The sequence below is a fragment of the Miscanthus floridulus genome, chromosome 16 (genome assembly GCF_019320115.1).
Source record: "Miscanthus floridulus cultivar M001 chromosome 16, ASM1932011v1, whole genome shotgun sequence".
Taxonomy (NCBI): domain Eukaryota; kingdom Viridiplantae; phylum Streptophyta; class Magnoliopsida; order Poales; family Poaceae; genus Miscanthus; species Miscanthus floridulus.
In genome coordinates, this window is record NC_089595.1 from 105,600,855 (window position 1) to 105,741,167 (window position 140,313).

At 45.5% G+C, this 140,313-nt stretch overlaps 8 protein-coding genes, 3 non-coding genes and 2 pseudogenes across 12 annotated transcripts; 11 read left to right on the plus strand and 2 right to left on the minus strand.

Annotated features, from left to right (window-relative positions):
* The first annotated feature begins 4,603 nt into the window (after positions 1–4,603).
* Positions 4,604–8,800, plus strand: LOC136513177 (uncharacterized; annotated as a pseudogene).
* Positions 8,801–29,760: 20,960 nt separating this feature from the next.
* LOC136513686 (ALA-interacting subunit 5-like) lies at positions 29,761–30,833 on the plus strand (annotated as a pseudogene).
* A 2,773-nt stretch (positions 30,834–33,606) lies between these two features.
* On the plus strand, positions 33,607–36,749 carry LOC136512547 (chaperone protein dnaJ C76, chloroplastic-like). Of its 2 annotated transcripts, none has more exons than XM_066506519.1 (9): positions 33,607–33,963; positions 34,293–34,421; positions 34,538–34,667; positions 34,758–34,878; positions 35,057–35,138; positions 35,426–35,476; positions 35,991–36,029; positions 36,116–36,218; positions 36,371–36,749. In XM_066506519.1, the coding sequence occupies exons 1-9, from the start codon at positions 33,715–33,717 to the stop codon at positions 36,496–36,498; spliced, it is 1,032 nt and encodes a 343-aa protein (XP_066362616.1). In that variant the 5' UTR covers positions 33,607–33,714; the 3' UTR covers positions 36,499–36,749. The 2 variants fall into 2 exon arrangements, with proteins under 2 accessions (XP_066362616.1, XP_066362617.1); XM_066506520.1 differs by having other exon boundaries at positions 36,116–36,212.
* Positions 36,750–44,026: 7,277 nt separating this feature from the next.
* LOC136511200 (vegetative cell wall protein gp1-like) lies at positions 44,027–55,952 on the plus strand. The gene is made up of 2 exons (XM_066505366.1): positions 44,027–44,669; positions 55,618–55,952. Exons 1-2 carry the CDS (start codon positions 44,027–44,029, stop codon positions 55,950–55,952), a joined length of 978 nt encoding a protein of 325 aa, XP_066361463.1.
* Positions 55,953–56,957: 1,005 nt separating this feature from the next.
* Positions 56,958–63,299, minus strand: LOC136513599 (protein STICHEL-like 4). Its single transcript, XM_066507571.1, has 6 exons — positions 61,392–63,299; positions 60,197–60,416; positions 59,373–59,918; positions 58,644–59,286; positions 58,240–58,300; positions 56,958–57,348 (listed from the first exon to the last, which is right to left on the minus strand). Exons 1-6 carry the CDS (start codon positions 63,072–63,074, stop codon positions 57,256–57,258), a joined length of 3,246 nt encoding a protein of 1,081 aa, XP_066363668.1. The 5' UTR covers positions 63,075–63,299; the 3' UTR covers positions 56,958–57,255.
* A 5,371-nt stretch (positions 63,300–68,670) lies between these two features.
* LOC136512955 (uncharacterized) lies at positions 68,671–71,344 on the minus strand. Its single transcript, XM_066506954.1, has 4 exons — positions 71,125–71,344; positions 69,719–69,841; positions 69,076–69,195; positions 68,671–68,993 (listed from the first exon to the last, which is right to left on the minus strand). Exons 1-4 carry the CDS (start codon positions 71,156–71,158, stop codon positions 68,929–68,931), a joined length of 342 nt encoding a protein of 113 aa, XP_066363051.1. The 5' UTR covers positions 71,159–71,344; the 3' UTR covers positions 68,671–68,928.
* A 26,220-nt stretch (positions 71,345–97,564) lies between these two features.
* LOC136512480 (ER lumen protein-retaining receptor A-like) lies at positions 97,565–100,936 on the plus strand. The gene is made up of 6 exons (XM_066506432.1): positions 97,565–97,808; positions 97,889–98,154; positions 99,221–99,336; positions 100,189–100,262; positions 100,343–100,406; positions 100,505–100,936. Exons 1-6 carry the CDS (start codon positions 97,718–97,720, stop codon positions 100,539–100,541), a joined length of 648 nt encoding a protein of 215 aa, XP_066362529.1. The 5' UTR covers positions 97,565–97,717; the 3' UTR covers positions 100,542–100,936.
* Positions 100,937–101,829: 893 nt separating this feature from the next.
* LOC136510155 (enoyl-CoA delta isomerase 2, peroxisomal-like) lies at positions 101,830–105,456 on the plus strand. The gene is made up of 2 exons (XM_066504712.1): positions 101,830–102,747; positions 105,234–105,456. The coding sequence occupies exon 1, from the start codon at positions 102,001–102,003 to the stop codon at positions 102,727–102,729; it is 729 nt and encodes a 242-aa protein (XP_066360809.1). The 5' UTR covers positions 101,830–102,000; the 3' UTR covers positions 102,730–102,747; positions 105,234–105,456.
* Positions 105,457–106,668: 1,212 nt separating this feature from the next.
* On the plus strand, positions 106,669–110,452 carry LOC136510154 (protein LIKE COV 1-like). Its single transcript, XM_066504711.1, has 7 exons — positions 106,669–107,007; positions 107,602–107,654; positions 108,616–108,725; positions 109,258–109,425; positions 109,497–109,594; positions 109,874–110,000; positions 110,110–110,452. The coding sequence occupies exons 1-7, from the start codon at positions 106,840–106,842 to the stop codon at positions 110,205–110,207; spliced, it is 822 nt and encodes a 273-aa protein (XP_066360808.1). The 5' UTR covers positions 106,669–106,839; the 3' UTR covers positions 110,208–110,452.
* A 4,399-nt stretch (positions 110,453–114,851) lies between these two features.
* On the plus strand, positions 114,852–114,949 carry LOC136514651 (small nucleolar RNA Z43). Its single transcript, XR_010773798.1, has one exon. It is a non-coding gene; the product is annotated as a small nucleolar RNA Z43 (small nucleolar RNA).
* A 238-nt stretch (positions 114,950–115,187) lies between these two features.
* Positions 115,188–115,270, plus strand: LOC136514660 (small nucleolar RNA U83). The gene has a single exon (XR_010773802.1). It is a non-coding gene; the product is annotated as a small nucleolar RNA U83 (small nucleolar RNA).
* A 78-nt stretch (positions 115,271–115,348) lies between these two features.
* On the plus strand, positions 115,349–115,449 carry LOC136514634 (small nucleolar RNA snR60/Z15/Z230/Z193/J17). The gene has a single exon (XR_010773782.1). It is a non-coding gene; the product is annotated as a small nucleolar RNA snR60/Z15/Z230/Z193/J17 (small nucleolar RNA).
* Positions 115,450–121,093: 5,644 nt separating this feature from the next.
* On the plus strand, positions 121,094–122,281 carry LOC136514321 (probable WRKY transcription factor 75). The gene is made up of 2 exons (XM_066508306.1): positions 121,094–121,621; positions 121,790–122,281. Exons 1-2 carry the CDS (start codon positions 121,119–121,121, stop codon positions 121,989–121,991), a joined length of 705 nt encoding a protein of 234 aa, XP_066364403.1. The 5' UTR covers positions 121,094–121,118; the 3' UTR covers positions 121,992–122,281.
* The last annotated feature ends 18,032 nt before the right edge of the window (positions 122,282–140,313 follow it).

The window sequence follows — 140,313 nt, forward strand, 5'->3', positions numbered from 1 at the left end:
AGTAAGTAAATAACAGCGTGTATATTACTCACAGCAGGGTTAGAGCAGAGAGTTTGCTCGGAAAGAAGTGCAGATGCCGCGTCGTCGAAGCCATGCATCCCGGAGTTGATGGAGGACGCTCCTCCGACGGGTGCCAGGACGCGAGCCTCCTCACAAAGATGTAGCACGCCGAGCCGATCGGCGATGAAGTTCAAGCTTCCGAAGAGGAAGGCCTGGGATGGCTCAAAGACGGGTGGAACCTACATCCCAGCGAGTAAGAGTGTAGGAAACTCCAGCGAGCCAAAGCGAATCGTATCGCCTGAGCCTGCCATGACGAGGGTGGCGGAAAAGTGGGCCATCCGATGACCAAAAAGTGTTGAACGTATAGCGTCCTCTCCACGGACAGCGCCAACTGTCAGTGCAGAAAGTGACCAACTAGTGAATATTTATAGTTTTGCTGTATGTTATGATCGGAGGTGGCCTAGCACTCAATGGCTAAGTGTTCAAGCCAGGTGCTTGAGGTCCAAACCTAGTGGTTCTGTGGTTGTGAGCTATCGATCTAAGGAACTCTGGTCAACTAGAATCGGTTCTCTTTGTTGGAGGAAGCGCACCCCTTTTATAGATGAAGGGGACGTCTTTACAAGTGAGAGGCTGAGGGTACGTTTGCTGCCGAGCCTTATTACCCATGCCTTCCGAGCCTTGTTGCCCACACCGGTGGGTACAAGATAGTGGTTGGCGCTTACAACACTATTGCTGTCACTGTAGAATGTCAGATGCACACGGGAGGTCGTGCTGCCTTTTTCAGGGATGGTGGACGTTAGTACCTACAAATACTATTTGATGCCTAGAGGCATGTGAGGAGTCTCGCTATGTTCACCTGGTACAGTAAATCCTGGCGCCCATACCTCTATTGATGCCCAGAGATACGTGGGGGGCCTTACCGAATGGGAGTTTTAGCGGCCCCTATAATACCGTAGAGGGAGATGTCGGCACCTATAATACTGTTTGTGTCATTGTGGCTGTAGAGTACTGTTCCACGTAGGGTATGGTCCCTGGTATAGTGGTTTTGACTTGTGAGCCTTGTCTTGCCTTTCTCCGCACGTCTGCTGGTTCCTACCGAGCGGGCGTCCCCGGTCGGATGGCTCTAGTCGGCTCTGAGTGCGCCGGTTGGAGAAGAGCGGTGAGCAGGTTTCCTGTGACCCCCGGTCAGAGATGTGGGGTTAGAGCCAGAAGTAGTGTTTTGGGCTAGGCCTTCTGATTGGAGAGGTTGTCCGGTGGCGGCTAGAGTTGAAGCGAACGCTCCGATCGGAGAGGTGGGCCGAAGCAGCCGATGAGAGAGCATTGTTTCTCTTCGGCCAGTCCTTCCGATCGGTGACTGGGCCGCCCTTTCGGTCTATCATTTTAGACTCTTGGGCCAAGCCTTGGCATGGAAGCCGGTCCTCGAGGGACCCTAGGTTTATGAACCCGTCAGGAAGCATAACTATTGTAAAGTAAAGATTAACTAGGAAAGGGCAAACTCCCAAGACACGACGTTGGAACTTTACTAAGCACATGCTCTTGGTCAACAAACTTTCCTTCGGTCATGACATTGGGCTCGTCACAAAGGCTTTCACGCAAGCCACTTAGGCTCACTACTTGTCAACTAACTCTCTTAGTCACCAAGGTGTCATCCACTATGGTGCTTGTCCACCAAGGAGGGGGTCGCATCATCCCCTATAGACAGTGTCTCTATCGCTCCACTTGAAGCTCAAAAGATCCTCGACGTTGTTGGAGAGTCACTAAGACTCTCAAAGGCTCTAGCACACCAATATTATAAGGAGCACAAAGTGATCTCTGTCTAGCTCTTGATCTAAAGGCCTAAACACTCACTGAATAAAGCACTAGGCGTGATTACAAACCATAGATATGATAGCTATGCTCTCATATGTGGTTGGAGTGTATTTCAAAAATAGCAAGTTCCTCTAGCCTCTCATGTCTCCAACACAATTGAAGTGTCCAGCTGGAGTAATATAAGTAGCACAAGCAAACCAACTAGACATTGCTCCAAATACACATTTTTTCAATCACAAATGATACTGCGACCAAAAAATACTATCGTTTGATTATCCTATTAGTACAACTAGCCATTAGAAACAGTTTGTGAACACCAGATGATAAGATGATGCACAAATGCTAACATTAGATCATACTATGATCATTTAATACTTTGTGCTTCACTTCTAGTTATCACCGGAAGACGAGATATAGCGACAAAAAATGCCATCACTAGATTATCCTATGAGACTTTTTCAACACCCTTGAAAGGATAGGATGTCATCTAGAATGGAGTTAATAAGTGTTTCTAGAATTTAACAACAAAATCTCTCAACGGATTAGCTAGGTGCACAACTTCTGCACTTTTGCAAAACCACACTTTTGCGAAACTTCCACATTTTTGCAGAAATTTAGCAAAAAAGGAGAACAACTTGAAATTAGCAAGTCCACAATGCACCTACACTCATAAACACACACAATCAAGTAGTTTGAGTGGGAAACACAAATCAAAGCAAGAACTCAAAAGTAAGCAATGCTAAATGAAGATTCAAAGATTTGTTTCATAAAGTTTGGCTCCTTCCAAGGGGCCGTGAGCGATCACCAAAGGTCTAGATCTAGCATTGTCTCTTTCCTTGCTTCACTATTGGACTTCTTTTGTTCTTGAGGCAAAGCTGATGCTTTCACAAACTTTCACGTAGCTCAAAATAAGGATAGGAGCTTGCCAGACAACATCTAGCTGTCTAGGAGGTTTAACCTCCAAAAGTAATATATGCTTCACGAAGCCCATAATTGTTTCTGATTTGGTTGCTCACTCTTGCTCTCAACAACTAGGCCCCACTTCATAATGTAGGATTTTGTCTTGTTTTCATGTGTTTTCCTGTTAAAATAAAATGATTCCTGTGAAATTCTTATACTATTGTTGCAAAATTCCTGCATTTTAAAGGGAACCTAAATCTTTCAACCCAACTCTTTAGATTTCTCATAAATCACACAAACCTACAAAGAGGGGTTTGGACAGTGCCACAAGGCCTCTACGATGTATGCTAGTTCATGCACAAAGCCATCAACCCTACAAATGAAGGGGAAGGAGTATAAATGCAGGCACATGAAAACTAGTCGTTGCAACAAAAAATGCAGAACCTCAACAAAAAGTGTCATAACTTTTTACTCAAAACTCCAATTTCGATGATCTTGGACTCTACGGAAAGCTTATTCGGAGGGCTCGCCATCCCAAATAAAAAACAAACTTTGATACTATCAAATGTACATGTTATGTGAAGGTTTCTCTCATGTTAGCACTTGGTGTTCGTTTAGTTTGAGCACTTGAAACTTGTCGAACTATTCATGTTGCCTCCTTCTTGATAGTATGCCATACTTATACTCAATATGAAAAAGATATGTCTATTTCAATCACTTAAGTTTTCATGTCATTTCTTATTATCTATTCACATGGGTGCAGCCATCTTTGTCTCTTTCTTTTTGACCGATTGAAAGGATCGATATATCACCTAGAGAAGGTACGTGAATAGACATTTCTGAAAAAAAATAAAACTTGTAGTGGATTACGGGACTAGAATTTCTTGTTCAGAGCTAGAATTTTGTAGACACCAGAATTAGGATAAAAATTCAAGATAGAATCAAGTACCGACAAATTTAATAAAAAAATAGAGATCAAAGTAGAGGGCTGGAGTTAGTTTGTCTCCGTTAGATCCCTCTTTCCCCTTTCTCTTAAAATTTAGTAGTAGGAGATTCAGAAAACTGGATTACACTGGATAGGAGATATGTGCTCCATCCGATTGAGAAATCTCATCCCTTTATTTACGTGAACCCCACATGTCAATGCCAAATCAATCTGCAATCTGTCTTCCTCCTTCCTCTCCTTTCTCGTTTCTCTCCTATCCATAGCGGCACGCAACAACGACGGGCTGACCTAGGCATGGGGGCACGACGGTGTGCGGAGCTTGCGCAAGAGCGCGCGGTGCGGCGCCAGCATGCTCGGCGTGAGCCACGGCGAAGTGACAGGCGAGGTGGTCGCGCAAACGCGCGTGGCATGGCGACAGTCATCTTGTCTCGCTAGGGCATAACAAGCTGGCGTCGGGCCATGGCGCGGCGGCGGCCCTCCCATGTTTGCGCGTGGTTGCAGCCCACCTGGCGCGGCGGCGTCACCTCCCGATTCGGCGCACGACGTGCCCGGCGCGGCTATGTGCCGATGTCGCTCAAGAGCGTGGGTCCTACAGGTCAGTGAGAGAATTGAGAATTGAGAAAAATGTCTAGCTGTTCCCTTTCTTTAAGGGACTGAGAGAACAGTTTCGTCGATTAAGAAAAAAAATAGAGACTTGAAAAGGAAATCTATTGGAGCTTGATTTTTGTCTTCGATTTTTTTTTATTGGTTGTAGGGAAATGAGATAACTTGTTCCAATCAAGTGTAGATGCTCTAACCATCTTCCATTGCGCGCGTGACATGTCCTTACGTGCTCCCGCCACAGAAGCGAACATGTAGGCCCCACAGCGTGCCGACCTCGAATAATATCCAGCCGTCCATCCATCCACGTCGTCTCGTCGGGGACAGGCAAGACGTTATCGCCGTCGCAGCGCCTCCCGATCACCCACCACCAGTCCACCACCACCACTGAACCCGCTTCTTCCTCTCCACACCTCTCGGCTTCGCGAAACCTCGCCCCCATTCCCCTCGAAGCCTACGGGCTCGGGGGGCTTCGATCGAATCGGATCGGAAGCATGGAGATCTCGCTCGAGGCGTCGTGGGTGGGCGTGCAGCGGCACGGGCAGGACCTGGCGGACCGCCTCGCGCAGGGCTTCTCGGGGCTCCTCCTCCACGCGCAGCCGCCGCAGCTGCCCCCGTGGTCGCCGCCAGCGCTGTTGCCGCCCAAGATCGTCATCCCCTTCGACATCGACCTCCCCGTTGTCCCCTTCGTCGGCGGGGTGCGCCGCGCGGTCCGGGGCCGTGGACCTCCCCGCCGTGGCCGTGTCCTCGCTCGTCGAGATCGGCGGCAGGCTCGGGCAGGCGGGGTCCGAGCTCGGTGCGGCGGTTCAGCACCTCGCGCGCCAGGTGCCTGTGCCTGTGCCGTTCCGGAAATGGGAAGTCGCACAGCCGCCGACCGCGGTGACGGCGGACGAGGGGGAGGTTGCGCTCGCTGTGAGGGCGGTTGGGTCCACGAACGTCGCTTTGGAAAGGGCTGTAGACATAGGGTCCCTCGAGGTGGCAGCAGCTGCTGCTGCTGCGGCCACTGGAAGTGCCACTGCAGCTAGTGTGGGTGCGGTTGGGGCCATGGGCGACGATGGACTGGATGAGGAGGAAGACGGATTTGATTGCGAAATTGGGACATTGGAGAACTTTGAGAAGGCTAAGGTTTGTATGATCAATCGGATTGACGATGAACTTGCACATAATTGACACATTTTCTGTCACGGGATAACCTAGACTGTTCTGTTCTGAAACATTTTGGTGAGCTAAACTGTGCTTAAGAATATATGATGTTTTGGCTATATGGTTGATTTAGGTGAACTGTTTATAATTTGTCTACATTGAGTTCTTTTTTATGCTTTGGTGCTTTAAATAGCTCTCACTCATCTAATGTGTCTGTTATGGGCCCTTTATGTTAACAACTGGTTGTGATCATTGGTTGTAATTAGCACTACCTGCAGTTCAATTATGCTGTTGGCTGTTGCTGTATCAAAAACTTCTTTCTTACCTTCTGTTAGTCGTATGCGTATTAAATGGATTTTTTAATCCTGAACTACGAGTCATAACTCTTGTATTGATGTTGGCACAGGGCACTGTAAATATCTCAGCAACTTACAACACCAGGCACCATGACTTCGAGAGTTCAGTAGTTGCACGAGGAGACCTTTGGAGGTTAGAGTCATCACGTGGCAATTTAACTTCTGGAAATGATAGCTCGCCACTTTTCCTTGTTCAACTGGGGCCTTTACTGTTTGTTCGAGACTCCACGCTTCTTTTGCCCGTTCATCTGTCAAAGCAACACCTTCTTTGGTATGGTTATGATCGCAAGGTACTTCTCCCCCCTTTCTTTAGGCTTGATGTCATTTCGTCTTATGTATGTGGCCATTCAAATTGTATACTTACATCACTTATCTTGTGATTTGTGAAGACTAGCAAACTATTTGATTATTTTCTATACACCATGGTAGCTTTAAAAGTTTAGCATGCAGTTTATGGTCATAGAAAATTTACTGCAGATGGAACTCGTTCTTGGTTCGAAGGATAGTTCATACATGCAAGTGATAGCATATTATTAGGTGTTAGAGAATACTCTCTGGCGAATCATTTGCTATCACAGTTATTTATGTTTTTGCACTCCAATACTCAAGTAGCTCTATGGAAGACTTGCATTTCCCAGCTAAATATCTTATCTTGTTTCTGAACATTACAGATTGATATTCAAACTTTTGTTGCTTTTTTTTCCCACTCAAATACTCAAGTAGCTCTATGGAAGCTTTATATTTCCTTAGCTAACTATCTATCTTCTTTCTGAACATTACTGATTGATAATCAACCTTTTGTTGTTTATTTATGTACTCATATCTATATAAATTATTTACATTGCCGAATTTTGGCCCTATCACCAAAGTCAATAAGTCATGCATGTAATATTCTTTTGCTGTTTTCAGAAGTATATTATTTTTTGCATACCAATTTCTGCTAAATCACTGAGGACGTCTAGCACCTAATATAGTTGCGTTTGTCGCCCTCTCTATAGAATTTCACATATTCAAGCATTTCCAGTTTCTGTATCAATTACGCCTATCCAAGCACTTCAAGTTTCTGTACTGGCTGTTCTTTATTGCATGTCCATATTGAAATTCATGCAAGTGTTGCAGAACGGAATGCATTCCCTATGTCCAGCTATCTGGTCAAAGCATAGAAAATGGATGCTGATGTCAATGATGTGCCTCAACCCTGTAGCTTGTGTAAGTGTATATGCCTTTTACCTGTCTCTCAACACACCATTTATCCTATTGGTTGTACACATTTTTTTTCTTTACCAAATTTCTGGTTCTACGAAGATTCAGTCATTTATATCTAGCAAATTAACAACGGGATTGGCTCATATTTGCAAATTGTCACTCCATATGATAAGAACATTGGCTGGATAACTGGGCAGCTGGTGCCTAGTTGGCTGGTTAACAAGCTTTCCTGTTTAATTTTGCCATCATGCTATCAAAGGATATATGATTCCTATCACATAGTTTTTATAGGATTGTCCCCATTAATCGCTTGCAGCAAAATGGGACTCTGACTAGAGTTTTTATAGAATTACTGTGCAATAAAATAGGACTTGCTCATAATTTCTGTGGCATGCCCCTATGTAGAAGTACGGATTGCATCATCTTACCACTGCAGTATGACATATTTCTGCTGTTTAATGCTCTTTGCTTGGATTTTTGTTTCAGTCCTTCATGGATGTGCAATTTCCAAATGGACAATTGACATATGTTGCTGGTGAGGGGATAACAGCAAGTGGTTTAATCCCTTTATTTGGCGGATTCCTCCAAGCACATGGAAAGTGTCCTGGTGATACAAGAGTGAGCTTCTCTTTCAAGGTTAGTATATGCGTAAGCATGCTACCTGTAGCATCACTTAATCCTCTTGAGATCTGTTCCTAATTACTTCACCTGCCTCTTCTTATTTCTACTCCATTTCTTTTGAAGAACAAACAAGGTACTAGGTTCACTCCAACGTTTCAGTGGCCTGATAATTCCGTTTCATTTGGAGTTGCACAAGCTGTAGCATGGAAGAGGTCTGGCCTTATGGTGAGGCCCAGCATTCAAATCAGGTAGATTGAATATAAGCACTTGCTCAGAGTTATAATTAGCAGTTTGCTTTTCAAGATAAATGAGGTTATTCTGAATAGCTTAGTAAAAATGTGGCCTGCTGTTAGTCACAATACAGTGACATCTTTTGTTGGATGCATCGTCTTGTAAATATTTTTGTTGGTCAGGAAAGCTTTGGCAGATATAACTACATTCTACCATAGAATACAACCTGAGAGCGTGTTCATTGATCTTGCTTATGTCATTTTACTTTTTGGCCTTCTTTAAATGAGTACAAACATGGGTGGATATTTAAGTGTCTTTTGGGTTTTCACTACTGTGGTTCTCATGCCATTGTATCAATCCCTTCTTTCCAAGTTTATTTTAGTTGCACACTTCTGAACTTATTAACCGAAGTACATGCACCAGTGTTTGCCCCACTTTCGGAGGAAGTGATCCTGGAATACGCACCGAGTTTGTCCACTCTTTGAAAGACGAACTCAGCGTAATGTGTGGTTTCTCTTGCTCAAGACATCCCTCAGCATTCACAGCTCTCTCTGTAAGCACTCCACCTCTTCTCATGTATAATAAGTTGCCTGTAATTGAATTGCACTGTGCACACCTTACCGCGAACTGAGGCCTCGAATGGTGCTTTGGCAGCTTGGGCGATCCAAATGGAATGGCCAGGTCGGCAGTTCGGGACTAGTAATCACCTTGGAGACACCCCTTGACAACACCGCAAGGCCTTCTTTATCTGTTCAATTGAACGGGGGTTTTGAGTTCTGACGTCTCCTCCGTGAGCTCTGGATACAACTGTATATACTGTATCTCATTTCGAGAAGATGATACCACTGTATATATTGCACGATCCCCGTAGACATATAGCTGCGTTTCAGTAGATAATATCTTCCCAACGAGTGAAGTGTATAGTCCTAAAAAACAGAAAATGGCCTAATGTTTTGGTCCACTATATATGAATAAATTTGAAGGCTCATATGTCGTGCGTTACAACTATTTGTCTTAGTAACAACTATACTAAATATTTGTCTTAATAACAACTATGCTCCTATGTCAATTTTTGATACGTGTCATTTTTTTTACCATTTATGCGATATACAGAAGGTCATCACATCAATCCTATCGAATGTGAGACAGTGAGAGTGAGGGTCTGCCTGCCCCAATTCCATTGGGGTGACTCCTTTTTACACGCTCGATGGTGGCAGAACAAGGCTCACGAGCTAAATGAGTTTTTTTAATCAATATTTTAAAAATCAACCTGGTTTGAAAAGGCTTTTTATACATCTATAATCTTTTTGGTCGCACCAATAAGACTAGTGCGATAAAAACTACTCTGTCGCGCTACATGTACCGGTGAGACAAAGATGGCCACCGTGGCGCCTACTAGCGACTAAGGTCAGCGTGGCAGGTTAGTGGGGCATGTCTTGCTGCGCTGGTCCCGTTCGCTGGTCTGAAACTTGATTGAAACTGGCTGAAAAACACAATTTACTGTTCCGACTAGAAAAAAAAACAAAACAAACCAAATATGGGATAAGCCGAACAGGGCCAGCTATCCCGCTCGGCGCAATAGGGCATCATGCCATCCCGCCTGGCACGACACTGCCATGATCGAAGGAAGCTCAAAGGCGTGGGCCCTAGTAGGTCATTTTGCGCGCCATGTGTCTGTAGATAGTGAGCACCCTTTTTGCCAATAATTACCAGAGGCATATTAGAAATGAATTGAACGTTCATATTCAAAATATAATACGCTTGTGAAGAACCACAAATGATGTCATTATTCGTCGTTGGGACACGTGGGAAAGCGGAGGCAGGCCCTTTTCATTACGCGTTAAAGATCTACTTATACAAGTGCATATTCATACTTGTGCAGCACATGCCAGGGCAACACCGGCATCATTTGAAAGTCATGCAAGCCGACTTTCCTATTAGACAAGTGTTGTGTTTACTAAAATTACCTTACAAATGAAATATCAAAACCAGGAGAGATTGAAGGCAAGGTTGTACAACATATTACCATGTAGTTTTCAAGGGTGCTCTCTCTGGATGGGCATCGACCCTTGCGATCTGATTGTAGGGGTCCTTGTCATCTGACTCAACATTCGACGGGCCAGCTGGAGTAAGGTGGCTTAAGCCAAATCCTTGCGGACCTGTGGAGAGACTACACTGCACTTGAGATGCTATATCCATGCTTTCGCATTGGCTGCACTTAGGGAGATTGATGTCCATAATCTCTCCAGTAGGGGGTTGAGAACCCGAAGATTAATGTTGTGCTGTCGGTCCGTGCATTGGTCACAACCTAGAGTTTTCTCTGGTCATACTTTAGATCCATTTTTTTAATCATATAGTCGTGCTACTAATCCGTTGTCGTCACCATAACCATGGGAGTGCATCACCTTGTGCCTCCTTCCTCCATGACAACACCAGTCACGTCAACAAGACTGTATTATGTGACAACATGATTGCTTGTCTATTCAGTTAGGGCAGGCGCAATGTATATGTCTCAGATGGCATTAGGGGCGGGACCCATCCCTAGCGGAATTAGATATGGTCACAACAATGTTTACTACGCATGTAGGAGATAAGAGTGGGATTGGCTCACTAGAAAAAAAATTGATCGCCTAACCACCCATAAAGTCTGTTGCGCGAGAAAGCGATCCCCAATCCTCTTGGAGTGGAGAGAGTTTGGTTATAGCGCCAACAAAATCCTTCATGCGCAAAATACGCTCTCGCAAAATTCTACGCTAGATCCATCAATGTGAAGCTTCGCAAAATTCTACGCTAGATCCATCAAAGTCGGTTGGAGCTAGGAGAAGCTACTATTTTAGCTCCATCTCTCATCCACCCTTTGGAAGAGCATGTTTTAAGAAGCTCATCAAGTAGAGTTATTACATTTTACGCCGTTTAGCATAAAATAGCTCCAAAAGCTCATTGAGCTGGTGGAAAAGGCATACCAAACGAGATCTAAGATGTATTAAGCCGAGCCATCGCACCACTGTATACAGCGGATATGAAGTGAAAAGGGCTTATGAACATCTGCTCTTAGTGATGCGCATGGCGATGTCATATCTTGGGCCTGTCCTCGTTGTCTCTGCCTGTACAGTGGGAGTGCCGTCTCACAGTATAGCACGTGTGTCTATTCACCCAGGAACAAGACACCATTAGCACACCGTGCCACCACCGTCGCTGAGCCCGATTTTTTTTAGCTCTTTTTTTTTTAATTTTTCACAAATATATCCCTAAAGGTAAGATTTCAAAAATCTAGACTCTTATCTCGTCACCATCGTTGCTAGCGCCGAGCTCTTGGGCTAGACGCAGACGTAACGGTGACATGGCAGACAGCTCGGCACCGTAGATCTTGGCGCCGAGCCTAGCGCCATACTTACTGACACCGAGCCTGTCTTACGTATGACATTATGGGCGATGCAAGTGCAGTAGTAGGTACGGCAACAGTCCAAGTCTAACCAACTGCAGAGGGAACGGAGAGACGCCAAGCCTGTCTTACGTATGACATCATGGACGATGCAAGTGCAGTAGTAGGTACGGTAACAGTCTAAGTTGAACCAACTGCAGAGAGAACGGAGAGACTTTTGGTCTCCGACAATGGCTCGTATAGTATATCTAATCTAAAACGAAGAAGATATTATTGATAGATGCTGCAGCTGTAATATAATACAGCCAACGACACAGCCAGTCTCGGTATATAGCCTAAGGGCATGTACAACCTACAGACGGGGTCCGTCTCTAAGCGTCTCGAATCTATTATACATACAGATATAAAGATAGGCCATACAACCCATAGACGAGAGTCCGTCTCTAATCTGTTTAATGCTTTGCATATAGCTAGGATCAACTATAAATAATTTTTTGTACACCATTGTGTGACTATTTGATAGAAAATGTATCAAGAATAAATAAGAGCAACATGATTACAATATTTTTTATAAACCATCAATATAATAATTATGTTATATATAGTTGTGACGCCTTTTGTCTAATTTTCTTTACCCAGGAAGAAATTTAACTGGGAAGCATTCATGTAACTAGTAGATAACATTCAGATAACTAGGAGATAACAGGAAGATATATATCTGAAAATAGGAAGACACCTTCCAATTCCAAACCAAAGAACAGGGCTGCTTTCGAGAGTCTAAAATTCAGAACTGAAAACAGGATAACTGAAAAAAAAGGAAAACATTGCTGACGGTTCAGAAGACTTGATCTGAGTCCTTGAGAGTCTATTCACTAGCAGCATTCGTGCTCAGGGGCAGATAGCCCCCCTACCCAAACCGAATCAGTGCAAATTACTGTAGAGCCCCTATGAATTTTTAGGCAAAGTTCTATAGTATAGGGGGGCTGAGACTTAAGATCGAGCAACAGTGTTGTTCAGTCCCCCCTAAAATATTTCTTGGATCCACCGCTTTTCGTGCTTCATGTCTACATTGCAACATTCAGTCATCAAAACAATTCTCTCACAATAAATCTGAATGGTACAGAAAGCCAAGGCAAATAGCACATCAACAGATACCCTATGCAGCCACTTCAAATCTGCTTGTAGTCTGAACGTCCAGCTTCTTATACAACTCTCTACTTTGTATTTTGAGCAGGTAGCTCTTCCGATTTCAGAACGGATAGCACCCTGATGAACAAGGTATCCAAGTAGCACTGCACATAATCTCGCTGAACAACCAAATAGTAATAATTAACAATAATGCAGATATGATGCAATTTGCATCTTCGCCGTACTGCACCTAAGCATTCTAATACAATAATTAAACAACAAGGTGCATAAGCCATACGCCCCATACCTGCTCCTCCACAGTGAAGTCGATCACGCACAGGTCATGTTGCTCCCACCGCACCCAATGCAGCCGCTCCCGCCGCCGGCGTGCCCGGGCTCTTCCGCTCTAAGACCGACGCCGCCCCAATGCCATACTTGGGCTCTTTCGCCCCAAAAGCTGGTGAAGAGAAGGGTAGATTTGGCGCGTAGAATCTTTCTTGCGCGCGCCCTCAACTTCCTCTGCGGACGCGCCCGCACTGGATCCGTGGGCTCGTCGACTCAAGGAGCCCCTCCCGTACAACGCGTCTCCAGCGGTTGAGAGCGTCTTGGAGCACGCGCCCTCGCCGTCGACTCGTGAGGCGACGAGGAGAGCGTCGACTCGTGAGACCAGGGTTGTTTTCGTAAAATTCACGCGCTGGAGACGGCACCAGAAGACGTGTTGTACGTGCCCTAAAGACCTCAACCGTTGAAGACTAGCAGTAGCAGTAGGCCAGTAGCAAATACTACTCCAGTAATTAATAGTAATGAGTACTCCGTACTTGCGGGCAGACATGAGGTGTCCGGACCGAAAGCCACAGCAGGGAGGACCGAGGACCGATTGCAATTGCAAGCTACTCCCCCATCACAATCACATTTGGCCTGGCATCGCTGGATTGGACGCCACGAACCGCGCGCCTGCCTCGGCGCCAAATGAATTAAGGTGGTGTTTGATCGATGACTAAAATTTAGAAAGCGTGTTAAAAAGATATTATATAGGGTGTTGGGATACTAATAAAAAATTAAATTACATAATTCATCAGTACTATATAAGATGAATTTTTAAGCCTAATTAAGTCGTCATTAGCATATATTTACTGTAGCACCACATTATTAAATCATGAACTAATTAGGCTTAAAAGATTCGTCTTGCAAATTAGTCGTAAACTATGCAATTAGTTTCGTAATTAGTCTATATTTAATATTCTATGTATGTGTTCAAATATTTGATGGGACATCGACTAAAATTGTAGAGGGGTAAGCAAGCACCCCTAACAACGCAGGACAATCGACAGCGTGACATGCCCCCGATAATAAAGAAAAAATAGTAGTAGTATAAGCTACTGTAGGCGCCAATCGTCCGGCCTAACCACGCGGCGTCCGCGTCTCTCGGTCCACACCTGCCGATGCCCGATGCCCGATGCCCGACGCCGATCTATGTCCATGTCCGTCCTCACTGGCCTCCCAGCACGTCGCGCTCCGCGGCCGGTGGCCAGGGGACGACGACGCTTTTACACGCGCGACGCCGGCTGCACTCCCAAGTCAAGCTCTCGTCCCGTGCCACCGCCGCCACCGCAAGACCATGTAAGTACGGTGTCGAGATCTACGGTGTTAAACTTGGCGTTAAGATCTATAACGCCGAGCTCGACGTTAAAATCTAAGGCGTCGAGCCGAGCTTGACGTTAAGATCTAAGGCGTCGAGCTGCCTGTCATGTTACCGCCATGTTTGCATCTAGCCCAAGAGCTCGGCGCCAGTAATGATAATGCCGAGACATATAAGCTCGGCGCCAGAAACGCTGGTGCCGAGCTAAGGGTTCAGATTTTAAAATCTTACCTCCAAGGATATATTTGTGAATTTTTTTTAAAAAAAGGCTAAAAAAATAAAAAAAATTCGCTCGCTGAGCGGCCGAGACATCAAAGAGAAGCGATGGCAAGTGCCGAGCACAACGCTACCGAACACCTGACCGGCGCAACTGGCACGACAGGGGAGCTTTGACGACGACTTTGTAGCAACGTTATCTAGTGCATCGCGTTACACTTTTTACAGTTACAGACACTGTTTTCAGCTTGGCCATGCACAAGCACGTACACCTTATTCGACTCTTTCAACATTTTGGATGCATGTGTCATTGTCGTGCTTTGTTTTATCTCAAGAACTGGAAAAAAAAGAAAACGTAAAGGTAGCAGTAGCGAGAGCAAAGAAATCGATCGCGCCGGAGTCCCAGCACGGCTGCTGCACACTGGTTAACGAGCACCAGGCAGTGAACTGAGGCTAGTGCCCGGCGCCAGGACTGGGCACCGACCGCATCAACCGCGCCGCCCTGCCGGTGGCCGCGAACCCCCTCGGCACCGCCGCGGGCTCCTCGCCGCCGCCGCCGACACTCGGTGGCGGTGGCACTCTGAGCACCAGGCCACCCTCGAAGTATATCACCTTGCCGCCTTCCTCTTCGGCCTCCGCCAGCAGCTTGCGGCCCTCGCATGGCGAGCAGCGAGACAGCAGCAGGAGCAGGCACAGGGCAAGGCACGCCCACGCGGCCCGCAGCGACGACGACTCGGGCGCCTTGCCGCCGATACTGCCGCCGCGTGAACCCATTGGATTGGAGTTGTATTGGACGACCTTGAGGTGGTGGCCGGTCGGCGTTGCTTGCTCTGCTCTCGTTGGAACTTGGAAGAGTGGCGCTCGGCCCGGCCTGCACTGCTTATAGTCGGCGGCACGGCACCTGCTTCGTTGCTCAGACAGGCTTTGATGATTGGCTGCTTTGCTGGTGGCGATGGAGCCGAGCGCCGCGCTCAATTTATAGGCCCGCGGCGCGGGGAGATTCCTCGTCTCCGGTGGAGAACTCTTCGCGACTAACTGCCGGCCACCAAACTAGTATCTTTCTCTACAGACGGCAGTTGGGTTCTCAACTTTTCCGCTCATGTCTTTCCGTAGTACCATACCAAAGCAGGAGAATTCTGTATGTAGCCATGCTATACGTTATAAAATTCCGCTCTACTGTTAAAGCTGCCGAAGTGGAATTCCCGGTGTTCTTTTTTAACGGACGGCCGATTCAGAGGTGATGACTGTTCTTTTCGCTGAAAAGTTAGGCTCAAAAATATTGTTCACTAATTTATTGTAATAAGCTAGGCTGATAAGTTCAAGCGAACCATCTCTATGTACTACCGCTTCCAATCTGAACATGTCAACCGTCTGACTAACGAGTTCTTTTGTTATTAGAGATAACAACATGGGCAGTTAGTTGGAACGTGTAACTGATTACTTTTTAGGTGAAGTGTTCTAACCAAACTACATTTGGCAAACATGCAGCATCTTCAGTACAAAGCTTGCGCGAATCCTCAGTTAAGTATGAGACGACTTCTCAAAAAAAAATATTGATGGACTTTAGAGTGTCTGTATAGTATACTAGTAGTGTACTAGTGCTGATTGCTGAAAATGAATATATAAACAGTTAAACACTCGTGTGGGGTGCGTACGTGTGCGTCAGCGACGGAGTTCTTGACCTATAAGGAGAGGAGGATCACGAGTAAGTAACCTAGCCAGCAACTAGCAGCCAGCAGCTGCGAATCGGGATGTCGGCATGTGCTAGCCACCGGTTGCCATGGGAAAAAACCGAAGGAATCGCGGGCGAAACAGACGGCGGCCAGCGAAAGGGAGGCCAAATCTGACTCGAGAATGCATTGCAGGGCCGGGAGGGAGAGAGCGGCCAGGATTAAACATGCATCCGGCCATTGCTGTGTTCGTTCTTCTTCTTCTCTGGCCTTGTTTAGATTACAAATTTTTGTAATCTGGACACTGTAGCACGTTTCGTTTGCATTTGACAAACTTTATCCGATCATGGACTAACTAGGCTCAAAAGATTCGTCTCGTGATTTACAACCAAACTGTGCAATTAGTTATTTTTTTACCTACATTTAATGCTCTATACATGCGTTCAAAAATTGATGTGATGAAGAGAGAATGAAAAAACTTGGAATTTAGAGCTGATCTAAACAAGGCCTCTGTTTCCATCTCTATCGCGTCCTCGTGCAAGCCAATGCAATCAGTCGTCCTCGTGGAAATGGCATATTCGTTCTTCGCCTCATGCATCGTCTGACTTAGTTTAAACCTTGTTTTTAATTCCCTTTTTCTATAGGGTATAAGACGTGGTTTTTTTAGGTTATCATGGCCGACCGCGATAGATTTGCAAAAGGGAAGGAAGCATGGGAAAACAATGGTTCACAAAGTTCAGCAAATGGCCATTTTATTTGCATCGTTGATTAGGTCTTTAGTTTATCACAGGATAACTCGATCAGCTTCGCAGAGAATATGCCAAGAGACCAAGACTACTCATTGCGTGGCCCAAGATCCTTTCTGCTTTTCACTTTTTAAAACAAAAAAACTTCACGAAACTGCTATCGCTCAAGAAGTCGAGATCCTCTCTAATATTCATGAGAGAGAGAGAGAGAGAGAGAGAGAGAGAGAGAGAGAGAGAGAGAGAGGAACTTGGAGAACGACTGCCATTGCATCAACACTCGGACGGCTAGGGTTAAATGAAGCGATGGCGCAGCATGATCCAAGCAACGGGCAATGATCCAACCTCCACTAGAAACACCGGCGCGGCATTGCCGCGCCCAGCTTGGAGGAGGCCAGCTGCCCAGCCCATTGGAATTTTTTATATATGTCGTTGATGCTTTATTTTGTAAAGAGTACTCTAATTTTCTGGCTATCTTTAAACGCACCAATTTGTTGCATCGGCTGATACAATTGGATTATAGTAAAGAGTAGAGATGGTTAACAGGGATATTTCTTCTTCCTTTATTCGGAGTGAATTAGTTCGCATATGTTTCATCAGAGTATTTTGGAAGTATGGATTTCACTGAGATTCTTATGTTTTTTCTGAACTGAGTGAACTTTGCTTTGAATGGGACCCAAGTGAAAGCACTCACAAACAGAGTTTGCCATCTCATTCACTGCTCGCTGAACAAACTGAGATAGTATGGTCTTGTCGTCAATGAAAGAGATCTGAACGTGGAATGAATAGTTACTGCAAAGGACTGAAGTGAAATCCAAAGATAATCTCTAATAAACAGCGATGAGTCATAAAAAGGTTGCCTCTATTTACGTAGCTAGCAGTGAAGATGTCCTTTCTTCTTTTTCATATCTCTAAGAAAGTTGTTGACATTTTTGGAGAATGTCTTGAGTACTAATATGTATTTTCCGGAAACAGTTTATGCAAGAAAAGGCAGGACACATATACCAATATACCTTCTCCAGTTGAATATTACTGCCTTTATTGACTCCTGTAGAATTCAATTGGAAAGATAAACACCTGTTCGTTTGTTGGTTTCAGCCAGGCTTATTTAACAAGCCAACAGTGTTTTTCTCTCGCAAAAAACCAGCACCAACACCAACCAGCGTGAAAGTTTATAGTGCAATCAATGAATTTCTTCTAAATATAATTGAAAGACAGTAGTCATTCATGCGAACATTTCTATTACTGTTGTGTAAAATATAATTGGAAGGAAATAGTAAACTAAATAAATCTTGCGTAAATCAATAATATCCTTGGAACTATTACTGTTGCCTGCTTAGATTTTTTAACCAGTTTAATCTTGTATCGCACAAAGAAAAACGTGTATGCATTCTCAACAACATTCTAAGTACTAATAACCCCATAAAATATATATTTCAGTTTTTGAGCAAGCATCGATGAATGAAGTTTATTAAAGAAAGTTGAATGTCACAGTTGATAAAACATTCTGCGCTGCAGAACTTATCCAAGTCACAGCGCTCTGAAGCCATTTCATCGAACAATCTAGTGGCGTAGCGAAGCAGCTGCAGCAGGAAAGGGGACAAGGCGACAATGGAATTGGTGGAGGAATTTGCCGACGATGGCAATCGAGCAAGGAGGCGAGGTGAATCTAGGCGGCCATTGGCCCGCGCCTTACCTCCTCCGTGGTTGCCCCGGTCGAAGAAGACCTCGACGCCCTGGCCGTGGATGCGGACGAGCACCTTGTGCGGGTCGACCTCGCCGCTGAGCGAGGTGATGCGGAAGACGTCGTGGGTCATGGCGCCCTTGCGGCATGTTCGGTTGGCTGGTTCCTATCGTTGCTGGTTCGTGAAGAAATACTGTTGACTGGTTTGTGTGAGAGAAAAATACTGTTCTGGTTGGAAATTTACGATCGTTTACGACAAGCCACAGCCAAACGAACATGCTGTTGATCGACGAGCGCGCTAGGGTCCATCTCGCTGCCCCAGAGATCGCCGGCGAGGCGGTGCAGGATGCGGTGCACGTAATTCGGGATCCAGTCGATGCTGTGCTCCGCTCCCGCGCGGGCACGGGAGTGGGAGCCGCGGCCTCCGCGCGCAGTGGCTGGTCGACAACGTCCATCAGCGGCGCGCGGAGGAGGAAGGAGGAGGCGGCGACCTGATGAGTCGCACGCCGGGTGGCCCGAGGCGAAGGCGACGAGTTTTTGGGTTGCGAGACTTCGTGAGATTTCGGGTCCGTTTCGAAGCGGGTAGGACTTGAACCGATTGCATCGAACGGCCCTTGTCGCGAGCTGCTTCGATCCAACCGTTACCAGACTAACGAGCGACGTGGCCTTATTGGGCGCCCGCAGTTTGGTAGCAGGATTCCTTTTAAGAGATCCTCAGCCTATTCGGTTGGCTGATTCGTATCGTTGCTGGTTCGTTTATGTGAGAGAGAAGTACTGCTGGCTGGTTTATTAGAACAATGTCCATGTGAGGGAGCTGGCCAGCAAGCCAGCCAGCGCTAGCCGAACACGGCGCCTCTGTACAGCTACAACCAGTAAGGGGGTGTTTGGTTTCCCCTCCTCAATTTTAGTCGTTGTCCCATCGGATGTTTGGATACATGCATGGAGTATTAAATATAGACTAATTACAAAACTAATTACATAGTTTGTGACTAATTTGCGAGATGAATCTTTTAAGCCTAATTAGTCTATGATTTGATAATGTTTTACTTCAGTAAACATATGCTAATGCCGGATTAATTAAGCTTAAAAAATTCGTCTCGTGAAGTACTGATAGATTATATAATTTATTTTTTTATTAATATCCGAATACTTCATATAATATTTTCTCGACGTACCTGCTGAATTTTAGTAACCGGATCCAAACACCCTGTTCAGAGCAATCGATTCACGATCACGACGCCAACAGCTCTGAACCGTCGGCGCTGAACCTCGGAGGACATGTCCCTGTCTCTCCAGTTGCAGCCTCGCAGGCCTGCAGGCTGCAGCTCCACAGCGCTCCATTCGCTTCACACTTGCCATGCAGACGCACGGGGTGGAAGTGGAACGCAGCACATTGCGCACGCTCTGGTACGTTCGCGGCTCAGTTTAATTTGGCTGGGTGTTCGCGCACGAACAAGTCTTCATACGAATACGGTGAGAAGTAGGAGTCGTTTCGCCTGGAGCGCCATATATATGTACACAACAGACAACACGCGCCATCAAGGTCTCTTTAGATTAGAAACAACATACCCTCCTCTCAAAAGAAAAGAAAGAAAGAAAGAAACAAAGATAGATAGATAGATAGAAACAACGTACCCTGGCAGCGGCTATGGACTGTCCTAGTGACCTAACCGCTCCAGGGCATTGTAAGAGACAACGAAGAATGAAAACCACGATAAGGTTTAAGGATAGAGAAAATTCCCTAGACTAGAAAATTTTATCCTTCTTTATTGACATTGGAACTTAAAATGTTTCCTATCTGTCAGTCAGTTCATCTTTTGTCCATAATCCACACTTCCATCAGGGCGTGTTGTGTTCAAGTTGATGCATGTTGCTACATACATATTTTTTTTTGTCTCATTTATTTATTTGTAGGTGTTTTTTCCCTGATATTTTAGCTGCTTATCTTCTGAGCATTCACACGGGAGGGGCAACATGGTCTTTTTGCGATGGACTTAATGTCGTTACGACAAAAAAGTGACAGTAGTGTTTAGAGAACAAAAGACTGAAATAAGTTATGATAGATAAGGAAGATTTTATTAAGTTTTGGTATCAAATAAGGAGATGTTTTGTAGTGTCAAATAGAGAATTTTTTCTGGATAAAAGATATGATAAAAGCTAATAGTAGGTCGATTGGCCATCACCCTTAGGGCCCGTTCGTTACACCAGGAATGACCACCTGGAAAAAATCTTAGCCGGAATGCTAGTTAAAATTGTATATACTTCATGAGTGGGATTAATTCCTGGGTTGTTTCTACTGTAACCGAACGGGCCCTTAGTTTATATATAGGCTGGCTAGTCTTTCCAATACATCTACTAAAAAATCGTGTTGATTAGACCTGAGCATATTGCCGGCTAAGCCCAACCGAAAAAGTTTGGCTATTTTGGGTCGAAATAATCCTGCTCATGACCATTCCACTGGATGAGTTGAGTCTGGGTGGGCTGCCTATGCATTTTCAGTGAGAGTAATTAAAATAAATATTTCGAGTCGGGTTCAGGCTGAGAAAGTATTTTCTAGACAGTTGAACCTATATCTAGGTCTTGTTCACTAAGGCTCGCAGGTCGGAGCAAGTTTGACGGGCTCAGGCCAGGATCGACTAGATTTTCTTAGATCTATACCATGTTTGGCATGGCTTCTCCATTGACTTCAGGAGTCATTTGGGCCCTTTTCTGCCAAATGAGGAAAACAAAATGACTTCACCTAGAAAGCCCCTTAAATCGTATTCTCACAGAGGTTTAAGGTGGGATGAAACAAAAAAATAGTGGTTTAACCCAGCTTCACCTCGCCTTGGTGGGTCCTACATTGGGTCTCGTGGTGAGAGCATATTTTAAGAAACTCTACATGTAGAACCATTTTGCTAAACGATTTAACAAAACGACTCCAGCTCCACCGATAGAGCTGTTCATGGAGCTGAAGAAAAAAAACGGTTTCAGTAAAGCCATGCCAAACGGGACGTACTCTTGGTGGAGACTCGATAAAAAATCCTTGCATGCTGACATCATATCAACCACATCAACATGTTTAGCCCGTTTGCTGTTTGGTTTCTGGGCTAATAAGCCCGGCTGGTGCTGGTTTGTTGTGAGAGAAAAATATTGTTAGCTGGTTGAGTCTGTCGTCCCTAACCCCATTACCGGACTCCTTCTGGAATCTACTTGAATTAACTAGAGAATCTCTAATAGTTTGGTAAAACCACTTCTAGAATCTACTTGAAATAGGCCTAAGGTATGTCTGTAAAACCACTTCTAGGCCTTGTTTAGATTGCAAATTTTTGAAATCTGGACACTGTAGCACGTTTCGTTTGTATTTGACAAACTTTGTCCGATTATGGACTAACGAGGCTCAAAAGATTCGTCTCGTGATTTACAACCAAACTGTGCAATTAGTTATTTTTTTACCTACATTTAATGCTCCATGCATACGTCCAAAAATTGATGTGATGGAGAGAGAGTGAAAAAACTTGGAATTTGGAGGTCATCTAAACAAGGCCCTAGAATGAGTTAATTGGATTCATGCCATTATAATTTTCGAAGTTCGGAGAAACGCCATTACTATTCGTCTATTTTGAAGCATGCCATTATAATTTTTCGTTTCCCACAAAAATGTCACTGAATATGTATAGACACAGCCTGGGCCTAGCTGCAGGCGTATACGAAGACGTACACTTCATCACCCCTGTCACTGACACGCGGGCCCCACATGTCATCATCTTCTTCTTCCTCTCTCTCCATCTCGACGCGGTTACGGTCAGCCCGCGAGAAGCAGCAGTAGCACGCCGAGCAGCAGCAGCAGCACGCCGGCAGCAGCACGCGCAACCATGGCGGGCCGGAGCTCCTCCGTCTCGAGCTCCCGCGCTGCCATGGCGGACGGAGCTCCCACGCGGCCATGGCGCACGCCATGGCAGGCAGAGCTGGCGGGCCAGAGCTCCTCCGCCTAGAGCAGCAGTAGCAGCAGCCCCAAGGGCGAAGCTCCAACCACCAGAGCGTCGGCTCTGCGGACGGGGACGATGGCGCGCCCACCTCCAGCTCCGGCCACCGCGAGAAGAAGCTCCGCCTCGTCAAGTCGTCATGGGGCTCCACGAGCTGCTGCTGCTAGCCCATTCCTGGTGGCGCCAGCAGAGCTCGAGGCGTGGGAGCTTCGGCCCGCCATAGTTGCGCGCGAGCTCCACCCACTATGGCCGCGCAGCAGCTCCGCCCGCCATGGCCGCGCTGGCTCGAGGCGGAGAAGCTCCGGCCCGCCATGGCCACGCGGGCGAGCAGCAGCCTCCTCCTCCAATTTCCTCGATCCGGCTGGCCGACAGAGATCGACGTCGATCGCTCGCGACCGGAACCGGACCGCCATCGCTCTGCCTGCGCCGTGGTAATTCTTGCGTTGTCGTACGTGTTCTTGGGCCTCGATCGTGGAAATGCATGTAGCGTCTGTGGTCAGGATTCAGAGGAGGCGATGTGTCCGTCCTCGAATTCGATCGTGCATGCTTTGACCGCCACCGATGTGGTTGTTGCTTGAGCAGATGAGTTTGCCAGCATCGGAGAGCGACTCCTTGCCTCGCGGCGGTCCAAGAAACCCAAGTGTATGCGGTGCTGTCCTTCCTCCTATGCATAATTGCATCTGTTCTCTCAGTTTGATCTGTCGCTGTCATACGCTTTGAATTGTTGTGGGGGATCAAATTTCAAATTGTCCTTTTGTTTTCATGTGCGCCATGGTGTAGCTAGGTTCCCATTTAAAGACTTACTGGTCACTAGCAATTACTGTCAAATTTTAATAACATTTCGAATGGCATATGACCAATAATATATGTCTTGGGGGATTGATGCATGCATGTTTCTGCAATTGAATAGTCTCTTCGTCTTCGATGTGAGCAGATTCTAAGTTTACCCAGCAGGAGCTTCCAGCATGCAAGTAGGGATGAAAACGGATCGGATACGGACGGATATCACCGATATTATATTTGTTTTCAGGTTAGGGATGAAAACGGTTTCGAATACGGATCGAAGAAAATTGGATTTGGACCCTTACTGTAAACGACCGGGCGCTGGTGGTTCAGCGTCCGGTCAGTTTTGCCGGAGCGTCCGGTCAGTTAATAGCCGTTGTGATCTGGCGGCTCAAGTTTAACTTAGAATGACACGTGGCTTACATCTGTGGACCGAACGCTGTGTCTAGGGTCTGGTCAGTATGACTGGAGCGTCCGATCAGAGCGCGATTTGCCCCGTGAAGGGGTATAACGGCTCTATTTGATGGGGGCTCTATTTATAGCCCCATGGCCGGCTCAAGGGACAACTCTTGCACATTTTCATTGACATAGCAACCTTGTGAGTTTAGCCAAAGTCCTCTCACTCATCTCCATCATTGATTCATAATCTTTGTGAGATTAGGAGAGAATCCAAGTGCATTGCTTGAGTGATTGCATCTAGAGGCACTTGGTATTCGTGTTGCGCTGCGGATTTCGCTTGTTACTCTTGGTGGTTGCCACCACCTAGATGGCTTGGTGCAGCGGTGGAGGATTGGCACGAGTTGATGATTGTTCGTGGCCGTCTCCGGTGATTGTGAGGGGAGTTGTACCTTCTCCGGCGGAGCGCCGAAAGGTAACTCTAGTAAATTGCTCGTGTCATTGAGTTACCTCACTTGTGGGTCGGTTCTTGCGGTGTCCAATCATGTGGACGATGTTTGTGAAATACCTCTTAGCTGCCGAACCACCAAGTGTTGGTCGACACAACGGGGATGTAGCGTGTTGGCAAGCACGTGAACCTCGAGAGAAAATCGTTTGTCTCTTGTTCTTGGCATTCTCCCGGTGATTGGCTATATATTCATCTTGTGATTGGTTCATCCCCTATACGTCGGTATAATCCTACTCACTTATTTACATTCTTGCAAACTAGTTGATACAAGCTCTTTAGTGTAATTAGAATTGAGAGCTTGCTTTATTAGTTACATTCATCTAGTTGAGCTCTTTAGAGTAGCAAGATTGAGAGCTCTTAGTGAGTAATTATATAGCAAGTTTATGTGCCTAAGTAATCATTGCAACTAGAGTTGTTGGATAGGTGGCTTGCAACCCTTGTAGAGCTAGAGCACGTTTGCATTACACTATTTGTCATATTAATCAAATTGCTCTAGTTGATTTGTAGATTTTTAAATAGGCTATTCACCCCCTCCCTCTAGCCATATTAGGACCTTTCAAGTGGTATCGGAGCCGTGGTCACCGTTTGATTGAAGGCTTAACAACCTCGGTGTTAAATTATGGCTCAAGTTGTGTTCAACCATGTGGGGGGGGCAAACCACCTTTCTTTGATGGCACATGCTATGATTATTGGAAGAGAAAGATGGGGATGTATCTTGGTTCAATCAATGATCAAATATGGGAAGTGACCGAAAATAATTATGCTATCATTGATCCCAACAATCCCACCAACCAAGATAAGACCAACAAGCAATGCAACACAATGGCTCTCAACACCATATACAATGCCATTGATTCCAAGGTGTTTGAGCAAATCAAGGATTGTGAAAGAGCTAATGAGGTGTGGACAAGATTGAAAGAAACTTATGAGGGCACACTGGCGGTGAAGAGTGCCAAGTTGTATATCCTCAAGGACAAATTGATAAGCTTCAAGATGAAGGAAGATGAGAGCATTCCAGAGATGTTCCATCGGTTGCAAGTAATTGTCAATGACTTGAAGGCTTTAGGAGAGAAGATCCAGGATGATGACATCTCTCATCGGTTCTTAATGTGCCTACCTCCAAGATTTGAGATGTTGAGATTGCTCATCATAAGAGGAGGATTGAAGGATATTACCCCCAACCAAGTATTAGGTGATGTCATGACAAGTATAGATGAAAGCTCTAGTTTGGTTTTGGTTAATTGATGAAACCCTAAGTGCTAACCTAGTTTATCAAGATGATTATGAGATAGGTAGCACTACTCCAAGTGATGAAGCAATGGCGAAGATCATGACAATGGTGATGGCATGGTGATGGTCAAATGCTTAAACTTGAAAAAGAAGAAAGAGAAAAACAAAAGGCTCAAGGCAAAGGTATAAAATATAGGAGCCATTTTGTTTTGGTGATCAAGACACTTAGTGAGTGTGATCACATTTAGGATTGATAGCCGTACTATTAAGAGGGGTGAAACTCGTATCGGAATGCGGTTATCAAAGTGCCACTATATGCTCTAACTCATTGCATATGCATTTAGGATCTAGTGGAGTGCTAACACCCTTGAAAATGTTTGTGAAAATACGCTAACACATGTGCACAAGGTGATACACTTGGTGGTTGGCATATTTGATCAAGGGTAGTGAAGTTTAGGTGCAAGGGCAAGAAACTTCACCGACGGAGTGTCCGCCCGTAGAGTGCGGACAGTCCGACGATGCCATCGGCACCCTAGACAGAAAAATTGGAGGTCACTGTGAGTGACCGGACGCTGATCTTGGGTGGACCGACATGTCCGGTCAGGCATAGCAGAGAGGTCTCCAGTTTCGGTGTTGCACCGGACGCTGGACCTGAGTTGCACCGGACGTTGGTTTCTGCGTCTAGTCAAACTGACATGGCGACACAGTGACTAGGGTTTAGCATCGGACGCTGGTCTGTGTCCAGTCAAGGTGGACCAAACGCGTCCGATAGAAGAAAACCGGATTTGGACCCTTACTGTAAACGACCGGACGCTAGTGGTTCAGTGTCCGGTCAGTTAATAGCCATTGTGATCTGGCGGCTTAAGTTTAACTCAGAATGACACGTGGCTTACATCTATGGATCGGACACTATGTCTAGGGTCCGGTCAGTATGACCGGAGCGTCCGGTCAGAGCGCGATTTGCCCCGTGAAGGGGTATAACGGCTCTATTTGATGGGGGCTCTATTTATAGCTCCATGGCCAGCTCAAGGGACAACTCTTGCACATTTTCATTGACATAGCAACCTTGTGAGCTTAGCCAAAGTCCTCCCACTCATCTCCATCATTGATTCATCATCTTTGTGAGATTGGGAGAGAATCCAAGTGCATTGCTTGAGTGATTGCATCTAGAGGCACTTGGTATTCGTGTTGCCCTGCGGATTTCGCTTGTTACTCTTGGTGGTTGCCACCACCTAGACGGCTTGGTGCAGCGGTGGAGGATCGACATGAGTTGGTGATTGTTCGTGGTCGTCTCCGGTGATTATGAGGGGAGTTGTACCTTCCCCGGTGGAGCGCCGAAAGGTAACTCTAGTAAATTGCTCGTGTCATTGAGTTATCTCACTTGTGGGTTGGTTCTTGCGGTGTCCAATCGTGTGGACGAGGTTTGTGAAACACCTCTTAGCCACCGAACCACCAAGTGTTGGTCGACACAACGGGGACGTAGCGTGTTGGCAAGCACGTGAACCTCGGGAGAAAATCATTTGTCTCTTGTTCTTGGCATTCTCCCGGTGATTGGCTATATATTCATCTTGTGATTAGTTCATCCCCTACACGTCGGTATAATCATCCTACTCACTTATTTATATTCTTGCAAACTAGTTGATACAAGCTCTTTAGTGTAATTAGAATTGAGAGCTTGCTTTATTAGTTACATTCATCTAGTTGAGCTCTTTAGAGTAGCAAGATTGAGAGCTCTTAGTGAGTAATTATATAGCAAGTTTGTGTGCCTAAGTAATCATTGCAACTAGAGTTGTTGGATAGGTGGCTTGCAACCCTTGTAGAGCTAGAGCAAGTTTGCATTACGCTATTTGTCATACTAATCAAATTGCTCTAGTTGATTTGTAGATTTTTAAATAGGCTGTTCATCCCCCCTCTAGCCATATTAGGACCTTTCAATAGAGCAATACAAAGCAAGAACACAAGAGAGACAAGGTGTTTATCCTATGGTTCAGCTCGCCACTAAGGCTTGCCTACCTTCACGTTGTTGAGGTGACCACTAAGGTCAGAGTTTCTTTCACCTCTTTACCTCTCTCAAGCCACCACAAAGGTAAACTTGAGTTCTTCACTAGAAAATCAGGGATGATACAAACTTTCTAAGGTTCTCCCATAGACCGGGAGCTCTTGGGCGACGCCTAGCCTGCTAGGGGCAAAGCCACAAGAGTAACAAATGCAAATCCAACTGGCTTGATGAAAAATATCAAGTGCTCAAGCTTTGAATCGATGTTTCTCTCACCAAATCCCTTCTCTCAACTCAAATCCTTGCAAGATTTGGAGCTAGAAGGAAAGGGGAGAGAAGAGAGGAGCTTTGGGGAGAAAGGAGGCGCTTTTCTGAAGTTGGGGGCGTGAGTGAATGGGTAGGTAACAGCTTGAAGAGAGGGGAGAGGTATTTATGCCTCAAAGAAAAAATAGCCATTCAAAGAGCTGTCGGTACTACTGACTAACATCAGTACTACCGGTACTAGACAAGGCTGAGGAACAGGTCTCGTCGGTACTACCGGTCCAAATCAGTACTACCGACAGTGGGCGCGCTAATCAGAGGATGGCACCACCTACCGGTACTACCAACCCGTGTCGGTAATACCGGCAGGCACAGAAAAACTAACCCTATTTCTAAGTGCCCTCGTGTGATATAGTGTCTCTCAATTGATTTTAATTAAATACTTGAGCACTCTATCTTCCTTAGACCACCTAGGTTTGCAACCCTCTTTATAGTACGGCATAGCCTAAACTCAAGATCAAAAGGATATAACTATTTTAACTGTACCACTTGAGTCTTCAATGTCTTCATACGCCACTTCTTCTCAATATCACTTTATAAGGGGTTGCAATCAACTTTGTCTCCTCCCTTTGATCATACAAACCTTGAGCACGTGATTTAAACCATTTCAACACATGTGAGTTAAATCCATGGCTTCAAGTCACTTCCACTAATGATTTGATCATCAACACAATATGACTCCTCATAGGTCGATTAGTGCCTCAATGTAAGTATTCACTTCTTCACCTTAGCCATGGTACCTCGATCTCGAAGTCATTGCTTGCCATTCACCTTCGTTTAGTCCCTCAAAGCCCTTTCCTTACTATCTTCACCATATCGAACCATACTCAAGTAACATCATATTAAGTATCCATTGAAAAACCATTTCTTCAATATTGTGATCCTTGCTTGAATATCTTCTTGATATGAATGTTGAGATCAATCAAGCTTCAGTTTATAACAATACACAACTTTGGCCTTCATTTGAACATTATGTGAAATATCATCAAGTTTGTCTTCTTGTTGACCTTTATACACTTTTCATTCCACAATCCACAAGTGTATGCAACAAACTCAATTTCATGTTCAACACTTAGCAAACTTGCTAGACCTTTAATTGTGTTGTCATTCAATTCATCAAAACCCACTAAAGGGCTAGATGCACTTACAGGGGCTGAGAAGATTCCATCAAAACATAATCAAATTACCTGGCATTAAACTGCTAGGATGGGCGCAAGGTCGCAACAGACGATAAAGGGGAGTGCCTAGAGTTTCCCAATTGGCAATTTGTGCCTCAGCCCCCTCTCTGTCTCTCCACACCACTCCCCGCGCTCTCCTCTCATCTTGTGTTTTTCGCCCCGCTAGTCACCCTCGCGGCTTCCTCCTCTTTTCTTTGCTACGATCTCACTGTGATTGTGTAGCTTGCAAAAACTAAGCCCGGCCCGGCCCTGAGGGGGGGCGGGAGGGACGATCGTCCTAGGCCCATAACACCGATGGGCCCCTACCCAAGTATGTATACACTAGTACGTAATCCGTATATACACGTCAGCGCCAGATTATTGACTCTCCGACTCCCCGTGACCACGGCGCGTGCGACGTGAGCCAGCAGTCATGCGATACGCGACCTTCCGCCTTCGGTGCGCGGCTGCGCATGCGGCGTGGGTGCGTGGCGGGCGGGGCCTGTCGGCGTCGGCGCGTGCGGCAGAGCAGCGGCAAATCACAGTCACAGGGCCCTAATCTCACCTCTCACGTGATCCCTCGTCTCTGATTCCTGTTCGGCAATCGGCAGTTCCAGCAGAGGAGGCACCAAGGCAGGCGCCAGGCCGCAGCAACCACCGAGGTAGGAATCTGAAATTTAGTTACTAATTGTTTCTCACGTGATCTCTGCTTTATCAAATTATAGTTACTAATTGTTTCTCTCAATTAAAATTGTTGAAGAACTATTTGAGATCTATAATATCACAAGAGAGGTTAAATGGATTGGCAACATTATGCATTAAAAAACGATTGTTGAATAAGATTGATATTGACACCATCATTGATGACTTCGCATCAAAGAACGTTAGAAGAAAATTTTGAGGTAGTTTAATATATATACAAATTATTTTATATGAATATTGCTTTTGCATTCAGCTGCTTATTAGTAACATTTTGTATATGTGTATATATATACTATCAATGGGTACTACTAGTAGTATTATCATGTATAAAGGGGCCCAAAATTTTAGCTTTGTTCTAGGTCAGAGAAAACTCAGGACCGGCCCTGAACTAAGCATATGGTAAGTAATGATGATGGCGTATCATTTTTCAGGTGCCAAAGCCAATGAAAGGCCCGATACACATATACTATCAGCTTGAAAATTTCTATCAGAATCATCGCCGGTATGGTGAACCCTAGAACTTACTGCTTTTTTTACAGCATATAAACTCTGTCAAATGATTTTCCGCGTCAGGCGCACAAACAGGTCATGCGTGCATTGTCGGCCTGAATGCGGTATATACTTATCATAATGTAACGTTAACCCTAGGTACGTGAAGAGTCGTAACGACAAGCAGTTGCTGTACAAGGATGCTGCGAGCACGATAACAAACTGTGAGCCTGAAGCCACCAGTGAAGACGGCGGCGCGCCCATCGTGCCCTGCGGTCTCATCGCTTGGAGCTTGTTCAACGACACCTACTCCTTCTCTCTCAACAAGAAGGCCGTCGAGGTGAACAAGAAGAACATTGCCTGGGACAGCGACAAGAACAAAAAGTTTGGCAGCGATGTCTTCCCCAGCAATTTCCAGAAAGGGGGACTGATCGGCGGTGCTAAACTGAACGAGAAAATACCAGTAAGCTAGCAGTGCATCAACTATATAGCTTCTGATAAGTTTGCATCAGAGATCGAGCTGAGTTTCATTTGCTCCTGGATCTGATTTCGCTTGCTTTTGATCTCTGTTTTCAGCTGAGTGAGCAGGAGGACCTCATTGTCTGGATGAGAACCGCGGCCCTCCCGACGTTCAGGAAGCTGTACGGCAGGATCGAGTCGGACATAATGGCGAGCGACGAGATCACGGTGGTGATCCAGAACAACTACAACACGTACAGTTTCGGGGGCACGAAGGCGCTGGTGCTGTCCACCACGTCGTGGATCGGCGGCAGGAACAACTTCATCAGCGTCGTGTACGTCGCCATCGGCGGCATCTGCCTCTTCCTCGCCATGGGCTTCGTCATCCTCTACGTGATTAAGCCAAGGTAATTAAAGTCGTGTCGATCTCCATCAGGTGATGTTGCACACATTTGTTTCAACCAAACTATGTTTTGCGCATTTTTCAGGGCCCTTGGAGACCCTAATTAACTACTTGTCATGGAACAAAGAAAACCCAGACCATCCCAACTGATTGAAAGGCGCTGCTAGGTCCAGTGTGTCCAGATCAGCGCCAGGCACAGGCATGTCGATCAGTGGCAAGTTGTTTATTCGTGTTCATTAATTTGTTTTGTTATTATGCTCTCGATACATGTAGGTAGGCGTAACATGGTGGAAAAGTTTATTTGGAGATGTTTCTTAATTATTAACCATGCATGTATGTAGTATATAAACTTACCATGAGCTGTTATTGTCCATAAGCTAAACGGAATCAGCGTGGTGGAATCAAAACGTTGTATTCTGTCAGATCTTTGCCGCGTTGCCTCTCGAGTCTCGAGGTGTCCTGGGCAAAAACTTGCGAGAACCGCCGGATTTGTAGGCGATGCCGCCGCCCGCCGGCCCGGCGGTGTTTGGCGTCTGCTTGTGGGCCGAAGCGCTTTCTCCTGGGCCGAAGAAGCAATCCGGACGCTGACCTGATAGGTCCAGGGCTGCGGATGGGCGTGCGGGTCCGCAGCCCCTCCTGCTCCGGCTCAGTTTGCCTGGCCAGCTTGGCCTCTCTTACTCTCAGGCACGACGAGGACGTAGAGCCACGTAGAAGAAATTGGACAACGACAGGCCGGTGAAGCAAGACTGATTTTTTTCATCTCAATCTCAGTAAAAAAAAAAAGAGTGACTTTTTGAAAGAAAAGAAAGTGAAGCAAGACTGACTGACTGTGACTGTCACTGAGCGAGAGGACCGGGAGAGAATGGAGAGCTCCCCACGCAACGTCTCTGCCGTGATCGATCCATCCATGATCTATGTAGAAATCGAACGTCCTGGGGGCCAAAATCGCCAGATCAGCCGTCGGCATGTCGCTCTCCCGGCTCACTACTGGCTCGAAATCATCCACCAAACCAAAAACAATTGTGCATTTTTAGGCTTATAGCCTCCGAAATAATTTCCCGAGAGAGCAAGAGCATGTGCGTATCACCAAGCAACGCCGTACTTCTTTGTCTTCAACGCAACCAAGATTCCCAATATTTTTAATAATCATTGATCAACATTAGTATAAAAGTTATAAATCCTACTGTTTGGAGCTTTTTTTTTTTTTTTTGCGAAACCAAGTGCACTAGGTTTGGGAGCTAAAGAACCGTGGAACAGACAAAGACACAAAACAATTAGGTGTTGACAATTCATGTGGTGTTGCTCAAAAGTTTAACGTGGAGTGGTAGAAACCCACACGGTCTTTTTTCTTTTTCAAAAGACAGACATTGACGTCTACCTACATACTTACGTACCCACCTCTACTGACGCACTCCCGTGTTTTATCTCCATGAACATCTCCAGAAAATTAGATTGGTAGGTTTTGAGATTAACAAAGTCATAGCAAGTGGGTATACATTTATGTGATCGATCGATCTATGTAGAAATCGAACGTCCTATGGCCAAAATCACCCGATTATCCGTACGACTACGAGTCTCTGAGAGAGCATGCGTATCACGAAGGCAAAATTGGGCTCTATCTGTCCCAAAATAAGTGTCATTATAGAATATCTACTAGTCAAATTTTCTTAAGTTTGACTAAGTTTGTATAAAATATTAGCAACATTTATATCTTTAAATAAGTTTATTATGAAGATATATCTAACGATTTATCTAATAATACTAATTATGCATCATAAATATTTGACTTCTTGAGAAGTGTGAATGATATTTATTTTGGAACGAAGGGAGTACTTCTTTCTCTTCACGCAACCAAGATTCATAACATTTAATAAGCTTTGATGAACAATGTGTTTGGAGTTTTTTTTTGCGAAACCGAATGCAGTGTATGTGGTGTTGCTCAAAAGTTTAGTATGGAGTGGTAGAAAACCACACGGTCTTTTTTCCTTTTTCAAAACACAGACATTGACGTCTACCTACACACATGCATACCTACCTCTACTGACACACTCACATATTTTATCTCCATGAATACGTCCAGAAGATTAGGTTGTCATGTTTCGAGATTAACAAAAGGCCCGCTCGCTTCTCTTATAATCCGTACTTTTCAGCTTATTTTTTCAGTCAGAACAGTGTTTTTCTCTCACAACAAATCAGCCGGAACAGTGTTTTAACTTGTTTTTTCAGCGAAACGAACGGGGCTAAAGTCATTGCAGGCGCTCCTTATCAACAAGCACATCACCTCATTTCAGTAACACATGGGACTAAGGCTCACACATAGGGATATCTTGATATTGAGGGTTACATAACTTATATTGTTAGTTTAGCTAATTTATCCTCTAAAGAGTAATATAATTCTATTAATCAAAGGTGTATTTGTCAACTACATGAGAGGAGACATATGAATTAGTGGTGAGAGTTAAAGGAGGGAATTAAAATGGGAAGTTGATTTTTAGTTCAAATTTTCTTGTTTGGTTCGTGGAGAGAAATAGGAAAGAGAGTTAAAACAAGAATTCATGCTCTATTTGGTGTGGTGTTTTTTTAGTGAAAAATAATAGAACAAGTCCATATATTCATCTTTGTTTCAGTAAAAGCAAAATTCCCATTCTTCCCTTAGGGGATTGATGTGTGAGTTTGGTCATCTAAACTCATATATTCCCCTTTCCGCCAAAACTCTCACCGCCACAAAATAAAAAAAACAAACTCTTAGCTTTGAACTCTCATCCTCTTCAACCATATATGCCGAAAAAGGAAAATAATGGAAGTTCTTTAGGTGGAAGAAGGTCTTTATATATAAATATCAATCCGTGTAAGGTCTAATATGCAAAAACAGATCTCCGTTAAACCTGAACCAGAAGAATTAGTGGCTGCTGAGCTGAGGACAGTGTAAAAATGGTACAGTCCCGCTAAGAAAAGCAAACCCCTCGCCGCCGCCTCCTCGTTGGAGTTCCGATCTTGCTGGAGGACGCCGCATTCTAAAATCCGTTAGGCAATGGCGCCCCCTCTCCTCTCGCCGCCGCTGCTCGCCGACGCACTCGCGACGCTGCCACGGTCTTTCCCCTGCTCCCGCCCCACGCGGCAACTGCCCACCGTCGGGTTCGCCGGAGCCGTACGGGGCGACCGGCAGGGGAGCTGGAGTGCGCGGAGAAGGGATCTCAGGATCTGTGCCACTGCGACGGAAGCGGATTATGAAAGGGAGGAGGAGGATGTTGCCGACGATTACTACTCCGTTCTGGGTGTGGTAAGTATACTCTGGAACATTGGTTTGCCATTTAGCAATTACTTTACCTTATTTAATTTGATGGTAGACGAAAGAATTAGTTCTCTGGACCAAACCACTTTGTAATCACTATACTATTTTGCTCTTGGTAGTAACATGTTTGTGATTTTGTTAACATTCTATAGGGTTTGGGGAAGAATCAAAATGCAACTTTTATTTCCAGTTTTCCAAAAATAAAATGCTTACTTATTTTTTTTTATATCTAGGTTCAGATAATATTACTGATCTTATTTATCTTTGAGATAATAAATTTGCTGCTAATATGGAACACCTGAATCTTCTACCATTAGATGCCAGATGCAACCCCTGAGGAAATTAAGAAGGCATACTACGGTTGCATGAAAGAGTGCCACCCTGACCTTAGTGGGAACGCCCCTGACGTGACTAACTTCTGTATGTTCATCAACGAGGTTTACTCGGTAAGAGTCTGCAATCGAGTTTTAAACTTATGCATGCTGCGTGCAAGATGTTTTCTTATTGGTTATTGCTTTGAAATTTGTCATTGCACGAGCTAACATGGGGTGTGCAAGGGCAGGTGTTGAGTGATCCAGCACAACGTGCAGTGTATGATGAGATCCATGGGTACACAGCAACAGCAATCAATCCTTTCTTTGATGACAGTGCACCCAAGGATCATGTGTTCGTTGATGAGTTTACCTGCATTGGTATATTGATCCTCTCTTGTGAATAGAAGTTTTCTTATGGGTAAGGAGCATGATTCAAGTATCTTGTTTGTTGTGGATGCAACATTGTAGGATGTAAAAACTGTGCCAATATCTGCCCTGGCGTCTTTAAGATTGAGGAAGATTTTGGGAGGTCAAGAGTCTACTCCCAGTCAGGTAGCACAGAGCTAATTCAGGATGCCATTGATAGTTGGTGAGAATTTTTATGATCTTAAAGTTTATTCAGTTGTTAGGTCTTGTAGTTACCCAATTATGAAATGCCTTGCAAATTGTTCAGATTTCAGAAGAAATTAGTTAATATGTTGCTGATGTTCTTCAAGTTCCGCAGACGCTAATATTTGTGCTAAACTGTTGTCTGTTATCATTCTCAGCCCAGTTGATTGTATTCACTGGACTTCCGCTGCACAACTGTCACTCCTTGAGAATGAGATGCGTAGAGTAGAGAGGGTGAATGTAAGTAGACTTTCTATCAGATGGAACTTTAAAATTTGTGTGATCTATGTAGCTTTTTTTGTCATGGCCGATTCTCAAGCAAATTCTTCGGTCAGTATACATTTCAAGATAACAGTAGTGTACTGCATACAGTAATAATGAATTTAGTTGAAGAATTATCTGGTGATATTATTCGATATTCTACCATCAGTCTTCTTAATATATAATGATACGCAGCTCTCCTGCATGTTCGAGAAAAAAGATATTCTACCATCAGTACAGTAAATCAAAATTTCATAACTGAACAGGTTGGTTTGATGCTTGCTGGTATGGGAGCTTCAGTCGATGTTTTCCGCATGGTAATTATCTCTTTGTTCATGTAAACTTTATGTGCCTTATATAATTTATTACTCCATGGCATGTTCTCAATATTCAGTTTTTTTTTTCTGTAATGGATGCATATATTAACTTAATTGCCCTGTTTGGATAAATTAAAAGTGGAGTAAAATACACCTATGGTTTCTTAAACTTTTGAGTTCTCAAAACTTCTGAAGTGGTTCACTCCAAGTGAGAATCTGGATCCATAATTGGACCCCAAGTGAACCTAGAGCAAACCATTTAATATAAGGACCCAAATCCTCACTTTGAATGTTTATGGACCTTGGTGAAAATCCCAAAAAAGTTTAAGAACCCTGGATGCATTTTACCATCGAAAGCAATATGTTTGTATCATGGATTGAATATCAAGGGTATCAAAGTACAAATTTAACACTAGTATAATTTCTTCTGGACCTCTACATCTAAAGATAACACTGTCTGTCTGTGTTGCTGTTAAGTGTCAAATTGTATTGATATATTTTCTATGTGTGGTAGGCTAGTGCTCGCTGGGAAAAGAGGCAAGCAAAAGTCTTGGTACTACTCCTTTGTACACCTTACACAATTATTTGAAAATTTTAAATATAAATGTTTTTTTACTGTAAATCTGTGTGATTTTGCAGGAAAAAGTCAGAACACGGATGGTGAAACAAGAGAATTCAGACACGAGAAGCTCTTGGAGTGACATCTGGGGATCCCCACCACAAGATCAAAGCAACGGTAATGGTACGAGAAACAAATATTTTTTCAGAAGCACCTTAGTTACTGATCTGCAACATCTAAAACACGCAATCTACATCTACTGAGTACTGACTGTACGTCTATCAGCTCTTATCTTGTTGAAAAATCTGATCGTTTCTAATAATGTGTACTGACAGAGGAGGAAGTATCAGAGAGAGCCAAGAGAGCGGCAGCTGCTGCTAGACGGTGGCGAGAGTTCTCCAGACGAGGCGCAGACAGGCCTCCGACACACAAACTTCCGGAGGCAGTGGGCAACAAAGATTAGTCCATGGAACAGAGAAACATTTGGCATCATTAATTTGACCACATCTGGCTTATTGGCTAAATGTACAGTGTCATTGTTTGTAGAGGTGATACGTATTATGGAGGTTTGCAGTGCCTTCACAGCTTGCACTCATGCTCCATTTGTAAGTACATATAGTGATGTTGATAACCTGTATAAGACAAGCACCAAGTGCAGAACAAAGGTCAAACATGTATAATAGAATAGAACAAGTACAAATATACGTATATATATACATTCGCTGTACCATCGCAGTACGTAGTACCCTGTAACCACACTGTAACTTTTCGCTTTTGTGTATGCGCGCGCGTGTGTGTGGCTGTGCAGATGAATTCCGGGGCAAATTTCCTTTGGCAGTAGCACACTGCGCATCTGCCAAAGGAGAAGTTGCCCAGCAATGCAAGTGCACATCTGAGTGTCGGAGCCAATGGTCTGTGTCGTGTGTTACTGTGTATGTATGTGCAGGCGCACAGGTTATTAGTGGTCACTGTGCGGGGGTATTTATACTCGCTACTGAAATGTGGCAAGGCGCTTCTGCTGCTGCAAACTGAAGACACGATGAGGAATCAACTGAGGATATACCTTGGGACAATGCCTGGTCCAGCCGTCGTCTAGAGTCTAGACGCTGCCCACCTACGAGGAGAAAGAACAAAGGCATGCAGGCTGGCTGAAATGAGCGCGTGTTTAGTTTTAGGGAGTTGGAATTTGGGGTTACTGTAGTACTTTCATTTTTATTTAGCAATTAGTGTTCAAACATGGACTAATTAGGCTCAAAACGTTTGTCTCGCAATTTTCCACCAAACTGTGCAATTAGTTTTTTTTCGTCTACATTTAATGCTCTATGCACGGGCCGTAAACATTCGATGTGATAGGTACTATAGCACTTTTAGAATTTTAAGGTGAAACTAACACACAGCGAGGATACACGGCGGCAGTGGCGGAGCCACGTTATGGCCATAGTGGGCCATGGCCCCTCCTTCCTCCAAGAGAAGTACTCAAATTAGCACATATATATATATCTGTCATGTATTCTCGGATGGCTGCTGAAAGCATGCAAGCAACTCCACAACACATCGATGCTGCAGTTCCATTTAGCACTTCTGTAGGTTTTCTATGCAAAACAAACGGACAGAGCCTAATCACGAGGTCTAACCTGTTACCGATCAATGGCACAGTACCCACACGGCCTTTCTTGCATGCATGCAACACCACTGCTGCCTTTCTATTATCTTCTCTTTTTTCTCACGAATTAGCCATGCTGGAGCCTAGGTGTGAAAATTAATTTGATCTAAATAAAGCAAGTGAAAGACTTTGGTAACTGGACCCCTCTTGTTTTCATGTCACGAATCAACTGAGGATATACCTTGGGACAATGCCTGGTCCAGCCGTCGTCTAGAGTCTAGACGCTGCCCACCTACGAGGAGAAAGAACAAAGGCATGCAGGCTGGCTGAAATGAATAGGAGGATACACGGCGGTACGTGTTGGGAGGCAAGCAAGCTAGAGCCGGTACGTACCACGTACGTAGGTGGAGCGGCACAGGCTTTTGCAGATTATTATTCCCGGTCCTGAGACCTCCTGAGACCACACTGCAAGACGAGAGGATCGAATCATGGAAAGGCGAGCAAGCCCTAAAGAATCGAAGAGAGTAGGCGGATATCCACAAGCATGTTCGTCTCGCCGCTGCTGGTTGTGAATCGGTGGCTCCTGCCTGCCTCGGACCGGCGGATCCTACCGCGGCCCTCCTCTCAGGCCAGCTAGCTTCGCGGCGCATCCAAGCACCACGGGGCACGTATGGCTGTGCGATCGGCGGTGATGGGGATCGTCGCGTGGTGCGGTGGTGGAAACAAGCTCTGATTTGTCTTGGGTTAGAACTTAGCACTGTGCCTACGGTCGTATCATGTATGTATTTCTCTTCATTTTAGAATAACCACACTTCTTCATACCGTGTCTGAAAGTATGCTGTTGTATAGAAACCGAACGGTAGGCCCTAGTGACGGAGACAGAGAAAGAAACAACCTGTTCTTTAGTAATAAGTGTGTGTGAGAGAGAGCGCATTAGAGATGAAGATAGAACTAATACTCAAATTTCAGGTATTCTTATTGACTACAAAGGATGTCCCTTACTTGGACTGCTACGTTGGAGATCTATATCATCCTTCCGAATGTCCGGATAGAAGCGTGTGTTCGGACGTCCGGATAGAAGCACGTGTTCGGACGCTCGCGCCTCCTCCGTCATGCACGCCTGTGGAAACGCCGCGCCCGCCGATCCTTCCTCCTACCCTCTCCTGTCTCTCCGCGAGTCCGGGCGCCACACCTCCTTCCCGTGCCCACCGCCGTCCCCGCGTGCTCCTTCCCCTAAACCCCTCCTCTCTCTACACGGGCAGGACCTAGGAGCAGGGATGAGGACGGCTAGACGAGCGCGTGAAAGTTCTAGTTTGGTTTTGGTGAATTGATGAAACTCTAAGTGATAACCTAGTTTATCAAAGTGATTAAAAGATAGGTAGCACTACTCCAAGTGGTGAAGCAGATGAAGATCATGACATGATGATGGTGATGCCATGGTGATGATCAAGTGCTTGGACTTGGAAAAGAAGAAAGAGAAAAACAAAAAGCTCAAGACAAAGGTGAAATTGATAGGAGCTTTTCGGTTTAAGTGACTGAGACACTTAGCGAGTGTGATCACATTTAGGATCGATAGCCGTACTATTAAGAGAGGTAAAACTCGTATCGAAATGCGGCTATCAAAGTGCCACTAGATGCTCTAACTCATTGCATATGCATTTAGGATCTAGTGGAGTGCTAACACCCTTGAAAATATTTGTGAAAATATGCTAAGACACGTGCACAAGGTGATACACTTGGTGGTTGGCACATTTGATCAAAGGTGGTGAAGTTTGGGGGTCAAAAGGAGGAGTTTCGTATTGACCGGACTCTGCCTTGGGCAGTGACCGGACTCTGACCCCGCGTCCGGTCAGTGGCGCGCAGTGAAGGCCGCCCTCGGTCCCTTGATTGGACGCTGAAGAGAAAGAGAGACTGAACGCGCAGGGGGTGCGTCCGGTCACCTAGTGATGTACGCTGATGCAAGCAACAGAGAGAGACTGAGTTGACCGGACGTAGGCCTGGGTCCGGTCATGAGCCACCGGACGCGTCCGGTCGCAAATTTCCGCCTCTAGAACCTTACTGGAAGTGACCGGACGCCAGGCGACAGTGCGTCGGGTCCTACACTGCAGTGCGTCCGGTCGCAACTTAACACGTGGCGCTAAGCTGACTAGCTGTTAAGATCGGGCGCTCAACATTTGAGGCTGATGACACGTGGCGAGCATCGGGCGACCAGACGCTAGGGTCCTTCTAACCGGTGCGTCCAGTCAGCCCGTGTTTCAGAGGACTAAGGAGCCAATGACTCTATTTTGTTGTGGGCTCTATTTAAAGGCGTGTGCCCGGCTCTAGCTCATACTCTTGGCCATTTACACTGACATAGCAACCTTATGAGCTTAGCCAAAGCCCTCCCACTCATCTCCATCATTGATTCATCATCTTTGTGAGATTGGGAGTGAATCCAAGTGCATTGCTTGAGTGTTTGCATCTAGAGGCACTTGGTGTTCGTGTTTTGCTGCGGAATTTGCTTGTTACATTAAGTGGTTGCCGCCATCTAGACGGCTTGGAGCAGCGAGGATCGTCGAGCGAAGGTTGGTGATTGTCTCCGGCTTCGATTACGGTGATTGTGAGGGGTTCTTGACCTTTTTCCGGCGGAGAGCTAAAAGGTACTTTAGTAAATTGCTCGTGGCTTGTGTGATCCTCATCTTGTGTTGGTTGTGCGGTACCCTATTAAGGGTTTGGCATATGATGCCAATTAGCGCGTGAACCTCCAAGTGAGTGAATCGCCACAACGAGGACTAGCTTGCCGGCAAGCAAATGAACCTCGGTATAAATCATTGTGTTATCATTTGATTCCGAGGTGATTGCTCTTCATTGGTATTCATTCTTGTGATTGATTGATTTATTCCTCGACTAAGCAGTATAACCATCTTGCTCTCTCTCTCTCTTTACATTACCGTAAACTAGTTGTCAAGCTCTTTAGTGTAGCTAATCGTGAGAGCTTGTTAGTTTGATTAGTGTGGCTCTTTAGTTAGCCTTTGAGAGCACACTAACTTAGTGTAGTAACATAGCCATTGTGTGGATAGAGACTATAAGAAACTAGAATTGTGGTAGGTGGCTTGTTTTTTAGTAGGCTAGCGCAACACTCGCTTCGCCTCATATTTATCTAACCGGTTTGCTAAGTGTTGTTGTAGAAATTCTTAATAGGCTATTCATCCCCCCTCAAGCCATTAGGACCTTTCAGCGCGTCCCGTCCGTACGACCCCAGGTGCGCCGCACACCTAGACCATCAGCCCTAGCATGCCCCATCAGCCGGTCCTGGCTCGCTGCGCCCCATACCCCAGCGCTTGGGCCGTGCCTCATGACTCTCTACCTTTGAAATATGAAACACTATGCAACATGCGTCTGAAGCAGATGAAATATTTAGAACATACACTTAAAGCATGTGTGTGAAACATATGTAATATCTAGATAAAGTACTTACAGCTTTCAACATGAAAACACTTATTGGAACATAAGACTGAAACGGCTGAAACATTTCGAACATACTCTTGCGACATATATGTGTGCAACATATGCAACATCCAGATCGAAATGCTTGCAACATACGTCTGAAACAGATGAAACATTTTGAACAAACTCTTGCAATATGCCTCTGAAATACTTGCAACATATGCAACATCCTGATCTACTTTTGCAACATCCGCATAACACACTTGCAACGTACCTCTGAAACATCTAAAACACTTGAAACATACGCTTTCAGCGCAATATCTCCTTGCTATTTCGGAATGGAGGCTTGTCGGCGCGTGGAATTCACCGGTGTAGAGCTCACCGCTCCGGTGAAGAAGGCCATGGCAGGTTCGATGGAGAAGGCCGCAGCGGGCGAGAGGCGTGGTGGAGAGGGAGGAAGATGGGCTGCTGCACTCTGGCGCGGTGGAGATGCCGCCTGGCGGAGCAGAGGCGTGGTGGGGCGCAGTCGCGGTCTCGCGGATACCTGTTGCAGCGCTGCTGTGAGGTGAGTTTTTTTTTAACGGCTGGAGGCGAGTGGATGAGCACATAAAAAAGGGCGGTCGTTGAGCTGGCACGGGCAGCCCAGTATCTAGAGCGTCCGACACGGATGGATGCCCTATACGAAGGATTACAGCCTATATAATCATGTTTGTAGCCAGCTTGCACGTGTACTCGCTTTAGGCTAGTATATATGTACGTGTACACCATGGGTTGGCAATTCTACATTGTGTCGTGTTTGAGAAGGAAATTGATTGGGGTGCATCAACCAAACTGGCAAAATGTGAGGAGTACAATAATTTCTTTGGTCCGCCGTCCCTCACTTGCAACGTCTTTTTTTCTATCCCTTCCTCAATCTCACTCTTCTCCCTTTCACGGATGGTAAAGACGTAAAGTAGAACCTAGCAGACGACGGGCCGCTAGAGTAGAACCTGACCAGCAAAGACTAATCACCTCTGCACAGATCCCACATCCAATCCACAAATGCATGGCCTAGCCAGCAGATCCCCTAGGATCACAGTATGGAAGCATAGACGGACGATACATGGATATTCTCTCCATTCTAGAGAGGGTTGTTTTCATGTCATGCCCAGACGGACCATCTGACTAGTCGGATAGATAGGTCCGTAACTAGTACGTTGCGATTTTTTATCCCCAAAAATAAACAATAATATGCCTTCCCATGAGAAAGACTTTTTTCTTTGTCCTTTCTTTGTAAGATAAATCATCAGAGAAATATGGACTATATATGCCACAAGTGAATATTTGAAGAAGAAATGAATTGGAATTTTTGAATAATGGATCCTTCTAATCCAATCTAATTAATCCAATGCAAAATCATGCTTCCCAACTACGTACTCATAATCGAGTTTATATTTTGGATATCATGAGAATGTATATTATTCCACAATATGTTATTGATGAGAGGACTAAATAAACGAGAACAACGATGACTAATTAATCCGCCAATATATCTTAGAAAAGTAAAAAACTAACTGATAATAGTCTTGTGAAATCTTCTATGAAGACAACACCAGAGAAGCACCTTGTCTGCATAAGTCCCAACCTGTTTAGGCGGACGGTACACCTGTTCAGAGGGACAATCCAACAAAACTTCACCTATGAGTTATGCCATCTGAGCTACCCCAAACATAACTCAGACACGTCCACTCGGATAGTCTGACGGTTAGCTATGGACGGTCCTCATGAACCCACTCAAGTCTGAAGCATACAAGTTCTGGAAGGACAGTTCAACCCCTCATACGAATGGTCCGACTTGAGTAGACGGGCAGTTTGTATATGTCGACTAGCACCCTGTAGCCTAAGACCTCAGAAGTAATATGTCACTATGTTGTCCTATTTGTATTCCAAACTATGTTCAAAGTGTTTCTACCTCATGCATCCATGATCATTGCAACTCATATAGATGAGATGAACGTTGAGCCGGAGGTTGAGTTCGCTACTGAACCCGAACCAGTCGAACCCCAAGTAAACCCCCAAGATAGGCCTCTAAGCATCTTGCTTCTTTTATTAAAATTGCATAACTTGTTTATGTTACTTAAGATGCATGTTTATGTATGTAGGCCTATGACCTATCACACCCACTTGTTGTTCACCTCCATACCTTAGTGTTGATTTTTACTTCTCAGGCCCTGTTTGGAACGGAAGATTTTTTTCCCTGTTCCTGCGTTTCTTCTATGAAATTCATGTATCATTCATGTGAAATTCCTTGATTCCAAACAGGTCTTTAGAATGTTGATTGCTTGAAATACTTATGTCTAAGATGCATGTGATGGGTTTCTCACTATTCATGCGGGATAGGAGTTGATTGCTTTAGATAATGAACAACTAGCTGAGGATCAGAAGAGCTGAAAGATGACTAAGAATGATTGATGTGATTGAGGCTTGGTGAGGGGCAAGGTCATGGCGAGCGCGCGGGGGGAGGGGGGTCTGATGACATAACACGTTTGAGATGGTTTAGGACCATTGCATCTATATATTGTAGTGAGTCTTGAGCACATTTTCCATATAGACCATACATCATGTATGGGTATGTTAAGCCGAGTATCATTCTTGATTGGGTAATCACGTGGATTCGGTGCGAGTTAGGGCTGGGGTGGCCAAGAAGCTAGTACTCCTTACTATCAGTACCGGAAACGTCAAATTTGCCAAGTGTTTTTATGTTTGTCGAGTGTATTCTCTCGGACACTCGGCAAACAAGCTATTTGCCGAGTGCTGCGCTAAAAACACTCGGCAAAAAACAAGCTTTGCCGAGTGCCTCCCATCCGTCACTCGGCAAAGCAAAACTCCAAATATAACGCCCCCACCCCCCCCCCTCTTCTCCCCGCACGCGCCCTCCCCTTCTCCCGTGCCATGCCCGCACGCCCCCTCCCCTTCTCCGCGCATGCGCCGCCCCCTCCCCTTCTCCCCACCGGCGGCCCCTCCCCTTCTCCCCGTGCCGCGCCCGCACACCCCCTCCCCTTCTCCGCGCATGCGCATGCGCATGCGCCGTGCCGCCCCCTCCCCTTCTCCCCGCCGACGGCCCCTCCACTTCTTCCCTAGATCCGGCGGCGGCCCCTCCCTCTCCCTTTCCCGGCGGTGGCGCCCTCCCCCTTCCTCCCTCGGCGGGCGAACGGATCTGGCGCGTGGCCCTCCTCTCCCGGCGCGGCGGCATCCTCCCCCCTCCATTTCCCGGCGGCGCTCCTCCACCGCCTCCACCAGATCTGGCCCCGACGCGCGGCCCTCCTCTCCCGGCGTGGCGGCACCCTCCCCCCTCCCTTTCCCGGCGGCACTCCTCCACCGCCTCCACCAGATCCGGCCCCGGCGCGGGCGGATCCGGCGACGGTGGCGCATGGGGAGGCCGGATCCGGCCCCGCCGCGGGGGGACGGATCTGGCGCGCGGCCCTCCTTTCCAGGCGCGGCGGCGCCCTCCCCCCTCCCTTTCCCGGCGGCGGATCTACCGGCAGCGCTCCTCCACCGCCTCCACCAGATCCGGCCCCGCCGTGGTGGCGGCCTGGGCGTGGTGGCGGCGCGGCGAGGAGAAGACGGTGGCTTGTTTTTTTTTATTTTTTCTAAAAAATTGTTTGCTTTTTTTAATTTTTTTTAAAAAAAAGTTTGCCTAGTGTTTTTTTTTTGTGCACTCGGCAACGTCTTTGCCGAGTGTCCGACAAAAAACACTCGACAAACTAGTGTTTGCCGTTAATGGTTTACCGAGTGTCGTTTGACTCTTTGCCGAGTGTTTTTGGGTCTTCGCCGAGTGCCCCCGGCACTCGGCAAAACTCCTGAATCCGGTAGTATCTCAGTTGTTCAAAGGACAACTTGCCCGAGTGCAGGAAAGGTTGAGGCAGTGAGGTATACTTTACAGACCGACGAGTCATATGGGCAATGGCCCTATCCTCTTGTGGGTAAATTTATACACCCCTCTAAGGATACCTTTAATCATTTTGAAATGTAACGCTCCCGGTTATAAGTTCCTACAAAGTACAATTGTGTAGGTCATAGTGCTACTTTGGAGTGGATGTAGGACATGGCCCCCGTGTATGGCTACCTCTACGCTCTTTTGACCCTTCTCTCGATTGAGAATAGAGAGTTGCCGGTGAGAGGCATAACTCGTGATGGTGGCATAAATCAGGAGATGTATTTCTGAGCTTGTCATATCAATAGACTTCGAGTCTGGTGTGAATATTAGGGGGATGTTTGATCCAGTGACTAAAGTTTAGGAGGTGTCACGCGGGGGTGTCGCATGGGGTGTTCAGATACTAATAAAAAAAACAAATTACAGAATCCGCCAGTAATCTGCGAGATAAATTTATTAAGCTTAATTAATCCGTCATTAGCATATGTTTACTGTAGCATCACATTGTCAAATCATGGGCTAATTAAGCTTAAAAAATTCGTCTCGCAAAACAATCTCAATCTGTGCATTTAGTTTCATAATAGTCTATATTTAATACTCTATACATGTATCCAAACATTCAATGAGACAACGAAGTTTAGGAGGTGAAACCAAACACCCCCTTCACTGAGCATGTCTTACACTAAGTGGAATGTGATAACTAAACTATTTTCACCTAAGTTTGGCAACCATTCACCGTTGTCAAGGCAGGAAGTATGTGTGTCACTCACCAGTCACCACACCTTTGTTGAGTAGTGGCCATTAGTGACGTGACGGCAATAGCGAGGTCTGTATCCATATTTGCATGCCAGCACCACATGCATGGGTAAAGACTATATATGCTTAATTACGTGGCAATGCCATGTCTGCATCAAGCATGCAATACACGGCAAATGATGTAACTGGTGGATCTCTAGACTTGTACGCTTAAAACAGCATGCAGAGTCAGGTATACAAACTAACAAAGTAATAATGCAAAACACCTAAGATCTTATGGGGACTCAAAACTGCATTGCTGGGCAAATCTCCTTTGGCAGTGTCTGCATGCAGGTCATCATCGACCAGGCAAGTTACTGCCAGAGGAGACCCACCCGGTAATGCATGGGCCCCGCATGTCAGACACACCGCAGCTTTGCCTATCTTCTACGCCTGTTCTTGCCGGCTCCATCTACCCTGCTGAGATTTCCATGTCCGAGGTTTCACATATTTATAGCGAGGCGGCGTCACGCAGTCGCGTCCAGCTATCGCCGCCCAATAGAGGTGGATCGAATCGGCATTATTCTGAGCACAAAACTACCGAACACGCATCAGGCCCGATTTTTTGCACTCGCTCGTCCAATGGTTTCGGTGCCGTTCGCATTTTTATGATTTTTCTTGGTGTCAACTCTGGGTTTGGGCTTGATGGATCTGCATGACTGATGACAACGCTACTCTGCAATCTGCATGGTGCCATGCACTCATATATGCAGTGATCCGTGCTCAGTGCTCACGATGAACTGCTTCTGGAATCTGGACATGCCTGTCCGGCGGCATATGCTGCCTGCAGTAGAAAGCAACAGGAAGGAAGCGCGTGGAGAAACGTGTGCCTATAGCTATCTAGCAGTGGTACGGTCAAGGCCATACACAAGCTAGTTTTTTTTTCCCTTGCCTTTTTGCCCCTATACTCTCTTTGTTCGAAACTGTAAGTCGTTTGCATTTTTCCCGTGCTGCTCAACACATATTCCTTCATGGTCAGCTTGCCGAAGCAGCAGTCTTTAGGAAATTATGCCAGCTGGTACGGTGTTCCGCCCAGAAAAGCTCTCCAACTGCAGGCGAATAGAGAAGATCCAATAGAATGTACCATTGTAGTAGCAACATCCAAATCCACACGAACAAAAGCATATGTACATCAAGGGTTCTTTTGTTCCATGTGGAGAGCCTAGGTGATTTCAACAGCAACATCTCCATTAAAAGCTGGTTGGCTATCCAAGAATAAAATCTGCTCATATCTGTGTTCATATGCTACCTGTCTGTCTACAGGTAGTTTCTGCTAAGACTGCTTGGTTTCATGCTAGTCCCGAGCGAGGCAATCTTTTCTATAATACTGTACTGGATGGACTTAAACAAAATTCCTGTACTGTCTGAACATCAGAAAAAGGCAGGTTGGCTTTCTACAAAGGAGCACATTCCATAGGAAATCCGATAGAGAAGCCACCTACAAGAAAGGTTTAGGTCCACCGGAATAGTCCCCGGACTTGGAGCATATGCCGTCACATGGCACGCTATATAAACCAGGTCAAGGCGTAACACATTCATCAACAAGCGTCAGAGCTCAGAGTTCTAAAAAACACAGGGAGAGCTAGTTTGCATGTGCTGAGCATGAATTACAGGGTACATCTCCTTTGGCACAGATGCATGCAGCAGAATGCATATATGCATCTGCGAATCAGTCGAGAGTAAGCTAGCTTGGTAGCTGAAGTTGCAGGCCAAATGGTGCAAATAAACAGCAGCCGTATGCGTGCCAAAGGAGAATTGCCCTGCGATTCTAGGCTCTGCAATTTTGGTGTGATGGTTCATCGAGCTGTGCATAGATAGATCCAATTAAGAGACAAACACCCTGTTCGCTTGTTGGTTTCAGCCAGCTCAAATCAGTCAGCCAACAGTGTTTTTCTCTCACAACAAACCAGCACCAGCCAACCCAAATCAACCCAGAAACCAACCAGCGAGCAGGCCGAAAGCCAATATCAGATACATGATATTACAGTTTGAGTCTGGTTTTGCCATGCGAGTGCGACTATACGTTCAGGTAATTGCCATATAAGCGCTATACCCAGCATTTTTACCTGTAATTAGCTGTGTATATGTTTTAGTACATATCAATCCGTTGATAGTGGTGGCTGAAATTATTCAGACTAGCTCAGAATGGATCAAACAAGCTATCCTGCTGACCGCAACCGCTCAAGATAACAAGAAAATTCATCAAGGACATCTGAGTTTTCTCATTTTGTCACTAAAGCAAAATAATTCCTTTTTCCTCTCAAAAAGAAATATATATTTCATAGACAGCAAATTAAACAGTACCATTTTATATAGTCTCTATAGGATTACCAGCGCTTCCAATGCAATTTTAGAACGACCCACCAGACTACCAGTTATTGATTTGATTGTGGCATTGTGTGTTGAGTAATCTGCTGCTCCCTTGTGTGAACACACGGCAGGGGAAGGCGACGCCGAAAAGGCTCTCTTTTGTGGTACTATAGCCACGACAGGGGCAGGTGCCGAACGGCTCTCCTGCCGCACTATAGCCACAGCAGGAGCAGGCGCCAAAGTCAGCCCTGCTATCACATCTAGTCACTGTAGCAGCATGACAGTTGTACTAGGATTAAATGGGTAGAGTTGTATATATAGTTTGCCACTGCAACTCAGTAAAGAGAGCGAGTTCAGTTTACCATCTCCTCTGTAGAGTTCCGGCCAACGCTGGTGCTTGTGCTGTGTGTGTGCTCTGTTCTCCCTCCCTTCTTCTACCTCTAGCCATAAGTGTGTGGTCGCCAACGATAGTTCGTGGTTGGCATCGCTAGTGTCTGCTCGGCAACACTAGTGAGTGGTCGGCTATCTCTATACCGGAGATCTAGGGGCTAACACTAGTGGGTGCAGAATAGTAGGTTTTGAGAGTATTCCACACGGCATGGATATGTTTGCACATATAATGACTCTTGTGACATTATTCCACATAGCATGGATCAAAGTTAGGCCTCACTGGTCTAATACTTATGACTGACTGTGTGGTACTGTTTGTGGCCATTTTCATTTGCAAACTTGCAGCACACACGTACTAGATACCAACCACAAGTGCAGTGTATGGATATCTATACCTACAAATAGCATAAGAGAGTTGAACAAACACGAATACTTACAAATTATCTTGCTCCAGCTTTTCTGCAATTGATATAGCTTTGTGTCTAGACCAGCCACCTTGTTGGGAACAAGCTTCCGCCTGGTTAATAACATGAACAAGAGATACCTTGCCTCTCACAATGTTCCTTTGTCGACCATCTCCATTATTCACCATTTTTCCTCCTTGAGAAATTTCTTGATTCTGTGATGACAAACCTTCTCCCGAGACAGTCTCTTGTCTTCTGTTTGCCATAACAATGCCACTATCTGGTTCAGCACGCCAGTCCATTTGAGATCCAATTTCAATAATTTCGCCTTCGGTCAATATATGTGGATCAGATTGCATCCAGCGTGTCTGATTTGAGCTACCAACCTGGACCACACTATCTTTCTGAAGCCTCCTAATTAAGTTCTCGCCTCCTGAGGAAACTGAACTATGTTTAGTAAAAGACCTCCTTAATACCAGATTTGAGGAACCATCCTCAGGGTAGGGAGTAATAACTGGAGCATGGCCTGCTGCCAGATCATCCTTTGATTCATATCGGATTTCAAGTATTATGGTGGAAGAAAGAACAGATTCAAATGCCTGCAGAATTTGGCCCCTATACTTCTCGGCTTTAGACTTATTTACTCGAGAGCTGAATATTAATTGTACAGTTGGAGCTGCATGACAACATGAAAGCAAATGTCAGAAGACATCTTAGAAATGTTACAGTCATAGAGGGCTAACTTTTTTTAGTCGGTCTTTGTTAGATAATTAGGCATTTTCATGGTCAATTTAATCCAGAAATAAAACATCAGCAGGTTCATGACAACATATATGTGCATGTGTATATCACTAAAAACGCTACAGCATACAAGTATGACGTACCGATGATGCAGTAAGTACGCAAAGTACGGTAATCAGAGAGTTTATAGTGTATCCAGCGGAGGGTCCCATGCCGAGGGCATCAGAGGCTCCATTTGCACCAGACATAGTGCGTTGCTCGAAGTCATAGACCACAGTCGATGTAGGAAAGTGTTCGCAGTGCAGTTTCACGAACGGTCACCGGGAAGAAGACACCTTGCTGTTCCGCGAGCGATCACCAGGAAGAAGACGTCTTGGACGAGAAGTCGCAAAATCGCTCCCCAAAAACCTAATCGTCGCACACCTCGTGCAAGGTTCGCATGTAGACTAGGGTTCCGGAGGCACCTGCTCTCCTGTTGCTCCGTGCGCGCAGAGGTACGGGATGGAGATGCGAAAGTAGCAGCGGGCAGCAGCAGAAAGGGAGAGTGAGTGGTTTTCCAGCACGAGTTAATCAGAGTACGAGCACCTTTTTATAGAAGCAAGAGAAAGGAGATTCAACGAACTTGACACTGTCATAGGTGATTGATAGCCATTAACTAGACATCAGTTACCAGTAACCTCCAGCCGTTACTAGTCATTGGTGTCAACCATTAACCAGCCATCAGTTATCAGTAACCTCCAGCCGTTACTAGTCATTGGTGTCAGCCATTAACCAACATCAGTTATCAGTAACCTCCCGCCGTTACTAGTCATTGACTCGTGATTAAAAACTGCAAAACCAGACCAAGCCCAGCCCACACATCACGTCACCGTGCCTCACCGTGCCTCGGCATGGCTCGGCGAGCGAGCGCGCACGCGTGTGGCACCCTCTCTCTCTCTTTCTCAACTTCTCAATTAGTGCACAGATAGTCCACCAATTTAAGTAGGTTAAGATACTCCTTAACTACCCATTTGAGATTAATCACTTTAACTACCTAGCATTAATCGTGGGCCTTGAGATTAAATGAAATAAATAGGCCTAGCCCAAATATTCCAACAATCCCCACCAAATTTCGAGGCACACGAGAAATGCTCTCATTTCCACTGCTGCTTTTATATACCAGTTTTCGATAGAGACTGTTAAGTTGAACATCCACCTAGAGAAGAGGCTACACTTATTCACAACTGATCAATAGACTATGCCTTGAATTGACAGTCTTGTGCAAATAAGCTTTACCAAAACTCTTTTCTGGTACTAGGCTGCTTAAAAGCATCCCCGCGGTTTGGAGCGTATAAGTCATACTCCAGGCCTTTCATGAGTATCTAGAGATTACCCAAATCTCATAGACTGTGACCAGCAGTCTGACTCATATAGGTGTGTTCCTCAAAAGATGTTCTGTAGGACAACATCTTTGCTTTAGGAAGCCACTTAGAACACATTAAGATAAAAACCAACATGCCTTACAGAAAAAAAAGATATGCATCAGAAATGAGTCTTACTAAGGATCTTTCCTCATAATTTACTACTAGGACATAGTGTGCCCTAGTCTTCCTAGTATCAAACCTCTCCTTTAGTATGAAATCACCGCCAAACTTCATATTCAAACGGACACAAAGGTCCTTGAAGCTAGGAGATTCATCAAACCATTCAAATTCTTCTTCCATATCCTCAAACATACCATCCTCGCTCCTAACACTTCCTCCGTACAAAACTCTAACACAACAATCCATCTGCAGAAGCATTTCAAAAAACTTCATTAAGTCGTCGAAATCATCGTACGTAATGTCCATACTAACATTAATATATTTTCTAACTATAACTATACTAACTAATCAAATATTAACGTCTATACAAGGCATACTATAACTGTACTAACTAAACTACCTAACTTTACTACTTATACTAACTTATTATATTACGTATACTAACTAAACTAACTAACTATACTTTAATAATTTTACTAACTTTATTAACTGTGATAACTATATTAGTGGAGTACCTCGTTGCAGCGTGCAAGACCGGGCCGGGAGGCGCGGGCGCAGGGCAGCCGCCGTGCGTGACCGGAGGTTCTTGTAACACCTCGGTGTTATGCCAACATTTAGGCACTGCAAATCATGCATATCATGCATCATCAAGCATCCTAATCATACATGCCTAATCATGTAAATAATAACTGAAACATTACTTCGAAACATACGAAACATGCTTGTGAAACGTAAATGATGCATACACTTGTTAGAGTTGTTTTGCCCTGATTATGCTTGCTAGGTTAGTAGAACTTGTTTGGTTATGATTGTAAATCATATAGAATTATTTAGTATAATTTTTTGAGCAAAGTTTGTATTCAAATTATTGCCAAAATTTTGTTTTAAAAATAATTCTCCAAAATTAGGGTTTTGAGTTAAAATTGACTTTAATTTTATAATTCAAAATCTATCAAGAATTGGACTTTGGTTATAAAAGCAAAGTTGTAGAGAATTAAATTCTAATCAACTTTCATTTTTGTTACATTTTCAAAAGATGTTATTTTCTTGCTCAAAATGATATTTGAAAACTGGTATTTGAAAATCTCTTGAAAACATAATTTGAAAAGGCATTTCTTATTTCGCGGGCCGCCGCCTCGCTTCTAGGCCCATGGCCGAAGCCGGCCCAGCGAGCCTCCCGCAGCGCCGCGTGCCTCGCCTCGGCCCAGCCCAACCCCGCACGCGTCTGGCCTGCTGACCGCGCTGCGCTGCGCCGCGTCCCGACCACGGCAGAACACGTCCGCTGCGTGGCGGCCATGCGCCGTCGACGCCGCCGCGCGTCGCAGCCAGCCTGCGGTCGCTCCCACGCGCCCGCCTACACCTGCCGACCGCGCTGCGCTCCTCTTCACTCCATCCCGCTCGCTCTCTTGCTCTCCCGTGCTCGCTTCTCCTCCCGCGCGCAGCCAGCTCGCCACCGAGCGCCACCACAGCCGCCGGGCGAATTCGCCGCCCCTCCTCCACCTCGGCCAGCAATCAAGCGCCAGTAGCTCCGCCACGCTCTCCGGCACTTGGTGCTTGCGATTGTGCCGTCTGTTGAGCCCAGGTAGCGCATTCTAGCGCCTCGCCGCCGTCGGCCATGGCGCCACCGTGCTCGGCCGCCGTGGAACTCCCCCTTCCTCCCCTCCTCCTCCCTGCCTAGCTGCCTGCCCGCATTCGCCAGCTCCTCGCGAACCTTAGGCGCTCGCTCGCTTGCCCTGACCCGGTCGGCAATGGCCGCCGGCCCGCTGGCCGAGCCGCGCCGCCGCGACGTCTCGGCGCCGGCGTGAACTCCCTTCGCCTTGGCTGAGCTGGGCCAAGAGGCCGTGGCCCGAAGCCCCTGCCAGGCCGCCGCTCTTTCCCTTCGCTCAGGCCGCGCAGGCCGAGTGTGGTCATGGGCCAGCTGATTCCCGCGGGCCGGCCTAGTAGCAATAGGATGTTTTATTTTTAGTTTTTCTTTATTATTTGAAAAGAGAAATGATTTGGAAATGGTTTGGGTACTCAAAATTTCTCCAAATCTATTGAAATAAATTTTTCTAGGTTCCTTATCACCAGATCTACTTGGAAAAATTATTGCATGTCATTTTTGAGATACTTTTCTGTAAAACTTTATTTAATCATGTATATTGCTGATAACTTGAAAAATGTGTAGAAAAACCTATAAGCTTCAGAAAAATATGATTTCCAAGATTGTTAACCTTCTTATGTAATGTACTTCCTAGGAAAAATATGTGTCATGCATGTGTTGTAGAAAAATTTTGAGGTGTAGTTCAAGTACCTTTAATGGCTGATTTTTGTTATTTTTGCTAGAGAACAAACTTTGTATAAAACATGCATGTGATAATTTTTGTACAGTGATTGTATGCTATGAAGATCATAGGAAAAATGCTAACTCTGTTGGTTGACACTTTTCACAGTACAAAGTATTTTCATGTTCATAATCATGCCATAGCTTGTTTTTTTTGTGTAGGCTAATCCACTCATTCAAATACCATGAAAATCTGATGGTAGACTATTTAGGGTAGTACTGTGCTATAGTAATTTTCTAAGATTTTTCTAAGCAATAAAAATAGATGTTGCTATTCAAACATATTATTAATTAGGGTTTAATCAAGTGTTGCTTTAAGTGTGATTAAGAAATTAACGAAGCTTTGGTGTATCTTTGAAGCATCTAATAAGACGTGTTGATTTAGCATATTAGTAGTAGAAGAGAATGCAGTAGATGACATGTGCTTGTAGTATATGTTCTTGGATGATGTTGACTACCTTGCATTCAAATATATCCATTGTATTCATCTCATTCGATGCATCGATTGCATAAGCGCTTACGCACATTGCATCATACAGGATCGCAAACCGAGAACCCAGTCGTCATACCCGAAGAGCCCGAGGAGCAGCTCGAGGTGCAGCCGCAGGAAGTGCTCGAAGCCGACGAGGAGGACGTTGAGGAACTTCCGGAGTGCCCCGATCACCGCCCGAACTCCTTCAAGAGAGGCAAGCCCCGAAGCATTTTCTCCTGGTTTGCAATTATTAATTAAATGCTTTACTTTAATTGATGCATTACGTTCAGGAGTTGTTTGCAACCGTTGCTGCATTATACCTTGTCTACCTTTGTTATACTATATCCTTGTTACCCTGGTATCCGCAGTCGAGTCAATGCTTAGCTGGCTTAGACCGGTAGAAGTCGAGTGATTTTCTGTCACCTGCGAGCTATAGGTGGTTACCTGGATCTGCTTGGATGACTATGAAGTCATGGTATAACTAAGTGTTAAATGAAGTTGAGACCGGACGGAGACTTGCAGAGTTTTGGACTGTAGTGCTTTCCGTCTGTGTCGATTAAGGACCGACCGTTGTTGGGCCTCGAGTCATGTTGAACGCATGCCTTACATTTAGCTGGCCGGATAAAGTACCTTCCGATCGCGAAGCTGGGAGATTATTCGGGCCGAGTAGATTGCCCGCAGCGCACTGTGCCGGAGCAGATGTGGTAGAACACGGGGGCGAGATGATAAGACCAAAGTGCAGTCGGTCGGCCCCCGGGTACATGTGGTTCCTGGCAAACTCGAGATTCCTGGATAGTTAACTCGGTGATCAATATCTCACTTTAGTGGGTGAGTGAGGTTTGTGTAAGGAATAAATCACTAGCTGGTTAGGAATCGATTCGAATCGCCATCACTCCTGTACAGTGAGCACTTGACTTGAGTGACTTCATCATAGTAATGTTGATGGAACACTTGGACAGTTATAATGAATATGACATTATGAAAGTTATTTAATGATCATTGGTTATCATTATCTGCTTAATCACATGTTTGCTCTAGTATAGGTGCAAATATAGTCGACAGATTATAATTAATTAACTTGGCAATAATGTCTTTAGAAAGGTTCTTGAAATGCTAAAAATGCTTTCTTTGCAAATGAGTTAGCTACCCTACTATAAAGCCTTCATAATCATTGGTGTCACTTATTTTCGGTTATGTCGGGTAAGTCTAGCTGAGTACCTTCTCGTACTCAGGATTTTATTCCCACTTGTTGCAGATGGGCAGATGTATTACGGCTACTGTATCAACTGCCTTTATCCTGCGATGGGTGATGCTTAGGACCATGGGCATGGTCATTCCTTACGTCTCGTCTGATGCTTTTGTTGGAGATGATCATTCGCTGGCACTGTATTTGAACTCCGTGTGAGTGTGTGTGGTTTGAACAAATGGCTTCCGCTACTTTTATTCAAACTTGTTTTGTAATAACTATGTTTAAACTCTGATATATCTGAGATGCAAACTTTTATGTAATATGTGATGGTGACCGCTAAACTTATTACGATCTTGGCCGGAATGGAAGTTGGTTTGAAATCCTTCGTGATTTCACGGACTACCGGGTTATACGGGCTTAAGTTTGCTAAATCGTCTGCTCTGACGAATGATTTTCTTACTTAATTTCGTATAATTGGTCGGTTCTGTTACAGTTTTGGCCGGAGGGGGAGGCACGCCGGCGTGCGGGCGCGGCGGCCACACCGGGCGGCCGGCGGGCTGGCTGCCTGGCTGGCGTGGGAGGGCGGACGCGACTGGCTTGGTGGCGCGGGCGGGCTGGCTGGCGTGGGCGGACGTGGCCGCGGCAGACGGCGTGCATGGCGGCGGGCAGGCGCGGGCGAAGGCGGGCGAGGCAGCCAGCCTTGCTGCGCTACTCGGAGAACAGCGACTGCTCGGGCACGCGGGCCGCGGCGGAGGTTATACCTGGCTCTGCCGCGCCATGGATCATGGCGCGGCAGAGCCCTGCCACGTCAGCGGCCAGCGCCTCTAGTCGCCGTCACGTCAGTCCTCTGCCGCGCCACCATGCATGGCGCGGCACAGGTATTTGGCCGCGCCAAGGCAATAGGCGTAGCCAAAAGTGTTAGTTTAAAAAAAACCCGAGAATGTTAGATTTAAAATTAAGTTCGAAAAAATGTTAAAATTAAAAAAAAAATCGCCCAACGAAGGACGCTCTATAACAATTTGGTGCGGTGATGGGCTAACGAGTTTCAACTTTCAAGCCATGCCGTGCTTTGATGTGTTACAGCTACGCAAAAACCCTAAACTCAAAAACCCTCACCACTGACCTTGCTCGCCGTCGTTGGTCGCCGAATCTATCACTTGAGGTCGCTGGATCCGCTCGAATCGTTGGAGGAGACCTTGGCAGCTATGGATCTGGGATAGAGAAAGACGAGGTAGGTGGAGGCCGAGGAGGACAAGGTGTGCGGTCGCTGAGTGTGAATATAAAAACCACCCATGAGCCACTGACGAGGCAAGCCCACATGTGTGCCATGCGTCAAGCGCGCGCACCTCCTAAGCAAGCCGTTACCATATATGTCAACTTGAAGTATTTCAAGGACGATCAAAATCTGTTTTCAAGAAAGTGCTTGAAGCTTTGAAGGAAGCAAATCAGGCCTAGGCCCTGCTTGAAAGAGCTTGTCCTCACAAAACAGCTTCGCCTTGTGAGGAATATTATGCACGGTAGTAAGGAGTCGTTTTTCTCTTTCCCAGAAATGAACTATGAACCGATAAAACCAGAATCCTTGCTTCACTGGGCTCTTTCATAGGAGCTAAAGCCAAAAGAAACCTTGTCAAACAGAGCCTTAAGCAAAAGAAACCTTGCCTACAAATGGATTAATTAAAATTCAAAATCTCATAAGTATCACCTGACGGATCGATGTTAGGCCTTGGATGTCTACTTGTTATATATGATTATTATTGGTCCCAACAAAAATTATACCATGTTTTTTTTTAGAAACATACCCTATGTCGAAGAAAATATAGTGGCGCCGGAACGCTTGCTGGTGCTCGCAGCCGCAAGCCTCGTAGTCTCCCATGCGCTATTTCTATCAACGACTTCACAGAGGATCAATATAAGGCCTTGGCTTGGCTTCAGATTAACGGATTATGGAGCAATTATTTCTGATGTTTCACTGGAAAGAATGGGCTATGGTGTTTATCTGTCTCCTACATGTTACACAATATGTACTACAGAATGACACCTCTAGGTCGCTGCTACAATTACAGAGAATAAATTATGGACGCCCTACTAAGTTAGCTACACGTAAAATCTGGGGCGATTGACCCCTAATGTTTCATCTTGGAGATCTCACTGAAATACACCTTCCGCACAAGGCGAGCCTTGATAAAGCTCGCGACCTTCGTGTCCTGATCTTCAGTGCAGACAGCTGCAGAGTAAATGATTGTGCCGGTCAGCAAGAGTGGAAAATGTCAGCACAAACACAAGAAAGGAAAATTATATGGCGCGCAAGGGGTCCGGCGCCCTCTTTAGCTAAAAGATCATGTTGTAATGCTTCAAAAAATCATCACAAAACTCATGTATGTAGTACACATAAAGTTAAGTGTAGCCGCAACAACTCAGTTTAAAATTCATCTTTGACGTTGAGATATTTATATAAAAAAACAGAAGTGTTACTGTCAGCATACGATGAACAGTGCTAGGCTGACTGCTTGTCTATTTTGTTTCTTGACATCTAGGATGAATTTCAAACTGAATTGTTGTAGCTATATTTCACTTTATGTGTACTACATACACAATTTTTATAATATTTTTAAAACATTACAACATGGTATTTTAGCTAACAAGGACACCAGCATCCCTGGGCACTAAAAATCTGCACTCCACAAGAAAAACATGTTGACAATGTTACAAATAATCCATGACATACAACGTCTGCAGTCTAACTAAAAGAGATACAACTGCTTACAGTTACTGCAGTCTTGCGAAAAAAATAATCTTGACTATTTGGCTCAGGTTTTTCATATGTATCAGAAGATCGTTAATAGAGAATATACATGAACAATGAATACAATAATACTCTTCAAGAACAGTTAGTGCAGCAGGGACCAGCCAACAAGTATCAAACCACCCCGCATTTTTTTTGGCCATATATAGGCATATAGCCAAGTAACCATGTGACTTGTGACCATATTTTTTCATTTTATATCATGGCACCCGATTAAGAAATGATAAACGACACCAAGTCACTGGTTCTTTAAGGAGAGGAAAAGAATGAAAAGATATGTTGGCCTGAGGATGGCTACAAAATCATTATTACCTTCTGTCTAGAAGTGCTTGAAGCTTTCCAACAAAGCAAACTGGATCTAGGCTCCAATCTCCTGCAAACAGATCAACATTCAAAAATTTCGTCAGAAGTCATCTTCTGATGATTGAAAACTATGATATACTTCACATACATAATTTGGGTGCAGAATAGTAGGTTTTGATAGTATTCCACACGGCATGGATATGTTTGCACATATAATGACTCTTGTGACATTATTCCACATAGCATGGATCAAAGCTAGGCCTCACTGGTCTAATGACTGACTGGTACTGTTTGTGGCCATTTTCATTTGCAAACTTGCAGCACACACGTACTAGATACCAACCACAAGTGCAGTGGATGGATATCTATACCTACAAATAGCATAAGAGAGTTGAACAAACACGAATACTTACAAATTATCTTGCTCCAGCTTTTCTGCAATTGATATAGCTTCGTGTCTAGACCAGCCACCTTGTTGGGAACAAGCTTCCGCCTGGTTAATAACATGAGCAAGAGATACCTTACCTCTCACAATGTTCTTTTGTCGACCGTCTCCATTATTCACCATTTTTCCTCCTTGAGAAATTTCTTGATTCTGTGATGACAAACCTTCTCCCGCGACAGTCTCTTGTCTTCTGTTTGCCATAACAATGCCACTATCTGGTTCAGCACGCCAGTCCATTTGAGATCCAATTTCAATAATTTCGCCTTCGGTCAATATATGTGGATCAGATTGCATCCAGCGTGTCTGATTTGAGCTACCAACCTGGACCACACTATCTTTCTGAAGCCTCCTAATTAAGTTCTCGCCTCCTGAGGAAACTGAGCTATGTTTAGTAAAAGACCTCCTTAATACCAGATTTGAGGAACCATCCTCAGGGTAGGGAGTAATAACTGGAGCATGGCCTGCTGCCAGATCATCCTTTGATTCATATCGGATTTCAAGTATTATGGTGGAAGAAAGAACAGATTCAAATGCCTGCAGAATTTGGCCCCTATACTTCTCGGCTTTAGACTTATTTACTCGAGAGCTGAATATTAATTGTACAGTTGGAGCTGCATGACAACATGAAAGCAAATGTCAGAAGACATCTTAGAAATGTTACAGTCATAGAGGGCTAACTTTTTTTAGTCAGTCTTACCTGTGCCTAGGCTGACGGATATCAGTCGACCCTCTCTAGCTAACAATCTTCTTAATGAGTCTGACTGAACATTCTCTAGCACAGCCTGCCAAATCATGTCACTATCAGTTTTGCCATACCTAGATCCTTCATTTACTCTGGTAGCACCCGTTGGCAATACATGGCTGTCTGGAGTATGTTCCCCAGGTCTCCTTCCAGCATGGTAATTGCTTGCCATGTTGTTGCTGGAACCAGCCACCAGATTAGCATCTCTGTACTGCTGATTTCCAAGGTCAGATGCTCTTGCCAAGCCATGGGCACCAGCATATATATCACTATGATCCATAGCAGAGCTCCTTGCTATGTCTCCCTTGGGGCGGGTAAACAGACCCTGATTAAGACTTGTACTCGGGGATGAACTCGGCAATACATATTGTTTATCAGGTGCAAGCTGAAGAAGAGCAGCTGTAAGCCATGTCATCTTGTCATTAGAGACTCTCAGCTGTTTTTCAGCTTCAGAGAGTGTTTTCAAGGCTTGGCGTAGCTTTTCCATATCATCCTTTGATACTGAAATCAGAATATAATTATTTTCACAATGATGTGGGGGATATAAATATTTACACTGGAAAGACTGATTGTAAGAAAGGTAGAGAAACTTGATAGACACAACTAGTGCAGCAGTGTTACTAACACTGTATTTCATTCTTGTTGCAAAGAAGAGATAAAACTACATAAGTATGATTATAACAGGCAAATAGGGGAAATATATTCTTAAACAATCTATTAGTAGTACTAGAAAAGGTTGGGGTATGAACTTGTTAATAAGCAATAGCAATGTTGCTTACAGGTTGGACGTTTGAAGAATTTTGTCCAAACTCTTTCTCGTGTGAATGTATAGGTGCCAGCAAGGATGTCAGTGATTATTGTAGCAAGTTGAGACATCAGGGCCAGTGGCTCAACACCTGTTTCTGTGATGTCTCGCAAGGTTTTCACTGTGTTCACTGTGTCAGCAGATAGAGCTAAATCAAGCAAATCAACCAATTTATCATCAGAAACCAAGCCAACCTGTGGAGACGGAAACAATGTATTGCTTGCTGCTGTCAGGTAAATTTCAAATGAAGAATTCAAGATTGCATTATAATGTTTCCTGTTGTGACTCTGGTTTTTCTTCTATACGGGTTAGAACCCTTTATATTGAAGGGCGGGCCTGGTGAAGCGGTAGAGTCTTACCACCTGTGACCGGAAGGTCCCGGGTTCGAGTCGCAGTCTCCTCGCACTGCACAGGCGAGGGTAAGGCTTGCCACTGACACCCTTCCCCAGACCCCGCACAGAGCGGGAGCTCTCTGCACTTGGTACACCCTTTTTTACGGGTTAGAACCCTTTATATAATCTTAAATGCATTCCTGGCAGTTATTCTGAAAAGTGCAGAAAGACAGTTTTTTTCACATAGGGGCCATTTGGATCCTTTCATTTTGGGGGGATAGGAATCTACTTAATGGACTAGGCTATTTGGCTAGGAATTTGACATTTCACAACTTTCCAAAGTTCAGACATAAGCCTATCTTAAATTCATAGGGTGGGAGATGGAAATTGATTATATAGATCACCATGCTATGTTTCTACTCTACAACTTATAACACGCTCTTCGGCTCACTCTCCTAAAACATAAATGCAGCATATCTCCCTCATATGGCCAACAGTAGTATACAAATATATTCCCCATATAACCATATTAGCTTAACTGAGCTGTGCCTAAATTATGATTATAAGAATGGATTTCAATTCCAAGGATCCAAACAGGGCCTTAGTAAATTTGTCAAAATAGTCATGCACTCAAGCATGTCAAGCAGGTATGTGGGCCAATACCTCAAGTACGTTCAAAAACTATATCAAATTATAGTTACCCCTAATTAAAGATTATTGGGCTGTTTAGTAATTTAAAGTTCTTCCATGTTATAAATGTTTAGCAATGAAGCAAAAAAAAAAACAATCTCATGGAACAAAGAAGTATTTTTTTATGACTGTTGTTGGATAACTTACAAGTTCTTGAACAAGTGACATCGAAATTCTCTGCCCAAGCAAACTGAGTGTATCCAGAGTCATCTCGGCATCCCTCAGTGACCCATCTGACCGGGAAGCAATAAGTTTCAATGCATCTCTATCAACATCCAGGCCTTCACTAGTAGAAATCCACTGCAAAGTGTTGATAATGTCGCACTCCTTTAGTTTGGGGAAAAAGAACTTTTGGCACCTCGACACGATTATATGAGGGAGATCAAGACTGGGGCTAATGAGAATAAAAACCACACGCCTACGTGCCCGTTCGACGACCTTAGATATGACACTCCATGTATCAGGCGGCAATGTGTTGCAGTCATCGATTATAAACACCCTGTGCTGGGATGGCACCAGCGAGAGCATCACATTGTCAAGGATATCCACAATGCTATCAAGGTCAATATTACCAACCGGTCCAATCTCCAACAAACTCCTACTCTTGCCCAGATTGTGTGCAATACAAGAGGCACATGAATCACAAGGCCTTGGGTGCTCAGCTGAGTGGCAATTCAAAGCCTTTGCAAATACCCTGGCACACGAGGTCTTGCCTGTGCCATGTGGCCCATAGAAGACATACACCAGCCCAATCTTCTTCTTCAGAATGGCATTGGACAGCGCCTGCACCACCAAACTCTGCCCGACGACGTCTTTGAAAGTCCTTGGAGCATACTTCTGTGTCAAGCTCCGGTGTCGGACACGGTGCGAGCCCCGTGACTTCTGCCCAGACCGTGCCTCGGACGCGAGGTCAGAGTCCAGCTCGCTACTCTTGGAGAAAATCCCTAGCTCCCCAGAGAAGCTACTAGAAATGTCGACGGCGTTGCGTATGCCGTCGACAAGCAGAGGCAGAGAGTCGGAGTCCGAACTGCTCGAGGAAGTGAGCCTCGCGGTGACCGGGAAATGCGGGTGGGAACGCGACCCGTTGGCGTGGCCGAACGAGGCAGCGGAGGTGGCGGCTTCGGACCTCCGCGCCGCCGACGTCGGCTTGGGGTCCGACAGGCCGCACGAGAGGCTCCGGCCGGCCATGTCGAGGATGGACTTGCCGCGGTGGTGGATGCGCGACCAGTTCCATGGGATGCCGCACACGTTGCGCGACTCCTGCGACACCTGCTGCTGCATCAGCTCGTCACCGCCGCCGTCGCCGTCGGCGGCTCCGCCGGCGCCGAAGAGGTACCTGTTGCCGCAGACGGCCTCCTGGGAGCTGGAGTTGACGGAGACGCGGGGCGCGGCGGCGCGGCGATCTAAGGCGGCCGCGGGCTGTGCGGCGGCGGCGGCGCGGCGGGCGGCCCCTCGCTTGAACCGGCGCCGGGGCCGGCGGCCCGGCTTGGGCTGCGGGTTCTCCGTGAGCTGGTCGAGGAGCGTCTTGAGCGCGCCGCCGCCGCCGCGGGGGTGGTCGGCGTCCGGGTCGGCGGCGACCCTGTTGTTGTTGGAGGGGGCGGAGTCGACGGAGCGGCGGGTGGAGGGGTCCCGCAGCGAGCGCGAGCGCTGCAGGGCCAGGAGGTCCCGCATCAGCGCGGCCGACGCCGACGCCGACGCCGAGGACCCCGTCGGGCTGCGCCTCCGCCCGGACGCGCCGTGCGGCCCGTGGTGGTGGCGCAGGTGGCTGCAGTTGGTCAGGTGCGCGTGGCCGCGGAGGTGGTCCCCGCCGCCGCTCGCTGGCACCGGCATTGCGCTGGTTCAAACTCCCCCCCGCCCCACTCTCCCGTCTCCGGCTAAACCGTCATCTCGGGTAGGGACCCGTGTCGGGTAATCGTTTCGCGACAGGCGAGGGGGAGAGGGGAGGAGAGGACAGAGGAGGCCGAGATGGGGGAGTGGACAGTGGAGTGGAAGCCCTGGTGGTGGTGGTCAAGTTGTGGGGGAAGGTGGGCGCGGCCTCCCTCGGGCCGGGTGCGGGACTGGGCTGTGGCTGTGGCTGTGGCTGTGCATTGCCAGGCGGCGACGTCGCGTCCGCGGCGTAGGCGTCGAGGGAGGCAATGCACAGCCACAGCCACAGCCACAGCCAGTCGGACTGTAGACTGTCGACGTCGCAGCCTGCCACGGCCGACCTGGCCCCTGGGCCCTGGGGAAGGCATGGCAGGGCTCCGGCTCCGGGGCGTTCCCCCTGTACTCCCTGTTTTAGAGTCCCAGGGATCAATTCCTCAGTCCATTTTGCATTCATTTCATGTACTTTCTTAGTTCTTACGTTTGGTGTCTTCTTGGCTTACCTACCTGCCGTGTCTAACTGTCTATGCTCTTGCGATGCCATATACGGTGACGCCATTAACTTATCTTCACCAACCAGAAGGAGAACCATTACCGTATGATTAATTGTCTGTTCCCCATCACTGTGCATGGGCAGCAGCCGCGCACAAGTACCGCACGGCGCAGGGGGGGACTGTAGACGGTAGTGTACGAGCAGCACGACGACCCCATGTCTCGCACGCGGGGCCTGCCGCCCGCAGATCTTCGTCGTATCGTACCCGTCGTCACCCACATGTCCCCTGTCTCCTTCCTCCCACGGGAGTCGGACGTCGCCACCCAGCAACCTTCCGATCGTCGCCCCCACACAACGTTCCAAAACAATGCCGACGGTCCCACGCGGCAGTGAGCACATACGTCGGCTGGTGGGTGCCGCGGAACATATATGAGTGTCGAGTTGATGATGGACAGACACGATAATAAGGCAAAGGCCAGGCCCGCTCCCGGACATCCGCAGCCTGTTGCGTTAGATTTATCGTGGATTATAAGTTAAAATAGTATTTTTTTTCTTATATTAAATTAGTTAAATTAGTTAGAAATAAATAATACACGATTGTTTAGGACGAAAGCTCCCGGTCATCCGGAGATGGCGACGGCCGACGGGCGCCAGCGAGGAGGGGGCGCAGCCCACGTGTCGCGGGGCGGGCAGGGCGGAACGGCTAGAATGGGGGCGGGATACGCTAGACCCACGCGACGTGACGAAGTGCTACGGCATACCATAGCCCATGCGGCCAGGCCCCAGTAGCCCCAGCGTGATTTGCGTCCGCCACTCCGCTGGCACAGCGTGATCCATCAATCGTGTTGGGCCGTTGGGGGCGTGCAGCAAAAAAAACTCTGCAAGGGCCAAGAGGATAGCGAAACGGTAGGATTCTGGCAGGAGCAGGAAAGGCCAGAAAGGGAGACAGTGGGCGTGCTCCCTGCCGGCTCTGCACGAGTACCCGTCAGCCTGGCATCGCTGGAATGGCGCAGACAACGAGCGACGTCACCACGCTCTCCCAGTCCCGGTCTCCCTCCTTCCAGTTTCAATTTCCAGTCCACGGTGAAGCCGTGGAAGGCCTGGGCCATGTTTAGTTCCCCAAATTTCAGAATTTGGCATTATACAAAAAAGAAGATTCACCGTCATATCAAACTTGCGGTATATGCATGGAGTACTAAATGTTGACGAAATTAAAAACTAATTGCACAGTTTGATTGTACTTTACGAGACGAACGTTTTGAGTCTAATTAGTCAACGATGGGACAATTATTACCAAATGAAAACAAAATGCTACAGTGCGCAACAGTGTCGCTACAGTACCTGGGATTTCCGCCGTCGCCGAATCAGGGCCGAACTAAACGCGGCCCTGAGCTCTCGGCATACTTCCAGTCAACGGGAGAGCGATTGGATCGCATGGGTTTATTGATGTCAAATACAGAGCTAAATCTAGGCCAATTGTTAACTAAGAGTTAATAAATGTTTGGTTTCTTGCCAAAACTTGTCACGCAATAGCTTAATCACGGCACAGTTTTTTTTTTTTTTGGTAGCTATTTGGTGTACTGCCACAAGTACGACATGACACACTTTTTTAGCATCATATCCCACACATCATAAACTTATTTTTTGCTAATTTTTATTTTAAGTGTGACTTTAATTTTGCTCGCCACACTTTCTATGGTAGACATAGTTTGCCGAAGATGAGGCATTGCAAACTACGACGCCAACCAAACAAACTTTATTTAAAAAACCACTACCTCTATCCAACGAAGAATACAACTGTGGGTTGCATGCAAGTTAAGGTGGTTTACGTTTGATCAAGTTTCTAGTATATGGTATTCATATTTATGTCTCTAAATTAATTTATTATAAAAATATTTATTTGTAATTAATCTAAGGATATTTATTTGGTATTATAAATATTAATATTTTTTATCTATATAATTGGCCAAACTTAGAATAATGAAACATGACATTGTGCTAAAATTGTATTCTTTCGTGAACGAAGGGGGTAAAAAACGTTTTTATAATTAGTCTATATTAAACTATTGGTCATGTTCTGCAACACTATTCAGCAAATAAACAGTGAGGGTGTTTGGCTGCTCACTTCTTTTCTTGTTTCAGATTATTCTCTCTCACAGAACACTATTAAATTATCCAAAATCAACTGTACTACAGTGTCCTAGTGTACCAGTCGAACACCGCGAGTGTTTTTCTCCAATAATAAATCAATATAAGCCAAATTTCAGCAAAACGAACTCACAGGCCACGCCCAACACACGCTCGATGGAAGTCTCACCTTCCAGATCTCCATCGGATGTCCAAATGAGCTCGAATAGTGATTTTGCAGACGATCGGAATAACTTGCAGACGCAGAGGACAGCGAGCACCCTGAAACCCGCATTGTAACCATGTTCACCAGACTTTTGGGACCGAAAAGGTAAAGCAAATGTTAGAAGATGAAATTGGACTCTGTACTAGTAGTCTGCGTCGGGAGAATTACGATATCTGTTGTTTGATGCACATGTGTTAATAGGGGGTGTTTGGTTCTTTAGTCGTTTCTAAAATTCACGTCATATTTAATATTTAGATATTAATAAGAAACATTAAATATAGATTAATTACAAAATCAATTACATAGATAGAGGTTAATTTATAAGATGAATTTTTTAAGTCTAATTAATTTGTCATTAGCACATGTTTACTGTAATACCACATTGTCAAATCATGGAGTAATTAGATTTAAAAGATTCGTTTCGTAAATTAGTTGCAAGTTATGTAATTAGTCTATATTTAATACTTTATGTATGTATCCAACATTCGATGTAACAGAAATTTTAGGAGTTCCTGCAGAAACCAAACAACCTCTAACCCACCAGGAAGCGTTCCCTGCATTGCTCCTGCAGTCCTGCACGTAGAATTACAACCTCAGACGCTGCACGCAAATGCAGTGCAGCAACGTGCAGTGCAGACGTGCAGCTATCACATACACCAAGCGTACGATCTACAGTTTGTTCGGGAGGCCGTAAACGATCATGGATTATTTACTGTTGGCTGATTTAATGTAAAAGAAAAAAAACTATTCCTAACTAGAAATTTACGATCATTTACGAGTAAGCGAACAAGCTGCTATTCGCTTGGTCATAACGATCATAAATTTCTAGCTAAAATAATATTTTTCTATCGTACTAAATCAGTCGACGATCGTCATACGATCAGTACCACCCGAACACCGAAGGCTGTAGATGCCACACTACCAAATCAGTCAACGATCGTCGTACGATCAGTACCACCCGAACAGGCTGTAGATGCCACACTACCGGCCCCGCAAGTACGAGACTGTGACCTGCCCTGTCCCGAGCAGTTAGGCCCTGCTCCAGATACTGGCACGGTAGTACTTAGTTTCTTAATACTCACTCAAAGTCTGATGACTTTCACAACACTCAAGCTGGCTCAAAAAACTCACAGCCCTACGGGCTGTTCGTTTGGCTGTGATCCTCGTAAATGATCGTAAATTTCCAATGGGAATAATATTTTTCTCTCACACAAATTAGCCAGCAATATTTCTTCACGAACCAACAACGATATGAACCAGCTAACCGAACAGGCTGAATATGTGCACAACACGGACCACGGTCGCTTGAACTTATCAGTCTGGTGTATGTTATGATATACAGCCTATTCGTTTCGGCTGGATTGGCTTATAAAACATGGCTGAAAGTACTGTTGGCTGGTTGGTGTGAGAGAAAAATATTGTTCGTTGACTGATAAGCTAAGGCTTATAAGCCAAACACGAGGTGCCGAACAGGCTGATAGTATTTTTCTCTCACAACAAATCAGCTTCAGCCAACTTATCAACCGTAGAAACCATCAGCCAAACAGCTCCTAGTCAGCCCGGTGAACGGAAGACTGAAGAGGCTTAGATTTATAGGGGTAATCAATTGGTAGTACTAGCAAACAATATTGCCTAACAATAGCTTGGCCCGTGATCGTTAAGAGATAGTTGGGTGTAGTGGAATGGGCTTGTTTGGCTTATAAGTCATGACTAAAAGTACTATTGGCTGGTTTAGTGTGAGAGAAAAATACTATTTGTTGGCTGATAAACCATAGCTTATAAGCCAAATACAACCAAGCGAACAGGCCGCCTGCCTATACCGTACCTCCTTGCTGATAAGTGGAGTATAACCGAAGTTCAGCTGTGCTTCCACAGCGCGGTACAGTACAGTTTACTCTATTTGGTCACGTAATTAGAGCCAAGTTTGTCATACGTACATAACTTGCTGGGCACGCGCACGACTTTCCTCTGCATCGAGATTGCTACGGCCTTTCTGTATGTTCCAGACGTTGGGACAAACACGGGAGCTTCGCTCTAGAAAGCAGAGAAAGCGCAACAGCAATGGCCACCTATCATGTCCCAAGCCACACCACTCTCGTCTCTCTAGTTCTTCCGCTCAGCTCACTAGACCATTTCGGAAGATCTGTCCTTTCCCTGCCGATCCGATCTCAGATCCGACACTAGCTTACTTGAGGCAGGATTTGATTCTAAGCAGCCTTGGCCTATTCATCATGCGCGACCATGATTAGTTAGTTTATTTGGCAGCTTCATGTTAATCTTATCCTACCAGCTTTACTCTCTTTGGCAGCTTCCTGTTACTGTTGTTCTTGCCAGGGTCTTTCGCCCCCAAAGAAAAAAAATAAAAACTGTCGTTCTTGACAGGCATTTCATTTCTTCTGAGTTCTGTCACATACTACTCACATGGCATAGACAGCAACTTCGATGCGAATTGCACATAAATGACACTACATTTCGCAAACAGGCACGTGTGTAGTTTTTCTCCAAGGCCTTGTTTAGTTTTGGTGATTTTTTTTGAAAATGGTATTATAGCACTTTCGTTGTTATTTGACAATTAGTGTCCAATTATAGTCTAATTAGGCTTAAAAAATTCGTCTCATGAATTTCGTCTAAACTGTGTAATTAGTTTTATTTTTTATTTATATTTAATGCTTCATGAATGCGTCCAAAGATTCGATGTGACGGGAAATCTTGAAAAATTTTACAAAATTTTAGGAACTAAACAGACACAAGTGCAAAGGATGGACTGGTGATTACATGTGTATATGCACCATAGCCAGCACTCTCCTGTATAACCGAGTTCAGTGGCTGGTCTACAGCGTGTCCAATAAGATTACTATACACTGCTGAAAGAAGCTTCATATTGTCTCTGAAAGTCACAATCCAGAATCAGCGACCAAATCAACATTCACATAATTTACGTGGCCCTGCTCGTGTGGTAAGTCCTGGCTCCAGATTCACCCGTCGCGGATCAAGTTTGTTGGCTCGCTCAAAACATACTTAGGCAGTTCGTACTTGGCACCTGCAACAGAGTTTTAAGTTTCGGTATTGGTCTTGAACAACTCGAGGAGAAAATCATTAGATTGGGAATAAGTCATGCTCACCTCTCTCGTCGTAGCAAAGCGTCATGTCAGGATTTGAAATGATGATTCCAGCACTGTCCACTATGGTTTGTGCAAGGGCTAAATCAGATTCTGCGGCAACTCTTAGAGCATCCCAAATCTCTGGACAACGAGACAGCGACTCGTTACAGTAGTGATGCTAATTAAAGTAGTACGTCTCATAGTAGAAACAGAAAGCATGGCTTCGAAACTACTATAAATGAACGATACAATATCAATTTGCATTTGGTCAGTACCAACGATTTTGAGAAAAAATGACCATTTTCCAAGCCAACTATTTGTGTGCAACCAAACTCAAGATTACCCAAAAAGGCAAACAAACCAAGAAGTCGAGTCATATTACCCAATAAGATTAAGACCTGGTTGTTGTTTGATTTAAGCCAGTATACCATTTAAATAAGGGCTCAGCATTATTTTTGTTGAAAACTTGAGTTTAAATTGAATCACTAGACTCCTAAATTTAAAGATAGTAATTGGACAGGTCAACACAAACATCAGCCAGTTATTATCATGAAAACATTGAAAAATGAGAGAGGATAAAACCAACCAATGTTGCAAGAATCATGAAGTACGCACCAACGCAAGAATTAGTTCTGTTCAACTTTGCATGAACAGTTAAACATACCTTTTTGGCCACCATAGTGTGGAGCCGTGTCCCAGAATTCATCACGCATCTGTTTGAGTTGTGCTGGTGTAATTGGTTGAGTATGCTTCCAAGCCTTAGGCTTTTTCAGCTTCTTGCTGTTCTCTGTATTCATGAAAATATATTTTTAACGTTCATTTATTGGATAGCAGGTCCAAAGGCACATAGTTTTTTTTTTTAAACTAAGGCACAGAGTTATCAAAGAATACTGCTAATAACCTCCAAAAGTGTGTCACCATAGATACCATGGCGCAAGGATAGAGAGGTAGTCAAGAAGAAATCTGGATTCACAAACTGTTGGTAACTGAAGGATGCAATAATTTTCTTTAGTTGGCGGCAAGACCAACTTGCAGCACATTTTTGTCCACAATTCACAAGCAAGATTATGGATGCATGACTCTTTGCAGAACACAGAAAAGGAAAAGGCAAAATTAGTGTTCACTAAATTATCTGCATAGACTGTGAGCAAAGTTACCATTAATTGAACACACTATTTCTGATGCTGGAGTAACGAAGCACAATAACGAAAAATTATTATGCAAATTTCAAATAGTGAGTATAAGTACTTGCATAGAGTATCATTCTGTAAGCCTTTCCTGAAATGTACCGGCGTAATAAAGTGCTTTAAACTAGATAAGGCACTAGCTATCAAAAAATGCAAATTTGCTTAATCCATAAAAAAGGTTCTTTTGTTCTATGATGAGCATTACCGTAACTTTCGCTGCTATCGAAATCTCATCTTTGCTTTTTGTTAGGTACAAACAAAATAGCTTTTGTCCCGCTAGAAAATATAGCCATCACTTGGACACCTTTTTTTTGAGAGAAAAAGGTTTTCCCACTTTATTTCATAGAAACAGAGCAGTTCAATTAAATACAGCATAGCATACTATAGGCGCGCCTGCCACAGTACTTGGAATCATATTACTTTGACACTTGGACACCATTTTTTAGCCATGATAATGTTATTCCTCCACTAACCAAATACTAAATTCAGGATGCAAGAGTTTCTACTTTCTACCAGTACTGACTCCACTATACTGATAGCCTTACCAAAATTGGACAATTACATCGATGAAAATACATAGTTTGTGACAAATTTGCTAAAGCAGTAGTTTGTGAAAATCATCGCAGCCATCCGTCAGACAATTTGCTAAATTTCCTCTTGATCAACACTTCGGCAACTGAATTCTTTTATGACTCGTGAATTGATGCCTTAAAAGCTATGGGATGGGATTTAGCGTCACTTGCATCGACAATCAAGAAGAGTAAAGAACAGACGATTAATCCTACTATTAGCAGTGCCTTGGAATGGTTCAAATCGGATCTTAGCAGCTAACAGCACGCAGCCAAAAGGAAACATATCGAGAACGCAAGCGTCAAGAAGATACCATCGACTTTGGGAGTGGATCCAGCGCAGCCCATGGCGGCGGCCGATCAGACGCTCATGGAACGGGCGTTCCAGAAGCTTCTGGAAGCGGAGCCGGATCTCGCGGCGGAAGAGGCGGGTGGAACGGGGAGGGAAGAGAGTGCGGTGGATTAATAGGTGGAAGTAGGAGGGAGTAGGAGACGCGAAGCATCAGCGGCATGTGAGAGAGAGGGGCTGTGCAAAGTGCAAGCCAGAGGAAAAAAAAGAGCCGGCGAGATGACGTCACCGCGCAGGCGAGGTGCCCGGCCACGTCACCTCTGCTCGCTGCCCCACGACGCCCACACCTTGCCATCTGTAACTGACACGTGGGACCCACAGCAAGTCCGCACCTAGGCCCATGTCACTCGCGCACCTCCCTCTAGACCTCTCTTGCTTAAAGATGGCAACAGGCGTGGTGCCCGCGGATACTATCTTCTTATGCCCGCGCCCGCCAGCTAAATCTCTCGCCCGCGCCCGCGCCCGTGACCTGCCACGGGCAACAAACCACGCCCGCGCCCTCCATCCGCGGGCATGCCCTTGTGCCCGCCAGATTGAGCATATACATAAATCATAGTGCATTACAAGAGATACGAAGATACATATTCACAACAAATCATGTATATATACATATATTTGCTTGTAGGTCCCACATGTCAGACCTGTGGAGCGGGTCTGGCAGATAAGCGGGCGAGGATAACAAATTTCTTTGCCCGCAAAGAACTATCCTCTGGGTTTAGGATGGTGCCCGCGCCCGTGCCCGCGGGCAAGAAGTGGTGCCCGTATCCTTGTCCATCGGGTTCCATGCCCGCGGGCATGCGGGCATTCTGTGCCCGTTGCCATCTTTACTCTTGCTGCACAACTCCACTGGTCCATGGGTCACTTCCATGTGGTCCCCGCCGTGCAGACTCTGTCCACACCGGCCCATGAGGGTGCCAAATTTTTTTTACATTTTAGTCCTATTTTAAAAGTTTCTCACAAATAGACCTCTGACAGAAAGAATTCAGAAAAATGGACCCTTACCTCGGCATCATTGGTGCTGACGCCTGTCGATGTGGGACCCATCGGATACCCCATAAAGCAGGGAGAAGATCTAGTCTAACTAGAATTTCTTTCTCTGTAAACTTAGTAGTAGTATTATTCTGTAATCCTACTAGGAACCTCATTGTAAATCGACTAGAACTCTGGCATCCTGACTATATAAAGGAGGGCGGAGTTCCTAGAGAGACAAGGCAACACAACGCTTTACAATTAATCCAACGCAAAGGCTAACGCCGACTGGACGTAGGGCTATTACTCGATCACGGTCGAAGGCCCGAACCAGGATAAATCGACTGTCTCTTGTGTTAACCGTCGAGTTCTGCATACGCTGAAGCCCGAACATACTGCCCCAGATACCCCGTGGCAGGCTATCAGTGGTGAAACATCGACAGCTGGCGCGCCAGGTAGGGGCTTTCAGCGAATTTGCATTCGAGAGCTCGACGGACCTCGACAACATGATCTTCTCGATGGGATCAACATTCATCTTCGGTTCATGGATCTGCGAGGCAAGCGACGATGGCAAGCTTCAAGGCCGACTCCTCAAAGATTCGGATCACCATGAAAACCTTTCTATTTCGGTGACTACGACAGATCAAATCGCCGGAAGATTCACGCAGCTCGTGATATCTGATCCAACTCAGATTTCGTGGATTTCCGCATCCGACTCAAACTCAGGCTCCGTATCCGAGATGGAATCTCTACCGAGTTCTTTCAAGAAACTGAGTTCTTTTTCGACAGGGCTCCAGTATGCGGCCTCGGCCAATCAAGAAAACAACTCAGAATACACTCAGAGTCTTTCCAAGAAGTCGAGTTCTTTTCCATTCGGACTCCACAACATGGCAAAATCTTATCAAGCACGGCCCGAAGGCCCCCTCGATCCGGTGCTTAGAATGCCACTAAAAAGAGCTCAAGAAGGTCTCGTACTGACTATAACATCTCAAGATTGCATCGTCCACTGGTCAGGTTCTGTTCCTAAAGACAACGGTACCTAACTAGTCGGCACAACGACAACGGCAATTCTACCCTACCAAGAAGGAGACTCGGTCTACGACCTTGAAGCCTCTACTAAAATCATCAACAACTCCGATAGTGTGGAAACCAACACCAATAACAGAATGATTCACACACGAGAAGTATTCATGGTTCACCATCCTCGATCACCTCTGGTCCCCAGAAGCACCCAACATCAGGTCATCGGACAAATCCGAGTCCAACATATCACCCTTTATCCAGGGGCACGATGGTGAGACCGAGAGTTAGAGGCAAGCTAGAGAAAGAAGAAACAAATTGAAACAAGGATGCCAACGTCGTGCTAGGCAGCACAAGGAAGCTTGGATCAAATATGAGTCAGATCTGGCTGAGTACGACAGGAAAAAATCAGAACAAGAAGTCGAAGAAAAACATGCGGCGAATACACCCTACAATAAGATCTGAGAAGCATTAGAAGAACTCGGAGCGACTTCACTTCCAAGTGAAAAATAGGAACATCTCCGAGACCTCCTCCAATCAGCAGCCCTAAGAACGCACGACAGAAGGGCCCGCTCAAGACTACCCGCTAGGTCAACATTTTATAGGAAGGAAGATCAAATTCAAAAGAAGTCCGCTTTCGAGAGATTTGGACCAAGCGGAAGTCACAACAGAGAAAGTAGAAGGGACAACAGTCAAAATTACCGAATCAAACAACCAAGGAAGATTAGAAACGAAAAACCTATTCAGACATCCCCGCAGAACTACTCTCACCAAAACGACAGTTGGCAGAAAGATGGTGCTGAATCAGAATACAAGGAAGCCGGAACGCACGACAGATTCCCCTATTTTGCAAGCAGACTTGCTTCAATACGACTACCTCATAAGTTCAAGCCGTCCAACCACTCTAAATATGATGGCAAGACCGAACCAAGGCAGTGGTTCAGAATTTACTCACAGTCGATTGAACTAGCCGGAGGAGACGACGATATCAAGACCTTATTTTTTTCCCATGGCACGGGAAACCATACCCCTCCAATGGTTCGATAAATTAAATCTAGGGTCAATCAGAAATTGGAAAGACTTACAAAGAGTTTTCTGTGGAAATTTCGCATGTATCATTACGCACCCCATCACTCACGCGGAATTAAAAGGACTCAAGCAGAGAGGAGGCAAAACTCTTAGAAATTACTATCGATGATTTGGCGAACTACGTGCTCAAGTACATGACATCATAGAACGGGAAGTAATCGAAGCTTTCTCCCATAAAATTATGGCTATGTGGCAATTTTAAGACTTCTGCAAAGAAAACCCGAGAAGCAATGAAGAATTAGACACATAGTAGAAAAGATGATTACTAGAGAGGAGAAGACACGAGAAAGGTTCCCGGACAAAAACAACCAAGACAACCCGGACAAGCGAAATCATCGAAACATCAGACATCAGGAAAGAAAACATGGACCAGACAACACCGTGGTGATGACTGATAAATCAAGAAAGTTTTCCAAACCTAGAGGGTATGACGACATTGAAAACATGCGTTGCATTTTGCATCCTAAAGGAAATCACACCACTGGAAATTGCTACACATTCAACGAGCGATACACGAGAAAAGATAATAAGGTAAACACTAAAGAAGACAATCAGAAAAAAGATAAAGACAACCACAAAGACAAGGGATTCCAAAAATCTAGGGGGACGGTAACAGTGATCTTCGTTGGGACCTCATATTCTAGAAGCAAACATCAAGAAAAGCTAGCTCTACGAACCATCATGTTAGCAGAACTGGCTACTCCAAGATATCTCAATTGGTCATAATATCTAATCCAATTTTCAAGAGAAGACCAATGGACTAGCATAGGAAATGCAAGCCATTACCCACTGGTTCTAGATCCAACTATCACTGGCATGACTGTCACTAAAGTACTAATCGATGGGGGAGCCGGACTCAACATCATCTTTTCAGAGACGCTAAAGAAGATGGGACTACAACTCGTCAGGATGATTACACCAACGAGCACCCCTTTTATGGAATAGTACCCGGCAAGGCGGCTATGCCACTTGGACAAATCACTCTACCGGTTACTTTTGGCACTCCCTCAAACTACCGAACAGAGTTCATCAAGTTTGAAGTTGCAGACTTCGATTTATCATATCACGTAATCCTCGGGCGCCCAGCACTAGCAAAATTCATGGTAATACTGCATTACCCGTACCTATTGCTTAAGATGCCAGGGCCTAATGGTGTCCTTTCCCTTCAAAGTGATTTGAAGCGTGCTTTTGACTGTGACATTCAGGCAATTCAAATTGTAGCCAAGGCACAAGCCGCCGATGGTAGAAAATAAATAACCACTATTGCTGTGGAAATGAGCTCAGAAGAATTAAGGATACCGGCTAAAAAGCCCAGCATCCTCGCACCACCAAAAGAAGCCAACGTCAAGCAAATCGATCTGGGCACTAGTGATCCCTCCAAAACAGCAACCATCAGTGCCCACATCTCGGCAAAATAGGAACTCACACTCACCAACTTTCTTCAGGACAACAAAGATATCTTCGCTTGGAAGCTGACCGACATGCCAGGTGTCCCAAGAGAGTTGGCTGAGCACAGAATCGATGTCAATGAAGGCTCAAAGCCTGTGAAGCAACAGCTATGACGATTCTCGTCCGACAAAAAGGCAGCAATTAAAAAGGAAATCACAAAGCTAATGGTAGTCAGATTCATCAGAGAAATCCTTCATCTAGATTGGCTAGCAAACTCAGTTTTAGTACAAAAAAAAGAATACGGACGAGTGGCACATGTGCGTCAACTACATAGATCACAACAAGCACTGCCCTAAAAGATCCATTCGGGCTACAACGCATTGATCAGATAGTTGATCCGATAGCAGGATCTGCCCTTTTATCCTTTCTTGATTGCTATTCAGGATATAACCAGATTGCATTAAAAGAACAAGACCAGAGCAAGACATCTTTCATCACTCTGTTCGACACCTACTGCTACAAGACCATATCATTTGGACTCAAGAATGCTGGTGCCACATACCAAAGAGCTATCCAAACATGCCTTGATGATCAGATTGGCGAAAATGTAGAGGCATATGTGGATGATGTAGTAGTAAAAACAAAGAATTTAGACATACTAATTGAAGACTTAAAGCAAACCTTCGAAAACCTAAAGAGGTGGAGGTGGAGGTGGAAATTAAACCTAAGCAAGTGTGTATTCGGAGTTCCTTTAGGACAACTACTAGGATTCTTGGTCAGTCATCGTGGAATCGAAGCCAGCGCCAAGCAAATTTGAGCCATGTTAGAGATGGGCCCTCCTCGAAGTATCAAGGATGTGCAGAAACTAACAGGCTGCATGGTGGCCCTCAATCATTTCATATCAAGACTCGGCGAAAAAGGGTTACCTTTCTTTAAACTACTAAAGAAGACAGACAAGTTCAAGTGGACAAAAGAAGCCAACGAAGCTTTCAAAAGACTCAAGACGTACCTCACAACCTCACCCGTTCTCACACCTCTAAAGAAATACGAGGATATGATGTTGTACATTGCGGTAACTTCTACTGTGATCAGCACAGCAATAGCCATAGAAAGAGAAGAAGAAGGGCGCGTATATAAAGTACAACGACCCATATACTACATCAGCGAAGCACTGTCAGAATTAAAAATTCAGTACCCGCATGTGCAAAAACTACTCTACGCCCTCCTAATCACTTCACGCAAGCTTTGCCACTATTTTGAAAGCCACAAGATTATCGTGGTGATAGATTTCCCACTCGGAGATATCCTACACAATAAAGATGCATCAGGGCGCATATCTAAGTGGGCAGTTAAACTTGGTGCTCTCAATATCGATTTCACCCCACGAAAGGCAATTAAATCTCAAGCCTTGGCTGATTTTGTTGCCGAGTGGATAGAGATTCAACAACCTATGTCAAATACCATCCTCGACCATTGGAAGATGTACTTTGATGGATCACTCAAGCTAGGCAAAGCCAGTGCAGGCGTTCTCTTCATTTCTCTAGACGAAAAACAACTCAAGTATGTCCTTCAGATATTATGGCAAGCTACAAATAATGAAGCAGAATGCGAAGCCCTTATCCATGGACTTCGAATAGTAATTACCCTCGAAATCAAGCGATTACTCGTATACGGTGATTCGGCAGTAGTCATCAACCAAGTCAACAAAGATTGGGACTACACCAAAGAAAATATGGGCGCTTACTGCGCTGAAATACGAAAACTCGAAAAACATTTTCATAGATTGGAAATTCTACATGTCTTGCGTGATTCTAATATTGCAGCAGATGTCCTCACCAAGCTCAAATCAGACAGGGCAAAGGTTCCACCCAGTGTATTCATAGAGGAGTTATCAGCTCCCTCTATCAAACAACTCGGTGAGATAACCCCTGAACTCCCAGCAAAAGGCACCTAGATTTTGGTAATCACCACCTCATGGACCCAGGTTTTTATCGATTATATCAAAGAGAATAAATTACCAGCAGATAAAGCAGAAGCTACCCGAATTGTTCACAGAAGTAAGAACTACATCCTAGTAGGGGACAAGCTGTATAGAAGAGTCACATCATCAGGAGTACTCATAAAATGTGTCTCATTTGAAGAAGGCAAAGAGATCTTAGTCGAAATACACTCAAGGTGCTGTGAGAATCATGCCGCTTCAAGAACACTAGTCGGCAAAGCGTTTCGCACCGAATTCTACTGGCCAACCGCTTTAAAAGACGTAGAAGAACTCGTCAGAAAATGCAAAGGTTGTCAAATGTTCACAAGACAAGCTTATGTACCAGCTCATAATCTCATCTGCATCCCTCCCGCTTGGCCTTTCTCCTGCTGAGGGCTGGATCAAGTAGGACCTCTCAAGAAAGCAAAGGGTGGTTTCGAGTACATCTTTATGGCAATCGATAAGTTCACCAAGTGGATTGAATACAAACCACTCTCAAAATACAGCGCAACCAAAGCAGTTAAGTTCATCCAAGACATTATGTACCGCTTTGGCATACCTAATCAAATCATCACAGATTTGGGTTCTCCCTTTATAGCTATAGAGTTCCAAAGTTGGGCACATGATTGCGGTTTCGACATAGATTATGCATCGGCCGCACATCCAAAAGCCAACAGACAGGTAGAAAGGGCTAATGGACTCATACTAGCTGGATTAAAACTAAGACTATATGAAGAACTAGTGGACTATGGATCCAAGTGGATCGAAGAATTACCCAAAGTAGTATGAGGGCTACGAACTCAAATAAGCAGAGCCACCGGATACTCACCTTTTTTCCTAGTTTATGGATCAGAAGCCGTACTACCTGCTGACCTGATCTGGACGTCGCCAAGAATAGAATAGTATGACGAAGGAGAAGCAGAACACACCCGAAGATTAGAACTCGATAGTACAGAAGAAGTCAAAGTAAATGCTACCCTTCAATCAGCATGATACCTCCAAGGTTTAAGATGCCACTACAACAAGAATACCCAGCCTCGACCACTCCAAATCGGAGATCTGGTACTAAGAAGAATATAAAAAACTGACGGACGCCATAAACTACTCAGACCATGGGAAGGTCCTTTCATTGTCACAAAAGTCACCGGACCAGGCATGTACAAGTTGATAAATAAAGATGGAAAAGAAGTCAACAATACATGGCACATCAGCCAACTAAGAAGATTCTATGCGTAAAAAACAAATCAAGGAAGGATACACGTACAAACCACAAGAGATCAACGTTCATGATCAATAAAGATGATGTTCCGCGACAATACGTGTATTACTATGGATTTCCCCCAGTTGTTTTCAATAACCATGTAAATGATCATGATCAATAAAGAAGGTTCTCATCGACAACAGATGTCTTATTACGAATCTTCTCGAGTTGTTTTCACTAAGCATATCGGCTAAGAGCAAAATAGCTAAAAAGGTGCTTGAGCCCACCGATGAGGGTAGCTAATAAGCTAGCACCCGATCCGAAAAGCAAAATGGTTGAAATCACGCCTGAGCATACTGGCTGAGAGCAAAAGAGCTAAAAAGATGCTTGAGCCCACCGACGAGGGTAGCTGATAAGCTAACAACTGATCCAAAAAGCAAAATGGCTGAAATCACGCCTGAGCATACCGGCCAAGAGCAAAAGAGCTAAAAAGATGCTTGAGCCTGTCGATGAGGGTAGCTAATAAGCTAACACCTGATCCAAAAAGCAAAATGGCTGAGAGCAAAAGAGCTGAAAAGATGCTTGAGCCCGCCGATGAGGGTAGCTGATAAGCTAACACCCAATCCAAAAAGCAAAATGACTGAAATCATGCCTAAGTATGCCGACTGAGAGCAAAAGAGCTGAAAAGATGCTTAAGCCCGCCAATAAGGGTAGCTAATAAGCTAACACCTGATCCAAAAAAGCAAAATGACTGAAATTATGCCTAAGCATACCGACTGAGAGCAAAAGAGCTAAAAAGATGCTTGAGCCCGCCGATGAGGGTAGCTAATAAGCTAACACTCGAACCAATCCTAAGATGTTTCTACAACCAGAAGAAAGCCAGACAAGCACTTGACAAATTAAGAAAGTTTGTCAAGACAACGATCTACAAAAACCAAGTTGTTTACACGGCGCATATGAAAGCCAGACAAGCACTCGACAAATCAAGAAAGTTTGTCAAGACAACGATCTACAAAAACCGAGTTGTTTACTTGGCGCATATGGAAGCCAGACACGCACTCGACAAATCAAGAAAGTTTGTCAAGACAACGATCTACAAACATTGAGTTGTTTACACAGCACAGACAAAAGCATGACAAACACTTGACAAAATCAAAAACATCCAGGCAAAGAAGACATCAATAAAAAATAAAGGATCTTCATTCAAAAAGAAGTATAATATCCTTATTACAGAGGCTGGAGTACTAAAGTCAAAATACATCAAGCATCGCCATCAGGAGAAGAAATATCAATATCTAGATTATCTACAATCCTCCTAGCCAAATCTTCGACCTCAGGCTCCATCTTTTCAACAGCATCAAGATATTCTTGACTCTCGGCTTCCTCTACAATCTTGGATAGGGGCATCTCTGGAGCAAGAACCCGAACCTAGGTAAGAACATTTCTGGTACATAGTTAGGCGCATCTCTTTACGAACTCCTAGAAACAGGTCAGAACTTGGGGAATAAACTGAGCCCAAGATTGACCATCATTCGATGGAGCCCAAGATCTCTAGCGAAAAGAATTCAGAAAATAAACCCTTAGCTCAGTGTCATTGATGCTAGCGCCGAGCTAACACGTCTCGACGCCAGCGTCTCTGGCGCCGAGATCCTAGGTACGGTAGATAACATGACAGTGAATTCGACGTCAGTCACTCTGACGCCGAGCTCAGCGCCGTAGATCTCTTCCTCTCTCCCTCTCTCGCCTTAGTAGAGCTGCCGCCGCCCATGCCCTTACCTCCACCGGCCACCCTCGCCCGTGCCCTATCGCGCGCTCTGAGCCTCGCGGTCGCCCCGCGTCGCGCCCTAGTGGATGGCCCACGCCCCGCGGCCACGCCCCGCGGCCACGCCCCTCCCCCCGCGTCGCGCCGTTGCCCATGGCTGGCCGCCCGCGCCGCTTAATGTGGTAGTTGGAGATGGTTGTCAGACTCATGTTTCCGTAGCAGATCCTCCTTATGAGATCTTTTTGATACAGAATTATCCGAGTAAGTGTCTTAACAGCATGGTTTTTGGGAGCTTACCCTGTTCCTTACATCTATTTCTTTCATTCTTTCCTCATTCTCTACTGATGTTGTAGGAAACATTCCTAAGAATGTGGATGTGCCCCCTGTTGCTGCGTAAGTGCACTTTGGAGATGGATTCTATGGCTCCAATAGTGTTGAAATTATGCATGATTCGGAGCCATATGAGATGGCTAAGGCTCTTGATTCTGATGATGATCGCCCTATTGGAGAGCTGACAGAGAGTGATGTTGAGATGATGAGGCATATCTTTCCTGGCCGTCGTGATCCTAGAGTTCACGAGTTCAGCGATCTTGCTCATTCCGATCAGGCATTTGCAGAAGGACATGATAATGAGCTCCTAGAAGCTCCTGAGGTCGATCCTAACATGATAATTGAGAATGAGAGGGTGTTCAATGACATCCCTGCTTTGAAGAGGTGGTTGCAGGCTTTTGTAGTGATACGAAAAAGGCCTTATAGGATATTGCATTCATATGTGGAGCGTCATTACACAGTTGTGTGTGACAAGGAACGCTGTCTATGGAGGGTTTGTGCAAGAAAGCAACAGGTAACCGGAAAATAGAAGATCATAAAAGTTGTTGGGCCACATAATTGTGCTGACCATGAGCTGACACTGAGGCATCGGTAGTTGACATCTACCTTCATTGCCAAGCGGTTGATGGGAATTTTACAGGGAGAACCCAATATGAAGGTGAGGACAATTATCAGGACCGTTAAAGCGTTGTATGGAGGATATGTGATAACTTATGGTAAAGCATGCAGGGCTAAGCAGCGAGCATGGAAGATGATATATGGGGACTAGAAGGATGGGTATGAGCAGCTGCCAGTTCTTTTCAATGTAATCAAAGCGGTGAATCCAGGCATGCATTATGAGTACATCCCAAAACCTAACGCATGGAAGGATGGGAGACCGATATTCTTTCGTGCCTTCTGGTGCTTCCCTCAGTGTGTCGAGGCCTTTAGGCACTGTCATCTCGTCTTCTCCATTGATGGTATGTTCTTGATTGGTAAATACCAGGGCACACTTCTTATAGCCATATCCTGTGATGCGAATAACAAGTTGGTTCCTTTGGCATTTACTTTGGTTGAGAAGGAGAATAATGACAGTTGGGGATGGGTCTTAAGGCTAGTCTGGATACACGTGGTTAGCTCTGGCAGTGAGGTTGGCGTCATATCTGATAGGCACCAGGGCATACTTAATGTCATGCGAGAGCAGATAGAGGGGTATTGAAGGGTTGAGATGGCGGACTAGAGGGGGGTGAATAATCTTTTCTAAAACTTAATCGCGTCGGCTAACCGATACAAATATAGAATTAAAACTATCGGTCTAGCCAAGACTATACCCCACTATATATGTTCACTAGCACCTTTCAAAGATAACAATTATGCAACAAAGGTGCCGGGCTAGCTAGAGCTCTCCTAAACAATTCTAAGAGCAAGGTTACACAAACCTATGCCACTAGTATTTTAAGCAACAAGAGAGCTCCTACACATGCTAGTAAGCAAAAGCACAAAGCTAACGATGCTCACTAGCAATGCTCAATAACAAGGCAACCAATGCCTAATTAGAGAGCGCAAATACTTAGCTACACAAACTAAGCAATATGACTAACAAGGTTACTAAAACCAAATTAACCACGCAAGGGAGCTACTTCTATGCTACATAAGCAAGAAGGTAATTAGTAAGCTACACAAGCTATCTAATTACAAGAGCAACTACACAAGCTTAATATGTATAAAAGTAATTGCAAGCTTGTGTAATGGGGATGCAAACCAACGGGAAGAACAAGGTTGACACGATGATTTTTCTCCTGAGGTTCACGTGTTTGCCAACACGCTAGTCCCCGTTGTGTCGACCGCTCACTTGGTGGTTCGGTGGCTAATTAGCATCACCCGCTAAGCCCGTACGTCGGGTGCCGCAAGAACCTACCCCTTGAGTGAGGGTAGCTCAATGACACGCTTTACTAGAGTTGCTCTTCGCGGCTTCCGCGGGGCGAGCACAATGCCCCTCACAAGCACTTCTCCGGAGCGCCGTACAAGCTTCTTGCGCGCTTCGACGGAGACCACCACCAAGCCATCTAGGAGGTGGCAACCTCCAAGAGTAATAAGTACCACCGGCTTGCAACTCGATCACCTAGTGCCACTCGATGTAACCTCATGATGCAATTGCACTAGAATCGCTCACTCACACAATCGGATGATCGCTATCAAGTATGTGTGAGATGGAGGGCTCCTAAGCACTCTCAAGCATGGACACAAAGTCCCCCAAGGTGCTCCACACCAGCCATGGCCGAAGGCCACTTCTATTTATAGCCCAAGGGCTAAACTAGCCGTTACCCCTTCATTGGGCAACGGTCGGGCCGACCGGACGCTCCGGTCGTGTTGATCGGACGCTGGACCTCAGTGTTCGGTCACCCACAGACGGCCACATGTCCCGATTCCAACGGTCACTTAACCTGACTGGACGCAGTAGCTTTTAACTGACCGAACGTTGAACCCCCAGTGTCCGGTTATTTCCAGTAAGGTACCGATCTTGACCGGATGCGTCCGATCACACTTGATCGGACGCAGCCAGCGTCTGGTCACACTCTAGCTTCTGCGTCATCGTACGTCAGCCTGACCGGACGCACCCTGCCAGCGTTTGGTGCTTTCAAACCCAGCGTCTGGTCAGTTGACCGACGCCAGCGTCTTCGTGATCAACTCATTTTTACTTCTAACTTCTTCACCCTTGCTCCAATATGCTAACCACCAGAACATGGTTGTAGTAGCTAGGTCAACTAGAAGGGCAATGTATCTAGAAAAGTCAAAAGTCTTATAATTTGGACGGAAAGAGTATATAGTAACCTCTAAATCTACATATGAATTATTCAACTCTCCATTGCGAAAAAATAACATAAAGTTTCACCTAAAGTTTATATAAATCGCCCACCTATTATTATGAAAAGAATCTAAAATAACTCCATAGATTTGCATTTTGAATATCCATATTCGTCATTACTAAAATTAATCGAGAATGACATCACCTATGCCCTTATGAAAAATAATACAAAGCAACCTCTTAAATTTACCCATCTTCACCAATATTAAAAATAACAAAATATAACCGCTAAGTCTGCAGCTAAATTATCTACAATCTTCATTATAGAGAATTGTAGCCTTAAGTGCTTTTAAATATAGGCTTCTAGAGTATCCACTTCTTCTATTGTTCATTGTAGAAAACTAACTCAAGACCATGCATGAAATGTATCACGAACCATTCACATGGCATATACATATATGCATAAACGGCACTAATATCTACTTTCATATCGAATACATAGCTCAAGATAGGTTTTACTTAAACACATGTCATACAAACACGGAGCTACGATGCAAAGGGACAACTATGTGTAACACCCTCGATGTTACCGCTTAAACAACTTGCTAAACTATGTCATGAGCATCATGTTTATGTGTCAATGCATGTGATAAAGTGTGTAGATCAATTTTCGTAACTCAAAACGATCAACAAAAGTGATAAACAAAAGTTAATTCAATAGTCATGTTATATCACCTAGGGTTTAAAACTACTTTTTATTAAGTAAAAATACTATAGAACATGTACATGACACTTAAATAAAGTTGGAAGTACAAACTTGGTAGATAATAATGTAACTTTTGTTTCGGTAAATAAATGTTGTTCAATAGTATTTTTGATAGCTCAAGGATTGAAGTTGTAATTTAATTCCAGCCTCTAGAACTAAAATGATCAAGTCTAAAACCTAATGATGATGCCGTTTTGGCATTTAAATTTTGATTAAATTTCTTAAACACTATATTCGTGTTTTTGCACTATTGGTTGTATCAAAGTGAGTACATGAGCATGGTGTAGGTCGAAGTCGTGTTGGAGATCACGTTGCTCTCGTAAAAATTGAGCAAACTTCGTTAGAACGCGTTGCGGTCAGGTTTCGACGCTCCGTTCATGAATCAACACCTGGCTTGACTAACCTATTTTCTCATGTCTCTATCTCTCTCGGTAGTTCATCTAAGTTTGCGTTTGATGTTCCTTGGGATAGCCTTTAGGACCCTCTTGAGCCTTGGTAAATTGGTTTGGTCTCAACCGAGCTGGGTTGGTTTTGGTCGGAGCTTTAAAATTCGTGCACAACATTAGTTCGGCCGTTCGGCCTTGTGGCCACGGTCACCGCGCCCTTGCCCTGGTGCCGCTGTGTTCGGCCACGTTGCGCGTCGGCTATGCCGCGCAAGGGCTGGCTGCAGCTATTCCGCACGCCAGCCTTGGCCTGTCCTGGCTGGCTGCTGCCTGGCCGACGCCGTCACTGCTGCCATGTCGCCCAAGAGTTGTCCCTCCCTGTCCATGTCATTGCAACTGCTGCTGTGCCACTACGCCGCACATAGGGCCAGGGCAGTGCCTTAGCGGCCGCCGTTGATCGATGTGGCGCTACCTACCATGCCCGTCTGTGCCTTGGAGCCCTACCGCCATGTCGCAATGGTGGCCAACCGCAGAAGCAATGGGACATTTCCCTGCCACACTTTGCTTTGACTCACTAGCCGCCGTGGGTGAGCCCGCTTGTGTTCGGTCACTTCGGTTCAAATGTGTCACACCGATCTTATAGGTCCCATCTCATATGAGCGTGTGTGTGTGCTGCTGCTAACCGAGCCATGCCGCTCTGTTTTAACCTGCTCATGCGCCTTGTCCATGACATAGCCTGGCCGGAGCACCGCACCGCCGCCCACTGGTCCACCTAGTGAAGGGTCGAGATGGCGACTAGAGGGGGGGTGAATAGTCTTTTCTAATACTTAATCGTGTCGGCTAACCGATACAAATGCGGAATTTAAACTAACGGTCTAGCCAAGACTACACCCCACTATATATGTTCACTAGCACTTGCAAAGATAACAATTAAGCAATAAAGGTGCCGGGCTAGCTAGAGCTCTCCTAAACAATTCTAGGAGCAAGGTTACACAAACCTATGCCACTAGTACTTTAAGTGACAAGGGAGCTCCTACACATGCTAGTAAGCAAAAGCACAAAGCTAACTAAGCTCACTAGCAATGCTCAATAACAAGGCAACCAATGCATAATTAGAGAGCGCAAATACTTAGTTACACAAACTAAGCAATGTGACTAACAAGGTTACTAATACCAAATTAGCCACGCAAGGGAGCTACTTCTATGCTACACAAGCAAGAAGGTAATTAGCAAGCTACACAAGCTATCTAATTATAAGAGCAACTACACAAGCTTAATATGTATAAAAGTAATTGCAAGCTTGTGTAATGGGGATGCAAACCAACGGGAAGAACAAGGTTGACACGATGATTTTTCTCCCGAGGTTCACGTGTTTGCCAACACGCTAGTCCCCGTTGTGTCGACCGCTCACTTGGTGGTTCGGCGGCTAATTAGCATCACCCGCTAAGCCCGCACATCGGGCACCGCAAGAACCTACCCCTTCAGTGAGGGTAGCTCAATGACACGCTTTACTAGAGTTGCTCTTCGCGGCTCCCGCGGGGCGAGCACAATGCCCCTCACAAGTACTTCTTCGGAGCGCCGCACAAGCTTCTTGCGCGCTTCGACGGAGACCACCACAAAGCCGTCTAGGAGGTGGCAACCTCCAAGAGTAACAAGCACCACCAGCTTGCAACTCGATCACCTAGTGCCACTCGATGCAACCTCACGATGCAATCGCACTAGAATCGCTCACTCACACAATCGAATGATCACTATCAAGTATATGTGTGATGGAGGGCTCCTAAGCACTCACAAGCATGGACACTAAGTCCCTTGAGGTGCTCCACACCAGCCATGGCCAAAGGCCACTTCTATTTATAGCCCCAGGGGCTAAACTAGCCGTTACCCCTTCACTAGGCAACGGTCGGGCCGACCGGACGCTCCGGTCGTGTTGATCGGACGCTGGACCTCAGCGTCCGGTCGCCCACAGACGACCACGTGTCCTGGTTCCAACGGTCACTTGACCTGACCGGACGCAGCAGCACTCAACTGACCGGACGCTGAACCCCCAGCGTCCGGTCGTTTCCAGTAAGCTCCCGAGCATGACCGGACGCGTCCGGTCGAACGCGATCGGACGCAGCCAGTGTCCGGTCACTCTCCAGCTACTGCGTCACCGTACGTCAACCTGACCGGACGCAGCCTTCCAGCGTCTGGTGCATTCAGATCCAGCGTCCGGTCAGTTGACCGACGCCGGCATCTTCACGACCAACTCGTTTTCACTTCTAACTTCTTCACCCTTGCTCAAGTGTGCTAACCACAAGAATTTGCATCCGGCGCAATAGAAAATAGGCATTCCATTTTCACCCAAACCCATCTCACCCCTGCAAACACCACCTCCTTTGTAAATGTGCCAACACCACCAAGTGTACACCACCATGTGTATGTGTGTTAGCATTTTCACAATCATTTCCCAAAGGATGTTAGCCACTCAACTTGCCACGCCACTCGATCCTAGCGACAATGCAAAGTTAGATCACTCGAGTGGCACTAGATGACCGATATGCAAACAAGTTTGCCCCTCTTGATAGTATGGCCATCTATCCTAAACCCGGTCATAAACTTCTCTACACACCTATGACCGGTGAAATGAAATGCCCTAGGTTATACCTTTGCCTTGCGCATTCTATTCCATCTCCTTTAATGTCGATGCAACACATGCACCAACACGATCAACAATGATATGATCCACTTCATATCATCACATGATCATATTGGTTCATCGATCTTGACTCTACTTGCTCTTCACCGTTGCCATCATCCATCGGCGCCAAGTCTTGCTCAAGCTTCACCGCCACGCGGTCCATCACTCCAAAGCCTTCGACTTGCCCTTCACGCTTGCAACCGGTCCATCAAGCCAAGTCTTGTCTTGATCTTCTCCACCTTGATCACATGACTCAATGTCATGTCTCATGTGCAATAAGCTCCTTCATCATCACATGTGTGAGCTTTGCAACATCTCCAAGCCATTTTCACCTTCATGGCATATGTTGCTCACACACATGTACCTGTGGACTAATCACCTATGTATCTCACATAAACACAATTAGTCCACCTAAGTTGTCACTCAATTACCAAAACCAAACAAGGACCTTTCACGCGAGTTCTTCTTCAGCACGAGTAATTACCTCTTTAGCCCTATTGTGACTATTGCGAGCAAGTGTCTTCATTTCCTCAATGCCCTTCGAAAGCTTCTGCTTTTCAACTCGGAGAGCTTAACCAGGCACCAAAAATAAGTCATCAGAAAGGAAAATTCGAATACAAGAGGAAACAAAAGAACCCGCAATACCATTGCACTCATTCTTCATGGCCCCCACAGCTGCATCCCTCTGCTTTCCTGCCTCAACCACCTGGGCACGGAGAGCTTTCTCCTCCTTTTGATGCATTTGGTGCTCGGTCTCCATCTCGGCCTGACCGAGATCAAGCTCTATTTTTAGAGCACTAACCTCAGAAGACAACCTTTTCTTGATTTCAGACGAGAAAAAGAAGCTGGTATGATCCCAAGAAAAAGACTGAGCAAAAAGAGAAAGAGAAAAACAAGACATAAGAATAGAAGAAAGACAAACATCCAAAGAAAGAACTTCAGAAAAAACTTACCTAGAGCTTTTCACCAAAAGAAGTCGCGAAGGTCCCCCAGGCAGCGGTCAGCTCTGACAACCGATAAGTGGCATCAGAATGTTGCACCATATCATCATCCAGACGCTGAACGCCACTAGGAAGAGGAGTAGAGGGAGAAGCCGGCTGAGGCAAAGAAGACAAGATCAGGGCCGTACCCTGGGAAGCCTCGGCTACCTCCTCAGATGGCTCCACCGCCGCAGCAATGGTCACCTCCGGAGTCAGCAAATTAGCAGCTATAGAATCACCAGAGAACCATGTCCCCCTCATAGCCACCTCGCCGACCGCACATTTTGAGTCTCGAGACTCAGAACATAGGGCCGCACCAGAGGACTAACAAGAAGTCAACTAAAGGTTAGGGGAAGGCGAAGGCCTACAAGATGATAAGGAAAATCGATGATAAGAATACGAATCAGAGAAAAGGAAAATAGAAGCAAAGAAACTTAACCAGGATTCACTCACTTAGCTATCTTCTTCTTCATAAAACCCCAAGACCAACAGAAGACCTTAGAGGGGGAACTATAGAAGCAAAAATATCATCGCCACCTTGCAACGGGAGTGGCATGGTCAGAACTAGAGCTCTAGTAGAACTCGAGGTCGACGACCGCTTACTACAAGAGAATAAGGTCAAAGTCAGAACAAAAAGAAGTGTTCAACAGCAGAAAAATAGAAAAATAACTCACCGACGCATAACAAGGGCCGCATCATCCTCCTCCTCTTCCTCACTCTCAAGCATGGCAACCACAGCGCCATCTGAAAAAGAAGAAAAGTACTCGGTTAGAGGCAAAAGCAAACAACAAAAAGACAAAACATATTAATATGCTCACCTAAGAGCACGCTACCTATAACTTGAGTACCTAGACGAGTACTCGATTGACGAGACTTCTTGGCGGCAGACAAACCAAAAGAAGAACAATCTGCTCGCCCCCTTTTTTCCGACACTGCGGAGAGCTCGAGGAACTGGACGAGGAACATACTCTACATATGTGTCAAGAATTACGAAAGAAACACCAGGAAACATCGTAGTGGTTTGAAACTTACTGGTTAAAGATGCCCCAGCAAGATTCTCCCCAAGCTCCACAATGGCAGGGCAGTCATTAAGGGGGATCGGGTCAACAAAGTTATGCCCCAATTCCTATAAAAGAGTAAAACAACTAGATGAGAACTATTAAGCGAAAAGTGGAGACAGCAAAGGAAATACGAAAAGTACTAGCATAGGAAAAAACAACTCATAGCAGGAGGCGGGTTGTTAGCACAGTACTCAGGGACGGTATATGGGACGACGCTCACTCCCTTCAACATCTTCTGAAGGCGCTCAGCACCTCCTCACTAGTCAACTCAAGGGCAGGAACCATACGAGAAGGATCCTCTGCTCTAGAGTATTCAAAACCATAGTTTTCTCGCTCCTTTAGAGGTTGAACACAGCGGCAAAGAAAATTAGAGACGATACCAAAGCCGGTCAAGCCTTGCTGTTTCAAAGCACATATCCTCTCCAAAAATGTCTTGATCTCCTAGAGGTCATCCACCATCATGGGATTCTTCTCCCATCGGTCGTTAACCATGGGACCAGAAGAAGAATGGACAGAAAGAGGAGGGATCATATTGGCGGCATAAAACCAGTCGGCACGCCAATCCCTCACAGAATCAACCAAATCATAATTAAAGAATCTACCCTTACGACCCTGACGAAACTAAATCCCACAGCCACCAAGAACATGGGTGTCATCGCTGCAGGGTTGGGGCTTCAGACGGAAGAAGTAATAAAAGAGAGAAAGAGAAGGAGGAATTCCAAGAAAAGTTTCACAAAGATGAACAAAAATAGAAACATGAAGGACAACATTAGGAGTAAGATGGTTCAGGCTAATTCCAAAATAATTAAGAAAGCGATGAAGAAAAATAGAGAGAGGAAGGCAAAGACCAGCACGGATAAAGGAGACAAAAAGAACAATCTCACCAGAGCCTAGGGTTGGAACCCGATGCTGGCCTGGAGCTCTCCACTCAACAATCTCCTTGTCCTGGATTAGGCAATCACTGACCAGCTCATGCAACTGATTCTCAGTCATAGTCGGAGCCAGCCAAACCTTCTAAGCAGCCCTCATGGCCATGAATTCTTGATTTTCAATCATAGAAAGTGATGCCTCCTCATCTACAAAGGTTGCCTGGGACTTGCTCGTAGATTTCTTCCTACCCATATACTAGCGAAAGCAATAAGGTACTGAGAAACGACGACGGTCAAGTGGCGGCGCTCAGATGATGGCGACAATGGCGACGGCGGAGTAAGAACTATGGTTTCAGGGCAAAAGCAGGGCAGTAAAGAAAAAGAAGAAAGAAGGCCTTTAAATAGATTTTACAACAATAAAAATGTGGCCCATTAGGCCCGTTTTAACATGGCATGTGAACGCAACGGTTCATTTCCCAACACAACTGACAAAGCTGAAATAACGGACGACACACTTCTATACGACGGTACAGTTCAATAGGCAGATTTCAGACTTATCCATCTAGCACCAAGTCAAAGTTAACATATTGCTACAAAAAGAACTCATCAACAATGAAGCAACGAAGGGTCGCCATATAAGGAATACAAGAACTCGGTTCTTATAGAAAGAACTCAGGAATCTCACAAACAACTAGGACATCAGTAGAAGAAAGAATGACAACCCAGAAAACAAGATTCTTTCCATTATAAATGACTTCAAAAATTATAAGATTACACATCTTACAAGACCCAACGAACTCGGTACTACGACGAGCAAGGTAGCAAAAAGAAACCCAGACATAACTAGGCTCTAGAACGACTATGTATTCCAAATCGCTACTCGGTAGAATAAACCGCACTCGACTACACTGTTTTCTTCAAAGGATGGACACAGAACATCCAAGGTGGAAGTCAGCAGCACGGTGGAACAACATGGAACAAGGAAGCCCAGCAGGCATCTGTCTACCCAAGTCTGATGTGACACTAGATCAGGTGTTGATCTGCACCAGACAGTCACAGGGCAGGCAAGGGGGATTTACCTAGAACTGCTAGATGAAGGAACGTATCTCGCATCACAAGACTTCCTCTAACTACCGCAATGTACCTCCTGGTACAATGCCGCTGTGAGATTAGTCTACCTCTAATCTCTATCATAAGACTCTCTCCAGCTATGACAAGATATACAAGAACTAAGAGATATGGTCGGGGGTTGCTCTACTTCAGAAACTATCATATTCATGGCTATGAAGATTTCAAACCACGCAATAAAATGCTCGATGAATCAAAACAGCACACCAGGAGGGTATTTATAGACCAAAGAAGCGGTGCACATGGACCAGGAGCACCAACGGAACAAACCTAACAAAGGGCACAATGAAAAGACAGAATTCAATGAAAGAGGACTCAGGCATGATGGAACAGTAGTTAAGGATAAGCATATTCAAAAGGATATACCAACACTGTATAACTCGTGAGCAAATGGTATTTATACTCAACCACTACCATACAACCACATGTGACAACAGCAGATTACCAGAGAATATGTCAAGACCCTGCACCCGAGTTCTTTTTGGGTAAAAGAACTTGGATATATGCTCGGGGGCTGCAACAGAAGAGATTTTTCAGCTCTTTTGAACAACATAAGATTCAAGACCCTCCAACTCCTTGTTCCAAATAGCAAGAGGCTCGGGGGCTACACTCAGTGAGTTCATTTTTTTCCTTAAAAAAAGCGCACGTCACCAAGAAGATTTCTTCAAGACAAACAACTTTAAGGATTCATGTCAAAAAGAACCCGAACCAAGCAATATCCGAGTTCTTTTTGATAAAAAACTCGGATGAGGAATCAGAACAATTTCAAGACAAGACCCTCCAGCTTCTTGTTCCAAATAGCAAAAGGCTCGAGGGCTACACCTAGACTGATGCATTTTTTCTTCAAAAAAAGCACACACCAATCGAAGATCCCAAGAAGTGCTATACGGTTTCACTTAGGAAAGCACTCGGACAACGCTTATTCCTGCTCAGCAAGAGTTGAAGGAACAAGATGAGGATTCTAGAGCTCAACCATGAAGTGCTTGGGGGCCTGTCGATACGGGACCCACCGGATACTCCATAAAGCAGGGAGAAGATCTAGTCTAACTAGGATTTCTTTCCCTGTAAACTTAGTAGTAGTATTATTCTATAATCCTACTAGGAATCTCATTGTAAATTGACTAGGACTCTGACATCCTAACTGTATAAAGGAGGATGGAGTTCCTAGAGAGATAAGGCAACGCAACGCTTTACAATTAATCCAATGCAAAGGCTAACGCCGACTAGACGTAGGGCTATTACTCGATCACGATCGAGGGCCTGAACCAGGATAAATCAACTGTCTCTTACATTAACCGTCGAGTTCTGCATACACTGAAGCCCGAACATACTGCCCCCGATACCCCCATGGTAGGCTATCGGTGGTGAAACATCAACAACGCCGAGCTAACACGTCTCGATGCCAGCATTTCTGACGCTGAGCTCCTATGCACGGTAAATGACATGGTAGTAAGCTCGGCGCCAAGCTTATAGAAGGTGAATTGAACGATTGCATTCATGGGCATACTACGTATCCCTAATAGCAACTTATTGAATGACTCCGCCATGTTGCTACACTAAAACTCGTACCTCCATCCACCGGCGTTGTGAGCTCTCGTCCATTTCTTCAAATCCCTCATCAAACCTGTGATCCATTGTCTACCTTCTACATTTGATATGGTTCTGCTCTACTCCAATTTTTTTTGAAAGTACTTGTCCTCAAGCTGTCGAGCAGCCTCCTAGAACAAATCAAAGTTACCCTTCACATCATCCTTCTGGAATAGATTCTCAGCAAGGTGCCGAGTACACCAACGATGGTGCAAAGGTGCATACCTAAAAGGTCCTTGTTTGGTATTGGTAATTGAGTGACAACTTAGGTAGACTAATTGTGTTTATGTGAGATACACAGGTGATTAGTCCACAGGTACATGTGTGTGAGCAATATATGCCATGAAGGTGAAAATGGCTTGGAGATGATGCAAAGCTCATACATATGATGATAAAGGAGCTTAAATGCACATGAGACATGACATTGAGTCATGTGATCAAGGTGGAGAAGATCAAGACAAGACTTGGCTTGATGGACCGGTTGCAAGCGTGAAGGGCAAGTCAAAGGCTTTGGAGTGATGGACCGCGTGGCGGTGAAGCTTGAGCAAGACTTGGCGCCGATAGACGATGGCAACGGTGAAGAGCAAGTAAAGTCAAGATCGATGAACCAATATGATTACGTGATGATATGAAGTGGATCATATCATTGTTGATCATGTTGGTGCATGTGTTGCATCAACATTGGAGGAGATGGAATGGAATGCGCAAGGCAAAGGTATAACCTAGGGCATTTCATTTCACCGGTCATAGGTGTGTAGAGAAGTTTATGACCGGGTTTAGGATAGATGGCCATACTATCAAGAGGGGCAAACTTGTTTGCATATCGGTCATCTAGTGCCACTCGAGTGATCTAACTTTGCATCGTCGCTAGGATCGAGTGGCGTGGCAAGTTGAGTGGCTAACATCCTTTAGGAAATGATTGTGAAAAGCTAACACACATACATATGGTGGTGTACACTTGATGGTGTTGGCACATTTACAAAGGAGGAGGTGTTTGTAGGGTTGAGATGGGTTTGGGTCCCTCTCTCCCTCCCGCCGAGCTTGCTCGGCGGGATTCGGCGCTTTTGGGAAAATGGAATGCCTATTTTCTATTGCGCCGGATGCAAGTTCTGGTGGTTAGCACATTGGAGCAAGGGTGAAGAAGTTAGAAGTAAAAATGAGTTGATCACGAAGACGCTAGCGTCGGTCAACTGACCAGACGCTGGGTTTGAAAGCACCGAACGCTGGCAGGGTGCGTCCAGTCAGGCTGACGTACGATGACGCAGAAGCTGGAGTGTGACCGGACGCTGGCTACGTCCGATCAAGTGTGATCGGACGCATCCGGTCAAGGTCGGTACCTTACTGGAAATAACCGGACACTGGGGGTTCAACGTCCGGTCAGTTAAAAGCTACTGCGTCCAGTCAGGTTAAGTGACCGTTGGAATCGGGACATGTGGCCGTCTGTGGGCGACCGAACACTGAGGTCCAGCGTCCGGTCAACACGACCGGAGCATCCGGTCGGCCCGACCATTGCCCAATGAAGAGGTAACGGCTAGTTTAGCCCTTGGGGCTATAAATAGAAGTGGCCTTCGGCCATGGCTGGTGTGGAGCACCTTGTGGGACTTTGTGTTCATGCTTGAGAGTGCTTAGGAGCCCTCCATCTCACACATACTTGATAGCGATCATCCGATTGTGTGAGTGAGCGATTCTAGTGCAATTGCATCATGAGGTTACATCGAGTGGCACTAGGTGATCGAGTTGCAAGCCGGTGGTACTTGTTACTCTTGGAGGTTGCCACCTCCTAGATGGCTTGGTGGTGGTCTCCGTCGAAGCGCGCAAGAAGTTTGTACGGCGCTCCGGAGAAGTGCTTGTGTGGGGCATTGTGCTCGCCCCGCGGGAGCCGCGAAGAGCAACTCTAGTAAAGCGTGTCATTGAGCTACCCTCACTCAAGGGGTAGGTTCTTGCGGCGCCCGACGTACGGGCTTAGCGGGTGATGCTAATTAGCCACCGAACCACCAAGTGAGCGGTCGACACAACGGGGACTAGCGTGTTGGCAAACACGTGAACCTCACGAGAAAAATCATCGTGTCAACCTTGTTCTTCCTGTTGGTTTGCATTCCCATTACACAAGCTTGCAATTACTTTTATACATATTAAGCTTGTGTAGTTGCTCTTGTAATTAGATAGCTTGTGTAGCTTACTAATTACCTTCTTGCTTATGTAGCATAGAAGTAGCTCCCTTGCGTGGTTAATTTGGTTTTAGTAACCTTGTTAGTCATATTGCTTAGTTTGTGTAGCTAAGTATTTGCGCTCTCTAATTAGGCATTGGTTGCCTTGTTATTGAGCATTGCTAGTGAGCATCGTTAGCTTTGTGCTTTTGCTTACTAGCATGTGTAGGAGCTCTCTTGTTGCTTAAAATACTAGTGGCATAGGTTTGTGTAACCTTGCTCTTAGAATTGTTTAGGAGAGCTCTAGCTAGCCCGGCACCTTTGTTGCATAATTGTTATCTTTGAAAGGTGCTAGTGAACATATATAGTGGGGTATAGTCTTGGCTAGACCGATAGTTTTAATTCTGTATTTGTATCGGTTAGCCGACGCGATTAAGTTTTAGAAAAGATTATTCACCCCCCTCTAGTCCGCCATCTCAACCCTTCAATACCCCTCTATCTGCTCTCGCATGACATTAAGTATGCCCTGGTGCCTATCAGATATGACGCCAACCTCACTGCCAGAGCTAACCACGTGTATCCAGACTAGCCTTAAGACCCATCCCCAACTGTCATTATTCTCCTTCTCAACCAAAGTAAATGCCAAAAGAACCAACTTGTTATTCGCATCACAGGATATGGCTATAAGAAGTGTGCCCTGATATTTACCAATCAAGAACATACCATCAATGGAGAAGACGAGACGACAGTGCCTAAAGGCCTCGACACACTGAGGGAATCACCAGAAGGCACGAAAGAATATCGGTCTCCCATCCTTCCATGCGTTAGGTTTTGGGATGTACTCATAATGCATGCCTAGATTCACCGCTTTGATTACATTGAAAAGAACTGGCAGCTGCTCATACCCATCCTTCTAGTCCCTATATATCATCTTTCATGCTCGCTGCTTAGCCCTGCATGCTTTACCATAAGTTATCACATATCCTCCATACAACGCTTTAACGGTCCTGATAATTGTCCTCACCTTCATATTGGGTTCTCCCTGTAAAATTCCCATCAACCGCTTGGCAATGAGGGTAGATGTCAACTATCAATGCCTCAGTGTCAGCTCATGGTCAGCACAATTATGTGGCCTGACAACTTTTGTGATCTTCTATTTTCCGGTTACCTGTTGCTTTCTTGCACAAACCCTCCATAGACAGCGTTCCTTGTCACACACAACTGTGTAATGACGCTCCACATATGAATGCAATATCCTATAAGGCCTTTTTCGTATCACTACAAAAGCCTGCAACCACCTCTTCAAAGCAGGGATGTCATTGAACACCCTCTCATTCTCAATTATCATGTTAGGATCGACCTCAGGAGCTTCTAGGAGCTCATTATCATGTCCTTCTGCAAATGCCTGATCGGAATGAGCAAGATCGCTGAACTCGTGAACTCTAGGATCACGATGGCCAGGAAAGATATGCCTCATCATCTCAACATCACTCTCTGTCAGCTCTCCAATAGGGCGATCATCATCAGAATCAAGAGCCTTAGCCATCTCATATGGCTCCGAATCATGCATAATTTCAACACTATTGGAGCCATAGAATCCATCTCCAAAGTGCACTTACGCAGCAACAGGAGGCACATCCACATTCTCAGGAATGTTTCCTACAACATCAGTAGAGAATGAGGAAAGAATGAAAGAAATAGATGTAAGGAATAGGGTAAGCTCCCAAAAATCATGCTGTTAAGACACTTACTCGGACAATTCTGTGTCAAAAAGATCTCATAAGGAGGATCTGCTACGGAAACATGAGTCTGACAACCATCTCCAACTACCACATTGAGCGGCGCCGGCGGCCAGCCGTGGGCAACGGCGCGACGCGGGGGGAGGGGCGTGGCCGCGGGGCGTGGGCCGTCCACTAGGGCGCGGCGCGGGGCGACCGCGAGGCTCAGAGCGCGCGATAGGGCGCGGGCGAGGGTGGCCGGTGGAGGTAAGGGCGTGGGCGGCGGCAGCTCTACTAAGGCGAGAGAGGGAGAGAGGAAGAGATCTACGGCGCCGAGCTCGGCGTCAGAGTGACTGACGCCGAATTCACTGTCATGTTATCTACCGTACCCAGGATCTCGGCGCCAGAGACGCTGGCGTCGAGACGTGTTAGCTCGGCGCTAGCATCAATGACGCTGAGCTAAGGGTTTATTTTCTGAATTTTTTTCGCTAGAGATCTATTTATTAGAAACTTGAAAAAAAAAGACTAAAATATAAAAAATTCGGACGAGGGTGTCACCTCCCTTCTCGTTTCTTCCTGTCCTGGTGTCCTCAGCCCACCTCTCCCCTGATCCTCTCCGCCATTTCCCTGCGCATCTGGAGCTGCTGTTCTAAACCCCCAAACCCTAACGGCCTAGCCTCTGCGCCGCCGGCGCCGCCACCGCCGGAACCGCAGCCATGAACGCCTTCCGGTTCCTCGGGGACATGACCCACCTCTTCTCGGTTCTCGTCCTCCTCCTCAAGATCTACGCCACCAAGTCCTGCTCAGGTAAGCCGTAGCAGCGATAGGGTTTCGACCGCCTGTTAGGGGGGGGCTTGCCGCTTACAGATCTGGGCGCCGCTGCTCAGGGGTGTCGAGGAAGACGCAGGAGCTGTACATGTTGGTGTTCGTCGCGAGGTACCTGGACCTCTTCACGGACTACGTCTCGCTCTACAACTCGGTGATGAAGGTGGTGTTCATCACCAGCTCGGCGGCCATCGTGTGGTGCGTGCGCCGCCACCCGCAGGTACGGAGGACGTACGACAAGGAGCAGGACACCTTCCGCCATGCGGTGCTCGTCGCCGCATCATTCCTGCTCGCGCTGATGTTCCACGAGCGGTTCACCTTCCGCGAGGTGATGTTTTCTCTCTATTGGATCTGTCCTGTTTTACTCATTGCATTATTGAATTGATGATGGTGTTATGGGATCCGTGATGAAATTTTAAGCTGTGTTCTGGTAAAAAAGATAGAGAAAATATATTATCTTTTGCATTGTTAGTTTGCCCTCCATTTTGTTGTTGCTAGAATGGTAAAAGCTACCTATTAATTGAATAATGATTCCGTGTCTGACAAACTGTGCTAGTGATGTGACTGCTGTGTATGATTGTCTTGGGTATGAAATTGGATCCACACCACTAGTAGATAATAGGACCATACTTGATTTCTTACTTGCATGAAGTCAGATGTGATCTGCCTCATAATTGAATAATGATTAGTAGGCAGCAGGAGATTGTATATATGTACATGACTAGTAGATATTATTTGCTGTTGGTCAAATTTTCAGATTCATGTTGTATGTGTATCTATGTTATAGTAGAAAACTTGATGATTAGTTTACCGAAGGGCAATGCAATGCCTAGAATGTAAAACTGTAAAAGGGATGCGAAACTAAAACTGCATTTTACTCTACGAAGTTCATTTATAATTTTTCCAAATTTACAATTATTTGCTCAGTTCACACCCATATACTTTGATCAGAATCTCTTCACACTTTTGCAAATCTATTAGTACAGTTCAATTGCTTTTACATACTTTCTTTTATTAGTAATTGCCTGTTTGGCTTGAATTGTCTTACCTTATCATAGTTGCTGTGATCATTAGCTACTAAAATGGAAGTTAAATGATAACATATCAGAATCCTCAAAATATTATAAGTTATGTGTATACTGAAGTGTTGAAGGGCGGGCCTGGTGCAAGCGGTAGTGTCTTACCGCCTGTGACCGGAAGGTCCTGGGTTCGAGTCGCGGTCTCCTCGCATTGCACAGGCGAGGGTAAGGCTTGCCACTAACACCCTTCCCCAGACCCCGCACAGAGCGGGAGCTCTCTGCACTGGGTATGTCTTTTTTTTTATGTGTATACTGAAGTGTTACTAATTGTTCCAAAGATTCATTGATGGAGGCTAAAACACTGTTCCTTTGCAGATATGCTGGGCTTTTTCAATCTATTTGGAGGCAGTGGCCATTCTCCCACAGTTAGTGTTGCTCCAGAGAAGCAGAAATGTGGATAACTTAACTGGACAATATGTTTTCTTCCTTGGGTACATTTTTTTACTCCTTTGTCGGCAAATTTGCTATTTTTCTGAACACATCTGTTGTATTCAAAGCCTGCTATCCAGTAAAGGTGAAACAATTTATGGCATTGTACATAGTTCAATGCTGCAGTCTTGAAATATACCAGCATTTAATAGATATGCATATCCTCAATAAGTGGCTCAAACCAATATAAGAATTTCAGACGCATATAGTGTAGTTAATATCTGATTGATGCTATAGAAATATAGTAATGGATCATCTCGTGTTATTTGGAGTTCATATTTTAGAGGGAGGGAGGGAGGGATAGTCTCGGAGTCCAAAAATCCAAAGAAACTTAACCTTTGATCCTGGGTTTCTAGCTTAATTTCAGGCATGCACTATATGCAACTATGTTTTTCTTTGTTTACCATTTTACTTGGATTGTCTTTTTTGGTTAATTTTCAGTTTAGTACTACCTCCATACCTGAATAAATCAATTCTGTCTTAAGTCAAACTTTTCAAAGTTTTGACCGAATTTATATAAAAGAGCGCAAAGATTTATAGCACCAAATTAGTATCATTAGATACACCATAAAATATATTTTCATAATGTGCTTATTTGGTTTCATAAATATTTGTGGTCTTTTCTATAAATTTGGTCAAACATAAAAAAAACTTTGACTTAAGACAACTCTAGGAATTGATTTATTCATGTACGGAGGGAGTATATCTTTCCTAGAGTGGACAAAATAGGAGTATGACATATCAAAGTTGCATCATGAGACAAGAACAAATTCTCTAGAAGATTAAATTCTCCACACTTTTCAGTTCTCTAGCTACTTTGTCTCTTTATAGTAACACCATACTTGTTTTCCCAGGGCCTACCGTGCATTTTACATTCTAAACTGGATTTACCGTTATTTCACGGAGGGTCATCACAGCAGATGGATCCGTAAGTTGTCACTATGGTATAGTGTTTTATCCCACATGTTTTATCAGAATTGTTGTCCACTAATGGTCTATCTCTTTCAGCTTGGCTTGCTGGTTTGGTGCAAACAGCTCTGTATGCAGATTTCTTTTACTATTATTTCTTAAGGTAAACTGCATACCGTTGTGAAATGTCACGTACCATTAACATCTATCATCATATTTCTTTGTTACTAAGTATTGACGCTTCCATATCGATCATTGCAGTTGGAAGAACAATGTTAAGCTCGAGTTGCCTGCATGAGCATGCTTCATTGTGCCAGAAAGTGTGTATGCTGCGTGACTCAAGTTTTCTAGAAATTAGTTGATTATATGGGCATGGAGAGACTTGGTAATGATGTGAGCAGTTGCAGTTGATACCATACCCTTAATCTTGCCTGCGAAAATTGATATTTGTGTTTCCCATGGCAAAGACGATACGATTCCAAAGCTAACAGATGCTGCTGCACAGAAGTAGACTAGTTCCTTTTTGTACCTCAATACTTCTGATATGGAAAAATCACGTACAGTTCAGTTGGTCTGTTGTTTAACATGCTAGTTCACTTGCGAAAAATGATATCCAGTGTTCTTGCGAATTCTCTGTAAAACTGATATAATTTGACTGTCCTGAACTATCCAATTTTTTATGTCTTGGTGCTACTTTGGCCTAGTCTCAACTGTCCGTTTTTTGAGCTTTCACCAGTTCTGAACTACACAGTTTATACAAATGGGAAATGTCGAGTATAACCTCGTTTGGCTGTGGCTTGTCGTAAACGATCGTAAATTTCTAGCCGGAACAGTATTTTTCTTTTACACAAATCAGTCAGCAGTACTTTTTCACGAACCAATAACGATACGAACCAGCCAACCCAGACTGTTTACTTCGGTGGTTTGAAGTTTAGCACTGCTCCAAGCTGTTTACTTCGGTGGTTTGAAGTTTAGCACTGCTCCATGCCCAACCTATACTCTCAATACGTCGTACCATGTCAGATCGCATGTTTATGAGCCTTTGTGTTTCTCTGAAAGTCTCTGTACCTGTCTATGTTACATTGTTACACTAGCTGGAAGCCAGGAACATACAACGAACGCAGCAGCATGTTTGTGGAATCTGGACTCACGTTTATCTGCTGCTAAAAGGTACCCGTCTATGTTTAACACTCGCTGGAAGCCAGGAACATACAAAAAGGAAGGGAATGCAGCAGCGTGTTTGTGGAATCTGGACTCACGTTTATCTGCTGCTGAAAGGTACCCGTCTATGTTAACACACGCTGGAAGATAGACAGATTTGCCTAGTAGGAGTAACACATGAGAATAGTAGTAATCCCCTCCAGATCCCTAAAAAAAACATGTTTAGTAATCTGGACCCGCGATTACCTGCTGATAATACTATCTATTTAGCTGTCCCCAAACGTTTGTGTTTAGTGTCAACGTTGTGGCACCATCGTGGCAAACTCTTGACTCTTCCGTTCCGTCACCCATTTCAGTTTAACCCTCCTAGTAGAGTCAGAAGCCCCAATCCGTATCAAATTGAATAATATCGCATCTTGGAGCGTACGTCCCACTACGGCCAATCTGGCTGCCTTGTGAGTTGCGACGATTCGGCCGGCCAAAACAAAAATCGAGCGCTCCTTCATCGCCTGCTCTGATGCTGAAGAGCGAAGAGCCGAAGGCCACACACGCCTTCCACGCTCCGCACCTACCGCGAGAGCCGCCCCGCCGGCACGATGTGCACCCTGCAGCAGCGCGGCAGCGTCTTCGTCCTCACCCTCACCGGCGACGGCGAGCACCGGCTGGGCCACGCCCTCATCTCCTCGCTCCGCTCCGCCGTCGCCTCCGCCGCGGAAGCCGCGGCCAAGGCGGGGCCCGGGGCCGCGCTTGTCACCGTCGGCGAGGGCCGCTTCTTCTCCAACGGGCTCGACATCGGGTGGGCGGGCACCTCCCGCGCGCGCCTCAGCGAGCTCGTCGCCGCGCTCCGCCCGCTCGCCGCCGACCTGCTCGCGCTCCCCATGCCCACCGTCGCCGCCGTCACCGGCCACGCCTCCGCCGGCGGGTGCCTCCTCGCGCTCTGCCACGACTACCGCGTCATGCGCGGCGACCGCGGGGTGCTCTACATGAGCGAGGTCGACATCGGCCTCCCGCTCCCGCCCTACTTCATGGCCGTGCTCCGCGCCAAGATCACCGCCGCCAACGCGCTCCGCGACGTCGCGCTCAGGGGCAAGAAGGTCAGGGCCGCCGAGGGCAAGGAGATGGGCATCGTGGATGCCGTCTACCCTTCCGCGGACGAGACGGCGGCCGAGGCCTTCAAGCTTGCCGAGCAGCTCGCGGCCAGGAAGTGGGATGGGGGCGTGTACGCGTCCATAAGGATGTCCATGTACCCTGAGGCCTGCAGGTCAGTCGGAATTGTCGAGGAGAGCGATGAGGAGAAGCGGAAGCACTTCGCTTCCAAGCTCTGATGTCGTGATTCGAGAGAGGTCAGTCTTCCCGCAATCGTGCAGATGCTGTCTCCTTGGAGTGCTTCTCTTGCCGATGAGAAAACATACGGTTTCATCTTTGCTGGTTTTACCGATAGTTTGACTGTGCTGTACCCAGAATCCCATATCAAATCAGCATCAAATAATTTGCCCGATGTTGTTGGCTTGCAGTAAGAATATGCTTAGTTTCAGCTGCAATTGTGATCCGAGGTTCATCTTTATCCAAGGTTAGTGGATTTTGGGAACTTTTAAGGCTTGCCACTGACACCCTTAAGCCCTTTTTTTTTCCGAATTAACCAAATTTAGACATGCGAAAACAGTGGCAGAGCTAGAGGTGAAATAGATTGAGTAATTACATACTACACTGCGAGGACATTAATAACTGAATGTAACCTTAGAGAAGAATAAATCCAACAATAAGATCAATCTAAGGGTTCAGGGCTATTGTTTTAGTAATAACAGCAGTAAATAACTGAAATATGGGGATTTGGCCTTTCCTTCTCCATCTCCCTGTCATGGTACTTGCTACAATTTTCAAATTGTTTGTGCTTCTATTTGATTCCATGAGATCTTTTTATTGTTTTTATATTCAACTGATTTTATGAGGATTTAGTTCAAGCTGGGTGCATGAGTCTAACAAGGCTTTGACCCATTGTCATCTATCATATTTTTTTTTGCTATTCTGGACTCTTGGTTGTTTTCTTAGTAGAACAATTCCTCAAGAAAGGCCCACAAGTTTGGATAACTACTACTGTGATATAATAACCTAAAGAGCAAGTAGTATAGGTGTATAGCTAACTTATTAGTATTTTGAATATCATGCTTGCCAATCATGATACAATTATATTTTTTTTATCATGATTGTGAATTATTGGTCCACCAGACCTTCATGAAGATGCCCATGTTCTCTATTGTGAATTTGATTTGAAGGTGACCTGCAAATCTGTATTTTGCATCACTGTGTAGATGTTCTCACTTTTGATTATGCATTTCTTGAAAATAATTAAGTTTATTTTCTGCTGGTTTGGTTAATTATGTAATTGTGCATTTATGATGGACCTGACCTATTCAGTATTTTAGTTTCACCATACTTCAGATAAAAAATCTATCTGATTTGAGTATAGCTCTGGTCTTTGAGAGAAGCAATTTTATTGGGATTCATCTGGAGCCAGATGTTGCTACTTGCTAGTCCATCTGATGTGAATCAGCTAACTCTGTTTGTGGTTTTATACAAAGTTAATCCAATGGCCAATTCAAATAAACAGCTATTAAGTTCAATTGAAGGTGGGTATAGCTAGTACTAACTACTGTTTTGATAATAAAAAAATTTCAAAAGAAAGACAGCAGGCATATCGTTCTTGCCCTGTAATCGTGGTCTTAGCTACAATTTTCAATTTGTTTACACTTAGAAGTTTGTCTATTGAGTAGTTTAGCATATGAATTTATCTTATGACCCAGTTCCATCAACATGATACCAAGCCTTTCATACTTGCAGTATCTAATTTATCGATCTTTAGGAAATTCACATCTATGCCACCAACCTAGACCTAGAGCTCGTACACAATAGGGTATCGGTAGTGTATAAGGTCACCATAGACCTTAAGAAGGGTGATGTGTCTAAGATCAATTTGTTGTTATGTATAAGGTCTAGATGGACTATAAGACGGGACCCACATATATATCAGTTAAAATAAACATAAGTCCTAACTTCTTTTCTTTCTCATACATGGCAGGCATCAGCAAGGATTACAGTCCTCCCACGCTCTCTCTAACTGTGTCAGCTCACTTTGTTGCAATTTTCTATTGTGTAAGACCTGGTCTTAGGCCAAAGGCCAGGTCTCATGCTTACTGAGACTATAAGACTGGTGCCGTAGTGTATAGGGTGTCGTTTAAGCAGTCTGACTGGACCTTGAGGTCTCCATTTTCAGCACGGTATGGTGCCCAAATACCATCACTCAGAATCGTTTCATGGTACCACCAAAATCATCTTCATGGGTTTACCGCTCATATCACAGATGGTTAACTTGTTTATTTGGTACCAAAAATACCCTCCAGATCATTCTCCTATAACTTAGTTTGCAGTTGGCCTCAATACATTGATTATCTTACATAGCATCATTGTTCGATTGAGAATCCACTTCCTTGTGTGCATTTGTGACCTTTTAATCATCACTTATTTAGATTCACAAGTCATGTTGGTACAAAAAGTGCTGCAGGAACTGGAATTACCTCCTAGCATCTGATATGTGTATGCTGTGCTTTTCTAAGATGTTACTTTGTTCATATTTTCCTGATTTGTGTTTTTTTTACGCGAACTACGGAGGGGAGAGCTTCCCCACCTGGATATATTGATTAACCATATATTTTCCTGATTTGTGATGAAATAAGCAGCTGTAATTTCCCTGTCTGGCCTGTTTGAATAGCTACAAACTTACAAACCAACTCTGCTCGAGTTTCTGAACCAGCCATTCTTTTCTTTTCTGCAGGGTCTGTGGAAGCATGGAGGAACCTTCACATTCTGTATTTGTACGTTCCTGTCCAACCATTGACGCTGTCGCTATGTATGAAGTACACACCGTGTACTTGTGCAAACCTTGTAATTTTTACTTGCCTGGTAGTGGGAAATAAATTGAAGCTCCTCTCCCCACCTTGCTTGAAGAATTTCAATGTGCCTGCTAGACTCTATATATACTATTCCAACTTGAAGAATTTCAATGTGCCTGCTAGACTCTATATATTACTCCGTATTCCAATAACATTCTTGATATGTGTTCATATGTTGTGCCTGGTTCCACGTAATTTCTTTGTCCTGGGAGTTTCTAAGCTTTGAACTTGCACGTTGCAAATGGTTCCGTTGCGGGGACTAAGCGCGTGTTTAGTTGGTTGGATTTTGGAATTTGGATTACTGTAGCACATTTGTTTTTATTTGGCAATTAGTGTTCACTCATGGACTAATTAGGCTCAAAACGTTCGTCTCGTAATTTTCAACCAAACTGTGCAATTAGTTTTTTTTTCGTCTATATTTAATGTTTCATGCACGTATCGCAAGATTCGATATGATAGGTACTGTAGCACTTTTTGGGAAATTTTTTTTGAAACTAGGGCAACTCCCTTGCGCACTGCAGCCCGCCATGGATTACCTCCTTTCCGGCTTTGGTTGACCGGGAAATTTCCACAAGGGAAAGTCACGTCATGTCAAGCATAAGATGACGAGAGTGCCTCCACCGTGTCAGTGCTATGCTGGCTGTACTATTTAGGCTTGTTTCGAAGTAAAGAAATGTTGACATGAATTTTGAGGAATGCCATTTTCATCAAAGACTGTGTTTAGTTCGTGAATTTTGACAATCCGGCTACTGCAGCACTTTCGTTTTTATTTGACAATTATTGTTCAATCATAGACTAATTAGCCTCAAAATGTTCGCCTCGCAATTTCCAACCAAACTGTGCAATTAGTTTTTTTTCCGTCTACATTTAATGCTTCGTGCACGTATCGCAAGATTCGATGTGATGGCTGCTGTAGCACTTTTTGGAAAAGTTTTTGGAACTAAACAAGCACCAAGTTTCTTGCAAATTTGGACTAGACGATTCTCTCCAACGAGATGGATGGAGACTCCCTACACAACGTTGGTTGTGCGGTGTTCAAATCAGTCTGGTGCTACTACCTATTTCGGGAATTCAAACTTGCTGGAGGCTTCAGCAGCTTTTTGTTAATTTGTTTATTTCGTGGAGCTAACTGTTTTGCTAGCTATCAAATCAAACTCTGCTTCACCTGACCTGATTAATCAAGCGATCACCATGATCGTACCCACCTCATTACTGTCGCTTCGTCTCGCTCGTACATGTGGGCCCCACGCCTCCATCCCACGGCGGGGCAGTGGGCGAGGAAGAGCGACTCGACAGGTGCCCACGGGACGGGACAGCAGAAGAGGGGCAAACTCTCAAAAGACTCCAGAAAAAAAAACGAAAAATAGAAAAAGTCTCTTGCCCCAGCGGCCGTGCCGAGACGGCATCCCCTCCCCGCAGCAGCGATCGCGACGACCCGAGCTGGCAAGGGCGACCGGCGGCTGACAGCCGCCGCGGTAGACGAGCCCCATGGGAGACAACAAGTCTCCGCTGAGCCTGAGCCCGATGGGCGGGCGCGACCGGGACCGGGAGCTCCTCATCCCGGTCTCCGGCGGCGGCTCGGCGCCCGGCGACGGGGTCGAGGACGGCGACAGGGCCTCCTCCGCCTCCGCCGCGCTCTCCTCCTCCGGCCGCGAGGTACGCCTCCGCCCCCCTGCCCCCCTCCCTACTCGATTGCATAGTTTGTTTGTTTTTTCTCTTGCCCCCCTTTTATTCAAGGGTCTGTTCGGTTAGTTTACGATTTATGTTATTTTCGTTGTTTTAAACTCAGCTACATCTTGTTGACTGTGATGTTTGTTAACGGTATGAACCGAGGAGCAGTTTATGTACTAGGAAATGCTTCAATGTCCTATTTGGGTCTTGTGGCCAAATGGTATTAGTACTGGATTGTGCATAGCTTCGATCTGCTTAAAAATAGAAAGCTGAGAAGACTGTGACCCACTTGTTTTTCTACGATGGCACACCCCTATATTACCAGTTGAACAAAATGATATTCAAAACATTTATTTGGTTAGTGGAATCTCTAAACTGCCTAGAGCTTTTGCACGCTGAGCTCCAATTCGGAATGACAATTACTTGACAGCAACTGAAATACTTTTTTTTTTGGCTCCTACTCTTGCATTCCTATCTGATAATTGCCTTGCTGAAACTGAGAAAGCATGTTCCGGGTTCAAGCTAGAACAGCTCATGTTAAAAAAAAATTCACCCCCTTTTTTTCTTCTTTAAATGCAGGCTTTCCATAAGGTCGTCCGCAGTTGGGCTTCAAAGAAGTTCATGACTGGATGGTAAAGAGTCTTGCAAAATTAATCTTTCCTCGCCCTCACCTCTTGATTACTGTCTAGCATTTAGCAATGGAACTGTCAACAACAACAACAACAAAGCCTTTAAGTCCCAAACAAGTTGGGGTAGGCTAGAGTTGAAACCCAACAGAAGCAATCAAGGTTCAGGCACATGAATATGGGAATTCCTAGTAGCTAATTCTAGGTTCATTTTCCATGGTTTTGTCATGTATAGCCTGGTTGTTGGGGATATGTACCATGGTCCATGGCTTAGTAGCCAGTAGCCACTTAAAAAAGTCAAATTTCTTGGTGCAGTGCTATATTGTTGCTGTGCTAACATCCATTCCCCTTTACACATCAGGAAGTCATTTAGGCAGGTGATGCAATGTTATCAATATGGTTATCTAACTAGTAGTTACTAGGAACAGTGGGATGCTTGTTTACTTGGTTCTTGGTGTTGTTCCTTTCAATAATAATAACAATAATAAGATAACCTTGTATAAATCCTGAGAAATATCAGAAGGTTCATGGACTTACGGTTGGAATGGAGGATTTACATGTTGCCACTTGACTGATAACCCCTTTGTGATAACCCAAACATTCAAAATACAGCCATATGGAACACGAATTTGGATTTTAGAAGAAATACTCCACAATGTTCCAACAGTAGGATTACCATAAAGTTCTAATCACAAGGAATTTCCTTAGTCACTTTTGTTCAATTAATTTCACACCCATATGTCCAGCCTCTAGTTTAGGCATTAAAAAAATACTGTTGTTTCTCCTGAATCCTGAAGTGTCACTCTGGGATGTATATGAACCATGATAATCAATGGCTGTGACTTTGCATGCATCATTTCTATGCAATTTGCAATGATGCTACATGAATTTTTCTTTCCATGTGCCTGCCACATATACTAAGATGTTTTTTTTTTCTGTTATCATTTTATTTGCCGGTATTCTCCAGTGTAATTCTCTTCCCCATAGCAATAACGTTCTACATCACCTGGTGGTTCGTTCATTTTGTTGATGGATTCTTCTCTCCAATCTATGCTCAACTGGGAATCAACATATTCGGTATGTGAACTAACTTCTTTTTTGTATTGAAATATCAGAATCTAGAAAAATTGATACTCCCTTTGTTCAAAGTTACAGTTCACTTTAGCTTTGTCCTAAGTCAAACTTCTTCAACTTTGACAAGTTCATAGAAAAAAACTACCAACATCTACATCATCGAATTCTCCATGAAATATGTTTTGATGATGCATATATTGAACTCGTAGATGTTACTATAGTTTTTCTACAAACTTGGTCAAAATAGAAAAGTTTGGCTTAGGGCAAAAGTAAAGCGAACTATAACTTGGAACAGAGAGTATTATATAATATTGTTACGATTTCCTTTCATTCAGAAAAAAGGGACCACTTTCATTCTTCATTTAGTTCAGTATACACCATGGGATTAGATTACCAGTTCTTTCAGAAATCTGGGAAAGTTAACCTGCAAGCCATTTAGGCAAAATTATTGTTATATGGTAGCTTGTCATCAGTGAGAAGAACATTTTTTTTTATCCAGCTTAAGTTTTCAGTTTGCACTCTGATGATTCCGCAGGTCTTGGCTTCATCACATCTGTTACTTTCATATTTTTGATCGGAGTCTTTATGTCATCTTGGGTGGGGGCATCTGTCCTTAGCCTTGGCGAGTGGATTATTAAGCACATGCCTCTTGTTCGTCATATCTACAATGCATCGAAGCAAATTAGTGCTGCAATATCACCAGGTAATGTCAGTCATCAAACTGGTCAATCTAATTTGCTGAGGCACTGAATAAACTCTGGTTGCTTTTTACAGATCAGAACAAACAGGCATTCAAGGAAGTGGTCATCATAAGGCATCCTCGTGTTGGAGAATATGCGTTTGGTTTCATCACATCGTCAGTATCCCTCCAGGTTTGCTCCAAACAAGGCTACTTTAGCTTTTCATGCTAATGCTGTTTGTTTTATGCATCTACTGTTATGCGAGTAATTCAAGCAAGTTTTATTTCTTGTATGGTTGAAACTTAACTATTGTGACATGTGGATGTGGGTAAAGTGAGATGATCTCATTGTTTCAGTTGCTGCACGAGAAGAAATACATTGATGACATGGGCTTTTTGGCTGTAGTAATGTCATTTCTGATGTTAGCACATGGTTTTGTCTCTGTGCATCAATCCTGTTATTATGTTGCAGAGTTATTCTGGTCAAGAAGATCTTTACTGCGTCTATGTCCCAACGAACCATCTTTACATTGGTGATATCTTCATGGTGAATTCAAAGGATGTCATAAGACCAAATCTTTCTGTGCGTGAAGGCATCGGTAAATTCTTACTCTGCCATTTCAGCACAGTTTGATATTCTGCTTCAAGAAACATGGATGGCTACTCCAGCAAAAAAAGACTTGATATATTTGCACGCATGGTTTGCAGAAATTGTTGTATCTGGTGGTATGTCAATGCCCCAAATTCTGTCAACCCTCGACCCGCAGATGATCCTTGGGGACAGAACCGGACCAAGCAGAAGCTGAGCTGCTACGATCCCTTCGTGTAACCTTTCTACTGGTCGCTAGTAACATTTTCATACAGGCTACCACGAGTGCGGCAAACTAGACTCCGAGCAAAAGTATCTGTATATTAAGTAGATGTAGGTGACTCACATGGTTTGATTGTTTGCTGGACTCTGTACCATGGTTTGTACTTTGTACTTCACCTTATGCAAGAAAGAAGCATCTCATCTCTGTCTGTGATATCCAACTGTTGTAACATTCCTATCCTCTGTGTGGTCTTTGACTCTGTTGAAGTGCCGCTTTGCTTGCAGCTGATCTGATCTGACGTTGAACTGGGTTCTCGACTTGTGGAGGTCGATGGTTGCATTCTTTTCTTGGATCTATCTATGCGGAACCAACTTATTGTGCATCCTTGGAGCAACACTCGTGCATAATTTTTTGCGTGAAATTGTGATGCTCTTGTATATGTGGCCAATTTTAGGAGTGAAATTGTGATGCCCTTGTATATGTGGCCAATTTCTTCGGGTGGCACGTGGCAGTAGCAATATCCTCGCGGCGCCATCTGTGTGAAATTTCAAACTCCTTTGCGTTAGCTGGTTTTCATGCATTGGCTATTCTTTTAGAGGATTTTTTTTTTGCATTGGCTATTTTTTAGAGAAAGCTAATTCTGTTAGGCTTGGATGCATTTGTATTAGAGTAGATGAGTTAGAAATTAAAGTAAGTTTTACCTTGATGCACTCCAATACACTTGGATTGAGGTAAATACGTATATTATTTTTCACAAAACAGTGCAGATGCAGACTGACACGTGCACCTAAGAGCATCTTTAACAGTTTGAAAAAACACACTCAACATTGTTTTTTTGGTAAAAAAAACGGAAATTCTATGTGACGTACGTCTGATGGACTGCACAAATGTCGAACAACATTTTCACCTCGTCGCTTGCTCCTGCCCGCATGTATATTGAAAAAAAACTTATCCCTTCGCTTTCTCCTCTCCATCCTTACCCCTTCCGCGCTCCTCATCCCCTGCCGCAGCGCACCAACGCCTGACGTCCTCACCGGGAGCCCCCAATGCCTGCAGATCCGACGGTCCTCTCCCCCACCCCGGTGAGATCCATGGAGCACGAGCGAGATCAGGCGAGATTCATGGACGTGGCGCGGTGGTGTTGTAGGGGAGTGGACGGCTCTCCCCAACCTGACGCGGCGCCCCACCCCAGCGACTGAGCTCCCCTCACCTCGGTGGCCATGGCGCTCCCCGCCCCTCATCCTCCACCGTCGCTGCCGAGCCAAGCCCGGTGCCGATGGCGCTGGTGGTGGTGGTGCTCGCGTGCGCCGCTGGCGCTGGTGCTAGGTGGTGCTCACGCGCAACCGCTCGCCGTCGGCTCCTACCCCGTCGGCCGAAATCGACCGGCCCAGGCCTCTCTCCTCCTATGTTGCAAATGTATGTTTCAATTGTTTCAGAGGCATGTTGCAATTGTTTCATATGAATGTTGCAAAAGTAGATCAGGGCATGTTGCACATGTTGCAAGTGTTTCTGAGACATGTTGCAAGCGTTTGTTCAAACTGTTTTATCTGTTTCCAAATGTATGTTGCAAACCTTTTGATATGGATGTTGCATATGTTTTCACACATATGTTGCAACAATATGTTCTAAAATGTTTCATCTGTTTTCAGTCTTCTGTTGCAGCAAGTGTTTTCATGTCGCAAGTTGCAAGTGTTATATCCGGATGTTGCATATGTTTTCACACATATGTTGTAAGTGTATATTCTAGATGTTTCATCTGTTTCAGACGTATGTTGCATTCAAGTATTTCTTGTTGCACGTGTTTTCCGCTATTTGGAGTCAGGGGGCGCCGGGAATGAGATGCGGCGAGCCGGTGGGGCGGCGGACATTGCGTGCATCGCGCTGGGAACCGATGGTTGGGGGCACAACGGGGCTTGGGTGCGCCCGTGGGGGCGAGGCGAACGGATGGGGATGGAGGCGGGGTGCGCGGATGGAGGCAGGCTTGTCAGGCGTGCGGGCGAGCGTCTGATGGAATTTATCCCCATCAAACATCTGTGCGCTAGCATAAAAAAAAACACATTCTAGCCATTCCTTATCTAACTTCCAATTTATGCGTGACTGGGATCAAGCGGGAAGCAAGAAGAGGGAGGTTGGGTAGGCAATGGAAATTTTGGGTCTGTTTGGTTGATGACCAAAACTTGCCACGTTAAACATTCGGCAAACTGTGGCTGCCAAAGAAAGTGTGGCGGCCGAAATCGAAGCTACACTTGTGGCAAGGTTTGGCACGAAAATGAGTCCATGACATGTGGGGTAGGATGCTAAAAAAAGTTTGGCGTGTCATAGGTGTGACAGTAAACCAACACAACTGCCGAAGAAACTATAGTACGACGAACCTTTGACGTGGCATGTTTTGGTCGACCCCCATTGTTTTAAAGATTCTGGGCGGAAGCTAGCGTGCCGAGATGGCCAGCTATGGTGACGAGATATTTGTTATGTGGCCGGTTGCTTTTTATGCACGTGAGCCCATCTCGTGTATGTTTCTAAGAACGGATAATAGAGAACTGGTGGTGGAATGAATTTTTTTTGGTATCCAGTAATTTTTAGAACTCAGCGTCGCTCAAAAGTCACTCTATTAATCATTATTTGAACTAAAGTCACCCTCTATATCTTCTCACCGTCCAACGGCTTCTCTGTATCTTATGCGCACTCTAGAGAAAGCAAACCCGTTCATTATCTTTGGCTAGTGAGAAGTTTGAAAAAGACAATGGCAGTGTTTGCAGATCAAATTAAATAAGTTATTGAAGGGTATTATTTTACCGAAATCTTTATTTCTATCAATAAGAAATGATATAAAGAAGTTCTTGGAGTTGCTCTAAATCTCCCCTGTGGCGGTTAAAAAAAATTGTCTAAAACTTAGCAGCTAGGAATTAGGCTAAGAGCTATCCCATGGAGGGAGACCTCATGGACGTAAGGGAAGCACAGTCTAGGAACGAGTATGGGCAGTAAGGGCCTGTTTGGGCCCTGGTAGGCACCTTCCTGCCTGGCAACACATCTTGGCCGCAGGCACAAGAAATCGGACGCCTGGGGACCTTTGCCCTGTTCACTTAGCTGATAAGTCATGGCTGAAAGTACTGTTGATTGATTTGTTGTGAGAGAAAAATATTGTTCGTTGATTGCAAAAGTACGGCTTATAAATCAAACGAACATGGCGCTTGCCTGACTTCTGAGTTGCGTGGCTTGGCGCTGCTTTCAATCATCTTGATGGGGAGGCGGCCCTTGGGGTGGTCATTAGAGTTAGAGATTGGGATGGCAATCTGAAGCTAACTGGTTGGCATGTTATTTTGCATTGCGGGGATGTAGAAGAGGCACAGTCACAAAAAAAAAAGATGTAGAAGAGGCAGAGGCAGAGGCAGAGGCAGAGGCGATTGCGTTCCGGGTAGGCGTTCATATGGCGCAAAGGTGGCCTGATATGCCAATGATCCTGGAGTCCGATTGCTAGTCAGGCGAATGCCCCGGACGATCCGGTGATCTGGCAAGTTATCGAGGAGACGCATATGGGTGGCCAACTACGTAGAATAGAGTTTGTTAAGATTAGTAGAGTTCAGAATAATTTGGTGTAGTATTTCATTAGGAGTGTCACTTTTTTTTTTGCTTGTTTTTCAAAGTGGGTTAAGTCACTCTCTTGTAAATACGTCACTTAATCCTTAATAAATTATCTTTTTCGGGAAAAAAAGACTAAGAGTATCTCCAAGAGTCTTTGTAAAGCCCACCTTCTAAATTATCATTTAGATAACTATTTGTATAAAAAACATTTTCTATATCTTTATGCTTTTCAACCTTTCTTTTAGATTTTGTGCGCACTCTAGAGAACCATTCTTCATTTTATATATTTAGCTAGCGAAAAATTCAGAGTAGAGGATGGCTATATTTGGATAACCAAATAAACTGTTAGAAAGTATTTTTTTCATCAAAATCTCTATTACTACCCACTAAAAAAAGATATTGAGAGTTTTCTCAAATTGATCAAACACAAGCCTTTCTCTCACACCCTCTGAATCACAACGTTGGAGCTACTCTTAGGTACTCGTAACAGCCTCGTATATGTATCGTCGAAAACTTGAAATCTGCAGACTTTTGATTTTTTTTTAGGAAAATCTGCAGACCTTTTTTTTTTTTTCCTGAGCAACCTCTGCAGACTTTTGATGAGCGTAGGAGACCGCTGAGCCACGTTGACGCATGCCGGGCCTGAGTTAGTTTTTTTTGGGCCTGGGCCTAAATTGCGGAAACGCGTCGTTTCTCGAGTGAAAGTTGGGCCTACTTGACATCGACGACAGGCTTTGACGGACGGCTGAGATTCGCTCGACCTAGAGAATCGAAGAACCAGAAGCCCCGCCGCCTCCGTAAAACCCTAGTGTGCAAGGGGCCTCTATATAAGAAACGCCCCCGCGACCTCCATCTTCCACGCCGCCGCCTCTCCAGTCTGCACAGGAGCATTTCCTTGTCTCTAGTTCTCCACGCTCTTCCATTCCAGAATTTGGATCTGGATCGGCGATTGCGTTTTGCTTCTTTCTGGGTTTCTCTTCAATCGGTTTTTGATTTTCTTACTGGGGGGTTTGAGTTGCTTCTTTGACCTGGGATTTGAGTTACTTCTTTGGTTGAGGACGGTGAAGATTGTATCTAAAGGTCTCGTTCGTCGTAACTGGCATCTGTTTGCCTTGCCGACCATCCTGATATATCACCACCCATATTCCGAGTCCGCTGCCAACAATCATCAGCTCCTATCAAGATTTTCATTTTCTTTTATCTTTAGGTGTTTGATTTGTTACTATGGTTTCTGGCCAATGATTAAATAAAAAAAATAGACAAGCATATGTCCGAATCCATCTATGTGGATAAGCCTAATCTTCTCTATGAGGTCGACCACATCTTCTAGCTTTACCGTGGTCTTTTATTTTCTTATCTGTTCCTTGGGTCTTGTGATTTTCATTCCTTTGAGGCCGAAGATGAAATCTGTGGATGTTATATTTGTATGATATCATGTCTGATTACAAAATCATTACTGCCTTCCTTCTGAGGCCTCTGTTTATTGGATCTTGTTATTTTACATATTTACTTAGTCAAAATCTGTCGATCTCAGTGGTTTGGTGCCATTTTGGTAAGGTCGGGTGATGATTTTAAGTGCATAGTTCAGATGATCAACCCTAGTGGTTTTGATTACCTTGAATAATTAGTCTTTCGCTCCTATCTGACGACCTTTTCAACGGCCAAGCATTTCCGTTGTCAGCTGTTCCTGACTGTAGTGGTTCTCTTTTATTTTCTGGTGGTTAACATTTATGTTTTTGGCGATTCATGGTATTAGACATTTACTTTGTTTAAGTGTTGGCAGATCCAGAACTGATTTCGCAGTTTTTGCACGCATGAAAGTATTGATTCAAAGAAGTTTGAGATGCAAGTATGGAAGATAGAGTTTGATCGGTGGTCTTCAATGTTGTTGGATCAGTAAAGAGGCGCCGACGCACATGAATGTTCTGTAGGAACAGTAAAGAGCGCCGCACATGTAAAGAGGCCCCGAGTTCTGATCCTGAATACTCGGGCTCCTAACCTTGGTGTGCGATAGTTTATCTCCGGTGATTCACTCTTCTTTGAGAGCTCTGAGACTCCCCATCCTGCTCTCCCTGTGATTTACCGCACATGTTCTTCCATGATTTTTTTTCCAAATCTTTTTACGTTACCTGGTTTTGTATGTATGTGTCAATGAACATCTGCTGCACACATATGTTTTGCTTTTCTTCTCTGTGATTATACCGATGGTGTCTATCAGTCTATGGACAAATGTGTCACCGGGCAATCACAGACCAAACCAAATAATCTTTTAACAATTTGATACAATTGCTACGCCTGTCCCAAATGGCAGCCTGCAAGTTTTTGTTGTGATACAATTCCTACACCTGTCCCAAAAATCACTACACCTGTCCTAAATCATGCACCCATAATCCAAAACGGCTAAACAAATGGTTCAAAAGTTGAAGAAATCAGACTCCATTGATTTTGGGAGTCAAACAAGAAAGGGTTCAAAAGTAAGAAATTAGACTCCATTGATTTAGGGAGTTTAAAGTACTTTGTACAAAAGTAGAGGATACATATTAGTTTTGGGTAAGTTAGGCGACATTGATAGTTTAACCGAGTCAATAGGGGAACAACTATTTTTAATTTTTTTGTGGAATTTTTTTATTTTCATGTACCTAAACGCCCTAAAATAGTTTTAATCTTAGAAAAGATTTGTTGTAGAAAATTATGGAACAAGTTTCATATTTTTTTTCTAAAATTATGCTGCCTCAAAAGTTGAGGGAGTCTAAAGTTGCATAAATGGAGGAAAATTAACATAACAAACATACGTGGTATTTTCGTTTTTTTTATCGTGATCTTGATTGATTTCATCTTGGATGAAGATGAATATATATTGATCATGTTTTCAATCTATGCAGATATGCCTGCCGATTGTGCGGCCGGGTACGGTCCGGGAGCGCGCGTCGCTGTTGCTGTGCCTCCGTGGTCCTTCCCTGTCCCGGCCGCCTGCACTGCAGCCTGTGGAGACGGCGAGCAGCCCCACCCTCTCAACCTCGCCAGATCAGCCATCGCCCCAGCCGGCCAGCCCCCATGTCCTAAGCGTGTGCGAGATTCTGCCGGAGGAGAGGCCAAACCGCCAAAGCTGTATCTCGTTGTGTTATGTTTAGATACCTTCTGCTCACCGATTATGTATGTTTTTTTAAGAAGGGAATATATTAATATCCTGTAGCGATCCATGTATACAGCTGTTGCTTATTACAACACAAGCACTGTATCTCAAACACAAAGTTTTGATCTGAAGAAAAAAATAGAGAAGTTTCCAAACTTGACATATAGAGAGCAATTCTATTACTAAATCTCTAACCATGTCTAACAATATTCCTGTATCCTGTTGTTATCATTAGGTGATCCTTCTTCTGTATTAGGGATCAGGACCTGGTCCTAAAGATAACATGCAAATAAGATGGTGCCATGGCCTTGTCAAAAATTATATTATTCCGGGTATCGTCCAACAAACTGCGCTTGCATCCATAAAAATCATAGATTTTAGTTTCTGTTAATCCTGTCTAACTAGCCTGTAAACAAATTGTGAATGCTAGTTGGAGGTATTAAATTAAAGGAAACATGAATAATTTGCCACACGAATTTAGCAAAATGACAATAACAAATTGTGAAGAGCAGAAACAACACTTTCTATCTCCTTGCCACTGCTGCCTTGCTAAATTATCCTTTGTAAAGATTACTCCCTTATACAAATACCACAAAAACACTTTGATTCTGAGAGGTAGTTTCAGTTTCCATATTAAAGTGTTATAAGGTATAGCTTCAACTCCTAAAACGCCTCTGTACATGGATTTGAATGAAAACAATCCATTCTGATGTAGCCCCGTAAGAAACAATCCCTCTAGTTTGTTAACTGTACATTTACAACCATGGCGACCATCTTGTGCCATGCTTGTAAATTAACACATACCAGAGATTTCCTGAAAGCAACATTCCTACAGATGAGCTTTTCTTCGCAACAATATTATATAATGTGGGAAAGAGAGATTTTAAAGGACACAGTCTTATCCACGAGTCCTCCCAAAATCGCATTTCGGACCCGTCGCCTAGATCAAACTTGCCCTTGACCTTCGTAAGGTCAGCCCAAAACTGGGAGGCCTCAGGTATGTATTGAACCTGTGTCAAAGTTACGTTAACGCACATGGCATGTAAGTGAATATTAGATTGATCTCCATACTATATTGTTTGCGTGACTTTATATATGTATACTCAAAATATTAGAGCATCTGATTCTAGCTTAAATTTTCTTCTCTCCGTCTGTATTTGTCTCCTTCCGTATGTCCTTGTCCCGATTCCATTTTTTATGCTGGCTTTTTCAAGATGTTTGCAACAAAAATTATACGAATGGAAACAGAAGAGGGTTTCCACCCGTTTCCATCCCTATTTCTATTTATAACCATGTTAGCGTAGAAAGCATGGACTGTTGTCTTTGAGGTACAGATAAGAAGACGACTCACAGGCATCACTCCACGAACACTAGCAATACAAAAACAAAGTTTAGAAAAAACAAAAAGTAATACTAGTGGCTCCGTTCGTTGGTCTGAATCTTAGCTGAAACTGGCTGAAAAACACTCTACTGGCTGAATTGTTGTGAGAGAAAAATACTGTTCCGACTGAAAAAACAAATCGAATAAGCTGAATATAGGGTAAACCGAACGGCGCCAATAAGAGTATCTAGTGAGTGTAGTCCGTGTCACTTAGCCTTCTACGCAGTTTGGTTAGTCAACGTTTTAATTATAATTGATAGTAAGAGCATCTACTTGTAAGACTGTCTCCAACGGAGACACCCAAACGCAAAATCGGTGATGTACAGTACTTTGCGTACCCGGAATCATCCTCCAACAGATGACCCATTCAAAGGACCCATTTTGGGTCCGACGCCATCCGGAACGCAAAAAAGCGTCGTCGATGAGAGACGACGCAAAAATCTTGCGGCCGTAGTGGTGGGCCCGCGGACGAGACGGCGGGCGGAGACGGCAGCCTAGGTCGGAGCTTTGGAGCGGGGAAGACGGCAGTGGAGGAGCCGCGCTCGCCGCGACTGGAGGAGTGGAGGCGCCGCGACCGCCCAGATCCACGCTGCCTGCGGAGGCGCTCTAGAGCCGGATCCCGCTGGGGCGGGCTCGATGGAGCTGCCGCTGGAGGTGGTGGCCGTGGCGCAGGGGCTCGGCGCCATTGACGACGTGGACGGGGAGGATGTCCCCAGGGGCGCTCCCGCGCCGGAGGTGGTAGCGCCGGCTGCGGTGGCGGTGCCCGACGTCGTCGTTGTTGGGCGCGTGGAGGGCCGCGGGGACGGGGGCGCTCCAGCGCCGGAGGTTGCTGCGGAGGTGGGGTGCACCATCGTCGGCTTGCTGCTCCATAGACCGCCTCCCATTTGGGGCTTGCTGCTCGGCGCCTCCGTTGGAGAGCTCAAGTTATGCGTACCTCCCTTTTTTACCGTGCGTTACCTAAAGTGTCGAATGCGTCGCATGTTTGGGTTCCCGTCGTTGGAGTCAGTCTAAATAAATACAAAAAGGGTCCATAGATATTCAAATAAATATTGCAATCTGCCCATTAGATGGAGCAAGGTTTTAAGAAAAATATGTAACTGGTATGATTATTTTTTAACTAAAATATTTTTTTCTATGAATATTTTAAAAAAATTTAGGAAAAACATTTAATAATTTTTAAAAAATATCTATAGTTCGATTTACCACCTAAACTATCAAAGAAGTTCGATTTACTCTCCTTGTAGTTGACGGGAAGCTACGTCACATAAAACCCGTCACACAAAACCGTTGTCCAAGACTGCTCACGGTGCAAAAATAGTCTGTTTTAAAATAAAAGTTATGGAAGGTTGAAAACCTGATTTTATAAACAAAGAGGAAATCAAACTATCGGACGTTTAGGGGGTGGGGGATAAAAGTATGGTTCCGTCACACAAAACTGTTGTCCAAGACTGCTCACAGTACAAAAATAATCTGTTTTAAAATAAAAGTTGTGGAAGGTTGAAAACCCAGTTTTATAAACAAAGAGGAAATCAAACTATCGCGCCGTTTAGGGGGTGGGGTGAGGGTGGGCGGGGGGGAGGGTTAAAGTATGGTTTTATAAATGAGGAGAAAAAATGAGAGTATTACAAAAGTTTTTGTTTGAAACGAATGGCAGAAGCTCTGCCTATCAATTAAGAAAAAATAAATAAAGAAGGTTTATGTTGAGCCATAGCCCGAGGATCTGTGCAAACAAACATGGGGTAAAAAAACCCCAAATCACGTATACAACTAGGATGCCCATCTTGCTTGCTCCCTCCTTGGAATGCCTCTTGGAACACCCTCTTCCTTTGCTTAATGTCTTCTTTAATTCTTGAAGCCACATGCATTGGCGATACTTGAGCGTTATTGAAAATTCTTTGGTTTCTTTCCTTCCAAAGATTTCAGCATGTGTAGATCACCAAACCATTGAAGCGCCTTCTTTCATCCTCAGCGACCTTAGTAGCGATCTTCTCCCACACGGTGCCAAAATGGACGGGTTCTCTAGTGAACTGTGTGAACTGAACATCAAAGTGTTCCTAGGTTAGGATTTGACTCCAAACCACTTTGGCAAATGGGCAAAGTAGAGACTGATGAAGGCAAGTCTCCAACGGCCCATTACATAAGGCACAGTGATCTTGATGCGGCCACCCTCTTTTTTGCAAGTATCATAAAGGTTTAGGGGGGTTAAAGCCTTCAAGGGCTGTGTCCTTATCTTTTTATGGATATGGGCCTTGTGAGTTTGTTGAATCTATTGCCATCAAGCCCATTCAAAATCATGTATAGCCCAAATCAACAGAGGACAATTGTACGTAGTATTTGTGTTTTATTTACTCCGTTCCATTTATCCAGAGCCCATATATTACGGTTACGGCTAGCTTAATTGTTCTGAGAAGTGCGTATATTTGAATTTGAACATTGAACACACCGAACGACGTCTCTAATTCGCAAACGTGGACTACCAGTCTCGTCGGAAGTGGTAAAATATTCCGGTGGACGGGCAGTTGAGCTGCACCCATGCCAGTGGTTGAGCTGCGGTTGCTGCTGCCCCGGCTCTCGCTGCCTTCTGCTATTCCTCCGATCGATCTGGTCGCTTCCAACGTCTGCCCAACGCTTCTCACCTTCCGGCGCCTTCCCTCTCACAGGCACCCACCCGCCAGTCACAGCTACCACGCAGCTGCACGGTGCACCCACCTTTGACCTATATATATCCTGCGGCGCTGGCTCACTTATCACGTGACCGCCTCGCCGCCGCCGCGCTGTTCCCGTGAACTAGCCGCGCTGTCCGTCGTCGATGGAAAACTCGCTGCTCCATGGAGGCATCCAGCAACCAAACACTCAGCTGGCTACGGGTACGTGCCTTGCCCCGCTGCCGCCGGTAGCCGCGCCACAGCCGGAGCAGCATGCGTGCAGCGATACGACGTCCCTCGTCCCGGGCGCGGCGATGATGGGTTGCCTGCCGGCTGCCGTGGACTGGGCGTCGCTGCTTCTCCCGCGCGCGCCGGGGTCGTTGCATGTCGGGACGCCGCCGCCACCGGTCGTCGCGAGCGAAGTCGAGAGCGGTGGTAATAGCGCTGTGACGGTGGCCGGGTGCAGTGCTAGTGCGACGACGGCGGGAGAGGGAGATAGTAATAATAAGGCCGGAAAAGCAGGGAAGGGCGGCGGCGGGAGGGGGAAGAAGAAGGCGAGCCAGCCACGGTTCGCGTTCCAGACGCGGAGCGAGAACGACGTCCTCGACGACGGCTACCGGTGGAGGAAGTACGGGCAGAAGGCCGTCAAGAACAGCGCATTTCCAAGGTCTCTTTGTTTGTTCATCTCCATTGCTCATGCATGTCTAATGCTAGTTTTATATTTTAAATTGTTTGCTGTACGTGATGCATGATATATTGCACTGCATTGGCGCTGCTTAAGAAAACTTGAAGGTCGATGCATGGAAATAATAATGCCATGTGTGCATGCACGCAGGAGCTACTACCGGTGCACGCACCACACGTGCGACGTGAAGAAGCAGGTGCAGCGGCTGGCCAAGGACACGAGCATCGTGGTGACCACGTACGAGGGCGTGCACAACCACCCGTGCGAGAAGCTCATGGAGGCACTCAGCCCCATCCTCAAGCAGCTCCAGCTCCTCTCGCAGCTCCAGTCTTGCACTAATCAACTCCTCTGAATATTCACATCTGATCTAGCCTGGCCGTCATCAGCGTGAACTAATTCAAATTTACTGCTAAGTGTACAAAACAAACTGTTAATCGATCGGCAGTGGTAACGTACAGAAGGAACAACTGCCTCCCTAAATTACACAGTAAGTACATATGTGTAGCTGATCTTATATAGATGCAATGCAGATCTGGACGTGATTCATGCATGTACAAACGTGTGTGGTAGGTACTAATGAAACAACAGAAATGTATGTGCGTGGATCAGCATCCTTTGTAATCAAGCTGTAATTTACTTGCGCAATTTAATCTCTCCGGCTATTGAGAACCTTTTATTGGAAGTTCTAGGATGATGTTAAGATGACAGATTATATCGTTGATGAAGATGTATATGTGATTAATGGTCCCTTCGACTCTCTTTGTACAGACAACCACCAATCCACGAGAACAAAAAAAAAAAAGAGAGAACCCTGTTATATAATAGCTGGTTTGACCAACAAGAATATAGATGTAAGAATGTGGAGAACAAATTTAGAGAGGAAGAAAATGAGCTGTTCTCTTATCTCTTATCATCTTTCCAATACATAAGCCCTCCCATATATAGCCATACATGTGAGATGATATTACAAGAATTGATGCGGAGTTACACCATCGAAGTAGAAGGTTGTAACTTCGATGTTATAGGGGTTATGTACATCCACATCAATATTTCATAACACTCCCCCTTGGATGTCCATTAATAGGTGAATTGCATGGCCCATTCAAAACATTGCCAAGGAAAAACCCAGTGGGAAAAAACCATGGCCAAGGAAAAAATAGTACACACATATTCACTCCCCCTGATGGCACATCACTTGATGTCTTTTAGCCGTCACGATCCAATACCATGTGCTAATTTTTTGAATATTGTAGTAGGGCGTGCCTTTGTGAACAAGTCTGCTAGATTCTCACTTGAACGAATTTGTTGGACTATTATAATACCATCCTTTTAAAGATCATGAGTGAATAAAAAGCTATATCTTGCTAATAAATTAATAGCAAATACAATATCAGGTCGTGTATGAGTAGATAGATACATTAGTGCTCCTATAGCACTTAGATGCGACACCTCAGGACCAAGAATTTCACTATCATATTTCAGAGGTCGAAAAGGATCTTTGGTTACATCAAGGGATCTAACAACCATTGGGGTACTCAATGGATGCGCTTTATCCATGTAAAATTGCTTTAGTATTATATGTGTAAGTCGCTTGTTGCAAAAGAACTCTATCTTTAAGATGTTCTATTTGTAAACCAAGGCAAAACTTTGTTTTCCCCAGATCCTTCATTTCAAATTCATTCTTCAAACAATCTTTCACGCCAATGCTTCCTTGAGGAGTACCAATTAAGTTTAGATCATCAACATATACAACTATGATCATAAATTCAGATACAGATCTTTTTACGAGTATACATGGTTTTTATACCCTTCTTTTATCAAATACTCACTAAGACGATTATATCATATTCTTCCATATTGTTTTAACCCATATAGAGATTTGTTCAATTTAATTGATTATTGTTCTCGAGAACCTGCTCCTGGTAGTTTAAATCTTTTTGGCAGTTTCATATATATGTCTGAAAGAATCAAGATGTCCAAGAGGGGGGGGGGGTGAATTGGGCTAATTCTAATTTTTTTACAATAATTAAGCCCTACACTTAGCCCATTTCACCCCTTGTGTCTAGAATGTGTTTCTATTGTTCTGCTGTACAAAAGTTTTGCACCCTAGATTCCAATCCAACTCTAGCATGGCAATTCTAGGAATGTAAAGATATGAAATGAATTGCTCAAATATAAATGCTCAAAATAAAGAGAGGGAAAGGAACACGGCGATGTTTTCCCGAGGTATCGGAGAGTCGCCACTCCCCACTAGTCCTCGTTGGAGCACCCGCGTAAGGGTGTAGCTCCCCCTTGATCCACGCATGGATCAAGTGCTCTCTACGGGCTGATTCTTTGACACTCCGTCACGGTGAATCGCCCACAACCGCTTACAACATGACTTGGGTCATCCACAAGCTTCGCCGGATGATCACCAAGCTCCCAACCACTACCGAGCCGTCTAGGTGATGGCGATCACCAAGAGTAACAAGCACAAACTCTCACTTGACCAAGACAAGCCTAATGAGAAAGGTGGATTCACACTTGCTACTCCCTATGCACTAGTGAGGTCCTTAATCTTGGATTATCAACTTTTAATCACCACACTAGGCACTTGCTCTCCCTTGCACTCCAAAGGCGTTTCATAGCTGAACAATTGGGCAAGAGACCTCCCATGAATGAGTGGGATAAGTATTTATAACCCCTCATTCAAAACATAACGATTGGAGGCCAACTCAGCAAGTTTCGGGGTGATCGGACGCACCGGTCAGGGTGACCAGATGCTCCGGTCAGTAGTACACGTCACTGTGTTAGAGAGAGCAGTTAGCTCTGACCAGACTCTGACCTGCGTCCGGTCATCACCCACCGGACGCGTCCGGTCAGCAAAATGTCCCTATGGATGCTCTCTGATGTTGATCGGACATAGGCACCCTAGCGTCCGGTCAGTACATGACTGTAGCTGCTGATCAAATGAACTGACCGAACTCTTCAAGATGCATCCGGTCATAACTAAACCAGCGTCCAGTCAGTTATTTGACCCTCCATTCACTTCTAATTCGAAATCCTTCGAGAATAAAGTTGACTTCTATCGATCTTAGGGTTATTCCTGAGCTACCTAGTACTAAGTTTGACACGTGTGCACCACACCTAATCCATTAGACTCACCTAGGTCAAGCTACTAGTCCATATCCCCCCTTAATAGTATGGACAAAAGAAAAACAAAGTCCTAAACTACTCTAAGTGTCTCTCTAATGCCAAACGACACTTAGAACTAGTACGTCCTTAACCTTGTCTCCATCCTTTAAAAACTGAAATGATTTCCATCGATAGGGGCATGACAACCATGACTGCCCAATCAATTTCCACTATCATGACCTAACTCAAATTGTCTCTGCAAAACACACGTTAGTCATAGTAATATCGTGTCGTCATTAATCAACAAAACCCAACTAGGGGCCTAGATACTTTCAATCTCCCCTTTTTTGGTGATTGATGACAATACAACCTCGAGTATATAATAGAGATGAGTGAGGTTTTCAACATGCTTAGTTCATATAAGCATTTGACAATAAGAACAAAGGAGTTAGGCATGCTTGTATGACCTATGCCAACATGGTGTACTCAAAAGATATGAATTAAGCATGAGTACATGAAGTAAAGCTCATTTGAAATGGAGTAAAACATGGAAGCACAACAAATGAGCATAGCCAAGTGACTTGACACACACACACACACATATATATCTCAATGTAGAGAGCACACAAGTCACATATGTCTCACCATCACATGTATATAATACAATGCATGAAAGTAAACGTGAATGCACAAAGTATCACTTCACCAGTGCCCTGTATAGAAAAGACATGATTTCATAGAGTGCACCGGACACTGGTCACACAGTGATCGGACTCTAACCCTGCGTCTGGTCAGTAGCAGCTGTGAGCGCGCGGACTCGGTCTCATGACCGGACGCTGGCGCGAAGAGTGACCGGACGCTCAGGGCCTATGTCCGATCAATATTGACGTACGTTGACGTGGTAGCGTGAGGAACAGTAGTGACGCGTGGCAGTTGGAGAATGACCGGACTCAGGTGCTACGTTCGGTCATACAGGAGCGGACACATTCGGTCGCAAAACAGAGGTTTGGGGAGCTCTCTGGAAACGACCGGACTCTGGCTTGTCTGTGTCCGGTCGCTTATAACCGGACGCGTTTGGTCATGCTTGGAACCTTACTGGAAGTGACCGGACGCTGGTGTAACAACCCAAAAATTCACGCACCAAAAATCCCAACTACAAATTTTTTTCTTCAAAACTCCATGTGATGATGAGTGACATATGTAGGAGCTAACCCTAAGTGTTGCATTAGTCATAATCCAACTAAACAAACTCATAAGTATAGCATGTCACTTGTTGTATATGTGTGTGTTTAAAACCCCTAACGCATACATTCTTGCATGCATTTTAATTCTAAATAAGTGAGTTGCCTTTTATTGATCTTTTGTTGTGCAAATAAACATGACTACTTATAATTAATTTATTATGCAATAAATTAATCACCTAAGTACCACCTAAGTATGTGGGCCCCACCAACCAGCCCTAAGCTCCACCCTTAATCAAGGTGCACACTAGTACATGAAACTAAATAAATCAAACCCTAACCAAATTGGCAACAAATAAAAGAGAAAGGAAAACAAAATAGAAAAAGAAAGAAAATGGATGAGGAAAATGGAAAAGCCATCTGGCCCAGCTTATGGCATGTCCATCTTCTTGGCCTAGCTCGCCAACGGCAATAGCAGCCCAAGCAACTGAGTCGGCCCAGCCTGCCTTCTACCACCAGCCGGCCTAGCTCGCCCTCCCGGCTTCACTGGCCCACGCACACAGCCCACAGGCCTAGCCAGCATAGGCCTTCCTTCCCTTGCCGGGACGATCAGCGGAGTAGGTCTAGCTTGCCCCCGAACCCTGCGTGCTCTAGCTGCTGGCCCAGCTCGCCCTCCCGGCCTCGTTGGCCTGCTAGCGCTCGTGGCCTAGCAAGCCCGACGACATCACCTTCTCCCCATGCTGGCTAACGGATGGGACACCCTCGTCATCCCCCTCCTTGGTCCCCTCCTCTGCATTCAGAAAATAGAGCACAAGTGCAATGGGGGAAAATCCGATGCCGCCTCGGCCCCTCTCCACCGTCCGTGCCCTCACAACCATCCGTGAGACCCCGTTGGATGGGTGCCACGCTGGCACCAGCTGCCTGATAGGGTCACGCATGGTGTGTGACCGCTGCCACGCGAGCCAGCTCACCATGGCCATGCCATGCACCGGCCCCCTCCCTATCCCCCGCCTTTTGACCAAGGAGCGCAAAATCGGTTTCACCATCGCACTCGCGGCCGCATCGCGACCCTGAAGCCCTAGCCTCGACGTGATCACAGCCCTCCGCACGCCCCATGGCCATCTCTAGCCGCTCGTTCCACGCCATGGCTGAGCTTTGGCTATAAAAGCCCTAGCCCCAGTTGCCCTAGCGCGTTCCCGTGCCCCGCCGCCACCTTGTGGCCATCCACTGCACACCCGAGCCAAGAGAGAGAGGGGATAGAGGAAGAAGAAGGAGCGCTAAAGTTGCTCGATGTCACCGGTGTTGCCGAAGCGGAGGACATCGCCCCGAGCAACCACATCGACACTGCTGCTTAGCACGGCACGACATCATCTCGACACGTCACCGCCCTAAAACTACACCACCTCGCCGACAAGCAAGCTCGGTGAGTTCCATCGCTGAGACCACCCCTAGCCCAACCGTGACAAATGTCACGATGCACACACGAGCATGCGATCATGAAAGCCATGGCGACATCGAGCCGACCGTGCTCGAGCATGGCCCTATTAGCGCACACGCTCACTGCACACGCACGTGCACGTCGATAGCACCTTGACAGGATTCGCCATGCCGATGAGCACGTCACGCGCCCCTTCTTAAGGAAAGGGGTCCGCTGCTACGCCGCCTAGCTTGCGTCGTTCACCATCGGACCTCCGCCATGACCGAATCAAGCCGCCACCGTGGCCAAAGCCACTAGGGGATCTAGAAGTCCCTTTGACCTGCCCGACGAGCCCGCTGGAGCACCGTGATGCTCACACGCACCACAAGTCCGGCCTTTGCCGCTGCAACCACGCCATCCCCATACACCGATGAGCTCGAGTAGCCATCGCCATGGCCAGACCCCTAGGGAAACTTTGGCCGCTGCAATAGCCCCACTGTTAGAGTCACCACACCTTGGAGAAGCCATAGCACCACTCGAACGTGCCCCTCCGCCTCCGGCTAGGCTCACCGGCGAGGTATGCCACCGGTGGGAACACATCGCTTGGAGAAAGGGGAAAATTTTTCTTCCCTGGACCGCCCACTCATACACCTGGTGCACGTAGAACACAGAGAAACGAGGAGAAAGGTGGACGCGGTTCACTGGAGGGAGAAGCGGTCCATCGTAGACCGGCGCATGCGTCCACCATGGACCGCGAGCCGGGGACTCGAGCCTGACCCAAAATCCGAAAGGCGCCGTGGCACTCTGTGCTGAGGCCACGTGGCGGGCTGAGCCCAGCCCAAATCTAGCCCTGTCCAGGCCCACCAAAGCCCAGTCGAGACCCAATCTGGTTGACTGTTGACCGGTCAGCGTTGACTATTGACTAGGCCCACAAGTTAGCGACACAGAGCCGCTGGACCCACTTGTTAGAGGATGAAACAGCTGAGATGACATCATGATGATGTCAGCAACTCTAGCCCCACCTGTCAGTGACTGTGATCCGTTGACTGTTGACTTGCCCATTGACTTGACGTTGACTTTGACTGGACCCACATGTCAGTGACACAGAGACTCTGGGCTCACATGTCAGGAGGTGACGTCATGCTGATGTCGTGATGATGTCAGCAGGACCCACCTCTCAGCCATGGTTTAGCTCTAATGATGTCATGCTGACATCAGCATGCCACATGAACCAGTCAGAGTGTGACACGTGTCAGCCCTGAATTAATCAGCCTTAATTATTTTCAGAGATGATTTAAAATTTGGAAATTCATAACTAATTCATACGACCTCAGAAAAATATGAAACCAGAACTAAAATTCATCTAAAATTGAGCTTTACGCAATGAACCTATATTTGAGTGCATTTGGCTCTTTTGAATTTTCATTACTTCTTTGTGCTATTCTATAGACGTCACTAACGCGACTATAATTCGATCGTATGTAGACTCAGAGGAGAACCAGATGGACGAGGATCATGAGTACCGTGAGGAGTGTGGAGACAACTACACTAAAGGTGCCACATCCCACCTAACCTTGTAGCACCTATTACGCATTGCTAATATAGAGCTGCTATTGCTTTACTTTATTGTTATATTCACACTATGATAGGACTTGCATGGTAGTATGCTTACTTGATGGCCTTTACCTTGACACAGCCTTACCCCTGCTTACCCTGCTATTAGGCTAGACACATGCATGCTGCTATATTTCATTGCTTATTACTTCTACTACGCTTGTACTACATTGATGCGTGGTGGAAATTGGAGTTATCTGGACTATGGGGAGAGTGCTGCGTGTGTGACTTGGGTGCGTGGAGGGTGATGGTTGTGTCGACCAAGTTGGAATATACGATGAGCCTGGAGCAAGTCTTTCTATGGGGTGCTACCTGGGCACCCCTAGAAATGGATACCTGTGATGGGTAAATGGTATATGAGGTGGCCCTGAGTGTGAACCTGTGATGGGAGGAGCTCGGGGTGGAGGTGCTATGGTGACACGGTAAATGGAAACCCTGATGAAGACATTCTGGCTTGGTCATCCCTAAGGACTTACTAGTACTTAGATTCATCGGGAAACCTTACGTACCACTCGCCCTATATGGTGCGGGACGGCTGGACTACTTGGTAGGATATTGCCACTACTGCTAGGTTGATAGCGAACAGTGCGAGGGAGGTACGGGGCATGGAGGATCCCCCCCCACATCCTTTCGAGACTTCATGGAGACCTTGTGGACCCAGCTCATGACTCATAGTTTTAGCCACCCCAAACTAGACTTGGGGTGTACCAGGGCTGAATTGTAGAGTGACATTATCCTAGGCTAGCAAGCGGCCGAAATCAACCCAGTTGACGAAGGTCAGCAAGGAAGGCGGATCTTGTGGTTATGTAAAACCTCTGCAGAGTGTATGATTGATCGATCGATACATGTGCCAACTTGTCGGCTATGGACCTTTTCTGGGTTTTGCTTAAACTAGATAGTGAGATGAGTCCTTCTCTTCTTCCCCCATGAGAGAGTGTTGGTCATAGCTAGGGGTTACGGGCCTTGAGACAATGCCAAGAGGGAGTTGGCCTATTGACTGAGCGATGGTATGGTGATGGTGGTATATCGATCTCAGGATTGAAACCTGGCTCTGGACAGAAATGGGGTGGAATGAGTGTGGGAATGATGTTAAAAACTTGACCAACTATTACTAAACTCTTGATACGCTAATACATAGGAAACCCCAGCCTTATAGGTTCCTTTTGATTATATCCAACTTGCATCCAATTTCCACAAAGCAATGCTCATAGGGTGGGAGTGGCTAGTACAAATTGTACTGATAAATTTTGGCACACAGGTTCTGCTAAGGAGTATAGCTCTGAAGAGTTTGACGGTTGAGGGGTTTGTTCCTACGCTCGAGTTTGGCGATCTTATCTTTAAGCTGTTCTAAATGAATGCTACTTTTGATTTCACCAATGCGGCGATGTAATAAATTATGTAATTCCGCACTATTTGTACTCTGATATTATCGTTGTATGGATATGGTATTCAACTGGAATTTGGGTAATATGATCTACAACGGTCATAATACACTTCGACTCTATGGATTTCCCTTCATGAAATCGGGTCATTTCAGTTAGTATCAGAGCCATACTTGACCATAGGACGAAACCCTCAGAAATGGACGATAGAATAGGATGTGAACAACCCTTCTTTCGGTTATATACCGACCCTGCATTTACTTTTATGCAAGGCTTATCTATTTACTGACCTGTTAACACATGTTTCCTTAAAACATGCAGATGGCAATGAACGTCGAATGGCCGCCTCTTGGACCACTACCTCTAGACCACGCCAAGCTTACCTTCGACCTACGTGAGCTCAGGGGTTTTGCACAGACCCTCTACCGAGTTCTCATGACGTTAGGAGTCCCCAACGTGCTTGTTAAGGTCACCTACACTAGGAAGTCAGCTCAGGAAGGAGGAATCAAAGGACTGTCACCTCAGTCGAGTTCCCAGCTAGCACTACCTTACCTTCTGTCCCAGCTTTCACCGAGTTGACTATATAGGACACAGTCGAGGAGGGATTACGAGCTGTCTCACACAAGGCACTTCGTATAGTGATGAGGGACCACTATGAGCACCTGAAGATGACATAGTTTTGTCTACTTCCCTAGGCCCTCGACCTCAGCCTTACCCCTAGTGAGCAGAGTTTCACAGTCGACAGAGTTATCTTTGCCGAGGAGGACAGATGCCTTCACGTCTCGGCTATCCACCTACTAGAGTAGGATAGGTATATGACCCAGCTTGAGCAGAGGAGATGTCAGGACCAGGCCCTTCTATGGGAGTACTAGGAGCGAGACTCGTAGGGAGCATAGGAGCGAGCTAGTTTGCTTGAGACAGTTGCCAAGCTACAGGATGAGCTCAACCGTCGTGAAGAAGTCCACAGAACCGAGGTCGTAGACTTACAGGACAAAGTCACTGACCTAGGCAATAGGAACTGCTACCTCAATAGTAAGGTCTTGGAGTGGCAGAGAGAGTTGAACAACAAGAAGGCCGAGTTCAACCGTAGAGGAGACAGAGAGAGGTCCAAGGGGATTGATATGCTAAAAATCCAATCTCGGAACAAGACTATGACTCAGGATCTAGAGGAGTTCAGGAAGAAGGCCGTTCGCAACTAGGGTCACCTGATCGAGGCACTCAGGCAGAACAAGTACCTATAGGACAAGTGTGAGAGGACACGGTAGGCTTGGTAGAAGTCTGATAAGAAGCACCTCAGGGAGATGAAGGGTATGTGGGATCAGCTACCCAAGGAGATTCATAGCAAGATGAAGCCTAGGATAGAGGAGTTTGAGTTAGCCCCGACTTGCCTCAACCTAGATGCCTGCCCTACCCTACCTGGAGCCAAGCCTACTGAGGAGCTCGCCAAGGCCTTGAAGTACGTGTCTTGACTTCACAAGTCTAACGAGGAGATCGAGATCAAGAACAGTCGTATCCTAGCTGCGGTGTACGAGTTAGAGTAGATGACCCTGCGTGGTTATGAGTCATGTCAGTGGCTTCCATAAGTTGTACCCCATGATGTACCCCTTATGAGATGTAATATGAGACACTATGCGTAGTACGATTCTCGCGAGTCTCCAAGTGTAGCTACTGGAGATGATGCCATGTAATAAAATTCATGTAATGAATGTTTTAGATCTTATTGCATCTTATGGATCTTATTGCTTCTTTGTAATGAATGTTGGATAGTATAAATGTTTTTCTTTAAATCATCAAGAATCATGTAGTCATACTAAATAATAAGCACTTATGGCACAATCACTAAAATGCCCATAATTTGTGTTGCAGATGCCGAACCACCGATCTGATCGCCTAATGAACCGTGGACGTGTGCCCACTCCTGAACCAGCCAAACCAAATGGAGAGCGTGGTGGCAACAACCATGGTTGTGGCCACGGCCATGGACATGGAGGGATACCCTTCAACCTAGAGAATACCCCGCCACCTGAGGAGAACATTCCGCCATCACCACCACCGAACCTGGCAGAGGTGATGGCACAACAAACCCAGCTTCTTGCAGCTCTTGTTAACGAAGCAAATCATCGCCAGGGAGGTCAGCAGAATGACTTCCAAAGGAAGCTGGAAGGATTTCTGAAGCTAAGGCCACCTACCTATGATGGCACCAACCCCGACCCGCTTGTGGCCGATGACTAGCTCAAGGAGATGGAGAAGAAGCTTGACCTCACTACTTTCACCGACGATGAGTGTGTTGGAGCTGCCACACACTAGCTCATAGGTGCTGCACATGCCTAGTGGGACAGTTTCAGTGATTCCCATGAGGACCCTGCCAACATCTCATGGGATGAGTTCGCCGAAGCATTCACTGAGTATCACATTCCCAAGGGTATCATGGAGGCCAAAGCCGAGGAGTTCCACAACATCAAGATGGGAAAGGAGAAGGTGACTGAGTACACTACTCGTTTCACCAATCTTCTACGCTATGCACCTTCCTATGTTGTGAACTCTAAGAAGGAGAAGCTATACTATTACCGCAAGGGACTTAACCCACACATCAAGCTAAAGTTTGGTGGTATTGAGAGTAGCACGCTGCGTGCTCTGGTGGATTGCTGCATCTAGATTGAGAAGGACCATGCTGAAGCTGGAGAGGAGTATAGGGAGAGGAAGCGTAAGCCTAAGGAGTCCTTCTATGGATGTGATCGCAAGAGGTTCTGCAGAGATGCACCACCAGGGAACGCTCTCGCCACAATAGGGATGACAACCCTAGATCGAGTAGGGGTAGTGGAGGCTACACCACCAAATACTCCCGCCCTGCTCAGGATTGTTACATCCAGGACCGTTATGCTCAGGACCGCAACACTCAGGACCATTTCAACCATTCCTGCTCTATGAATGAACGCCCAGCATAGAACCACTCCGCACTAAGCACTAAAAACTGGAAGGCACCCGCGCCAACCCCTATAGGCGGTGCGCCTTTCACCTGCTTTGCTTGTGGCCAACTGGGTCACAAAGTCACTAAATGCCCTTAGAACTCAGCCGCTCAGAAGTCTTAGTTCAAAGGATCTGCTACTCATGGACGTCTCAACCATCTGGACGTCGAGGAAGCATAGGCTGCCCCTGACATGGTGTACGGTATGTTTTTAGTTAATGGCAATACTGCATTAGTTCTATTTAACTCTAGAGCAACTTGTTCTTACATATCATCCAAGTTTGCACGAGAGCATAACCTACCTGTAACCCCACGTGGAAAGCCTATCATCACCAGCTCACCTTTAGGAGACCTAAAGTGCACCCACATCTATAAGGGAGTGAGTCTTACCATTGAGGGTCTTATCTTTAAAGCCAACCTAACCCTGTTACCTTCCATGAGCCTAGATGTCATATTAGGTATGGATTGGCTAACCATTCACTGAGGTATCATATCATGTTCACCTAGATACGTCCAAGTGACCCACCCATCGGGCCAGGTTATTAGATGTGAACCTCAGTCCAAAAAGTCCACTTCTATCCTGTGTGCCCTTAAAGCCAGCTCAGAATCACAAAAAGAGGAGATGATAGTTCATGATGTGCCTGTGGTCAGAAACTATCTCGATGTATTCCCTAAAGAATTACCGGGTATGCCACCAGATCGTGATGTGGAGTTCATCATTGATCTTTTACCGGGAATAGGACCCATTGCCAAGAGACCCTATTGCATGTCAGTGGATGAACTAGCCAAGCTCAAGAAACAGCTTGATGAGCTCATATCAAAGGGGTATATCAGACCCAGTGCTTCACCCTAGGGATCCCCAATTTTGTTTGTTAAGAAGAAGGATGGCTCGATGAGAATGTGCATTGACTACCGGAACTTGAACGCAGTCACCATCAAGAACAAGTACCCTCTGCCAAGAATCGATGATCTGCTTGATCAGCTTCGAGGTGCCAAGTATTTCTCCAAGATTGATCGTAGATCTGGCTATCATCAGATGAAGATTCAAGAGAGTGACATCCCGAAGATAGCTTTCGTGACTAGGTATGGGCAGTATGAGTTCACTGTGGTGTCCTTTGGACTCACGAATGCTCCTGCATACTTCATGAACATGATGAATAAGGTTTTCATAAATGAACTGGATAAGTTCATGGTAGTATTCATTGATGACATCCTTGTCTATTCACCCACCGCTGAAGAACATGAACATCATCTGAGAACTATGCTTGAGAAACTAGCCCAACATCAGTTCTATGCAAAGTTCAGTAAATGCGAATTTTGGCTACAGAAAGTTACCTTCCTAGGCCATGTACTATCAGCTGAAGGTGTCATAGTTGACCCAGCCAAGATTGAAGCTATGAAAGAGTGGGATCAACCCCGTAATGTGATAGAAGTCAGAAGTTTCTTGGGATTGGCTGGATATTACCGTCGGTTCATCGAGAACTTCTCCAAGATAGCCCATCCAATGACCAACCTTCTGAAGAAGACTAAGGAGTTTGAATGGATGCCCAAGTGTGAACAAAGCTTCCAGGAATTGAAACAGAAGCTTACCACAACTCCTATGCTAGCATTGCCTGACATCGGCAAAGATTTCATGGTTTATTGTGATGCATCCCATCAAGGACTTGGTTGTGTATTGATGCAAGGTGGAAGAGTGATAGCATATGCTTCGCGATAGTTGAAAGAACACGAGAACCGTTACCCAACCCATGATCTTGAGTTAGCAGCAGTTGTGCATGCCTTGAAGATCTGGAGACACTACTTGATAGGCAACAAGTGTGATATCTATACAGATCACAAGAGCTTGAAGTACTTTTTCACTTAGGAAGATCTAAATATGAGGCAACACCGATGGCTAGAGTTGATCAAGGACTATGACCTAGAAATTCACTATCATCCAGGAAAAGCTAATGTAGTCACATATGCTCTTAGTCGTAAGAGTTACTATCACACTTTGATCACTAAATCCGTACCACCTGAGCTCAAGGAAGAGATTGAAGATTTCCAACTTGAGATACTACCGCATGGCTTGTTGAATGAGCTCCACATATAGTATGATCTCACAGATCATATCCGTCAAGCTCAGAAAAGTTGTGAAGAGATCGAATATCTCCATAGTCTGATGAAACTAGGCTACAAGACCAACCACCAGGAAGATGAACAAGGAACCATCTGGTACAAGAATAGGATCTATGTTCCATCTGACCCAGTACTACGAGAGGAAATTCTGTCAGAAGCTCATGATTTCAAGTACTGTATTCACCCTGGAGGTTCAAAGGTGTATCAAGACTTGAAGAAACACTTTTGGTGGAAAGGCATGAAGACAGACATTGTGGGACATGTGGCACGATGTGACACCTATAATAGAGTCAATGCTGAACATCAAAGGCTGACAGGATTGCTGAAGCCTCTTGACGTTCCCGAGTGGAAATGGGAGAGCATATCCATAGATTTCATAGTTGGATTGTCCCGTTCACAGAAAGGCAATTATTCCATCTAGGTGATTGTTGATCGTTTAACCAAGATTGCTCACTTTATACCAGTTAAGACCAAGACCGATGCTGAAAAATTAGCAGATCTATATGTTGAGCATATTCTCAGACTGCATAGAGCTCCCTCTAGTATTGTATCTGATCATGGTCCTTAGTTTGTGTCCTGATTCTGGGAAGCTCTGCACAAGTCCATTGGGACCAAACTCAATTTTAGTACCACTTATCACCCATAGATGGATGGATAGACAGAACGAGTAAATCAGATCTTAAAAGACATGCTTCGCGCTAGTGTACTGAATTATGACTCTAATTGGGAGAAATGCCTACCCTATGCAGAGTTCTCTTACAACAACAGCTACCAAGCCAGCATCAAGATGTCGCTGTTCAAAGCTCTGTATGGCAGACCTTGTAAGACACCTTTGATGTGGTCTCAACCGGGGGAAAGATCGTTCTTTGACTTTGCTAAGATTCGAGATGCCGAAGAAGGAGTTGCCCAAGTAAAGGAGAATTTAAGAATTACCCAAAGTCGATACAAGAGCTATGCTGACAAAAGAAGAAGAGAACTTGAGTTCAATGTGGGAGACTTCGTCTATCTCAAGGTATCCCCGCTATGTGGAACTATCAGATTCCACGTGAAAGGTAAGCTTGCCCCTAGATTTGTTGGGCCATACAAGATCCGTAAGAGAATTGGAAAACTCGCTTATAAACTTGAGGTACCTGAGGAATTGGCGGGTGTACATCCCGTATTCCATGTCTCATAGCTATGCAAGTATTTGAGAGTGCCCGATGAAGTGATCCTAACTGATACACTTGACATCCAGAATACTCTCGAGTATAAAGAGTATCCTATCAGAATTCTGGGTAGAGATACCAAAGAGACCCAAAGCAAAACTATTCCTATGTGTAAGATCCAATGGAGCAATCACACTGAGAGAGAAGCAACATGGGAGAAAGAGTCTGACCTCCGGATACAATATCCTTATCTCTACGAAGGGTACGTTACGCTTTAATCTCAGGGACAAGATTCTATTAAGGGGGTAGACTGTAACAACCCAAAAATCCACGCACCAAAAATCCCAACTACAAATTTTTTTCTTCAAAACCCCATGTGATGATGAGTGACATATGTAGGAGCAAACCCTAAGTGTTGCATTAGTCGTAATCCAACTAAACAAACTCATAAGTATAGCATGTCACTTGTTGTATATGTGTGTGTTTAAAACCCCTAACACATACATTCTTGCATGCATTTTAATTCTAAACAAGCGAGTTGCCTTTTATTGATCTTTTGTTGTGCAAATAAACGTGACTACTTATAATTAATTTATTATGCAATAAATTAATCACCTAAGTACCACCTAAGTATGTGGGCCCCACCAACCAGCCCTAAGCTCCACCCTTAATCAAGGTGCACACTAGTACATGAAACTAAATAAATCAAACCCTAACCAAATTGGCAACAAATAAAAGAGAAAGGAAAACAAAATAGAAAAAGAAAGGAAGTGGATGAGGAAAATGGAAAAGCCATCTGGCCCAGCTTGGGGCCTGTCCATCTTCTTGGCCCAGCTCGCCAACGGCAATACTAGCCCAAGCAGCCGAGTTGGCCTAGCCTGCCTTCTACCACCAGCCGACCCAGCTCGCCCTCCCAGCTTCGCTGGCCCACGCACACAGCCCATAGGCCTAGCCAGCACAGGCCTTCCTTCCCTTGCTGGGCCGATCAGCGGAGTAGGTCCAGCTCGCCCTCGGACCCTATGTGCTCCAGTTGCTGGCCTAGCTCGCCCTCCTAGCCTCACTGGCCTGCTAGCGCTCGTGGCCTAGCAAGCCCGATGACATCACCTTCTCCCCGCGCTGGCCAATGGATGGGACACCCTCGTCATCCCCCTCCTTGGTCCCCTCCTCTGCATTTAGAAAATAGAGCACATGTGTCGTGGGGGAAAATCTGATGCCGCCTCAGCCCCTCTCTACCGTCCGTGCCCTCACAACCATCCACAAGACCCCATTGGATGGGTGCCACGCTGGCACCGGCTGCTCGATAGGGTCACGCATGGTGCGTGACCACTGCCACATGAGCCAGCTCGCTGTGGCCATGCCATGCACCTGCCCCCTCCCTATCCCCTGCCTTTTGACCAAGGAGCGTGAAATCGGTTTCACCATCGCACTCGCGGCCGCGTCGCGACCCTAAAGCCCTAGCCTCGACGCGATCATAGCCCTCCACGCGCCCCATGGCCATCTCTAGCCGCTCGTTCCACGCCATGGCTGAGCTTCGGCTATAAAAGCCTCGGCCCTGGTTGCCCTAGCGTGTTCCCATGCCCCATCGCCACCTTGTGGCCATCCACTGCACACCCGAGCCAAGAGAGAGAGGGGATAGAGGAAGAAGAAGGAGCACCGAAGCTGCCCGATGTCGCCAGTGTCGCCAAAGTGGAGGACGTCACCCTGAGCAACCATGTCGACACCGCTGCTCGGCATGGCACGGCATCATCTCGACACGGCACCGCCCTAAAACTACACCACCTCGCCAGCAAGCAAGCTTGGTGAGTTCCATTGCTGAGACCACCCCTAGCCCAACCATGACCAACGTCACGATGCACACACGAGCATGCGATCATGAAAGCCATGGCGACATCGAGCCAATCGTGCTCGAGCACGGCCCTGTTAGCGCACACGCTCACTGCACACGCACGCGCACGCCGATAGCACCTTGACAGGATTCGCCATGCCGATGAGCACATCACGCGCCCCTTCTTGAGGAAAGGGGTTCGCTGCTACGCCGCCTAGCTTGCATCGTTCACCACTGGACAGCCGCCATTATCGAATCGAGCCACCACCGTGTGAAAGGGTCGAGATGGCAACTAGAGGGGGGGTGAATAGTCCTTTTTAAAACTTAATCATGTTGGCTAACCAAAACAAGTGCGGAATTAAAACTATCGGTCTAGCCAAGACTACACCCCTCTATCTATGTTTACTAGCACCTTGCAAAGATACTAATCAAGCAACAAAGGTGCCAGGCTAGCTAGAGCTCACCTTAATCGATTCTAGAAGCAAGGTCACACAAACCTATGCCACTAGTACTTTAAGCAACAAGGGAGCTCCTACACATGCTAGTAAGCAAAAGCACAAAGCCAACTAAGCTCACTAGCAATGCTTAATAACAAGGCAACCAATGCCAAATTAGAGAGCGCAAATACTTAGCTACACAAACTTAAGTAATGTGACTAACAAGGTTACACAAACTAAATTAGCCACGTAAGGGAGCTACTTCTATGCTACACAAGCAAGAAGGTAATTAGCAAGCTACACAAGCTATCTAATTACAAGAGCAACAACACAAGCTCAATATATATGAAAGTAATTGTAAGCTTGTGTAACAGGGATGCAAACCAACGGAAAGAACAATGTTGACACGATGATTTTTCTCCCGAGGTTCACGTGTTTGCCAACACGCTAGTCCCCGTTGTGTCGACTGCTCACTTGGAGGTTCGGTGGCTAATTGGCATCACCCACCAAGACCGCACGTCGGGCACCGCAAGAACCTACCCCAAAGGTGAGGGTAGCTCAATGACACGCTTTAATAAAGTTGCTCTTCGCGACTCCCGCGGGGCGAGCACAATGCCCCTCACAAGCTCCTCTCCGGAGCGCCGCACAAGCTGACGGAGACCACCACCAAGTCGTCTAGGAGGTGGCAACCTCCAAGAGTAACAAGCACCACCGACTTGTAACTCGATCACCTAGTGCCACTCGATGCAACCTCACGATGCAATCGCACTAGAATCGCTCACTCACACAATCGGATGATCACTATCAAGTATATGTGAGTTGGAGGGCTCCTAAGCACTCACAAGCATGGACACAAAGTCCCCTTAGGTGCTCAGCACCAGCCATGGCCGAGGGCCACTTCTATTTATAGCCCTAGGGGCTAAACTAGCTATTACCTCTTTACTGGGCAACGGTTGGGTCGACTGGATGCTCCGGTTGTGTTGACCGAACGCTGGACCTCAACGTCCGGTCGCTCGATGATAGCCACATGTCACCTGTGTTCAACGGCATTCTTCTGATCTCAATGGTCATCTTCTGACCAGATGCACCGGTAAAACTGACTGGACGCTGAAGCCCCAGCGTCCGGTCGTTTCTAGTAAGCTCCCCGAGGCGTATTTCTTCGACCAGACGCGTCCGGTCCACCTTGACCGGACCCAGACCAGCGTCCGGTGCAATACCCTAGGTACTGTGCCGACCGACCAGTTCAACCGGACGCACGCTGCCAGCGTCCGGTCGCCGAGCGACCCAGCGTTCGGTCAATAGACCAACGCCAGCATCTCACTATTACACATGACCGGACGTGTCGGTCCCTTAGAGGTCCAGCATTTGATCACTGTATAACCAGTGACACTAACTCGTTTTTACTTCTAACTTCTCTACCCTTGCTCTAATGTGCCAACCACCAAGTGTATCACCTTGTGCACATGTGTTAGCATA

Bases quoted from the DNA above. Each gene is read 5' to 3' on its own strand.
- LOC136512955 (XM_066506954.1), bottom strand. From the start codon at position 71,158: ATGGGCTGCGCTGGATCCACTCCCAAAGTCGATG. The intron at 69,196-69,718 runs GTATGTTTAACT...CTCGTTGTCCAG, and splicing joins ACACTATGGTGGCCAAAAAG to AGATTTGGGATGCTCTAAGA. The intron at 68,994-69,075 runs GTGAGCATGACT...ACTCTGTTGCAG, and splicing joins GCTTTGCTACGACGAGAGAG to GTGCCAAGTACGAACTGCCT.
- LOC136514321 (XM_066508306.1), top strand. From the start codon at position 121,119: ATGGAAAACTCGCTGCTCCATGGAGGCATCCAGCAACCAAACACTCAG. The intron at 121,622-121,789 runs GTCTCTTTGTTT...GCATGCACGCAG, and splicing joins AAGAACAGCGCATTTCCAAG to GAGCTACTACCGGTGCACGC.
- LOC136512547 (XM_066506519.1), top strand. From the start codon at position 33,715: ATGGCGCCCCCTCTCCTCTCGCCGCCGCTGCTCGCCGACGCACTCGCG. The intron at 34,879-35,056 runs GTGAGAATTTTT...TATCATTCTCAG, and splicing joins CAGGATGCCATTGATAGTTG to CCCAGTTGATTGTATTCACT. The intron at 36,030-36,115 runs GTACTACTCCTT...GTGATTTTGCAG, and splicing joins AGAGGCAAGCAAAAGTCTTG to GAAAAAGTCAGAACACGGAT.
- LOC136511200 (XM_066505366.1), top strand. From the start codon at position 44,027: ATGCGCCGCCCCCTCCCCTTCTCCCCACCGGCGGCCCCTCCCCTTCTC. The intron at 44,670-55,617 runs GTGGCTTGTTTT...GTTCTGTTACAG, and splicing joins GGCGCGGCGAGGAGAAGACG to TTTTGGCCGGAGGGGGAGGC.
- LOC136512480 (XM_066506432.1), top strand. From the start codon at position 97,718: ATGAACGCCTTCCGGTTCCTCGGGGACATGACCCACCTCTTCTCGGTT. The intron at 99,337-100,188 runs GTACATTTTTTT...TTGTTTTCCCAG, and splicing joins CAATATGTTTTCTTCCTTGG to GGCCTACCGTGCATTTTACA. The intron at 100,263-100,342 runs GTAAGTTGTCAC...TATCTCTTTCAG, and splicing joins TCATCACAGCAGATGGATCC to CTTGGCTTGCTGGTTTGGTG.
- LOC136513599 (XM_066507571.1), bottom strand. From the start codon at position 63,074: ATGCCGGTGCCAGCGAGCGGCGGCGGGGACCACCTCCGCGGCCACGCG. The intron at 60,417-61,391 runs GTAAGTTATCCA...CCGTCTCCACAG, and splicing joins TGTCACTTGTTCAAGAACTT to GTTGGCTTGGTTTCTGATGA. The intron at 59,287-59,372 runs GTAAGACTGACT...GTTGTCATGCAG, and splicing joins ATCCGTCAGCCTAGGCACAG to CTCCAACTGTACAATTAATA.
- LOC136510155 (XM_066504712.1), top strand. From the start codon at position 102,001: ATGTGCACCCTGCAGCAGCGCGGCAGCGTCTTCGTCCTCACCCTCACC.
- LOC136510154 (XM_066504711.1), top strand. From the start codon at position 106,840: ATGGGAGACAACAAGTCTCCGCTGAGCCTGAGCCCGATGGGCGGGCGC. The intron at 107,008-107,601 runs GTACGCCTCCGC...CTTTAAATGCAG, and splicing joins TCTCCTCCTCCGGCCGCGAG to GCTTTCCATAAGGTCGTCCG. The intron at 110,001-110,109 runs GTAAATTCTTAC...CATGGTTTGCAG, and splicing joins TTCTGTGCGTGAAGGCATCG to AAATTGTTGTATCTGGTGGT.